We start from the raw sequence: 144,179 nt of genomic DNA, 5'->3' as shown, positions 1-144,179 counted from the left end.
AACCATTAGGAAGAGTCAGGGGTGTGGGGTGAAGGAAATGGGTGACGGTGGTAAAAAGGTACAAACACTCAGTTATAAAATAAGTAAGTCCTGGGGATATAATGTCCAGCACTGTGACTATAGTTAACAATACTGTATTGTATACTTGAAAGTTGATAAGAAAGTAAATCTTAAAAATTCTCATCATGGGGCACCTGGGTGGCTCAGTTGATTAAGCATCTGACTTCGGCTCTGGTCATGATCTAACCATTCGTGAGTTCAAGCCCTGGGTCAGGCTTTGTGCTGACAGAAAGAAGCCTGCTTCAGATTCTCTGTCTCCCTCTTTCTCTGCCCCTCCCCCCCTCAAAATAAATATTTTTTTAAAACTCTCATCACAAGAAAAATCATGTAACTATGCAAGGTGATGGATGGTAACTTATTGTGGTAATCATTTTACAATTATATTCACATATGAAATCATTCGGGTGTACACCTTAAACTAATACAATGTTATGTCAATCATATCTCAACAAAACTGGGAAAACTCATCAGGGAGAGAGGGAAATGGTGATAGAGCACACACAGTGAAATATTAATAGTTGGGGAAATTGGGCAGGGAGATTTGGGAGTTCTTTGCACTGTTCTTGCAATTTCTCTGGAATTTTTAAATTACTTCAAACTCTCTATATTATAAATAGAAGTCTTAATTATATTCGCTACTATGACCCAGCATAGCCTTAAGCATGAATAGCAGATTCTTCATACCAACAATTCTTAATGAAACAAGAAAACATGTGTCTTACTACCTAAAAACTATTTCTAAAACCCAGAAATAGGACGTCACCACTCTTCCTCTTGAAAGTAAGAAAGAAGGAAAGAAAGGTAGGAAGGACGGAAGGACGGAAGGATGGAAGGAAGGAAGGAAGGAAGAAAGGAAGGAAGGCCCAATTAGGCTTTATCTCAAGAAAAGAAATAAGATTGCTGTCTATGCTTATCAATTGTGAATTGATTTTTTCTGTTTATCCTTCAGAAGGCAAGACCTCCTTAAAGAGTCAGGAAGGTTATGGGGTGCCTGGGTGGCTCAGTCCGTTGAGCGTCCTGCTTTGGCCCAGGTCATGATTTCACAGCTCATGAGTTCGAGCCTGCGTCTGGCTCTGTGCTGACAGCTCAGAGCCTGGAGCCTGCTTCAGATTCTGTGTCTCCCTTTCTCTCTGCTCCTCTCCTGCTCACACTCTGTCTGTCTGTCTGTCTCTCTCTCTCTCAAAAATAAACATTGAAAAAAAAAAGAGGAAGGTTTGACTATCAACTGACTAAAGTTGAGGGGAAACTGCCTTATTGTTCTCAGTTATTCACTTCTCCCCATATTCATGACTTTAATCACCTCTTGTGGCTTTTTGGGTTTCTTTCTTTCTTTCTTTTCTTTCTTTCTTTCTTTCTTTCTTTCTTTCTTTCTTTCTTTCTTTCTTCTTTCTTTCTTTCTCTCTTTCTTTCTTTCTTTCCTCTTGTTTTTTTTTAAATATATAGTGTTAGTTGTTTTAAATTAGCAATAATAATAAAAGTGAAACTTTTATTAAATGCTTACTATATAAATGAAGTCTTCATGTGACTAACTTTTCTTACAGGAACGTAGGGAAAATTAAAGGCAGAGAATTTACATCACAAGAGCAGGATACTGTTTAAAGTATTCAATATCCTACACGTGGTTTATATAGTGAGGTCCGTCCAACTTTGTTGTTGTTTTTCCTTCTGTGATAACAGAGAAATGGCAGACAGCACGTCTTAAGAGTGACATGGGTAAACGCGAGCGCTTCCTGAGGAAGTGACGAGATGGTGAAGAGTCTGGGAAACAAGGCCTAAGAGCATGAGTTCAAGGAAGTGAAGGTGTTTATACTAGAAAGAAAAGTCTTCAAGGAAACACAAGAACTGCTTCCACATCCCAACAAGACTGGGCTTGGAAAAGGGATTACATTATTCTGAGTAGTTCAAAAGGACAAACTTTAACCAGTAAATGAAATTCATAGGATGGAAGATTTGGGACCAAAAAAAAAAAATGGAAAACACACCAATGATTTAAGCTATCTGACACAGGGTGGCTGCTGCCCTACAAGTATCAGAGCTTTAGAAAAGTGATTTTTTAATTAAGGAAAAAATTATACCAGATGATATCAAATGCCATTCCAAGTCTAAACTGCTATTATGACGCCTCCAAAATTATAATAGCTTTGATTCACTACACTACTGAATACTGAAAATTTTACTTTATTTTCTTAATTTGTTTTTGAGGGAGAGAGAGAGAGAGAAATAGATGGAGAGAGAGAAAGAGTGTGAATACCAGTGGGGAAGGGGCAGAGAGAGGGAGAGAGAGAATCCTGGGCTCCATCCCACGACCCTGTGATCATGACCTGAGCCAAATTCAAGAGTCGGACGCTTAACCGACAGAGCCACCCAGGTGTCCCTGAAAAATTTACTTTATGTATAAATCTCAGAAACATACCTGTGATGAGGTCAGTCCACATGTATGTGATAGTTATGAACTCCCAAATACACAATGGACTGAGTGAGGATGAGAGGCTCTTACTGAATTAATGATTCATCATTTGGCAAAGAATGGGCCTTTTTAAAGAAATAGAATGATATTTAAAGTCTATAAAATAAGCGTGTGTTCAGCCGCATAATATTGATTTCTTGTACATCTGTATTAAACATATGCATGTTTAAATGGATGTTTAAACATATATATGTTTAAAATCACTATCCATTCCTAAGCCTTAGCTCTATTCTCTACTGGGGACCTAAGAGCTCTCATAAAAGAGATACTTTAGGGGCGCCTGGGTGGCTCAGTTGGTTGAGCATCTGACTTTGGCCCAGGTCATGATCTCATGGCTCATGAGTTTGAGCCCCATGTCAGGCTCTGCGCTGACAGCTCAGAGCCTGGAGCCTGCTTCGGAGTCTGTGCCTCCCTCTCTCTCTCCCCCTCCCCCACTCACACTCTGTCTCTCTCTCAAAAATGAATAAATGTTAAAAAAAAAAAAAAAGAGGTACTTTATAAGACGGGTGCACGGCTCGGGCAAGAAGAGCCCCCATTCTCAGCCTCAGGAAAAGCTGAGCAGGACCGAATCCATCTATGGGGTAATAATTACGCTTCAGAGCCAAAGCCTAGGTTCCCCCCAACACACACCCATGTTCTCTAGGGAGGTAGACATGATCTACACAGAGTAAGGGAGAAAAATTCCAGAGACATAGATATGCCAAGAAAGGTCTTTTTTTTCCCCCTTTATGAGTCAGCAGCAGTTTGAACACATGCTTTACTTTAACTCATTAGAATGCACCTCGGGACAAGGCGGGTGGTTCTGCCGGGAAGGGGCAGTGTGGGGTCCCCCCAGTGGTGCTGGCATGGTTCTGTACCTTGATTTAGGGGGTGGTCATCTGAATATACATGGTGATAATGCTGAACAGAACTACACACACACACACACACACACACACACACACACAAGCATGTTAAAATGGGTGAAATCTGAATATAATCTACAGCCTGGTTCACAGTTCTGTACAAGGTCAGTTTCCTAGTTTTGATAATGTACTAAAGTTACACAAGTTGATACCTTTGGGGAAGCTGGGGAAAGGTCAAAGAGGGCTCGGTAGTATTTATACAGCCACTTATGAGTCCATAATTATTTAAAAATAAAAAGAACAAAACAAAGGAAGTAGGAAGAGGAAGAGGAGGAGAAGGAAGAAGAAGATAGTGGCGCTTTAGTCACTTGCCTCAAAGCTGAGGAAGAAGAGGGAAATATGAAAGGGAAAGGAAAGAAACCCCCATAAGAACTGGATTGTCTATTTCCTGGATCCCTTAGTTGCAAAGAGTCCTTAACTGGACCTGTTTCCCTAGTCTTGTCTCCTTTAACTCCATGTTCCTCTTGGCCACCAGGTATACTTTTTAAAAAATCTGGCCAAGTCTCTGTCAAGCTTGCCCATCGTTCATAGGGCAACTTGTCTGTACTGCTCTCCTCCACCCCGCGGACTTGGCCATCCAGGGATGCCTGAACACACTCTACCTTTTTTTTTTTTTTTAATGTTTATTTATTTTTGAGAGAGAGACAGAGACAGAGAGAGACACAGAGAGGCAGAGCGTCAGTGGGTTAAGGGCAGAGAGGGAGGGAGACACAGAATTCAAAGCAGGCTCCAGGTCCCGAGCTGTCAGCAACAGAGCCCAATGCCGGGCTCAGACTCATGAGCTGTGAGATCACGACCTGAGTCGAAGTCGGATGCTTAACTGACTGAGCCACCCAGGCACCCCACACTCTGCCTTTTAACATCTCCTCTCACTGGGAGCCACTGCCTGGTACACCCTTCCCTTCCTCCTTAACCCGACTCTTCCTCCTCTTTAAAGTCAGCAGCTCAGTACCTGGGATTCTGAGATGCCTAGTGGTTGGGCTAAGTCTCCCCTCCTTGGCACTCTGCTTGCTTCTGTCTCTGGATATTCACTGCTGTCTGGGCACCGTCCACTCAGAGCAGCAGCCCAAACAGTTGGAATGCAGGCGGGTCACAAGCATCAGGTTTGCCTGAACCAAACACTCGAAGGGAATTTCAGTACCCCTTCTTTGTAGCCCTAAATTCTCCATGTTGTTTTGCAATGAAATATCCGTGTCTGGTCTGCTCCCTGGGCCGAGAGCTTCTCTGGACCCGTAGTGCCTGGCAGAGTGCCCTCCACAAGGTTGGTACACAACAAATCTATGTTCAGCTTACCTCACCAAGAAGACAGACAACCAGGTCAACGTGTTGCTTAGAAGCAACTACTTCCTATCCAAAACTAGGACGCAGGGCAAGCAGCCTTTTCCCAAGATGTAAAAAGGCAGTCAGAGAAATCACTGCGCCCAGAGTCGGTGGAGACCAAAGGAAGTGTAGGATGGAGACTGGGGTTGAGTCAGAGGGAGGCTGTGGAGGCTGAAATGGCACAGCTGATGGTGTGGCTCCTGGCCAGGATGGGCAAGATGGTCAGCACAGGACAGCGACCAGCCACGCAGCCAGGGAGAGGGCTCCTCAATCTGGGAACCTAACCAGAGCACGGTTTTCCTGAACACGAAGAGGGAAGTGTGTCCCATAACAGAGAATTTCATCAGATTCAGGAATGTGCGGATGAAGAGTCACAGCCGCAGAAAAGCAGGAGCAATTAAGGTAGAAAGCTACGTGCATTTCAAAAGCCACGAACGAGCCCGGCAGCTGGCTTGAGTCAAATACGGGACAGCAGTGGAAGAAGACCCACATCAGCGAGGATGCGTGGAGAAGCCCAGGAGGGGGTTACATGAAGGAGAACCAGGCCAAGAGTTGGCCAGTCTCTCACATTCCGGGGTGATGTCAATGTCACAAGCAACTCTTCTATAGTTTCCTCAGAGTCCCCCAGTTTTATTTGGATGCTTCTCGATTTAGACTTCCAAGCTTCTGAGTGGCAGATTCTCATCTAAGTTCTATAAAAGGAGAAACGATATAAACCAGAGTGGAATCAGCCATCATCTCAGCCTGATTTCAATGCCTTTTTTATGGTTGCCCATGACTGAATCATCCGGGCCTCCAGGTTCATGGACACTGGCTTCCCAAGGGAGCTCTAACTTATGAGATTCTAAAGATGCAGGCCTCAGCTGACCTTGCAAAGACTCAATGACCTGGCTGCGGTTTGCACTTGGTGAAGTCCTCAAGTGAATGTGGTTCAGGAAGTTGTTGCCGAGGGAAAAGGGGACAATTCAGACCCTTGATGCTTTAAGAGGACCTGGAACTCATTTTTTCACAAGTATAAAGTCTTTGGGGCCTCCAGGGCAAATGAGGCAGATAAAACCTGCTCCCCTTCACAGCCCCTTCTCCTTGAAGGCTGCCCTAGGCATTCACCGAGAGCTGAATATTTCATTTGTACAATTATATTCTGGAAAGGAAGGGTCCCAACCGGCACATATGGGTCTCCTCCTCTCCTCTCCCTCTGTTTCCCCAGCTCTTTAGGATACTAACTCTGAGCAGGTGCATGCACACATTGTATGCAGTGAAAAGTGGGAATAGAGAAGAATGCTCACATTAATTGAGTACCTATTTTGTACTCTCTCTGCCCCTCCCCTGCTTGTGCTCTCTGTCTCTCAAAGAATGAATAAATGTTTTAAAAAAATTTTTAAAAATAACAAGGAATAATTTAATTTTTTTAATGTTTTTTTTTGAGAGAGAGAGAGAGGGAAAGAGGAGGGGCAGCAAGAGAGGGAGACACAGAATTTGAAGCAGGCTCCAGACTTCTAGCTGTCAGCAGAGAGCCTGATGCGGGGCTCAAACCCACTAATGGGAAGATCATGACCTTAACCGAAGCCGGATGCTTAACTGGCTGAGCCACCCAGGCACCCCTTTTTTATTTAAATAATTTTTTTTAAGTTTATTTACTTATTTTGAGAGAGAGAGAGAAAGCACAAGTGGGGGAGGAGCAGAGAGAGAGGGAGAGAGAGAATCCCAAGCAGGCTCCACACTGTCAGTGCAGAACCTGATGGGGGCTCGAACTCATGAAGCATGAGATCATGACCTGAGCTGAAGTCGAATGCTTAACCAACTGAACCACCCAGGTGCCCCTAGAACAAGGAATAATTTTTAAAAATAATAAAACAAGGAATAAAAGCAAAGAAGAAAGATAAATAACTCCCAAAAGATCTGTTTCAGTTCCATTTGGATACTTTCATGGTCCATTATTTTCTAAATTCAGGGAAGCTCTGTGTACAAGTACCTCTGCCAGGTAGCATTGCCTTTGGCTTGGAATCAGAGGCAGCTGGGGTTTCTGCATCTCTCAAGAAGTTTCTGAATGACAACCTCACACCAAGGCAAAGAGGTGTTACCCTGAGATCTCTAGCTGTGGGAGTTGGGGAGAGCGTTAGTACAGGTCTGCTTTTCAAATATATTTACATTCCAAGGTAATGGATGGGCAGTATCTGGAAATTAGTCATGGGAAATGTTATTTTTGGTAAATGCCAACCTCCTAACCAAAACAGCTCCTTTTCCCTATTATCCCTCAATAGCTAAAGAAGAAATGGGGTAGGGGCACCTGGGTGGCTCAGTCAGATAAGCACCCGACTTCAGCTCAGGTCAAGATCTCAAGGTTCTTGAGTTCGAGCCCCATGTCGGGCTCTATGCTGACAGCTCAGAGCTTGGAACTTCCTTCAGATTCTGCATCTCCCTCTCTCTCTGCCCCTTCCCCGCTCACACTCTGTCTCTCTCAAAGGTAAACAAACATTAAAAAAAAATTTTTTTTAAAAGAAGAAGAAAAGGGGTAGGTGGTGAGGTGAGGGCATGGAGAAGTAGCCCAGATTATTTTCCACCTGGCTTTGTGCAGTAAGCGGCATAATAATAAGGGCAAGAGTGCTTCAATAAGAGGCGCTGATGAAAAAGGAGTTCTTACAAGCAGGTCCATCTTTGGGCCTAGTTTGTGATTCTTAGGCTAAGATTAAAAATAATCCCTCATGGGGGCGCCTGGGTGGCGCAGTCGGTTAAGCGTCCGACTTCAGCCAGGTCACGATCTAGCGGTCCATGAGTTCGAGCCCCGCGTCGGGCTCTGGGCTGATGGCTCGGAGCCTGGAGCCTGTTTCCGATTCTGTGTCTCCCTCTCTCTCTGCCCCTCCCCCGTTCATGCTCTGTCTCTCTCTGTCCCAAAAATAAATAAACGTTGAAAAAAAAAATTAAAAAAAAAAATAATAATCCCTCATGGAGTGCCTGGGTGGCTCAGTCAGTTAAGAGTCCAACTCTTGCTTTCAGCTCAGCTCATGATCTGACGCTTTGTGATTTTGAGTCCCGTATTGGGGCTCCCTGCTTGAGAGGGAATCCCTGCTTGCGATTCTCTCTCTCTCCCTCTGCCTCTCCCTCTGCCCCTCCCCTACTCTCTCTCTCTCTCAAAATAAATAAATAAACTTAAAAAAAAAATCTATTAAAAAAAAGATCCCCCTGATAAAGACTCAGGAAGACCCTTGTGTGAAAGCCCCGCTCCCAGACCATGCCTTACACCTAGTCGGTGAGGTTTTGCTGAAGTTCAGAGATCAGCCTCACACAGGAGGAAAGGACAGAGGACATGGAGAAGTGCCTCCTGGACAAGGGGCTTGAGGCGTACTTGAGATTGGTTGCCTCCTGAGAGTCCAGAGGGCCTCTGTGTGGGTCTTGTCAGAGGCTCACTATCTCAGAGAACATTAGACCTTAATGATTCCAGCGCCTTTATTTTATGAATAAGGACACTGAGGCCTGGAAAAGTGATGTGCTATGTCCAAAGGTTTAGAACAAGCTGTCAGCTGGCACTTGGGGCGGGGGGGGCGGGGGGAGCCTTTTCCCAAATTTAGATCATTGATTTGGGCTAACCAATTTTTCTGATCCTGAACATAGGGGCTGCTGCCGGCTACTGTCTTATACCAGACGACTACCAGTGGCCTGTCCTGTCTTCTGTCAAAAGTATCCCAAACAACCAGAAAGAGAGTTTGGAGAGAAACACTCAACCTTGACTTTTTTTTTTTTTTTTTTTGTAGCAAAATGAAAAGAAAAAATAAATAAGTAGCCCAGCATCTCAGTGACCAACAATTTCTAACACGACTGTGTAGAGTATTTGTAGAGAACGATTAACAGAACCATTTGGAAAGTTTGGTATTGTTTTCCTAAAGGCCCACGCGCTGCCCTGCCCGGAGCCAACTGTGAGCTTGAAAGGCTTTGCCCTGACACTTTCCACTTCCTGCTCATCCTCCTGTTACCAGGATGTGAATGGGGTGCGGAGGATGACAGAAACTTCCTGCGGCCGCAGAGCGAAGACTGGGCTATTCCAAGCTGGAGGAGGCTCTGTCCAGTGGAGACGGGGAGGAGGAAATCTTGTTTCCTCTTAAATCACCCAAGAGGTGGTACAGAGGGATGTGTAGGAAATCAGTTAATTGTTGCTGAAGTCACAGTCTGTTTCTTAAACAGAGGATCACAACTCCAGTTACCTTAGAGCTGAGACGTGGAGGGAACTGAACAAAAGTTTTCCTCAGCCACTTGGAGAATAAGCTGCATTTTGGCCTAGGAAGGTCATGAGGCACCCCCAGCTGTGAAGTCCGGAACCGGGCCAGGTGAATGCCTTGCCTTCCCATAACCAAAACCTAAGGGCACCCCACTTAGCTTTTTGCACTGCCAAAACCAAGCAGGAATGAAAGTCTGGTTTTGAGAGCTGTTGTGCTATCATTCAAACAGGACCATTCACCATGCTAGGGAGGGGGCCTAGGGAAGGAAGGCATTTGGGAACCATTGTTAGCTGGAGAAAAAAAACACACACACTGTAAACATGCATAAATGGTCAGGGTAACTTAGTTGCCTGAGATCCTGTTGAGAACTTTTACTCATTACTCTTGTTATTGTTATTGTCGGAGACATTCCCTCCTACACATCCTTCCTTGCTCCTGGCAGGAGACATGTCTTGATCAAAAGCAAAGAATATTCACTCTCCCCTTCCAATTATGAAAGATGGGGTTGGTCGAAGGTGAGGGGGGAAAGTACACAATCAGGGCAGTTTTTCATCATTAGTAAGGAATGGGGATTTTTATAGGCATGAGCCAAGCCGAGTAACTTCATCCAAATAGTGATGTCTGAAAAGGAGATACAAGGCCCATGCTGTAGAAAGCTATGAAGAGCAATTTAGGATTATCCTTCAGCAAGGGAACATGGACAACATGCTTTCTATCAAACCCACAGAGACCGGATGCCATACACAACCAGGGACTGAATACTCTTGGGTAGGAATTTACATTAAAGTCAATATAAACCGGGCAACCAGAAACGGGACTGCATTTTTCCCCCTTTAAATCAGGGCTTCCTCCACCCTTAATCTGCCATCATTGAATCCGTGAGATCGTGAGATCGAATGTGGACGTTCATCCCTCAAGGCTTGGGTCCAAATGCTACAACATCCTCAAGACCCTCCCTGGATTCCCCAGTCAAAATAAACGTCTTCCCTGGATGATCCCATAACACCTTCTCCCTCCTCTACAGAGAGCTTTGCCTGGTACAAAATAAGCACTAAATAAATGTTCCCTCGATGGATTACTAATCCCGCAAATCACAGAATGAATGAAAGATGTCAGAATCGCGGACACGTCTTTCAAAGTGAAGGCACAGCTTTTGCACTATCAATGCGTTGGGAACATTTATCCACTTCTGGAAATATTTTCAAAAAATAAAGATTGTACTTTGAGATTTAAACTTAAAAATCACACTCAAAGCAAGGAAAGGAATACTTGTCACTTATTCTTTGAGTAGTGGTAGAAACTAAATATTTGCCACGGCCCTTCTGCCTCATCCCACCCTCTGTGGCGGGAGCCCGATGCCATTATCGGGACCATGCTGCACCAGTGTTCTCTCTTTTCATTGAAGAAGTGGCGAGGGTTTGGAGAACTGCCTTCCTTTCCTCTGACCCACCTCCTTTTCTGGTGCCAACTCCCATTCAGAGGAGACTTACAAAGAATTGTTTGTGCAGGGAGTGGCCCGGCCTTCCCTTTCGGTCCCTGCGCCACCCCCTCCTGTGAGCTTTACCACCTAATTCCCAGCAGCTGGCTTTGTTGCCGCAACAAATGGGAACTCTTTCTTAATGTGGCACAAAGGTGTCTGTAGGCAGCCAACCATGGCACACCGCTGGCCACAGCTGGCTAACTGTGGCTTCAGAGACTTGTTTGTGCTCCTGTGTGACTAATACTTACCTACCCGCTGGCTGGCATGAGACCTCTCTCCTACTCATCTGGCACTTGGAACACAATTGACTGGCTTCCCAGCCACTACCAAACTCATTTATAGCCAAGGCAGAGGGACCGGGTTTGGGTGGAACTGAAGCACAGGGCCTCCAGGGGTCTCGAGGACTCAGGGACATCAGGCGTGTTCTTCTCTTGAAGGCTGATGCCCGCTCAGCTGGCTAGGATAACTTCTGGGTGGTCTGAGCACAAGGCAGGGAATAGATAAGAAGGCCTTTAACCTCTATAGTTGCACAAGTCTCTCTATTTGCAAAAGAATACTATATCTTAAAAAAGGAAGCTAGGTTTAAATCAGTCAAGAACTTAGAGTGATAGGCAGCGCCTGACAGGCTTTGGGGTTGACATAATTAGTAAATAAACAAATGAGCGAGTGATTAGATTTATGAATGGACTGATAAGGAAACAGAAGCACAGGGGAGGCAAGCAGTTCTCTGCATTCTAGGAATTTACCCAGCAGACCCCCTCTATACATGTAAAATGACTAATGCACAGATTACATAAAATATCGTATGTCTGTGGTCTGGAATACAAGGTTAAGTGGCTGTTTAAAAAATGAAACATCTAGGGGTGCCTGGGTGGCTCAGTCGGTTGAGCTCCTGACTCTTGATTTCAGCTCAGGTTATGATCCCAGGGTCGTGGGATCAAGCCCCGCATCAGGCTCCACACTGACTGTGGAGCCTGCTTTTAAGATTCTCTCTCCCTCCCTCTGCCCCTCTCCCCTGCTCCCACACTTTGTCTCTAAAATAAAATCAAACAAACAAACAAAAGAAAGAGTCTCTGAAAGGATATATGTGGGATTGGCAGCAATGGTTCCCTTTGGGGAGGCAAAATGGGTGGCTAAGGAACAGATAAATGGGGAATACACCTTTGCATGGTGTGTTATTTGCGTATTTTGTAATTTTGTGCCATAGGTACATGCTACCCAGTATTCTGGCCTAGAAGGATTAAAGCCTAAAAGAACTTGGAAAATCAAGTGGTTTATTTCCTTCAACACCCATATACGTGATTCCCCTTCTGGAACATTCTGTCTTCTTGGGAGCCGGTGTTCTGAGGCACCCACAAAAGCACACTCTCCCCTGCCAAAAAGACCAAAGTGCAGCTCCTGTTGTCTCAGCAGTCAGCACCCAGTGACAGCCAGCCTGCAGGCCACACTCTGCACAAAATAAGGAGACAGCACTAAAGTCAAACTATCCCAATACTGGCTCTGAGCAAATTATTCTGATCATTATTTGTCAAGTACCTACTACGTGCAGGGGCGGGCAGTTCACACCCCCATTTGTCTCATAAACGTGTCAGGATCACTTTTAAGAAATCAGATTAATACAACCTGATGCAATGTCTATTTTTAATCCTACCTCCTTCAAACCATGGGTAGTGGGTAGAGTCTATCATCTACCAAAATTCCCCTCCTCTGGGGCCGCCTGGCTCATTCGGTAGAGCACCCGACTTGGGCTCAGGTCATGATCTCACAGTTCATGAGTTCGAGCCCTGCTGCTGTCAGCATAGAGCCTACTTTGCTTTGGGCCCTCTGTCCCCTTCTCTGTATGCCCCTCCCCTGCTCACTCTCTCTCTCTCAAAAATAAAAATTAAAACATTAAAAAAAAATTCCCCTCCTCTGGACAAAGTCACAATTTTATGTATAAGTCCATGACTGATCTAGCTATGTAGCTCCTAAAATAATTGCTCTAAAATATTCCTAAAATTGGCCAACATTTCAGGAGTCCCAGAGGAAGGACCCTTCTGTTCCTGCTGTGCCCACCCCAAACCAAGCTCTGAGGGGTGGGTTGCTGCTCAGCCTCTTCTCTGGACTCCTTGCCCCTCCCAGCAATTCTTTCTTCTTCCCTCTGTGCGCCAGTGACGAACAGAAAGATTCATGATTCACTCCAAACCTTTTACGTTTCTGCCTGTATCAGTCCCACTGGCAAGACGTCTGCCCCTCTCTACCAGGGTGAGGCCTGCTGTCAGGGCTGGCCTAAAAGCCCTGGGAGCTTTCTTTTCCTAGCCAGCCACCAGTCCTAGACAGCTCTCCTGTCCCACACTACCAGTCCTTCCATGATATCGACTACTCCTCCTTTGGCAATTCACTGTGCGCTATCCTGGGCCAGATGACTCTTCCCTTGTTGTGAATCCCAGGACTCGTGTTTGCTGGTAACAATTACGTAGGCCCTACCAAGGGGAAAATGAAGTGGGCTGGCACGACAGAAGTCATGTTTTGGTGGTATAGCCTGGCGGGGAGGTGGGAACCTGGTCGGAAGCCCCAGGGACTTTTCACTGCCTTCTGTGATGAGGAAGAACCGTGGAGAGGAGAGGAAGGGGTGAGAGGCAGGGCAGCTTTGACTCCACAGATCATCCCCCGCCTTGTCAGCCCTCCACAACCTGAGAAAGGAGTGGGTCTCGTGGTAGACGTGTTGTGCTCCACCCATGACCCACCCCTTCCCATCCCCACTTAAGTGGCTTTCAATCCCACAGCAGCGCCCCCAGGCTCTTCCTTGGACAACCACCCTCAGTCTACTGGAACCACATTACCCAAATAGCAGAGAGCCAGAGGGCCTGGAACTTCTTCCCCCAGGGCAGCCCTGCCTGGGGACTGACAGGTGCTGGGGTAATTCTGAGGCATAGATTACATTCAGGATTCTTCTGCCAACCTATCCCCTGAGGGACTTCTGAAACCACACCCTTGCCTGGGGGACCTCTGTCTCCCCATCCTGCTTCTCCTGCTCCCTTACCTGTCTCTCCAGGGTCCATGCCCTTGATAAATCATGTGCTGGAGGTTTTCTCTAAGGTCTGCTTCTGGGGAGCTTGACCTAAGACAGGCAAGGTGGGGGCTTGGGGGAACGCCCTTTGGCACACAGAGAAAGGAAGCAACGTGGTTTTGTGTTTTGTTTTTTGTTTTTTTTTTTAATTTCCTAAAATATCCAAGTTCTTTTGTGCTTTGGGAGCAGTGGCAACACTAGGAGACACAAGCTAACAGGATGGTGCTTTGACTTCTCTTGTCCTTCCGTCTCATTAACTAAACGATTGTGAACAACCAAGGTCAAGGGACAGGTATTAGACTTTCCTCATAATCATGACCTCCACTGGACTCTCCCTATGCCAAGCACTGCGCTAGGTGGAAGCCCATTCTCTCTCTTTTATAATTCCTCAGAACAACCCCACATAATAAGACCCCCATTTAATAGATTTGAAACCTGAGACAGAGAAATGAAGTCATTGTCCTGAGGTGCCACAGCAGAGATCAGGCCTGCCTTCTGTTACGTGCAAGGTTTTGTGGGGGGTTTGGGGTTTTGTTTATTTGTTTAATGTTTATTTTTGGGAGAGAGACAGAGCACGAGCAGGGGAAGGGCAGAGACAGAGGGGGAGACACAGAATCCGAAGCAGGCTGCAGTCTCTGAGCTGTCAGCACACAGCCCAACAGAGGGCTCAAACCCACAAACCAGGACATCATGACTTGAGCCAAAGTCGGACACTTAATCGACTGAGCCACCCAGGCGCCCCTTGTTTGCTTGTTTTTAATTAAGTAGGCTCCACGCCTAACGTGGGACTTGAACTCACGACCCTGAGATCAAGAATCGCATGCTCTCCTGACTGAGCCAGCCAGGTGCCCGTTATGTGCATGTTTAACCATGAGTCTAGACTCTGTCCATCATGTGCCATCCTGGGACCTTCACATCATCCTTGCACAAAACTCTACTGATTGCTCTGCATGGGAGAGCCCTCAAAATAATCAGAAACAGCCCTCAAAACAAGACTACAAAATGAAATAACTGATTTTACTAAAATCTAAAGTAATCTAGTTGAGGAATAAACGTTAAAAAAGTTTAAGTCATGGACTTCCATCATTGCTCCTGTGGCCTCTTAAAAAGACACAGGTAGGAAGTAGGTCTGAGGTCTCCAGGGCTGATCTGATTTAAACTTTGTAATTTTACAATTCCCATATTTCCCCTAGTTCTACATAAGGTTTTTGTTGTTGTTGTTGTTGTTATTGTTGTTTTGAGAGAGGGCTCAAGTGAGCGAGAGGCAGAGAGAGAGAATCCCACGAGGGACAGAGAGAGAGAGAGAGAGAGAGAGAAGCAGGGCTCGTGCTCACCCGACGTGGAGCTTGAGCTCACTGAATGTGGGACTCGAACTCATGAACTGTGAAATCATGACCACTAAGCATCTGCAGTCAGATGCTTAGTGACTGAGCCAGCCAGGCACCCCAGTTCTATGTGGTTTTACCTTCTTCCCCTCTGCCCTCTCAATAGGCCAGGTAAGAATTTTTATAGAAATGTTCTCTGTACACTTATAAAAAGTAAGAAAGAGGATGGAACGCTGAGCTTTTCTGGCTATCAGGAAATGGTATCTACTTTATAAAACCAAGCTCAACACATATGGTTGGTCATATTAGGAAATAGTACTGCACAGTACCACAACAGTACCCCATGTGAAATTCTTCTTAAAATAGATTAAACTTCATCCCTTTGTTTGCTTTGTTAACAAGAGAGTAGCTCCATGCACTAGCTTATTAGGTGGCTATAAATATAGTTTAAACACAGCACAGCATCATTATCAAAAATACTGAGCATTGTTCGTCTAAAAGAAAAAAGAAAAGAAGGCTCCATTTCATTTATCAAGCTTGCCTCCCCTCTTTTTTGATATTTTTTTTTTTTAATTTTTTTTTCAACGTTTATTTATTTTTGGGACAGAGAGAGACAGAGCATGAACGGGGGAGGGGCAGAGAGAGAGGGAGACACAGAATAGGAAACAGGCTCCAGGCTCTGAGCCATCAGCCCAGAGCCCGACGCGGGGCTCGAACTCACGGACCGCGAGATCGTGACCTGGCTGAAGTCGGACGCTTAACCGACTGCGCCACCCAGGCGCCCCAAGCTTGCCTCCCCTCTTATGTATCTTTGTTTGGGGGCTCAAATTGTAGGTATATCAAATAGGACTGAAGTCCTTCTCTTCCATGTGCAGAAGCAGCAGCACATGCAGGCGGTGGGGGGGGGGGGGAGGCAGGGCTGGGGGGTTAGGAGGCAGCAGTGTGCCCAGGGAACAGTAGCGACAAGGGACACTGCAGAGATGGAGGCGTGCCTGGTGGCCAAGCTGGAGGCAGGAAGGGAAAAATGGCAGACCACAGAGGCAGCTGCCCAAAGAGGCAGTGGAAACAATAAAGAGATTAATGATACCCAAGAGGGTTGAACAAGTAAGTATATGGGAGCCCATGGGAGCCTATTTCTCATCATCAGAGAAGGAATCTACAAACATTGAAAGGGAGAAAACCATAAAGAAAACTGAGGTGGGACTAGATTTAGATGTATCAGCGAGCACTCATTTTATAAAACATGTACAGAAATAGATACGGACATATGTGTGCATGTCTGCATATGGACCAGATCCTGGGTTTCTGAGCACCAACCTCCACCAAAAGGAACCAGAGAGCTTCCTGGAGAAATGGCTGTTTCCTAGACTGGGGCAGTGAACTGGGAATATGTTGCTCCAGAAAATAAGGAAAAGCTAAAAAAATGAATGATGGAGTCATGACAGGAGCCAGTTTGAAGATGTTCCTTCTGGTCAAATGTCACTTTGAGCATCAAAAGTAACTAATGATAATAACAATAGTCTCTTAAATGACGGGGATCCATGCATCTCTTCACATATGTATATATAGCAGATAAATGCTTACGGTAGAATGTCAGTAGTAGGCAGAAGGAATGATAAACCCAAAAAACCATTATTTGATAACTGTCATAGTGGTGGTTGATTCAGAAGGGAGCCATCAGTGGGGACAGGCTGGTGAGAACAGGCTATTGTCATCTCCTCACAAAATCCTTATCATTGATGAAGGGAAAATGGGAATTTTTGGTGGAGAAACCAGGTGATGGAGAATAACATCTCCAGTGGTTAAATGGCTAGCAACTTCTCAATGCATAGCATCATTTCTAAAAGATTCCTGCCAAGAATGTGTGACCTTAGTCCGGGCATTAAGAGATATCAGACAGACCCATTTTATAAAATGAAAGTCTCATACTTTTCCACTCAAGATCCTGAAAGACAGGGAAAAACTAAACCATTCCAAATCAGAAGAAACTGAAGAGACTTGGCCACTAACTGCCACATATGACCTTGAGTTGCACCCTGGACAAGAAAGAAAGAGGGGACATAGTGGGGACAAGTTGACAATGTGTAAATGGAGTCTGTGGAGGATGGAATGATATATGAAAGTGACCGGCATGCTTGTATGATGTTTATATAGGAGAGTGTCCTTGCTTTGGGGAAATACACACTGGAGTCATCAGGAATAATGGAGCAGCGTGTCAGCAACTTGTTCTCAAGTAGTTCAGAAAAAAGACCATATATTAATTATTTATATATGTATAATATGTACAACCAAACTATATGGACAGAGAGAGAAGGCAAGAGAAAGAGCCTGCAAATACAAAATATTAATAAATGGGTACTCTGGGTGAAAAGGATATGAGATTTCTTCGTAATGTTCTTGCAACTCCTACAATTTTAAAATTATTTTAAAACAAATTATTTAAAAAAAAAAAAAAAAAAAAAGATCCAGGGCACCTGGATCCAGGGCACCATCAGCCATGTGTCCAACTCTTGATTTCTTGGCTCAGGTCATGATCTCATGGTTCTTGGGTTCCAGCCCCACGTCGGGCTCTGTGCTGACAGCTCGGAGCCTGGAGCCTGCTTCGCATTCTGTGTCTCCCTCTCTCTCTGCCCCTCCCCCACTCGTGGGCTCCTGTGCATGTGTGCTTTCTCAAAAATAAATAAACAAAAATAAACATTTAAAAAATTAAAATAAATGCATTGCAAAGTATCTACAGTGTATTTCCAACTGGCTCCCTCACATGCCAAACCTGATTTTATATATTAATATTGTGCAGTAGGACAAGCAGGAGCTTTGCTATCAGACAGACCTGGATGCAGACACTAGTTAGAGCTCTGTGTTTGTGGGCACATTATTGAATTTCTGAGCCTCAGTTTTCTCAGGTGTAAGATGGGGATAATCACACATGTCTCACAGGTTGTCGAGAAGATCAGGGAGATCATTTGCAGAGAACACATCATGTGGGAGCGGACTACGCGGGGTCAGCGGTCGAAGCAAAGTTCTTATGAGGAGTTCACTATTATTTGGGGTTTACACTGCACATCAGTGACTTTGAATTTTCACCCCTGAGTTTGCCACTTAACACTTTGTGTTTAAATAAAACAAAGCAACCCAAAAACTGTTGCAAATAGGGATCAGGACCGTGGTATACAGAGATTCCAATGTCCAGTGAGACACCCACTGTTTAAACAAATTCATAACCTGCTGAATGTTGCTTATTTACCTTTGCTTGGCAGAAGGTGCACAGCAAAATTGCCTCCATCCACTTCTGAAAAAAGTATCCATCAGCCACAATCCCTCTATTATATCCTGAAATTTCTTATATTTCAAATAAAATGTCTTGCCTTGTGATAGGCTTTCAGTATTGACCAATATTGACTTGTGAGTTTTCTTGACTCGTGAGCGCCTCAGATCCCATCTTTGTAACCACAGAGATATAGCCAGTAGTGGGTCCAGGACATCTGGTCAGGAGAAGATGAAGTTAAAAGCGGAGATTTAGGGAACTTGTCTTGAGGGAGTGTTTTTATAGCAAACACACCTTTGAGACAAGTTTAAGAAAAACAGCAAAGTTCCTTTGGAATTTCATACAGAATTGAAAAAGAACAATTGTCCAGATCAAAAGACACTGCCAGCCTACCTCTATCTCACCAGCTGAATTTTAGACACTTCTAGACTCAGCTCTCAGTCAATGACCAGGCAGAGTCCAGTCACGATGCCTTCACTGTGCTATTATGTGTTACCCTATCTTGAGAATCTTACATGCAAAAGCAGGAGACAAGACCGAGAGGTGTGAGAAATAAAGGCAAATATAACCCAAAGAAGGAAGATAACTAATCACAGCTAAGCAGTCCAGGGAGGAGCAGGTCGCAGGCATGGCTTCGGGGACAGGGCCAGCTGTGGAAGATGTGTGGGGTGGGGGGCGGAGGGGGGGGGGGATGTCAGCAGACCCAGTGCTCTCTGTTGCTTGCAGCTATTTGAAAACAAAGGGAATGGGAAAGGTTATTTCAGATCCTCTCACCAAGACAGATGGTTAAAGTATCCATGAAGAGCCCTCTCAATTTTTTTTTTTCTAAATTGATGACCCCTCTCCAAGGAGTCTACATGGCTGAGCCGCCTGTACATTCCCAGGTTCAGCCTTCATTCTTTCCAGGGACTGCTGACAGCCTCAACGTGCATATCTATGAATTTTCTTCCTTCCAATAATGGAAGCAGGAAAAGCAGGCTTCTGGAGGTTTGGGCAAGTAGATTTGATGGCCAGGCCACCTCCAATGGCTCCTCTCCATGCATGTTTCTGGTCTGTGGCTGCAGGACCTGGCGCCCTGTGGGAGTCACGAGCCTTCAAGGTCCAGCCTCTCAGGAGCCACAGTAGGTCCTCGGAGGACCTCTGAGTCTGCAGACAGACTTCTTGAAAGAACAAAAAGGTCTGAGCTCAGAATATTCTCTCCTATCCACAGAGGCCATTGTCTAGATCTGAAACACTTAACTAACTGATCATTCATCATGAGGTTTTGTGGGCAGTACTCCCATACAAACCCTCAATGCCTTTAACTTGGATTGCAGATGTCAATGTGTGAGAACACTGGTTCTGAACACCAGGAATGTGTTTCTCTCAGATTGGAGGCCGGGGAGGTGAAAAGAGAGAATTATGCAATGCAAGCTATCTCCCTCTTCTCTTTCTTCCTTGGATTTTTCTCTATCTTGAGTAAAGTTCGGTTTTCAGAAGATCAAACCTGGTTGTAAACACAGCCTTTGAAACCTTTGCACTTTCCTGCAGAATTTATGATTTGTTTACATTTGAGGCGAGGAGCAGCAAGAAGGGTCATCCTGAAGCCTTTGGGAGACGACTCAAAAGAAAAAAGGGAATGCGGGACACATGAATAAAAATACTTCCTGGTTCCAGCCATGATTTGTGGGTGCAGAATTCTCCCAAAGAGGGAGGTCGTGCCCTAAGGAAGTTGACCCAACCGGCCCTTTGTAACCATTAAAATAAGCCCCTGAGATCTTAAGAGCATTGTCAGGAAATCCACAGATTTCAGGATTTGGAAAATATACGAGAGAGAATTTAAATTTAAGGCAGGTGCCTCAGTGGCAGTTTGGGGTGTTGCCAGCCCGAATGCCTTCTGGGAGCTAAAGAGCACTGGCCAGCAAGCATGGTGTGGGACCTTCCTTGAGAGGGAACTCAAGTGCTGTGGAGACCAAGCCCACAGTAGACCTTGGAACTGCCCCGGCCACACAGTGCACACCTGAGATGAGAATCTTCCAAATAGGAACCCAATCGTGAACTGTCCTTGTGGAGGGGACAAAAGTCAGAGGCCAAAGAGAATGGCTTAGTAGGAATCAAATCATCCAAGATTTTTTCAACATAAATCACCAAAGATTTAAATTTCTCCCTCACAATTACAGAACTATTGGTCATCTCAGTAACAGAAGTAGTAATTAATATAAATGAATGGATAAAAGAGAGGAATTAAAAGACCCCAGTTCTAGTAAAAGCTAGAACCCTCTACCTACTCATATCCACCGGGGTACAAGACCTCCATCAAATAACACGCCCAGCCCCAAGCTTCTCGCCAGTGATATGGGAACACTGGCACTTGCACTCAGAGTTGCAATGAGGATAAGATGGTGCATGAAAGGTCAGTACAGAATGTGCTGTGAAAAGTTAGTCCTATAAAATGTAAAAAGTTTATTACTAATAATGGTGATGACGGCTGTGAAATAAACTATCAGTTCCTACTTTAGAACCAATGGGTTTTAGAGAGGGAAACATTCCCCTCTTAGCAGGTCCACAGTGAAGGCACCCAGGAGGACAGCGGCCGCTTCTGCAGTTCAGCCTCTGCCCACATGGCTGTTCTTCATTCCAGGCAAAGTGTGAGGCTTCTTTCTTCAGGAGGAGTATTGAAGTTCCGGCCAGGATCAGGCATCGCCATGTTAGCGGAGAGCATCCCTGGGGTGGGGTCAGGAAAACTGGGCTCTGTCTCAGACTTTCTCTGCAACTGGGGGGAAGTGTTAGGTCTAGAATAAACTATAGGTTTCCTACATCTTCTCCAATACTGAACTCCTTTGATTCTCTATCGGGTGATAAGTAGATAAATTCAAAAGTAATAAATAGTTGACTTCAGGATCATTTTTTATTGTTAAGTAACAAAAGGGATGACACAGATCTATTGTGAATCAACACCAGGCAAGAATTAACTTGGGTTTTGTTGAAAAGACTTCTTTAGTTACTTTGTAACTCATATCTCCGCTAGGTTTGTCAAGCCATTCTTACAGGCTATACTTCCAGTGTGCCGTTTGAAAGACAAGATTAAAAATCTTTAATCATTGATTTAAGGAATTTGAGTAATACTGTTTGGCCTTTTACCAGGCATCTTAAATATTTGAGAGAGAATGTGTCAGTATTTGGATTAAATGAAAGAAAGATGAAAGATACATGTGCCCTGTTGGTTATTGAGCTGTTCCCCATTTCAGAAAGGAAGTAGATTTGGGGGCACCTGGGTGGCTTTGGCAGTTAAGCGTCCAACTTTTGGTTTCGGCTCAGGTTATGATCTCACGGTTCATAGGTTCGAGTCCTGCATCGGGCTCCACAGCTGGCAGCATGGAGTTTTCTTGGGTTTCTCTCTCTCCCCTTCTCTCTCTTCCTCTCCCCTGTTTGTGTCTTTCTCAAAATAAATAAAGAAACTTTAAAAAAAAAAAGAAAAGAAGTAGATTTTGTTGCCAGTATTAAGCCGCCCTGGTGCCCAGCAGGAAGAAACAGATGAGGAAACAACTTGAATTTGCTTATGTTTTACCCTCCTTAAGGCATCTGTGAATCCACTCATGTATGGTACATAAAGTTAATTGGATTAGGTCATATAAATATGGAGGGAACTGTTGCTTATGGGTTTAGATTGTATCGTATCATTCTAAAACACAAAGGAGTGGGGTGCCTCGGTGGCTCAGTTGGTTAAGCATTCAACTTCGGCTCAGGTCATGACTTCACAGTTTGTGGGTTTGAGCCCCCTCTTGGGCTCTGTGCTGTCAGCTCAGAGCCTGGAGCCTTCTTCAGATTCTGTGTATCCGTCCCTCTCTGCCCTCCCCCACTCGTGCTCTGTCTCTCTCAAAAATAAATAAACTTTAAAAAAAACCACAAAAGGGGCGCCTGGGTGGCGCAGTCGGTTAAGCGTCCGACTTCAGCCAGGTCACGATCTCGCGGTCCGGGAGTTCGAGCCCCGCGTCAGGCTCTGGGCGGATGGCTCAGAGCCTGGAGCCTGTTTCTGATTCTGTGTCTCCCTCTCTCTCTGCCCCTCCCCCGTTCATGCTCTGTCTCTCTCTGTCCCAAAAATAAATAAACGTTGAAAAAAAAAAAAATTAAAAAAAAAAAAAAAAAACCACAAAGGAGAACACGAGTGGGAAATTGTAAACAATAAAGCGATATAATAAAAGAACACTCATTTTGATCTTTGATCTACAGCCTGCCAAACTTCTAGACAACTGAAATGTCCAAGCAAACCTGAGAAAATTATAAATGACTTCCGAAATGTTTCAGTATATCAGGTTCAGGATTCATTTTGTCATTGCCTAGTTTCTGAAAAGCCACATCATTCATTCAGAAGTGCATTCATTCAGAAGTGCGTTCATTCATTCATTCATGCCTAATAAGCCATGTGCTGGGCTGTGCAAGGTCCCTGCTGGGTGAGAGGGGCTGGCCAGTCCATCCCACCGACTTGCTCTCGGTGCACCCATGAATGAGAATCTGATGGTATGCACTGTGTTTTAGGAAAGCAGTGTGGCAGAGAATTCTTCTGCTCTCCGCTCAGATTCTCTCACATGACGGGGTTATTGAAATAAGGAAGATGAGGACAAAGAAGCTGTTGACTCCCCCCAAGAATATGAAAAGTTAGTCAGTTAGGGCAGGCAGGGAAAGAATGCTAACAATGGAAAACTCTCACTTTCCGAGCCCAAAAGACAACCCTGTGTATGTCTTTTAGTAAAACATGTTCCCCAGAATAGACTGAGGGGTTTTGTCTGCCTTGGGCACTTCTAGAAAAATGCGTGGCACTTACGAGATGTTCAAATTTTGTTGAATATTGATAAAACATGGCTATTAAAGAAGTAAAATTACAGCTTGGTCTTGGAATTTAGTTGATTAACTCAAGGCCCCAAGCTCATCCAGATTCATCAGATGCTTACAGCTGTATCTTACAGATAAGGCACTGGAGGCCCAAGCGCACTATAGTGACTATAGCATGAGCACTGAACTGGGTGAAACGGAGTGTCTGCATTTAGCGAGGGGGTCCCCTGTAAACCCCTCCAGAAATGAAGGAGGCTATGCAGTGTGTTGGTCAGGACTGTGGGTTCTAAGTGAATTCAGGACTCACTGTGACTAATTATTGGCCCAAATGTCTCTGAGCTTTAGCTTCTCATCTGTAAAATGAGAATAATAATAGCACCCACCGCAGTGGATTGTTGTAAGAATAAACGAGGGAAGGCATGTAATCCTACTGGCCCTGCAAAATCAAGAAAAGAAAGACAATTCTCTGCATACAGATATGTTGTGCTGTACATGCAACCTAAGCTAGCCCAAGGAACCTTTGTAGCTCTTGCACACCGCGAAGAAATCATAACCATCATCAGAAGCCACCGGGTGCATCTGAGAGACGTCAGAGCCAACATCTGCTGATGGAAGGGACCCTCTACTGGGTATCCTCCTAGTCACTGCCTCTCCCTTTGACACAGAAGCCAGGAAATTGAGATCTGGGGAGGATGGACAATGTCTCAGTCTCCCCAGCAGTTCCTGCTGCAAAAACCCGGTTGGGGTGGGGCGGGGTGGGGGGAACGACCACAAAAAGTGACAAAAAGGCGAACTGGATGAAGAGCGTAATTGCAGGATATTCTTAAACTCCAACACTAAAGCAAAAGGATTATTGAATAGCATAAACTTTACGTAGCACTTTGGAGAAGGCTCATCAGTTTTCATTGCACCTGCCTGCAGCAACTTTAAAAATCTTTATTAGACATTTCTCTGCAATCTTCTCATCTGCCACTCCCCTCCACTACCCCAAGGATTTCTGTCTCTGCTTCTACCCAAGGAAATTCTGGTCCTGCCTGGCTCTTCTCTCTATTAGATTTTTCCTTTTTCAAACTCCCAACTTTCAATTCTTTATGCCTCCTCTGTGTAAAGCTGATCACCCTTCCCCCACTACTTCATAGTCCAAATCTGGCACATTTCCAAAGATGGCACCAGCAAGATGGTGTCCATCTAATGGCATCCAGCATTGCTGGAAGGCAGCTGTGGTTACAGATAGCCAAATTTCTCCCTATACACCCTAACATATTGCTTGGATCCCATAGTGAACATACATATCAGTCAACCCAGTATCCATCTGACCCCTTTTCAACTGAACCCGTACTCCCCTTCTAGTATCTACCCTCCTTCATGCAGTCCAATGCTTTAATGGAAGCTGACCTTTATCCCAGCTCCAGTGGTGAACCCTGAATGATCTGAGTCAATTAGAGTATTCCCATCACCTTTGCCAAATTTCTTGTTTCAGGGATGGCTGCGTGACTAATTAGGGCTAATGAGAAGTGACAGGGGACTTTCTGAGTTTCTGAGAATGGAATTTTCTTGCTCTTCTGAGCAAGCTATAGGATGCCAGCTCTCTCCCACTGGACACAAAGAAGGAGCCTTAACCCTGACTGCTACCAACTGTCATCCTACAGCCCAAGATGAAGCAGCCTTGGGGTCGGCAAAGGGAAATGACTCACAGAATCTGGGTCTTAAATAATGTCTAAAACAAGTCCACCTCTGCTGTCTGGTTACTTGACCAGTTACTTGTTTCAGCCAGCCACAGTTGAGGTTTTTGTTTCCTGCAGTCATAAACATTCTGAGGGGCGCCTGGGTGGCTCAGTGGGTTAAGCCTCTGACTTGATTCGGCTCAGGTCATGATCTCATGGTTCGTGAGTTCGCGCCCTGATCGGGCTGTCTGCTGTCAGCACAGAGCCCGCTTCTGCCTCTCCCCGCTCCTTGTGCTCTCTGGCTCTCTCGACATAAATAAATAAGCTTAACAAAAAAAAAAAAAAAAAAAAATTCTGAGATAAGCCCCATTGTTTCTTATGTACTGATCTTAATATCCAACTAAACCACAAATTCTTGAAGGACAGAGACTTAGATTTCTTTTGTATTTCCCACAGGCCTTGGGACAAAACTGCATAAGTGTAGGTGTTTAAGTATCCAACAATGGGCTCTTTTGTTATTACAAGATCCTTGAAGTAAGGGTCCTTGGTTTTCAGACATTCACTCTGAAGTATTGGAGTTCAGACTCCCATCAATAAACAATTATTAATGAAAATAATGGCTCTGGATATTCCGGAATTTTAACCATGTGGGAGTCAGAATTATAAATTACATCTCGGCCTGAGAGAATTTGAACATCTCTTTCCATCTCATCCTCTATATTCCTAAGAATCCACTTCCCACACAAGCAGAATCTGGTCAAACCCCCAAATCTGTAAAATCTTGGTGGTTTTTTTAGTAAATGTGTTGTTGAATTTGGAAGCATAGATTTTAGTGAACATATTAATGAACTTCGAAGAAATAACCCTTTTAATGAAAATTCAACTGAAAATTCTCCAAGGTCTAAGAGAGAAATAAAAATTAGTTTAATCAAGCAACCAACCAGCCAGTGAGTGGAAGCTCCTATCCTTCAAGTTGTAGACTGTATTGTTTCAGGAGCCATACAACAAACAAAACATTCAGAGGCCACCCAGGACTTTTGCCAAAATCACAGCACAGTCTGTATTCCAAGAAGCAACTCTGACCAAATTCAGTGGCAATACATTTTTACTTGCATGGAAAGCCTACTCAGAAGCCACACACCTCCACTTGAGGCCTTTAGTAAGACTCTACCGCATGAAAGGACCTGGCATTTATGCTGATTTTAGAAAAAGAAAGACATGTTTATTAGGATTTCTTACAACACATTAAAATTCTTTGCTGTTAATCCAGGACAATATCGTGGTAATTTATGTAAGATTTCCTGCAAATTTCAGTGATCAACCTACAAATTTCCAACCAAAGCTCCAAGTCCTCTCTTGAGCCTTACTCTATCCCCTCCCCTGCATCTAGAACTTTCAGCTGTCACTCTGAGGGCTCCTGAAGTCCTCTGTCTCCAAGAAGCAGTCACTGACCCCCTGAGAGTCAGGGACATTTTCAGGCACCCTATCTGAATTCCCCGTCACTCAACACCCCACAGGCTACATTTACCATAATGGAAATACTTTATCATAGGTATTTATTAATGTTGCCATATGTTTATCTATATCTCCATTGTATTATTGATCACCAGCTTCTAAATGGCAAGGATCTTGTCAGATTCATTCAAGCTGAAAGACAGGGAGAACCACAAGGCAAACGGAGCTTTCATTGTTATTTCTCCTTTGCTCTTTTCAACTTTTCAGACCTTTAGTGCTGCGGAATACCTGTGACCTCAGGTCATCCGCTTCGTCTCCTACCTTTCCTCTTTCAAAATGGATCTGTTCCTTCCTCCAGCACCTCAAAGCTCTGCTTTCTGCTAAATTCAAATAAGCTGCATTATAGTGAGCATGCCTTACGATGTTATCCCATCCAGTTGGCATAAAAGCAGGACAAATGATGGGAATTTGAGGTAACATGACAAGGAGCCAGGGCTGTTCCATCAGGCGGGTATCCATTTATGCTGCCTAAGTGTTAAAGCCAGACTTGGTGAAGGGCCTGCCATGATACCCCACAAAAAGCGAAGCTTTAATAAATGTTGTTGGAACAAGAATCACTTCCTGTACATACTTCTTTTCCTGTTTATAAGGCACTTTCACACATATTATTTTGTTAATGATGATGTGATGCACACACGTGTATGAAAACAGAATCCTAGCGTCCAAGTCCCTCGTTAAGCATGCCACTTGCATATTATACAGGGCAATGATGCCGTTGGCAGTTATTTTAAAGGCAATTTTTACAAATTTAAGGAAACTACTGTTTTGTTTGTGGGTTCATTCTTCTATCTCCCCTAGATTGGCAGAGAGGGACTTGAAGGTATTCTTGTCTTATTTTCTATTCTCTATCTCTAAACTATGGCCATCCCCATACTTGGAATGTTCGTGGGAGGGAAGGAGAAGCTGTTTCTTCCTGCTAAGAAACCTGATCGCAAGACAAGCAACATGTCAGGAAGCAGTGCTCTTCAGAGGAAATGCTTAGGACTCTCTGATCCTCAGAGACTACAAAAGGGGGATACCCTTCCTCATCCTCTCCCTCAGGACCCCACATCACCCCATCTAGGGTGGGATGAGAGAAGAGACCTCAGGGAGAGGTGGAAGGGGGGGACCCGGGAAATTGGGGGTTGATTTCCCCAGGCATCACCGGCCTGTTAGACCCAACAAGAGATGAGTTTCCAGCCAGGACCTCTACACCTTCACACAAACATAAACATCCCATGCAGGGGTGTGCCTGCCCAACCTCCAGGTGGGACTGCCATTCCTTCCTTCTCCCCAAACACGCACGGTCACAGCTCCCTGGATTCCAACTGGGAGTAGGAGGCAGAGAGTGGAAAGGCAGGTCAATCAGATACTTAAAGATGAAACATCCCAGGTGTGAGGCCAGAGGCCAGGTGGCTCTGCATGAAAGAAAGGTGGCAGTTTTTGTTTATCTAGAAAATGCAGGAGGGGAGGCCTGGCATGCTCAGAGAGCTGTTTCTCTATTCTTTTCATCCAAACTGAAAGTTCAACGCCTCAAATCACTGAAGAAGGATGGATTTCACAGCATTTTGTGGATTTAACAAATTCTAGCCACTGTCTACCGAAATCTTACTCTTTGCAAAATACCCCAGGAGATATGAAGGCAAGTCGGGTTAGGGTTACAGATGAGGCATTCAAGGGAATTCAAGAGTATTGTGCACTTCACTTTTTAGTGTTTCCAAACTGCTTCACTGGATACTTGAGGTTCCATGGTTAGACTACACAGGGAAATGCTACATATGATCCCCCCTCATGAAAACTCTCAACGTCTGTGAGCATATGCAGTGCTTTTTGGATAGATGGATGGATGGATGGCTAAATTAAAATCTTTATATCAAAAAGACAAGAGATAACAAGTGTTAACGAGGACGGGGAGTAAAGGGAACTCTTATGCACCAATGGTAGGAATATAAATTGGCAAAGCCACTATGGAAAACAGTATGAAGTTTCCTTGAAAAGTTAAAAATAGAATTATCATGTGATCCAGCCATTCCACTTCTGGGTATCTAGCTAAAGGAAACAAAATCACTATCTTGAAGAGATATCTGCACCCCCATGTTCACTGTGGCACTATTTGCAACAGCCAAGACATGGAAATAACCTAAATGTCCAGTGACTGAATAAAGGAAATAATAAAGCCATTTAAAAAAAAAACGACAACAAAGAAGGAAATTCTGCCATTTGTGACAACATAGATGAACTCTGAGGGCATCACGCTAAGTGAAGTAAGTCAGAGAAAGACACGCACTGTATGATCTCATTTTTACATGGAGTTTAACAACATTGAACTCACAAAAACATAGAACAGACCGGTGGTTGCCAGGGGCACAGGCTGAGGGGGCAGGGGCAAGAAATGCACGAAGGTGGTCAAGGGGAACACACTTCCAAAGATGAACAAGTCCTGGGGAAGTAACACACAACATGGTGACTGTACTTAACAGCTCTGTATCTTATACGTAACAGTTGCTAAGGGAGAGTCGATTTTAAAACTTCTTAACACATACACACACAAAAATTATAACCATGTGACGAGGCACCTGGGTGGCTCAGTCAGTTGAGCGTCTGACTTCGGCTCAGGTCATGATCTCACAGTTTGTGAGTTCAAGCCCCACATCAGGCTCTGTGCTGACCGCTCAGAGCCTGGAGCCTGCTTTGGATTCTGTGTCTCCCTCTCTCTCTCTGCCCCTCCCCCACTCATGCTCTGTCTCTCTCTCTCTCTCTCTCTCTCTGTCAAAAACAAATAAACATTGAAAAAAATTATAACCATGTGAGATGATGGATGTGTTAACTAACCTTACTGGGGTGATCATTTTGCAATATACACATATATCAAATCACTAGGTGTACATCTTAAACTTCTACAATGTTACATGTCAATTACATCTCGATGAAGATGGAAAGTAAAATAATCACCTCTAGGTGGTTGCCACAGGTGTGCCTGCCTGGAGCCTTCAGGTCGACAACAGGTCTCTGTATGAACTCTAAGTGACAACTAGGGCAGCCACCTCAGAGAAAACTGATGCTCTTTGATGTTTCCAGTCAGCCACAACCTAAGATCTCACGCATGTCTGTTTGACACCTTCAAGCTAAACAGGCCCAGAAGAGCTAAATAACAAACTCAGCGTCAGGGATAACAGGCACTTACCTGAAAAGTGACACATTAGAAACTTCTCACAATAGGGGCACCTGGGTGGCTCAAGTGGGTTGGGCATCCGACTTCGGCTCAGGTCTCATGGTTTGGAGTTCCAGCCCGAGTCAGGCTCTGTGCTGACAGCTCAGAGCCTGGAGCCTGCTTTGGATTCTGTGTCTCCCTCTCTCTCTGCCCCTCCCCCCACTCATGCCCAGTATCTCTCTCCTTCAAATGTAAATAAACATTAAAAGAAGGAGGAGGAGGAAGAGGAGGAGGAGGAGGAGGAGGAAGAGGAGGAGGAGGAGGAAGAGGAGGAGGAGGAGGAGAAGAAAGAAGCTGCTCACAATAAACCTGCTCTGGGAGAGGATGAGATCATTTTAAGTAGATTTCTAGTAAATTCTACAACCAACAATTAATTTATATTTACATTTATGTATATATATATATATATATATATATATAATTTTTTTTTTGAGAGAGAGAGAGAGTAAGTGAGGGAGGGGCAGAGACAGAGGAGAGAGAGAGAATCCCAAGCAGGCTCTGTGCTGTCAGCGGGCCCGACTTGGGCAGAACTCACCAACAGTGAAATCATGACCTGAGCCGAAATCAAGAGTCAGACGCTTAACCAACTGAGCCACCCAGGTGCCCCCTACAACCAACAACTTCAAGATACAATCTCAGAGAGATGGGGATACAGACTTCCCATTTTTATGAAAGTCTGCCTGTTCTCACATCCTTATGACTTTCAGAAATTGATCTTCTGAACTTCTGGGCTTATCCATGTCAAGGAATGCAGTCAGATGACTGAGTTCAGTTCCACACTTAATCTGGTCATCTAGATTAAGACCTGAGTCAGGAACCTCTGGATCGTGGCACACTGCACTTCTAAATGTTCTCTCAGCCACTAATTTGCTGACATTTCAAAGAAATGATACCCACAGAGTGGATCTGAACACAGACCTTTACTTCCCAGGGTCAAAGAATCAATTGAGCAAATGAAACCATGGAAGTGGATGAAAACAAAGTGGAGACATGACACGACATAAATATTTGAGTGTCAGCCTCTCAGTTGCTCACAGAACACTTGGACAACAATTGCCTGGCTCTCCTCCCTATGGCCCCGTCACCCTGCTCACTCCCTGCACTGGGCTGTGCCCAGAACAGAGCTCTGAACGCTGCACCCACAGCACCCACACCCATTGCCTTCCCTGGTCCACTCCCCACTTAAAATAAATATCTTGCACAACAGTGTGCATGTACATAAGTCACTGATCTATACACTCAAAACTAGTTAAGATGGCAAGATTTATGGTATGTATATTTTACCACAACTTTTAAAAATTAAAAAAGAGGGGAGCCTAGGTGGCTCAGTTGGTTAATAGTCTGACTTCAGCTCAGGTCATGATCTTACCGTTTGTGAGTTCGAGCCCCACTTCAGGCTCTGTGCCTACAGCCTGCTTCAGATTCTGTTTCCCTCTCTCTCTGCCCCTCCCCCACTCACTCTGTCTCTGTCTCTCTCTCTCTCTCAAAAATAAACAAACATTAAAAAATAATAATAAAAAAAGAACCAAGAAAAAAATAGTATCTCTATTTCATAAATGAAGCAGAGACATGAAGTCACTTTCCCAAAGTCACACAGTAATAATAGTGGATATACCAAGAGACTCTAAAGACATCTATAGGCATTTTATGTAATTTAATTAAAAGGTAATTTAAACACTTATGGTTTGTCTATTAGCACTTCACAAAATGCTCACTCCTGGTAAGGCCCCCAAATCTGCTGGCGATTCCAATCAGCATTATCAGGGCAGCATTATCTGCAGCATTTCTGGGGCAGTTATAGCATTCCAAAAATGACTCAGAAGTGCCAACTCTCTTTCAACTCTCACGTTGGAACATTTCTGTTTAAATGCGTCACGTGGGCTTTACACGGTGTCTAATGGATGCTTTTAGCTGACTGGGCTTCCCTTTCCTTCCCTCTTCCAGTCCTGTTGCCTGAAAATACCTGAGGCTGCCATTTCTGGGCTGCATGTGTTGACGATTTCACCAACACAAAGTCCAACGGGTTGTCTGGAATTTTAACAACACAAGAATGATACCCACGAGACAGATGATAAGAAGAGACGATGAAGTCAAATCACTGAATACTCATAAAGACAGGAAAAGGATGAGATTGCACCAGAAATTACTATCATTTCCATACCTGAGAGACAGCATTGCCCTAGACAAATTCGTAACGCCGAGCTTAAATTCTGATTCAACAACTTATTGCCTACACTCCCTTGCCCTCTTTAGCCTCCGTGTTCACTGTATCTACTATATCTATATCTACTTCGCAAGTTGTTACGAGACTAAAGCGAAAATATATTTTAAAGTGCTTGCCGAACTATCGAACAACATGTAAATAGTTATAGGTATCCCTTCTACACAATTTGTCTTTAAAAATTCATGAATTCATAAACGTCAACACATTTCAAATCCAAAAACAGACTCTACATTAAAAAGAACCCATTTGTTGGCATTTGGGTGGCTCAGTCAGTTAAGCGTTTGACCTTGACTCAGGTCATGATCCCATGGTTCATGAGTTTGAGCCCCGCATTAGACTCTGAGCTGTCAGCACAGCTGGAGCCTACTTCAGATTCTGTGTCTCCCTCTCTATCCACCCTTCCCCCACTCGTGCTCTGTCTCTCTCTCTCTCTCTCTCTCTCTCTCTTTCTCAAACATAAATAAACATTAACAAAACAAAACAAAACAAAAGAACCCATTTGTAGAAACATTTTACTCAAATGGTGTTTTAAAACCTGATCTGGAAGGCCCTTACCAGATAGGATTTTGATTTCTATCCTATTTGTAATCCCTATTTAACTAATGAAAGACCTTAGCTTAAAATTACCAAGGGAAGTTAGGTATATATTACTAATATCTTAGAATAAAGTAAAAAAGGATAGCAGTTTACCCTTGGTTGATGTTGCGGAGAATGGACAATCCCAACAAGAGATTTTTATACTTGAAATATCCGCTATAAAGTTTACCCTCCATTCCGAAACTTCAAATATTAAAATGTAGAAATTATCAAGGAGTTCCAGTCCCACTGCTCAATGTCACTGAAGGAGTACCCCAGCCATGTCTTTGTGTCACTCCTTTGTCTAAAGCCCTGAGTTCAACTTGGGACACAAAATGTATCATGAGGTGTTGTTCAAGTGTATAGCATCCCCATTCAAGCACCTACTTGAACGTCATTTCCCAGCAGCAGAAGCCCCAGACGCGTCTCTGAAAACATAGGTGAAAGCTCAAAATGACCCCTTTCCTGTGAAAACCTTTTCCTTAGTGGTCTTCCCATGAAGCCCCATTCATTTCTAGCATGGGTTCTACCTCCAAGAACATCTACTCACATCTTCCAATTACCAACACCTCACCACGACAACATTCTGAGTGCCAGCAGAGCTCTCTGTTCTCCATGGAGCATGCAGAGGCATGGCTCTTGCCTTGAGGGCTTGTGACATAAGCAGGACAAGAAACAATATTTAGATAAGACATCAGATCGAGAGGCTGATAAGATTCAAGTGTGAGTTGTTCCCTTCCCCCTCTTCCTCTGAAGGTAGCTCTTCAAAAAGGAGCCAGGACAGAAAAGAAGGATCATTCAGAAGAGACCCTTCTGGGGATGGGGTGATAGATGTTCTCAGGGAGTCCAAGGGGTGGATTGAAGCTGAGAAAAGATGGTTGGGAAAAGAAACAGGAAGAAAAGAGGGCAGAAGCATAAGTAGGAACCAAGGAGAGATATTTTATTTTATTTTTAATGTTTATTTATTTATTTTGAGAAGGAGAGAGACAGAGAGAATCCCAAACAGGCTTCCCGCTGTGAATGCAGAGCCCAAGGCTGGGCTCAATCTCATGAACTGTGAGACCAAGACCTGAGCTGAAATTAAGAGTCAGACACTTAACTTACTAAGCCATCCAGGCACACCTGAGGAGGGATATTTTAAAGGAACTGAGAAAGTATTTCAGACAGCAGCCCCCATGAGATAGCTTGAAAGCAATTGAGAATCTCCCTCCAGTGGGAACAGATGCAGAAGACTGGAACCATCTTTCCAGCAACTTCCTTTCAATTGTTACTGCTGGTATTTCCTTAAGAAAACAATTTCAAAGAAGATAAAGTACCCACACACTAAAATGTTCCTGACTGTTTCAATACCAGAAAATCTAGAAACAATCAAAATGTCCATCAAAGAGATTGGTCGATCCATTGAGGGTGTCAGTGTAGTAAGTATTGTGCAGACACATTGTGAAAATGATCATTATTAAGATAATATAGAAGCATGGAGAATATGCAGGGTTAATATTAGGAGAAGACAAGCACACTACTTGGGTGTTACAATATTCAATAAATGGGTATGCTACAATGAACTTGCAATAATGCCAAACAAATGTATACGGTATTTGTAGACAAAGACTAGGAAAAATGCAAATATAAAAAAAGTACTACAGTCACATTAGCATGGTAGTAGTATAGGTTTTTACATTTTTTTCAAACGTTTTAAGCATTTTTTTACATGCATCTTTTCAGTTTAAAGCTCCTCAATGTCTTGGTGGTTTTGTTAATGGAGACATCCTTCCAGTGTCAATGTGAGTATGGCAGAGGAAGTAGAGGGATGAGAAGTTGTTCTTTTTAAACATCCACCTATAGCCTACACTGCTTTAGCAGGCAGAGGGGGTGCTAATTAGTCCTTCTCACATTTGCTAGTGAATAAGCCACCTGGTGGGGTAGGGGGGAACCAGTTGAAGTATGGAACACAGGTCACTTGGGGGGCCCAAGTGAGTTGCTGGCTTGGAAGGGAAGCTGTGAAAGCCCAAGATGCTAAACAGCCACTGGGACCATTTGCCTCCAATTCTGATAACCCATCTTGTCAGCAACAGCCTAGCTCCCCTGAGGCCACCATGGTTTCACCCAGTTTCCTTGCTGCTCAGATGAGACCTAAGCTAGGCATCTCTCAGCCAAGCTGAGCCATTTCACTCAGCTTTGTTTTCCCGGGTATTTTGTTCCTTAAAAATTAGCAGTATGGGGGCACCTGGGTGGCTCAGTCAGTTAAGCATCCAACTCTTGGTTTCGGCTCAGGTCATGATCTCACGGTTTTGTGAGTTTGAGCCCCACGTCCGGCTTCGTGCTGACGGTGCAGAGCCTGCTTGGCATTCTCTCTCCCCTGCTCTTTCTGCCCCTCCCCCACTTGAGCTGTCTCTGTCTCTCTCAAAATAAATAAACTTAAAAAAAAAAAGCACTATGGATAAAAATAAGAAAGGCTTAGTTAAGTGCTTGGCCTCAACAGCACAGACAAATAAAAAAAAAGTCCTTTTAAAGAATCATTTTGGGGGCACCTGGGTAGCTTAGTCGGTTAAGCATCCAGCTCTTCAACTCAGCTCAGGTCTTAATCTCAGGGTTGTGAGTTCAAGGTCCACACTGGGCTCCATGCTGGGCATGGAGCCTACTTAAATAAAATTCAAAATAAAAAAATAATCATTTTGCTTTATTGTTTTCTGCCCAGATCCTAAATCTCTTGAGAAAGTGCTAACTTTGGGGGAAATCCCACAAATGCAAACACACAGGGTTAATTTTCTCCCTTGATGGCTACCAAGTTAGCCTATTTTGCTAAACTAGCTAGTGTTTAAGCAGCACAAGCCCCGTGAGACTTAGGGCTTGGACGGCCAGAAACCCTGGGATGGGGAAGAGTCCCAGGAACCGTGGCCCATGTCACTCATGTCGCCCAGTGGCACCCAGCTGAGGCAAGCCACTCCACTCACTGAATTTCTCTTTCTTCGATACAGAAGATAAGCATCCGGCCTCTCCAATACCATCATTCACCCATCCGTCTACCAGATGCTGTCATGAGCATCAAATGCGATACAGGAATGAAAAATTTTTAAAAGCTTTCCACGTGTGTTAGTAACATTATTAAATAAATGAAAACACAAGCAAAACACATAAAAGGGTGTGTTTCAGGCATGTGAACTGCCCCTTGAAGTTGCCAGGGAGGGCACAGCTTGGGAACTGGGCTGGAACGTCTGTACACCGAGATCCAGGACAGCCCTGTGCCAGCAAAGCCTTTGAAAGAGCCACCAGATCACAACCATCTATGGAAGAACAAAGGGGAAAACATGGCCCAAAACAACAACAAGAAGCAAAAGCCAGCGCCTGGCACTTCTGGGCAGGTTAAAGCCCATGGTGGGAGCCTCCAGGCTCTCATGACTGATCAGCACGTCCCGAAAGGGAACGGCACGTCCCCTGCCCCCTCCCACCGACTCCAAACCAGGGGCTGCTCACTGTCAGCGGTGTGGGCCCCTGAGTCACCCACACGTCAACGCCCTGGGTTTCCCTTGGATCCTCTCCCAGCGGTGTTGCCAGATGATGAGATCATGGCACTTGACAAAACCCTCTCTTTCAAAAGCACCTTTTATCCAAATGGATAAAAAAAGAATTTAACAGGCTTTATCTTTCTGGCTGTCCCATCTTTGGCAAGGCCTACAGCTCACATATTCAATTGTGTTGGGTTGTTGTTTTTTTTTTTAATATATATTTTTAGAGCGGTTTTCAGTTCACAGCAAAATTGAGTAGAAAGTACAGAGAGTTCCCATACACGCCGAGAGTTCCCATACACGCCGGCTCCCCACACGACCTCACTGTGGACATCCACACCAGAATGACACATTTGTTACAGTCAGCGAACCTCCTCAGCACCCAGAGTTCAGACTTTACAACTAGATTCACTTTCAGTGTTGTGCATTCTCTGACATACTCGGTTTTCAAGGAAGGAAGTAGGCAGGAGGAGAATGGAAATTCACAACCAGTCAGTAAGCAAGGACTCCGTGCTCCACAAACAAAACTTCCCTCTCTCATGACATCTGTGGAAGGCTTTTCTTCAACCATCAAGCAAGGGAACCCCTGAGGTGCATTAACATGCAGGACACGTTTAAAAAAAAACAAAAAAACAAAAAAATTAAAAAACGGGGTGCCTGGGTGGCTCAGGCGGCTAAGCATCCAGCTTCGGCTCAGATCATGACCTCACAGTTCATGAGTTCCAGCCCCGCGTTGGGCTCTGTGCTGACAGCGCTGAGCCTGAAGCCTGCTTCAGACTGTGTCTCCCTCTCTCTCTGCCCCTCCCCCCTCCTCAAAAATAAATAAACATTAAAAAAAAATCTTTTAAATCAAGTTGTATAAACCAGTGCTTCTCAAACTTTCACATGAATATGCAACCTGAAGAGTCTTGTTAAATCCAGATTTTGCTTGAATAGGTCTGGGGCGAGGGCGCCAAGATGCTCCAACAAGCCCCTAGGTGACATCCGTGCTGCTGGACATTGGACCCCACTTTGAAAAGTGAAATTGAATGTGAGGTGTGTTGGAAGGGGAGGGAGCTTTCAAGTTGAGTGGATTTGGGTTCAAATCATAGCTCTGCCACTTACTGGCTGCCCAGCCAATGACTGTATCTATAAAAATGAGATGATCAAACTGACCCTGCAGGGTTTCATGAGGTATTGACTGCAAAGTTCAGTTCAGAGCTGGAACTCAATGAACTGAGCAGTAATTATCATTATTTTTTCCCCACTGCTTTTATCACTGTTATATCTGATTTTGATAAATTTCTCCTTTACCTATCTTTGTATAAAAAGCATATTAACAACTTTTAGACAAAAGCTATACATTTTTTGTAAATATTTCACACTTAATCTCGATAAGAATACCTCATAAAACCAGATTAGCATGAGTTAATAGACTCGTGTAACCCAGAATTTCATATCTTTATAAGTGTATTTATTTATTTTGAGAGAAAGAATGCAAGCAGGAGAGGGGCAGAGAAGAGAGTGAGTCCCAAGCAGCCTCTGAACTGTTGGCATGGAGCCTGACGTGGGGCTTGATCTCACAAACTGTGAGATGGTGACCCGAGCTTAAAATCAGGTCAGATGCTTAACCAACTGAACTACCCAGGGGCCCCTAATCCAGAATTTCAAAAAGACGCCCCCAATTTTTTCTTCTACTCTAGTTTTTGTGAAAAGTCAAAAGAAAGAGTTTTCTCTCTACCCTTCATCTTTTCCCTCAAGGCCCTGTCTGCATTCCAGTCTTTCCCACCTGGCCTCACACGTATTCATGTGAATTACATAATGTTAGATTTAGACAAAGCTTTGAGAGTTCCCAGCCCAGCTCTCTGATTTTAATAAGAAAATCAACATCCAGGAAGATTGGGTTATTTGCCCAAAGTGACAGTTACATTTTCTTAGAACCAGAAGAAATTGGGTTTAAATAGGTTAAATTAATTAAACAAGGAGACCACTAGACTGAGGTAATTCTAACACCTTAACAGCCTATGTAAGAAAACCAAAACCAAAGCCTATAATGCCTCAAGGTTAAGAAATCCAAACCTGGACAACCAATCACAAATGCCCAACTAGGCTTTCCAAATAAAGCAACAACTTAAGCCTTAGCCAATCCAATGATTTCCTTGCTTTGCTTATGCATCTTCCCTATAAAATTCTTGTCCTAAGACTTAAGGAGCACTCCTAGCCACTTCCAATTTGGTGTGGCCCAGCTCCAATTGATTTTTGTTCAAATAAACTTGTAAAATTTGCAACATGCCTCAGTTTATCTTTTAACCTTTTCTTTTTTCCTTAATGTTTATTTATTTTTGAGAGAGAGAGACAGAGAGAGACAGAGAGAGACAGAGCGTGAGTAGGGGAAGTGTAAAGAGAGAAGGAGGCACAGACTCCGAAGCAGGCTCCAGGCTCCGAGCTGTCAGCACAGAGCACGATGCGGGGCTCAAACCCACAAACCGTGAGATCATCACCTGAGCCGAAGTCAGACGCCCAACTGACTGAGCCACCCAGGTGCCCCTTTTAACATTTTCTTTAAGACAGCTTTGCACATAATAAAAGGCAACTCTCATGTACAGGGGACAGTTGGGGGACAGTGCTTCGCAACAGCACCCTTGGAAACCATACACAAGTATAAAGGCAAGCCTCTAGATTAGCGGTTCCCAGGATGTGAGATTTCACAGGCCAGAAAAAACAAAAAGAGATTGTAATTGGGAACGTTACCAATTTTTGACTTTGTCAAGAAAGAACTTTTTTCTGTAGTTATTCTCATTCACCATCACCATTATCCCATAAAAGGAAATAAAATATTTTAATTCCAAAAAAAAATAGAATGGACATAATCCCACAATAGAGGACATTTCTCCCATTTTAGGTTTATGAAAAATTCAATTATAGCCACTATTTTTCTCATTTTATTGCAAATGAGTAATCGGAAGTGAACACTGATTCTTAATCTACTTTGTGTCATACGTGCCTTTGAGAACCCGAGGAAAACAATGGAGCTTTCCCCAGAAAAAATGTACATACCTAGGTACACGCAATGTTTTCAAGAAAGTCCAGATATGTGCAGGTCCCGGGTCAAGATCACCTGCTCTTAGCTGGTGATTTCGTCTCCACCTGACTCACTGGTGACTTCATCCTCTGGTCATCTTTAATGGATCTGCGATCCTCCGCAAACTGCAGGAGACTCAGGGCAAGGTCCTGTTTTCAAGCCCTAAGGCTATCAGAGCTAGCCTTCAGCACAGTTGGTCTGAACTTTCTGAGAGGAATAAGAAGGAGTTTCTTCTTTTGCCTGGCCCCTGCCCATTAATGATAATGCCAAATACAAGAAGATCCCCTCCCCAAAAAGCCTCAAAACCAAAAGTTCCTCTGGGTCCAGGACCAAAATGCCCCACTTGGTGGTGTAAGGTCATGGGATTCTGGGAAGTAGACTGAAAAAAAAAGGTAAAGGTCATTCTGAAACAGAACCAGATTTAGGTCCATCTACGTCTCATATCCAGATCATTCTCAGAGCCCTGTGGAAAAGGCAGCAGAAGTTAGGAAAGCTAAAATTGGTCCAGGTTCAGTCCAGTGGTCAATGGTATCGGAATGGGGCGGAGGGCACCTAAAAATCCCAGAACCAGTGTCTGGTAACACCCACGAAATGATGAACGGGCAGGTACACGCATACCATGACATATGTGGGTGACAAAAGCATCACAGCCTGCTTTTGAGTGATGAACAATGGGAGAAGCTTCTCGACCTTCAGAGGCAGGTAGACTATCAGTACTGCTCAGAACGGCTTCTCAGCCATGTCTGTCTTAATATGATCAAACCTACCTGCATCAATCCATCCACCCAGCTTGTAGTTCCTAAGGTCACCCATACAGAACATATAATATATCATTCTACAGTATCCCTGTGGAGAAGACCAGACAAGGAAAAGTGATCTTTGTTGCAAGCCTCAACGCCTGTGCATTAAAGAGAGGAAAATCACACTTGCAACCTCCCCTTCCACCCCTCTCCCCCTGAAAGAAAGGCATTTGCTTCTTTCTTAAGTATGTAGAATTCCTGGCTCTGACACCTGCAGAATTTAGGAAGATCAGGTAGCTAAATGGATGCTATTTACACATATAGGTCTCCCTAGATGGATTATCAACCTGCTTTTTTGAAAACAAAGATTGGGAAAAACCCTTAATGGTGGCTGGGGTGGGGGAGAGGCTAATGAGAAGGCTTTGGGGAAGTAGGGAATCCTTCAAATCATTAAAACCAACTTTTATCTGGAGCGCCTGGTTCGTTCAGTTGGTAGAGCATGTGACTCTTGATCTCGGGATTGTGAGTTCAAGCACACTTTAGGCATAGAGTTTACTTGAAAAAATAAATAAATAAAATAAAATAAAATAAAACCATTTCTTATCTGGAGAATGCCAAAAGAGGTGAATATTTGACATATTTAAATATAAATGTATGGTAGATTCAGACACATGAGTATTGATTATGTAGCCATAGGTAACTGAAAACTCCCCGGAGACCCATGAGGGATTAACCCCATTAATGCTTTATTTCTTAAGCTGGGTGGTGGGTACCTGGGCATCTCTTTATTGGTCAAGTTTTTTTTTTTTTTTTAAATGTCTATTTATTTTTTAGAGACAGAGAGACTTTGTCGGGGAGGGAGAGAGAGGGAGACAGAGGATCTGAAGCAGGCTCTGGGATATCAGTGCAGAGCCCAACACAAGGCTCAAACTCAAAGTCAGACGCTCAAACGACTGAGCCACCCAGGTGCCCCTCTCATTATTATTCTTTAAACTGAATAAATGCAGATATATATGCTCTTTTGATTATATATTTCATCAAAATAAAATATCTAATTAAAGTCTTCTCTATTTCCATTGCCTTCCCTACCTGAAGTTAACAGAAGGAGCCAATTAGTGGGTCAGATTTGAGAATGTATCTTTTCTTTGTCTCCCTGTAGGCCTCTCCTTCTGAACTTCTTTCCTCTGTGTGGCTTCCTGTTTCCTGACCCTGCTGGAATGTGAGCAGCAAACCTTTGAGAAGAGAATTTGTGAACACGACTCAGGCTAGTCTCAGTCTTTGTATGTTCAGGAGTGAGGCTGAGCCACAGACCAGCCTTCCTGCCCTCCACTGCCTGGAGGGAGACACAGATGAGGCCAGGGAACAGAGGTGCCCCAAGGTGAGAGACAAGAAGCTGGCTATTGGACAGGCCAACAAACTCCAGCCTCTTGGAGCCCAGCCCAGCACTGGAAGGGATGCCAAAAGGCACAGGCTCTACAGAAACAGTTCATTCAAAGCACCTTTACTGCCCTTTCTCTCTCCTTTCTCATTCACCATATAAATGGCAGCCATCAGTTCAGATAGAGCCGCTTGCGTTTGAGGCACAGGGAAGTGTCCACTGCAGGGAAAGATTCATGAGAAAAGGGAGCTTGCCTTTCTACTTTAGAAAAGAAGAGCAAGGAGCCCCAAATCCTTGGCCCCTGGGTAAAATCAACCCTGTCAGAAGTAGCTTTGTTTGCTTCACATGAAAGTGGAGTGGGAACAAGTGGCTGGCCATGTAGGCCAGCCCAAAGAAGCCATGAGCCTAAGGTCACACGTGACACTAATTCCCAACTGCAGCCATTTGGGGAATGTCAACTAAAATCACATTCGTAATGTAGTAAAATGACCCCCAGCCACAATTAGAGGAAAGAATAATTTAGAACCTATCTTCTTTGAAGAGCAGAACAATTGAAAGAAACTGGTTAATGGTAACTACCGGCAAGCTAGAGCTTGAATGAAACCAGGTGGAAATAGAGGGTGAGACATCTCAGTCCAGCACAAATGATGCTATAAAGAAAATGGTCAGACCCCTGTGCTCACAGGGTTGGCCTTGTGCTGACCAAGCCGGCCTTGGGCTCCAGATGCACTGTGCCTTCCCCATTTTTTGCAGATGGAAAAGAGGCTAATTTTTAGTTAGTTATCATTACTTACCATTATTCTTATAGCTGACGGTATTCTAAGTCTTTAGCTATAAAGTAGCATTAAAAAACCTTTTTGTGTTTCAAAAAATTTGAAGCCTTTTGTGGCCTTGGAGAGATCATGTCAGGGATGAAAACCATGACAGGATTAAATAATTTGAAGATGTCAACTTCAATCCTGGGATGCCCATCTCCATCCAGACTTCTCCCAAAATTGTTCTCAACTGAAGTTTCTAGTTTTAATTACTTTCATTGCTAAGGTACTTGAGAATAACAAAGCAAATCAAAACTATTTCCTGTAATGATTAATCACTTCTTCCTAGAATGGAAGAATTGCTAATTCCTACAGTACAGATTGTCTGCTTTACAAGTAAAGCAAAGCACTACTTGGCCTAACCTCCCCTTTCTCATCTGACACACCTAGATGGTAGCCACACCCTGATGTGGGGTTTTGGTTTCTTTGTGTGGGGTTTTTTTTGGGGAGGGGGCGGCGTTTAAAGCAGATAAATTCTTTCACACCTCTGAAAGTGAGCCTCTTGCCTCAGATGTACTAATGGCACATAGGGCCCCAGAACTTCAGAAACAATCAAAGGGAAGAGAAAGGAGCTCATCTCTACTTCAAGTTCAGTCTGTGTCAAGTATTATGCTTGGCAGTTCACCTACAGCATTTCATTTACTTTCACAACAACCCTAGAAGATACCCCATTACTCTCATTTTACAGATGAGTCAACTGAGGCTCAGGGAAGTTAAATAGCATGACCAACGTCGCACAGCTGGTAGGTGGAAAAGCCAGGGTTTAAGTCTCAATCTCAGTCCAAAGCCTTGCTTCTTCCCAATATACTGTTCCCTACATGTCAAGAAAGCTAATACAGAGCATGAATCTACCTAGAGCTTGGCTGTGAACATGTCTTTTTTCTTTTTTTTTTTTTAATGTTTATTTATTTTGGGGAGAGAAAGAGAGACAGAACATGAGTGGGGGGAGAGACAGAGAGAGGGGACACAGAATCCGAAGCAGGTTCCAGGCTCTGAACTGTCAGCACAGAGCCCAACGTGGGGCTCAAACCTACAAACTGCAAGATCATGACCTGAGCTGAGGTCGGATACTTAACCGACTGAGCCACCCAGGTGCCCCAACATGTCTTTTTTAATGAGACATATTTTTTAAAAATATTTTTTAACTTATGTTTTTTTCGTTTTTTTTTTTTTATTTAAAAAAATTTTTTTTCAACGTTTATTTATTTTTGGGACAGAGAGAGACAGAGCATGAACGGGGGAGGGGCAGAGAGAGAGGGAGACACAGAATCGGAAACAGGCTCCAGGCTCTGAGCCATCAGCCCAGAGCCTGACGCGGGGCTCGAACTCACGGACCACGAGATCGTGACCTGGCTGAAGTCGGACACTTAACCGACTGCGCCACCCAGGCTCCCCTAACTTATGTTTTTTTAAGTTTATTTATTCATTTTGAGAGAGAGTGTGTGTGGGAGAGGTAGAAGAGAGAGAGAGAATCCCAAGTAGGCTCTGCACCATCAGTGTGGAGCCTGATGCGGGGTCAAACTCACAAACTGTGAGATCATGACTTGAGCTGAAATCAAGAGTTGGCCACTTAACCAACTGAGCCACCCAGGTGCCCCTAAAAATATTTTTAAATCTAAAAACACCTCTCAGGGCACCTGGGTGGCTAAGTCGGTTAAGCGTCCAACTCTTAGTTTCAGTTCAGGTCACGATCTCATGGTTTGTGAGATTGAGCCTGAGACATGATCACGGCTGACAGCACGGAGGCTGCTTAGGATTCTCTCTCTCCCTCTTTTCCTCTGCCCCTTCTCTGCTTCCACTCTCTCTCTCTCTCAAAATAAATAAATAAACTTCAAAAAATAAAAATAATAAATAAATGTACCTCTCAAGTACTGATTAGATGAATGACATCATCACATCATAGTGATAGTGATAAAAAGACATCCCTTTTATGGTTAATAAACATGTGATGTCAATTTTTAATACTGACTGAAAACATGGAGCCATTTCCAAAAAAAGTGAAGCAATCGCAAGCTGTGAATTCCTAACAAGTCTCTGCAAATCTTCTACCAACACAAGAGGAGCAGAGAAACTCAGTGTTAAAAAGGGAGAAGAAAACTTCAAGTACACCAAGGCTACATGTCCCCCTTTACAGACAAGTTAGCTGAAGCCCAGAAGAGCCCAGTGACTTGCCCAGAGTCGCACAGTAGACCATGGCAAGCTGAGTTCAGAACTCAGCAGTTGAGTGTGGACAGCTCCTGCACTTCAGGATAGCACCCCTTCTACAAAACTTTCCCCACCCAGGAAGAAACCTAAGAGAGTTCCCAGGATCAATCTAGATGTTGCTCTGAAGGTATTTTTTAGATGTAGTTAACATATAAGCAGGAGATGCAGTAAAACAGATTACCTTCCCTAATGTGGGTGGGCCTGATCCAATCAAGGGAAGACCTTACAAGCAAATACTGAGGTTTTCCAAGGAAAAAACCTTCTTCAGGAATACAACATAGAAATGCCCAAGTTTCTAGATTACTGCCCTGCCAAATTGAGACTCAAGACTCCAACATCATCTCTTTTTCTTTTTATCATCATTCATTTCTCCCACCTCCCACTCCCTGACTCTGGCAACCACCAATCTATTCTCTGTATCTATTAGGTTTTAGGGGAGGGCTTTGTTTTTGTTTTAGATTCCATATATAAGAGAGATTATATAGTATTTGTCTTTCTCTGCCTAACTTATTCCACTTAGAATAAGGTCTTCAAGGTCCATCCATTCCATCCATGTTGTCACAAATGGCAAGACTTCCTTCTTTTTTATGGCTGAATATTCCATCATATATATGTGTGTGTGTGTATATATATATATATGGATGTATGTATATAGATGTATAGATATATCTTCTTAATCCATTCATCCCTCAATGGGACACATGTTGCCTCCATATCTTGGCTATTGTAAATAATGCTGCAATGAACATGGGATTGCATGTATCTTTTAATGTTTTTGTTTTCTCCAGATAAATACCCAGAAATGGAATTGCCAGATCACATAGTAGTTCTATTTTTTAATTTTTTGAGGAATCTCCATCCCGTTTTCCATATTGGCTGCACCAATTTACATTCCTACCAACACCATGCAAGGATTCCCTTTTCTTCACAGCCTTACCAACACTCGTTATTTCTTATCTTTTTGATAATAGCCATACTAACAGACGGGAGATGATATCTCATTGTGGTTTTGATTTGCATTTTACTCATGATTAGTGATGTTGAGCACCTTTTCATGTACATGTTGGCCATCTGTATATCTTATTTAGGAAAATGTCTCTTTAGATCTGCCCAATTTTTAATTGGATTTTTTGTTTTATTGCTGCTGAGTTGTATGAGTTCTTTATATATTTTGGATATCAGCCCATATCATAAATACAATTAGCAAATATTTTCTCCCACTCAGTAAATTGCTTTTTCATTTTGATAGTTTCAGTTGCTATACAGAAGCTTCTTAGTTTGATGGATCTTTGCTTTAGTTGTCTTTGCTTTTGGTGTTTGATTCAAAAAAATTATCACCAAGACCTATGTTAAGGAGTTTATCACCTATGTTTTAGGAGTTTTATGGTTTCAGGTCTTACATTCAAGTCTTTAAATTCATTTCAATTTTAATTTTGAGTTAATTTGTGTGTATGGTGTCAGATAGTGGTCCAGTTTTCCCAATACCATTTATTGAAGAGTCTGACCTTTTCCCATTATATGTTCTTGGATCTTCTGTTGTAAATTAATTGACAATTTATACATGGGTTTATTTCTGGGCTCTCTATTCTGTTCCATTGATCTATATGTTTTTATGCCAATACCATACTGTTTTAATTGCTATAGCTTTGTTGAAGTCAGAAAACATGATGCCTCCAACTTTGTCCTTCTTTCTCAAGATTGCTTTGACTCTCTGGGGTCTTTCCATGGTTCCATGCAATTTTTAGGATTATATGTTTTATTTCTGTGAAAATGCCATTGGAATTTTGATGGAGATTGCATTGAATCTGTATATTGCTTTGGGTAGTATAGACATTGTAACAACATTGATTCTTCCACTCCATGAGTACAGAGTATCTTTCATTTGTGTCTTCTTTAATTTCATTAATGTCTTGTAGTTTTCAATATACCTGTACAGGTCTTTCACCTCCTTGGGTAAATTTATCTCTAGGTATTTGATTCTTTTTGATGCAATTATAAATGAGATTGTTTTCCTAATTTCTATTCCTGATAGTTTCTTATTAGTGTATAAAAACACAACAGATTTTTATGTATTGATTTTTGTATCCTGCAACTTCATTGAATTCATTTATTAGTTTTTCGATGGAGCCATTAGGAGGGTTATATATATATATATATATATATATATATATATATATATATATATATATATCATGTCATCTGCAAATAGTGACAGTGTTACTTCTTCCTTTCCAATCTGGATGGTTTTTATTTCTTTTTCTTACATTATTGCTCTGGCTATGACTTCCAATACTATGGTGAATAAAAGTGGTAAGAGTGGGCATCTTTGTCTTGTTCCTGATCTTAGAGGAAAAGCTTTCAGCTTTCCACTATTGAGTATGATGTTAGCTGAGGGCTTGTCATACAAGGCCTTTAGCTTGTTGAGGTACATTCCTTCTATACCTCCTTTGTTGAGAGTTTTTATCATGAATGGGTGTTGATTCAACATCAACTCTTTTTTTAAGTTTATTTGAGAAAGAGATAAAGCATGTGTGCACATAAGTGGAGGAGGGGTAGAGAGAGAAGGAGAGAGAGAATCTCAAGCAGGCTCCACACCTTCAGCCAGAGCCTCACACAGGGCTCCATCTCACGAACCAAAGTGTGAGATCATGACCTGATCTGAAATCTGAAATCAAGAGTCGGATGCTTAACCAACTGAACCACCCAGGTGTCCCAATCCAACATCAACTCTTAAACTTAGTTATCAAATTGCTGGCCTGCTGTATGGATTTCAGACTTGTTATCCCCCACAATCACTGCATGCCAATTTCTTAAAGAGAGAGAGAAGATATATACACACATAAATATATATATACATATACATACACATACACATATACATACACATAACACGGTTCTGTTTCTTTGGAGAACCTTAATAGATGGAGAATGAATGAATGATGTTCTTCTAGGCTGCATATGGGAAATAAAAAGCAACTAAATTAGTTAGTGTCTATCTCATAACTACCACCATGCCCAGAGTTACAAAAGCTGCTCTTCCCTAAACAAAGCTGAAGCTGGTGAGGCTAAAGCTGATGAGAGGGCTATGAAGTGGTAATATTGCTGTCCTTTCTGAAAACTGAATACTGTAGCCTGGAGAGTTTAAGTAACTTGGTCAAGCCACAGAGTTGGTGTTTGTAGTCAGGATTCAAACCCATGATTGCATGACTCCAAAGTCCACAGTCTTTCTACTTCATTACACTCCTGATTTATTTATAACATCATGAAAAGTCAAAAGGGGAGGTCTCAGGAAAAATGGAGTAGGCCATGATGTCAAATGCTTCAAAGAGGTCAAGGAAGGAAGGTTGAACGGAGAAGCAGCTCCCTCCCCTGCCCCAGTCCAAGATACAGCCACCAACCAAGGCTTTCTATGGTCAGTTCTAAAATAAAAGAATCTCTCACCCATTTGTAAAGGAAAGGAAGCACCTTCTGGAACTTCTCCTGGAAGGACTCAACTAGAAATTTCACCAATGAATCTAGAGGTATCAAAAAAATCAGAAATGTTTGTGTAGACTCAGGTATGAGACAAAATGTAAATGGAAGAATAGAATAAACAAAGAAGTCTTGGTAAAGGCATATAAGGAATAATACATGTGTAAGAAAGAGCAAAGGGATGATGAGTTATAGAAATGTTAAATATTATGTAATCTATGCCAGTGTGTTCCCCACAGACCAATTGGTATTCAGTATGGCTTTATAAATGATAGATAATATATAACTGGTGTTCCCAAGATGATTTTCCATGACTAGGACGGCTTGTGTTTTAAAAATACAGGGTGCTCTGAATTAAATATAGTGGGTTTACAATGCTCATTTGACTGGAGTCATTACTCTCAGCCAGCCTAGCTACTGGTCATTGACCAGCTGATTGGAGTCAGAGATCTTCCCTTTGCCAGATTCAACAAGAAGGCAGCATAAAGAATGCAGTCTCTTATTTACAAGCTGTGAGGCCTACAAAAACTTTGCAGAGTGTATCTGTCCATTTGGTGATAAGTGATCTCCAGGGGCTAAGAAAGGGAAGCTGTTTGGGTTAGCAAGTGTAGGTGTTTGTCCTGATTTCCTGCTCTCACAATGCTTTCATTTATTCCAGCAAATGCAGCCTGATGATTCATTGGAGACCAGTGGTCATTTGTGCTATTCCCTGGAGGTAACTCAAAGTTGGTGTCTGGGGACATATGCAATCTTTGAAAAAACTTTACTGGCCTAAGTCTCAGTAGTTTGTTAATTCCTAAACTGATTAATGAAGCAATGCTCAGAGTAGTAGAAGTTACTAACCTCTGCCAAAAGTCAAACTTTTGCTCACAGTGTTTGGGTCTCGAGTTTCATTTAGTGACCTCTCAGCCTAGCCCAGCCAGAGCCAAGACCACTGAGTCAAGAGTCTGGAAACCCAGGGTCCACACTGGCTAGCAGGACTTAACCTCTTAAGATTCAATTTCCTCCACTGGACCTCAGCCAGGTCTCTTCCATCTCTAAAGTTAAATGAATCTATGGTTTAAGTGAAGAAGTACATTAGAAGGTATGTATTTCCTTATCCAAGTAATACCAAGAGCAGGGCTTCCCACCAACACCCAAGCCGCCAGCAATGCAAATAGAAACTGCATATCGCCCCAGAAAGCACAAGAGAATCAACCAAAAAAGATATGAAAATTCAGGATGATTCTTGGAAACAAGCTTAATGTACACTTAGCAGATGTAACAACCAATTCGAAAAATTAGACTAACAGCAGAAAGTGTGAAACACCTGGGGATAAACTTAACTGGAAATATGCACAGGATCTAAATGAAAAGTTTAAAATGTGGAGGGACACAAAGAATATCTAAACAAATGAAAAGATACTTCATCTTGGACAGGAAGACTTAACAAAATTAAGATATTAATTCTCCCTAAATTAATTCAAAATTTTAATATTATTCCAATAGAAATACCAAAAGGATTTTTAAAAACTTAACAATTCTAAAGTTTATATGGAAAATAAATAAGTGAAAATGTGATCAATTTCTCATTTCTTAAAAGATTAATGAGAAGGGGTTAGCCCTCTCTCTATATTGAATAGTCAAAGAAATTTGGTATCAAAGCATGAATAAACAGATCATTGGTACAAAATAGAAAAATCCAGAAATAGAGCCAAATATATATAAAAATTTATATTATATATATCCACATAAGAATTTATACAAGAATACATGTACATATGAGAATTTACATATTTTTTTAATTCCCATTTTCAATCAGTGGGAGGTAAATGGATTATTCGGGAAATGATGCTAGGACAATTTGGTTGCCATTTGGAAAAATATAAGGTTAAATATATACTCTACATGTTACAACCACCAAAAACAAAAATTCCAGATGGAAACAAAATGTAAACCTCAAAAGCAAAACCATGAAAGTACTAGAAGAAAACATAGGATTAAAAAAATAATCTTAACAGTGAGAAGGCTTTCCTAAATATTATACAAAATTCCAAAGCCATAAAAGAAAAGATTGATAAACTGAAATACCTTTACAAAAGAAAAGATCATCATAATTTTTTTAAAAGTATAAACAAAGTCAAATGAAAAACCAGGAATAAATATCTTTAAAGTATATTTCAGACAAAAGGCTAATGTCCTTCATATGCAAAGAGCTTCTCAAATCAATGAAACCAATAACCCAATAGAAAAAAAATAGGTAAAGAATATGAACAGAATCAGGCAAAGAGTTCACAAAAATGGAACTACACAAGGCTCTTAATCATAGGAAAAGATGTTCAACCTCATTCACAACAAGATAAATGCAAAACAAAACTCAGATGCGAAAATGACAAAGATCAGAAGGATAACAAAATCATTTGGCTAAGGGAAAACACGCATTCTTGCACACTGCCTATGAGAGTGCAAATTGGACCAACCTCTGTAAGACCAATTTGGCAATATCTATCAAAATTAAAAGTAGAGACACCCCTTGACTCAGTAATTCCACTTCTAGAAACTCATCTCATTGGTATATTTGCATATGAGTGAAATGACACAGATAAGGGATAATAATTGCAGCAGTACTTGAAAAGCAAAAGATTGGAAACAAATGTTCAATAGGGCATTGATTAAATAATGAACTACCCAGGTATACTAAGTGCAAAAAGCAAAATGCAATGTGTGTAGTATGCTACCACATGTGTAAAAAACAAACAAAAAAACGAGTATATATATTTGCATATGCTTGTGAATGCACCAACAGTCAATATGTATAATCAATACAAGAAATAAGAAGTTACATCTGGGAGAAGAACAGAGTGGCCTGTTAGAGCAGGGGTTAGAAGGGCATTTTATAACTTTCAAATTTTGTACTATTCAAGAAATTTTAATTAATGCAAAGCCAAAAAAAAAAAAAAAAGCATTTTTCAGCCTCACACAGTACCTGCAGAATCAGATTCTCTGGAAAGGAGTCAAGGTCTCTGCAATTTTAACAAACACTATGCATGATTCTCAAGCAAACAGAAGTTTGAGAACCCCTGACAGAGAGCATCATTAGTAATGCACACTTATCAAAATAATAACAGCAACAATGACGTAAGCACCACGAACACTTATTTAAAAAGATAAAGCCTAAGACATCACCGCCAACATCTTGCACAAGTTTTTTTCCGAAAAAAATTCTGGCACAACCAAGCATAGAAAGATTTGACACCGCAATGAAGTATTCCTTGTTCTCTCATGTGCAGTTTCAACTACAATTAATAATTTTGCCTTGTTATACTTTGCAAAATGGTTTACCTTAATCTTTCAAGCTAGGTAAGAGCATAAGAAGCCTTACCTGAAGTTCTGTGAAAAGAAGGCAAGCGAATTGCTCCTACACCGCACAACACCTCCATGACTTTACAGCTAACAACTACACACTACCTTCCACATTCTAAAGAAACCTGTAATAGGAACAAACAGACATTGACAAGGGGTCTTCCATCTAGGCTGGGCATACCTGTGCTGCGAATCACAACTATCTCTGAGATGCTAGGGGAGAGATGAAAAAACCTAGCCTTAGTTCTCAGGCAGTCCTGGCTTCCCTTCTGCATTCTTCAATTTCTTCTCCTTTAAATCAAGATGAAAAGACAATATGGCGGAGAGATTAAGAACATGTGCTATGGAGCCGGACTGCCAGACTGCCGGGACTCAAATTCCAGTTGTGCCACCTTGTAACCTTAACGTCTCTGTGCCTCTGGAGACACTATCTGTAAAATGGGGACAGCACCACTTCATTCACCTGGTATGAGGATTACATAAATCGACATACGTGCAGCACTTTGTATAGAAACTGGTGCATCGCGCTGGATAAATATTCGCTATTACTGTTTTAGACTAGTCTTGGAGTGTTAAAGGAACTGAATTCACAAAAATAAGAGTAAAAGCCGGGGAAAGGGTGGAGAGACAGGGAGGAAAACTCCTAATGGCTAAAGAGAAGACACAGAAGGCAAACAACAATGAAAAGTTGGTTGTTTCCAAGAAATAAAAAACCAACTACAAGATATTGAAGCAATGGGCCAAGCAAAGCAAAGCTGTTTTTTCCTTGTTCTGTGGACTGCTCAGCTGCCAGACGTTTCCATTTTCCGGTCTGGGTCCGTATCGCTGTATAAGTTTTATATCAGGGGCCCCAGACCAAGCAGGTTTGGCATCGGGGGTGGGGCAGCACCTCTCACAAAGCCCCTAAGTTCACGAATACGACCAGGATTCTCCCCCTCTGTGGTCTGAGGCAACAGGGGGACGTGGCCTCCACAGATCAAGACTTGAGGTGGTGAGGGAGCCAGAAGAGAGCTAGAAGGACATTCCAGGTCCACCAGCTTCCCACAAACCCACCATCACCCTTGCATGTAATCTACACAAGAGACTGTGGGCAGCGAATGCAGATGGAAGGAATCTGTGAGCAACCTTGCTGCCTGATTTCTCCATTTTATGGCTGATCCGGAGACTGAGGTCCAGAGAGAGGAAATGTCTTTGCCAAAGCGAACCGCTGATGACTGAAATATAAGCCCTTCCACTAATTAAACATTATTTCACCTTTAATTGCTATATTGTAGCCATTTTTTAAAAGTTGATTCTTTAAAAACAAGCAAAAACACAAAAAAGGGTTCCAAGCAAAATAAGTATCTCTTGAACTAAAACAGTGACATCAGCTGTGGAACGCTCACTTCCCTGTGCCGGCTGCTGGGCAGGAAAAGCTGTGCAGACCCCCTCACCCACCAGTTCTCCAGTGCAGACGTGGGAGATGCCAGCGTCCTTGGTGGGAGCGTGGTCGCTTGCTCTAACGTCTAACTCAGAGGTTCGATGTGTATCTGCAACATCCTAACTTTTTCCTTTAGAAGCTATTTGTAAGTATCAACCATAATTTATTTTATCCAAAGTCCCTATGAATTTACTTAGGCTTTCAGCCTACTAATAGCTTACATTTGAACCAACTGAAGACACCATGTGATTCTTTTCCTCTGCAGGTCCTACAGGTGGCTACCACCTTCTCCCTGACCCCCCACCACCCCCCACCACCTCCAGGGACCACAGCAGAAGAGTCTGCTTCAACTGCAGCTAAAGATTCAAGCAGCACAGGACCCATCTCGAAGCCTCAAGTGGCCAGAGCTGTAGGTACCAAATTTTTACCACAGACCCTGTTTTGAAAGATGTGGTCTGGCAAATTTATCAATATTTGTTTCTCATTTAAAATAATCAGATTCATACCTTACTGCCCATTAAAGCTTCCAAACAACAGAGGATAGATAAGGAGTCTTGCCAAGCTGACTTGACATTTCAGACCAGAAACAAAATGCATTTTAATCAGCAAGAGCTGCCTTACCCTGCGTGAATGTTTGATCCCTGCTCCCCCATCTTGCCTCGCTTATACACACACCTATTATCTCCTTCTCAGAGTCACAGGATCTGAAGACCCCATGGAAAATGCCAGTACATAGAACTTAAGGCAGCAAAGCTACCACACTGCCCCCAATTAAAAGCAGCCTGGAATCTGGCATGGCCACCAGAGACATGCTGTATTGCCCTCCTAACAGTCAATTTATCTATGATCTGAAATTACATCAAATTTCCCAAGGACAGGGGAAAACACTCCCCATGAGCAGCAAGTTAATTTATTTGCAGGGGGAAATGAATGGCTCCCTTTGCTTTCCTGACTCTCCCATAGGCACCAGGAAACAACACAAAGTGACCCCGAAGAGAGACCCCAGACAGAGCCTTCAGTTATGTAAGACGGGCTAAAATCAGCCATGGTGACAGAGGACAGGAATTCTGCAACCCACAGAAATGTGTCTGAAGATTTTAAGCTGAAGTGCACCATCTATTTAAATGCACTCCCTTTTGAGGGGCCCCTGGGTGGCTCAGTTGGTTGAACGTCTGACCTCAGCTCGGGTCACGATCTCGTGGTTGGTGAGTTCCAGCCCCTCACCAGGCTCTGTGCTGACAGCTCAGAGCCTGGAGCCTGCTTCGGATTCTGTGTCTCCCTCTCTCTCTCTGCCCCTCTCCCACTCATGCTCTGTCTCTCAAAAATAAATAAAAATATTAAAAATTAAAAACAAAATTATCAAGCTTCTTTATGCAATCACAGGTGAGAAAGTTACGATTGAAAAGGCCCCAGATTAAGGGATTTTGTTGTGTTAGGACAAGGAGCCCCATTTTCCCTTGTTCTGACCCTTGTAATTTATTTCATGAAAGCCAGAACACAGAGGGGAAAGAATTATATTTAAAACAAACAAACAAAAACAAAAAAACAAAAAAACAGAGCCTTAGGAACCCAATGTTGTCTTAGGTTTGGAAGGAGCAACATCTGAGACCACCCCCAGAAAAAAGATTATTTGGAAGCCCCAATAAGAAAAATTCATTTTCCAATCAGAGCATGTTAACTCTTAACAACTCCCAACCCACCAGAAAGCACTCAAAGTAATGAGAACCGAGAACCATAAAAGGGAGGAGGGAAAAAAGGAGTCAGTTGGGATAATGATTTTCTTCTGCTGTCGCACCAACCCTGTTCTGTAAAAGCCAAACTGAGACTGGTGTCTCCCAAGGGTGCTCCCTCCCTCCATCTCTGCCATCCCTTGAGCTGGGGATCCCTCATTTCACTTACCCCAGCTTTTTTCAAGCAGTACAAGTGAGCCAAGGGGCACCAGACCCTCACACACCATAAACGTTTAAATACCCCACAGGGAGTAAGACATTCAAAACCCTCATGTGGTAAGAGCTCCTGTCACTCCCCCTTCAAAGTCAACTCTTAGTGCTTACTACATGCCAGGCACTGCTCTAGGCACTTCACATGGACTATCCTAGGAGTTATATGTTAATTGGCCCTATTTTACAGGTGAGGAAAATGAGAATGGGACAACTTGCCCAAGGCCACAGACCTCCTGTGTGCAGAGCAGGGACCTCAAGCCTAGTGGTCTGACTCCACACCAAGACCGTTGCTCTAGCCCGCTGTACAGTGTGTGTGGGCTTCAGGGACCTCCCCAGACACACACACTCCCCAGCCTTGGGTCTCATTGGCAATACAACCCACAACAAAGCAAGACTTCCCCTCTCTTGAAAGACTCAGATGGGCTCCCACAGAATAACTATAATCATACACGAAAAGAAGAAGTGCCCCCACACTTAAGGAGCCAAAATGAAATGCCACCATTGAGTTATGAAACAGTCTCCTGGTTTTCTGAAACCCAAGACTGTTCAGATCCTTTTCCCTCTTCTGCTGAGTGTTAAGGACTTCAACCTCAGGTGAATGTGGAGGCTTGGTGGCACTTTGCAAAAGCAGGAACTAGAAAGGAAAACCATTCTGTTGCTGGGTCTTAGAGTATATTTCATTCAGAGGGAAAGAAACTCTGGACTTTTTAAATGTTTTTAGGGATTAGTCCTAAATAGAATGCTTACAATCTCAGACAGCCATATAATACTGGGTCCTTTTCACTTATAAAAGTTGTCCCCAGTGCAAATTGAAAATGATAACGGACTGCATGTGCCAACTTCAAATAAACCAAGGTATAAAGCAGCTCCAAAAGGACAATTCATTGAAAGGAAAGCCAACAGGCAATTTGCAAACATCACATGCGCTTGTTTTATAGGCGTATCTCTAGCCACATACAGTATCAAAATGAAACTAAAAGGGAAGGAACTCACTGTACAGAAGACAAAACAATACCCTTTTTATTTTTAAAACTCTGGTGAAATAGGTTTCCATAGGACATCCCATTCTTAAAAAATTTAATGTAAACCAACCTGCCTGTGGGTCAGTCACACGATAGACTTCATCGTAGTGTGTACAGATGCCTAGAGTATTTACAAACGTTATCTGTTAGGTAGTAAAGTTTTGTTGAATTTTTTCCAGCACAAATTCCACAGTAAAATAAAGAGGGGATACTGGTGTTTTTCTATAAAAATTCTTAACAGATGGATAAAGGCAATTTTCCTGAGAGAAGATTTGTTCTTGAAATATTTCTCTTTAACAACTGGAAATATAGAAATGGGATGTAGTTGTAAAAGAAGCATAAGAATGTCTAAGTTAACATTTTTCTTTTAAATTATTTAAGTACCATTAAGTTAAAATGTTTACATTCATTATAAAAAATGTTGTTAAATCTTATGCAAATGATTTAACACTGATTGCTGCAACGCAAATTGCACTTTTTAAAAAAATTATTGTTTACATGGAAGAAAAATATCTTGTTTGCTACCCTGTTTACAAATCCCGACTGACCTCAGGTCAGTCCCACAATGTGAACTTTGAGACATCAGTCACAGTGTACGTTAAGTCATAATGCAGTCTTGCACACGGAGTAATATTTTTGACGAGAAACCTCACGAACTGACTCAGCCTCCAGAGGTGTGTACCAAATGGCCTCAAGTGGTCTTCTCCATGAAAGCACGTGAAATTCAGGTGTGGAAAAGGTACGAAGAAATTCTGGAATAACCAAAACCGATCAGAAGAAGCACATGATTTGGGGCAATACACATAAAACCCTTTTTAAAAAAAAATCTCTCAATATTCCTTAGCAGGCAAGGCCCCGGTCCTAGTCCCAGTTTCTGGAAGTGGCACAGAGGACGTCAGATGCCCCGGCACACCCAGAGGCAGGCTGGCTGGAAGTGGCCGTGTCCAGGAGGAGGTGACGTGCTGTGGGCTGCACTGGCCCTTCCCTGGAAGCCCTCCATCTTCTCTCTGGCTCTTCAGAGTCAGGGGCAGGGTGGTAAGGCAGAGCAAGCCTCTTGGGAAATACATCTCTTTCGAAATAAAGGCACGGAAATCACGCGTCAGAGGAATGTTCTGTCAGCATACTCGCCCTGGTCTGGACGGCTTGACAAAATCCCCGCAGCGGGCTCAGGCCAGGGCGAGGGCGCACCAGGAATCCTGTCTCACCGAGGATGTGACTTCGGCCGGAGAGGCCAGGCTGACGCCTATGTACAACCCATCTTGACCTGAGTACTTGAGCTCGCTGTTCTCAGGATTAGTGCTCTCTCCTGTGCCAGACATCACTGAGGTGCCCGCCTGGCGGAAGAGAGGGATAGAGGGGGAAAGAGAAGGGGAGAGACAGTTATCGATCAATCTGTCAGGCGGCACCATCTTGCAAGCTAAGCACATGGAGACAAAGGAGATGGGCAGGGGGGCCCAGGCAAGAGCTGCCCACCATGTTGCATGGTGCCACTGACCTACCCCTGACCACGTAAACTCTTAGAAACATTCTCCTGTGAACTTGAGAACTCACAGCAGTAATTCCTGGCAAGATGCACAGCTGGACAAAGGTAGGAAAAAGGAACTGCGGGAGGCCTATTTGTAAAACGTACCAAACTCTCAGCTCTCTGGCAGTGAAACAAACCACACTGCCTAGGTAAGTAGGTCTTAATGACGCCCACACAATCTAATCATTTCAAAAGAGAAAATGCGGAGCCCCCACCACCACCACCCCCCACCCCGGCACACACACAGCACAGCTACAACCTTAGCAGTTATGCCAAAGTCTAATATGGAAAGCCACACAGCTCAGCGAGGCATGATAAATGAAATTTTTGAGCACTGACTTCATGGAAAATGAACCCACGTGTACACAGGTTTAGTATCTACCGCATTTACCTGAATTCTTTTCAAGGAGAACCGGCCATTTTGAAGGCAGACCACATTATAAAGAAAATGCTAACATCTTATATCTGTCATGGTGGTGGCAATCATTTGTTGAAACAAAAGATCACTCCTCTTGTTTCATTCATTCCTTCCATCCAAATGAGAAAGGCCAAATAGAAAACATGGTATAATTTAGTAGAATCAAACCAAAATAACTAAAATCATGTTTAGACTACAGTTTAAGAAAACAGTTGCATTTGACTTTTTTAAAAAATTCTAAGCATGGGGCACCTGGGTGGCTCAGTCCGTTGAGTGTCTGACTCTTGACTTTGGCTTAGGTCATTTTCTTGGTTTGTGGTATCGAGCACCACATCGGGTTCTGTGCTGAGCATGGAGCCTGCTGGGGATTTTCTCTCTTCCTTCCTCCCTCTCTCTGCCCCTCCCCTCCCAAATAAATAAACACTTAAAAAAAAATCTAGCCATGACTAGCATGGTCCCCAGGTGTGGCTCCTGGGTGTGGCCTGGTGTGGCTCCGAGGACAGGGGTCAGTGACATCAACAACACCCAGAAAGACAGTGCCCCGTCCACACACAGTGCCCCCAGAGGTTGAGAAGCCCCAACATGTCAACACAACATGTCTTCCTGCCTCATCCTTCACCACTCTGAGTTCTAGAACATGCCCCCTCTGGTGTCGGAACTCAGCCCACACACATGCATCAGCCACAACTTAGACCTGCAGAACATTCTGCTGTCCCCTCCTGCCAGGTACAGGAAACACAGCTGTGTTTCCCTTGGGATTTGTATGCATGCTACACTTAGATAAGGACTTACAAGATCTATAAGGACACAAGGGAACACGCAGGGTTCCAGGGGAAAGAACAGGGTACAGTGACAGCTGGCATAGCTTAGAAGTCTGCACGAACCAGCCTTCCTTCCAACTGAATGCTAACCACCCCATCCACAGGGCCCTCATTTCCTTCCAAAGAGAAAAAGACAAGAGGAAAGACCACTACTCTCTCAAGCAAGCCCACACCTTTTTGGAGAAAGAATGTAAGCCACTGTGGCTACAGAGGGGCCACGGGCCAGCATCCCAGTGACAAGATGTGGCACCACCCCACTGAGAAGGGCAGTCACCTCTGTGGTCTTAGGCCTGATAGCCTGGAACTTGGCCTTACTGTCACACAATTGCTGAATGAGGCTCACTGAGAAAGTATCAGAGCCCAGAGCAAGCTCAGAAGAACTGCCTAAGGTGTCAGGTCTGAGAAGGACACCTAGGGGACAGGGCCTTGTGTCAGTTAACGGACCAATGCTGCTTCCACGGTCTGGATGAAAGCATCATGGAAACCCAAGGCTGGCATCTGGGAAAACTGAGCCAAGGGGTAGAGTAGACCTCTGCATGACCTCTGTAACTTACTTAGAAGTGATTTTGTAAACCTAAAATCACTTCAAAGTAAAAAGTTTATTAAAAAATAAAGATAGAGGCTCCTGGGTGGCTCAGTCGGTTAAGCAGCCGACTTTGGCTCAGGTCATAATCTCACGGCTCATAGGTTCGAGCCCCGCATCGAGCTCCAGCTCAGAGCCTGGAGCCTGCTATAGATTCTGTGTCTCCCTCACTCTCTGCCCCTCCCCTGCTTGCACTCTGCCTCTCTCTGTCTCTCAAAAAGTGAATAAAAACGTTAAAAAAAATAAAAAATAAAGATAAAATAATAAAAAATTAAAATGTAGCCATGATCCCATACTTAAATCATGGCTTTTTCCTTCTAGAAAGCTCTGAAGTTCATTATTTCTTCCTAGCTTTCAGGGTTTAATCCCACAAATCACTGGATATTTGTTTTTTTGACACAGCTAGAATGTTTTGTGCTTTTCAAAACATCCATTTGTCTGGCTGAGCTGATGTTATATCTCCTTCAGAGAAACACGGGGCACCAGACACAGGCTGAACTGAATGAAAGGTATGCTGAGCCCCCTTGGCTCCACTTGGAGGCCTGGAAGTCAGAGTGGTTTTGCTCTTTCTGGAAAAAAAATCTTGTTTTTCTCTCCAATCTTCACAATAACCACATGAGGCTGGGAAGGAGGGTCGGGCCATGGGACTTCCTATCTGCCCATCTCCACTTCCTCCCAAATGGACAGACTAAAGCCAGCCCCTCACAGCTAACCAATCCATCCCTTTCCTGGCAAAAAGGTGGGTTTGTAAAAATGCAGCGACAACAGTACTGCCACACTCAAACTTCTTTTTAAATTAACACAAACTTAGGGGCACCTGGGTAGCTCAGTCGGTTAAGCAACTGACTTTGGCCCAGGTCATGATCTCACAGTTGGTGAGTTCGAGCCCTGCGTTGGGCTCATTGCTGTCAGTGCAAAGCCTGCTTTGGATCTTTTGTCCTCCTCTCTTTGTGCCACCCCCAACTCTTGCGTGCTCAAGCTCTCTCTCAAAAATAAATAAACATTTTTTAAAAATTGATTAATTAATTAACATTTTAACATAAGACTTAAACTAAGGGCTTTGGGTACGTAAGAAAGCAAACCTCACAAAGTCACTGAGATGTCAAAAACTTAGAATTTGAAATAGCTGAAATAATCCTGTCAAACACACCAACAAAACTATGGATTTGGTTACCCATATAAATAGAGTAAAGTAACTTTAGTCATTAATTCCAGAAACTCCACTATGAGCAAACCCATCACAGACCCAGATTTAATCCCCCCCAAAAATAAACAAAAGGGTGATACTCCATTACTCCGCATTTTAGAAAGGAGCTATCATACAACCAACAGAGTGGGCACACTTATAAGTGATGGGTCACACCCAATTCCATATTGATCTACCTATTCCCAGAAAAAAGCACATGTGCATTTCTCTGACTAAATCTGACTTCACCACAGCAAGCCTTTCTGAAAGAAAGAGGGTACCCACCCGGATCGGCCCAGGAAGCAGCCTGCCTCACATGGCCAGACAGGCTGAGATAGCAGAGGGGTCGTCACCACCACAGGTCAGCAACAAGAAACATTAGCAAGATGTTTATGAGAGCCAGGCACTGGATCTATGAGCCCAAGGAGACAGACGCTCCCTGGGTGAGCTCCCAGGCCACATACATACTTGAAAGTAAGAATGGTCAACTGCCCATCACAGATGATAAATGAGTGGCTGAGACATTGGAAGGGAGCAGTAGGTCAAAAAAGGAACCACAGAGGGGAAAGGATTCCGGGGGTGGGCCACACGCAGCCTGCAACGCTGGGGGCCAATATGGACGGACTTGCAAGCATTACCCTGCTTCAGCCGTCTACTGAGTGAGGTCACCTCTCCGAGCCTCCTCCTGGGGAAACTAGAAACTAGCCCTCACATCACCCATCAAGTAGGGCTGTGACAATTCAACGTTTGCAAAAGCATCAGCATGGCGCCTTGCCATGGTAAGCATCAAGGGAAGCCATTATTACTGGTGAGGAAAGGGTATTCGGAAGGGGAGGCATGCAGGGCACAATCTCAAGCAAAGCCAGCTGAAACGGAAGGATTAAGCAAAAGGGGCAAGGGCACAATGTGGGAGAGGTAACCGAGAAGGCCTCATCTAAAACTCTCTACGCCTCAGGTTCCTCACCTGGAAAATGGAAGCTAAAAAAGACGCATCTGTATCCTGAGGTTATTGCAAGAACTCAATTCATTAAGATACATAAAGCCTTTACAACAGTATCTGACAACAGGAAAATGACAGAAGCAAACAGCACTATTAGTATTATTTTATTATTATTGTTAAGGAGCACAGACCTAATTTAATCTCCCCACCTTTGCCAGGTTGGGGAGACTTACCACCATCACTTGGTGGGAGCAAAGGTGGAACTCATTCAGAGCTAACTGAAAACCACCTCAACAATGACCATCTTTTTTTTTTTCAAATGCTTATTTTATTTTTGAGGAAGAACATGAGCCCAGGGGGCAGGTAGGGGGAGACAGAGGATCTGAAGCTGGCTCTGCGCTGACAGCATCTAGCCTAATGCGGGGCTCAAACTCACGAACCATGAGGTCATGACCTGAGCCAAAGTTGGACACTCAACTGACTGAGCCACCCAGGTGCCCCAGCAATGACCTTCTTCTAATTGTTACTGACAACTCTTCAGAGAACAAAACAAAACAAGGTGCTTCTTTAGCCCTTCAAAAGGCTCATGGGCCTTCTTCAAATAAACCACATTAAAGAAATCCTAATACCTTGAACATTATTCTTAACACCTGAGCAATAATCCTAACAGCTACCAACTGAAATACCTATTGTCTTCTTTGATCAGTCAAAAATGACTCCTACGTCAAAGGACAGGCAAATCCCAAATTACATGAGTGATGAGTACCTGAAAAACATCAGCTCATTTGAAATCAAAAGTGACATCTGACTTTCTCAGAAAAAAAAATGTGCTTGTGCCCAACAACTGAGACCCTTATTTGTAGATGGGGATACACTATTTCAACATGAAATACTGCAGTGCACAGCTTTCTTTTGTATGTCAATCATACCTCAATAAAAAATTAAATGTTTATGGAGCACCTGGCTGGCTCAGTCAGTAATTTTTTTTTAATGTTCATTTATTTTTGAGAGAGAGAGAGCATGAGCAGTGGAGGGGCAGAGAGAGAGAGAGAGAGGAAGACACAGAATCAGAAGCTGGCTCCAGGCCCCGAGCTGTCAGCACAGAGCCCAACGCGGGGCTCGAACTCACAAACTTCGAGATCATGACCTGAGCTGAAGTCAGACGCTTAACCCGCTGAACCACCCAGGTGCTCCTAGAGCATGAGACTCTTGATCTCAGGGTAATTAATGGGTTCAAGCCCCACATTGGGAGTAGGGCTTACTTAAATAAAAAAATAAAATAAAAATAAAATAAAAATTTTATGTAATGATACATAATGAAATCACGTGATAAGATCTGATGAGACTCTGATAACCCCAGTCCCCTCATCCATGGCCGGTGCAGCTATATTCTGGTACATGCCTTAAGCAGAGCCATCAAGAACTTCATATCCTACTGAGCTCTGTAATTGCACTTCTGGAGATGTGTTTACAAGGAAAGAATTCAAAGGAAGGGAAAGGCTCCTCATGGGAAGACATTCATGGCACAGTTATTTACAATAGTGGGAATCACGTAAATAATCTAATACCGAATAATACGAGATGGTTTGGAAAAGCAAGGTCCATCCGCTCAGTGAACTATGATGCAATTATTAAAAATAAGATCATGTGGCAAAGTGGGAAAAATCCTATAATGCAATGTTAAATGAAAAACAGAAGGATATAACTATGTCATCAGTAAAATTTATGCACAAGCGAAAGTATTTCAGGGGAACCCAAGAGAGGTAGGGCCAGGGGACCATCTATCAGCCATCTATACCTTCCTTTGAATATTTTAACTGAATGGAGTAGTGCTGTCTAACTTTGGGGAAGGTTGAAGACATTAGCACCAGAAATGTGATGCAAAAGCACTTGAGGGATGAGCCAGCCTGGAAAGAGTCAAAAAGTAGCAGGGGAAAAAATAGAGAGGAACCAGAGAGGAGGAAGTAACAGAGAGAAAGGAGGGCCAGAAGGGACATGTACCCCTGAAGTCACCTACCTCCAAGCCACCTAGCATCGGTTGGAACCTAGCCAGCCACGTACACGTGAAACATGGTCGCATGTAAGTTAAAACACCAAACAGTCAAAACCAGTATTCTAACCATATGAGAAATCTAGAATTGGCACAACTCTCCTTTAGAAACCTGGCTTGTCACATCATTGTTCGTCTTAAGTGTCTTTTCCTCTTTAGTATATTCAACAGCTACCTATCAAGATCAGTACAATTTGGGGGGGAAATCAGAGAAAACTTAAGACCCTAGACCCAAGGACATGCACACAAAATTACAAGCATAAATTTCAATTGGCTAATGTTTTCCCACATCTAGTTGAAACCTTGAAAGGACTTTAGTTCAGCAAAAGCAGGTATTTGAGTCACCTACACCCATCTAACCCAGCCAGTGTTTCTGGACAGAGGCAGAGGGGAGCACCTCAGATTGCCCACAGCTGAACCATCCTTCCTCCTTCTGGTGGACAGTTCAGGCAGGCGGAGGTCCTGGCTCTTTCTCTGATCAAAGTACATTCTGAGGGTGGGGCCGAAATCTGTTCTGTGTTTCCATTCACAGCTTATCTGCCCTCCACCCTCCTACAGACAACTGAAAATGGAGGCACTTCCTGTTGAAAGAATGTGTTATCAGCACCAGACTCAGCCTGGGCTTAGCACTGAACCCAGGCCAGGCTAGGTAGGAGACCTGGCAGAGCAGCTGGGCTGGAAATCTCCCTCTTAAAGGAATAAATGACTTCAGGGACAACCAGGCTGCTGCAGCCAGGACACGGAAAATATCCACTAGCCTGTGAAGCAGACACAGCTCACCTGTAGGTCACATGGACTTTTTTCTTTTCCTGTGAGAATAATTTTCGGACATATATCTGAAAAGTCAAGGATTTCTGATCTGATAAACTCGTAGAGTCAGTGGCCAGCAGTGTCTGGCTCACAGTGGGCTCACCCACCCTGTCAGTTCTCTTTCTCGGCCTCTACTTCACACACACCCTTACAGGCATGCCCAGAGACCCCTCCTAAGGCAGCGTCGGCTGGGCAACCCATCAGAGCTAAGGAAACCCTTACAGAACACAGCCACCCCACAGAAGAATAACACAGGTCCTCTAGCTTATGAATTATAAACATAAATTTCATTTTTGAGGAAGGAAACCAAAAAGGAGTCAACTGGGGTGTGTTTAGTCCTCCGTGCCATAATCTCTCTCGATGGAGCCTTGATCTGAAGAAACAAAACACTGCACCCCAGGCAGGTTGAGGGTGAGTGTGTGATCATTCCCAGAGCATGAGACTTTGATGATGATCACACTGCCTCTTTAACTCGAATTCAGACTGTCGGCTTCCATGGCCTCTGATCTGTCCTTCCTACACATCTAAGTAAGCTTGTGGTTACGGCTTTTTCTTGTGTGAGGGGAAGCCAGCCATCCCTCACTGCCAACGCTCTCTTCTCTGCTTTTGTAACCTCTAGGTTAGGCTCTTGCAGTGCTTTATAGCGGCCTGCCTCAAGTTAAAAAAAAAAAAAACAAAAAAACTAATCCCAACAAAGGAGAAACACTTTCAGATAAATCTGAACTTCCACCCTAAAAACTACACTCATTGCAGTTTGGATGGAGGTCATAGGACCAGACACAAAAGTGACTCACTAATAGTTTAGGAAGTGGCACAAGATACAGAAACACAAGAGTTCTGTCTCCATCAGGACCCATGAAACCCGTCTCCAGTAACAACTCCAAGCAAGAGAACATAGCGCCTTCTCTCACAAGCAGGGAGAGTCATGATCACTGCAGCCAATGACCTAACTCAGTTTTTAGCAAAATATTTTACTTATTTCCTTGTAATTTAACAAGCAAGTTCTTTAATGGAGAACTCACTGGCTGTCCCCTTGGGCCCTCACGCCCCTTCTGGGCCTGAGTAGCCCAGGTTATATCCAGACCCGAGGACGCTGCCCTTTCCAAGTAGGTAAAGACAACTCTATACAATCTAACCTGGGCAAAGGATCCCATTGTTTCATGCATCTATGCACCCATACCAGGTTTGTCACGGTGATGAAAGGCACGCCCAGTGTTTATGAGTGCCCTGGGACTATCAGTAAAATGTTAACATACAAACATAAATGACAGGGGCTGGGGTGCCCCACAACTTGAAGTCACCAGCATTCTAAAGAAAAAGTCTATCTTCTAAAATGAATCAAAATGGATGACTCTATTCTAGTTGTCAAATTAGGTGGCAAAGGATCCTGCGGAAAGATTTAAAACCTGGTAAATTATGATCTTTTATTTAAAAAAAAAAAACAACTGGTTTTTCAGATTGGATGAGTATCCTCATCTCCCCATTTCAATCAGAAAAAGCAGACCATGGTCTGAGAACCAAGCAGCATTTACAAGAAAGCGTTATGAAAGTACTGTCACAAGGAATGAAAAATTGTGGCGATCAGAATAAAATTATTTAAAATGTAGTTACTTTGTTAACACAATAGCTCTAGATCTCTTAAAGGAAAGTAAGGATTTATTTCTAATGCCTTGGGATAAAAAAAAAAATGCCACGCAAATAAAGCACATCACTATTAACTTCCAAGATTATATATTTAAATAATACTGTTCTCCTTGAGCTTCAAAGAGGTCTGCAGGCATCTCCCACTTATGCTACACAATGCTCTTAAGGACCAGATGGTAGGAATTACTTTTCCCTTTTAGTAGGAGGAAAACAGAGGCTTTACAAAACCTTGGCAGCTTTACTACAGTCACACATAGGGCTGGAGCTAGTGCCTGGATGCCTGAATCGATTTCCTTCCAGCTGCTACTCCGTGAACCTCAGACTAAACTGCAGACCATACTAAGGCTACACCATGAATCAAGCAAATAAGCTTAATCAGAGCTTTAAATTAAAAGTGTCTGTACTTAATAAGATAAAAATATGATTCTGGCACGTGTGCTCTGGTGAAACCAGGCCATGCTAACAACACCTAAAACTGCAGCACAGCAAGTAAACAGGCATTTGAACATCCTCAGACACTGACTTGAAACTCTTTACTCACAGGACTGCAACAGTACACTGAGATCAATACCTGTCGTTTATTTGTTCAAATCTTTCTTAAAATCTGAAGTCAATAAAATACTCTGTGCTCAGTCCCACAGATCCCAAGTGCTGGGTCTGGTGCGATAGGTAGCTGAATTATGAATTATCACATATGCCAACGCCTGTCTTCGTAGATGCTTTTTAAAGTTATTAAAATTTCAGAAAAAATTAACAGGTAGATCTCAACATGAACAAAGCAAACAGACTGTATTCAGTTCATATCCATTAGATCTTCATATCGCTAGTAACCCTTTTGGCAGACGCCCATGAAACGCATAATAAATTACTTTTGTTCCAGTAAAGGAATTCATTTTCTTCGAAGATTCATTTAGCAATAACATTTCAGAGCATTCTAAGCCAGATTTCTTAAATTTGGGCATGTTTTCCCGTAACATTATTTCATGTTTTGTGACAATTTGTATATTCTTACAGAGGCCCGGGTTGGGGGGTGGGGGGGCAACTGCAAATAATTTGTAATCTACAGAGAAACTCTGTGTTCTGAAATGAAGCCTTCTAACCCGAGGCTATATGAGAAGGTGTGTGACATTCTCCCCACACTTATGCTCTACCTAGTATTCTGGCTTTCAGGTTGTGATGATGAGTCACTTATTAAATAAACCACAGTCCTGTGATAAATTGGGTGGACAAATATATCATAAACTATTTAAAGAACGATACAGTTGTGCTGTTTCCTAATATACAGATAAAGGCATTGGATATTAATGTAGCGCAATGCATTTTTAAGGACTCCTCACCATCCTCCCCATAACACACAGACCTGCGCGCATACACACACGTGCACACAACACAGAAAGAGGGAAGTCTGGAAGAGGCCTTGAGATCAAAATGAAAGTATGTAAACCCCACACGCTTACGTGTTCCTTGCCAGGTTGGTGTGTGACTTTCACAGTGAAGGCCGATGTGGTCAGACAGGAACGTGAGTTATTAGAAGGAACTGAAAGAAGAAAGGGAGCCTGGCACATAGGGAGCATGAAGATAAAATGCCAACAAAATATTTACGTTCATGGCTTGTAGCAAGAGGCAAGTGGGATGTTAATAACTGTGATGATTGGTCAGCTCCCTGGGAGTAGTAGCAGGCCGGAGACCTCGGTTCCAGTCCCAGCTTCCACACTGGCTGGTTTTGTGACCTTATGGAGTCACTGCGGATTCTGGTTTGTAAATGAGGCAATAATGACACCTAACTGCAAGACTCTCACAGACCCTTGTGGGAGATTAATCACTTTTCAACTCTGTTTTTATTCATTTAGAAAAGAGTATCGTAGACTATAAACTCTGAGGGAAATGGACACTTGCCTATTAAATGCTTTTCAATGATTTCATAAAAACTAACTAAAGGCAATTGGAACATTCTTAAAAGTTCCACCTAACTTGGCACTCACTGTGTATCAGATCGAAATCACACCCTTAAAAGGCTGTTACTATTGCAACTTTGTGTTTGATACTTTAAGAGAGCTTTTTATAATCACATTAGGGACATCAACCACAGTAAATTTCACTGCCTGTTATTCTTTTATTACCCAATTGACATAGTCTTAGTACCGTAATATATTGTATTTAGAAGTACGATATTGACAAGAAGATTTGTATAATGTGCCTTATGTATTTGGTCGCAAGCAAATCACTTCTCTGGCACCGTTTTCCCACCCGTTTCGGCAGGATGATTTCTGACGCTCAAACCACTAATGAAAATTGGTCAGATTTCTTTAAGAAAATATTATTTTTTCTCTCTGAAGATTTCAATATTGCATAATATCACATATTAATCTAGTATGCCATAATGATAACACTGATGGCCAGACCCGGGTCCAAATCCAAGCCCTGCCTCTTAACATATACACAACCTTGGGCTTGTTACTTTGTTCCGAGTCTCACGCCCCCCTTCACAAACCGAAAATGGAGATAAAACAACATACGTAGAGTGATAATTATGAAAGAGAAAAGGTACCTAAAACACCTGACATGTACAAGTACTTAGAAGCAGACTTCTGCTTTGCTATGTCCAGTATCTCATAAATGATGAAGAATGGAAAAAGGAGAGACTTCTCAGAAGCAAGAGTACAATGATAAAATGCAAGGCTAACACTAATACCCAACTCTCCTGCAACCTAAGGACACCTGTAAAATATTCAGCTTAAGAGATGAGCAGTAGGGGCACCTGGGTGGCTCAGTTGGTCGAGCGTCCAACTCGGGCTCAGGTCATGATCAGTTCAGGTGTTCGAGCCCTGCGTCCAGCTCTGTGCTGATAGCTCAGAGCCTGGAGCCTGCTTCAGATTCTGTGTCTCCCAATCTCTCTGCTCGTGCTCTCTCTCTCTCTCTCTCTCAAAAATAAACATTAAAGAAAAAAAAAAAAAAAAGGGTGAGCAGTAATTTTTTGTCCTGCTCCAGGAGCCTCCTGAACCAGAACTGCTCTGCAGAGTCCAATTCTTCTGAAGGAAAGCAACTCATACCGTTTTTGTAAGTCCTTCACGAATGTACCTTTCAGCTACTTAACTATTGTAGGAATAGTTAATAATGCAGGATCTATTATTTTATGACCAATCATAATGCCATAGTAAATCCAGTGTGAATAATTACTTGGACAAAAAGACAGTGGAGTATAAATTTGCTAATAAAGAAGCTGTGATTAAAGTGGTGTTTTCCGATTTGCAGCATAGGATGCGAATATCAATACACAAATCTACAAAAAGATTTTTAAACATTAACCACTAACCTACAAAGTACATAACCTTTCTCCAGAATGCCTTAAAGATGTTAACTGTTGTCTTAAATTGTTCTTCAGAAGAACATCCAGATATCCTAACAAGTGTCAGTCCCTAAATCACTGCTGTAGCCACAAGCACTATGAGGGCACATTAACTCTTCCAAACCACTTGTAGCCCAACATTTAGCACCATGCAGCTCAGAAGTACTTCTGACAAGGTTGTTGAATAGAGTTATTACCAAGGAGTGACTGCAGTCGGGAAACAGGTCTAGCTAGGCACCTAGCATCCCAGAAGAATAAATGAGGCAGGAATGAAGACACCTATCTCACATCGAGAAAATGACCAAACACAGAGTAAGGCCCACCCTCAAAAACACAGAACCAGCCAGCATCAAATCTGAGATGAGGTCCTTGCCTCAGTCTAAGGAGGTGTGCCTCTCATCGTGGAAGCTGTCTACTACCAGCAACAAACCACAGAGGTGAGGAAACATTTCCTATCCCCAAGACACCATGCCTAACATGTCTCCATTCAGAGGAAGATTCACCCGGCAACCACCACAAACCGTCTTGCCCTGAGAAGCCCTGGAGACAGAGAAACTAAACCCCAGGCCTACATCACATGCCATGAGACCAGAGCACGACACTAGCTCCAAGGGAGGGTTTTTCTAATTACGAAGGGAAACCCTGCTTGTAAAATGTACAAGCGGGAGCATGCTAGCATTTGTTTACATCAATTATCAAAATACGCCATTAAGAATGCTTTAATTGTTGGACTCCAGCAATCCAGAAAAAGAAACACATTTGTCACTAAAGTTGGGTGCTAGACCAAGTCCATCATTTAGAAATGAAGGTACTTGGTGCCCTACTATTGATTTGAGCCAGTTTTCAAAGTGTACTTGCACTCAATTCACCGGCCCCATCTCCTGCCTTTGGCTCCACACCCTACACTCTGTGACACTGGCCACTGAAACTATGTCCTTGAAGTACCTCAGATACCATGCTCTTCCTTCTGGAAAGCTCCATCCCAGGGTTTCCCCTGCAAAAATCCTACCCAACTAATTCAAAAGTACTCTGTGAAGCCATTTCCAACTCTGAGGTTGAATCAACAGCTCCCTCCTTTCGACTCCTACATACTCTACTGTGTCGTTCCTTTAACGCACTTCCACGTCTAACCAGCAGTGAGATCTGTCTACACCTGCTCCCCACCACTACCACCACATTCTAAACAATCTGAGGTCAGATACCTTATTTTACTCCATTGTGAACAGGGCCTCCCATAGCACAATACTATTTAAATGGAGTAATGACCATAAAGCAAGGATTAGTGAGATATAGCTCATCTCCATTTATTTCAACATTATAGAATTTATGAGGACTTCAACATTTGCAGTTTTAATATAAACTTAAGTAAAAAGTTTTTAAAGTTTTAATATAAACTTAAGTAGTTTTTAATTTTTTTCAGTAATTAGTTACAGAACTACCTCTAGGCAGGCAAATATGTTCGGTGATTTCTTATTCCCAGACATTAAGTCTTATTGCTGATTTCAACCCCAAATTAACCCTTCCTGTACCAAAGGAAAGTAAGAGAAATACTTTTGACCTATAAAATTTGAGGATAAAGAGATAAAGCTTATATATATGTACATAATAAATATATATTACATATATAATATATATACCTATTACATATACATATCATATAGGTTTTACATATAAGTAAAGTGTTCTCTAGTTTTGCTAATTTTCAGCTACAAGTCTTAGAGGAATAAGAATATTTTATACTTATTAAATTTTACTTGGGAATTGCTAAAATAGAACATGTTCCCCTATTTCCCTCCTAAATAATAAAAAACAAAACTATAAAATGTAATTTAGTCAATAAATGGAATTCAATGAAAGATTTAAATATTCTCACAATCCAGAGAACATATATATATATATATATATATATATATATATGCCAAAGAAAATCTGTTATCTATTTAAATTAACTAAATACATATTTTTCAGTAAACCTACAGGTGTAAGAAAATTTTAGCATGAAAGACTTTTCTTGGAAAATGTATCTTTAAGTTCAAAGGGTACAAAAATCAAGTTAACACATTTCTTAACACAAGAATTCCAAAGGAACAAACAAGACAGGGGCTATTTTATTATTTTATTTTTTAAATATTTACTTTTGAGAAAGAGTGAGAGAGAGAGAGAGACAGAGCATGAGCGGTGGAAGGGAGACACAGAATCCAAAGCTGGCTTCAGGCTCCGAGCTGTCAGCACGAAGCCCCACGCGGGACTTGAACTTACAAACTGGGAGATCATGACCTGAGCTGAAGTCAGACACTTAACCCACTGAGCCACCCAGGGGCCCTGTGGGCAAGGGCTAACATATACACCTCTAACATATAACCCACCTCTAACATATACACACCACACATACAAAACCTACAACAAAGAGAAACTGAGTCATAATAAAGTAGCTGGGTCAATGACCTGATGACCATCAGAAGGAATGTCTCCTTTCACAAGAGATCTAGTTAAAACACAAATTAGCAACAAGTATATAAAAAGCTAAGACATTGCAGCTTTACGACAAATAAGGAAAGAAATGAGGCTTCAGAGCACCGCAAAAATGATTTCTGTGGCACTTAGACACTTATCAAGGAAGAATGCCAAATGCTGCGTGCTAGGAATCCTGCCCACTCCTTCACTGCTGTTGGGGAGGGAACCCTGGAGCTTTTGCTCACAGCAGCAGCTTCCCTCTCTCCAGAATATTCAGCTCCTGCTGGGCTAGCTCAGAAACCAGCCACAGACACCTGGTGTCCCCACATGAACATGCCCACATGCAGGACAGGGTAGGAACATCAGGATTTAAGAGGAGCCTGTTAGGGGCGCCTGGGTGGCTCAGTTGGTTAAGTGTCCGGACTCTTGATTTCAGCTCAGGTCATGATCTCACACTTTGTGAGTTCAAGCCTTGCATTTGGCTCCTCTGCCCTGACAGTGAGAAGTCTGTATGGGATTCTCTCTCTCCCACCTCTCTCTGCCCCTCCCCTGCTTGTGCAAGCTCTCTCTCTCTCTCAAAATAAATAAGTAAACTTAAAAAAAAAAAAAAACACTTTAAAAAAATAAATAAAAGAAGCCTGCTGGGAATGCGTACTGATCATGTCCTACACTTTCCCAGGGGGGAATTAAAAGGAACAGCAGGTTTGACGTGGACCTTTGCAACAAACATTCTGACTTCCTTGCTGTTACAATCATTAAGATGGACAAGCAGTTATGTCGCCACTTACATCTCAGGTGGCCCCCAGTTCCTGCCTTCCACCGGGAGTATGCCTAAGATTGTCCTTTGTTTTGTAGCTCCGTTGTCCCAATTAAAGTGAAATAACCCTGAACTACTAACTTCCGCCACCTGTGGGCCACAGGGGCCACTGGAGATCAGTGGGATGGACCCATCATCAAAGGAGCCCACCAGGGTGCCGTGTGTACTAGTACCAGGCACAGCCCGGCTTTGCCCACATAACATTTCCCTCACCTGTGGCACTTCCCCAACTCCTAGAAGCATCCAGTCACGACACCGGCTCCCTCCAACATCACAAACTGTGACCAAAATGGGAAAAGGACACATCTTGTCAGCGCAGCCACCTTTCACAAATGCTTTGGCCAGCTGCTCACAGAGGCTCCCCCAGCGTGGTCCTCCTCACAGCTCTCCCAGCCCCTGGCCGGCCGCACACACCCAGGGAAGGCTCTGAAGGTTCTAAGGGGCCACTGAGTACACATAGTGGCACTCCTCGGCAGTAACCCGGCAAGACCATTCAGGTCTACAACAATTATTCCTGGAGAGGGACAGTTTCCAAAGGCAGCCAGCAGATTGCCTTCTGTGCGGTAGGCCTGGTTCCCCACAACAGTCACGTCAGGTAGGGGCTGCTGGAGACATCCGTGATGGACTAACCTTCGAGAGAACCCCGAAAGCCCGGGTGCCTGTGGAGCCCAGGTGGGGGAAGGGTGGGAGGTGAGTCCCTACAGAGGGAAGGGAGGAGGGCAAGCAAGCTGTAGCCCCGGCCGTGAGAAAAGGTGTCACAGAGGCTTGGAGGCTGCTTGGGCTCTGCAAGCTGCCCCCTGGTCAGGTCCACAGCTCGCACGGCCCGGCTCCCGCGGAGGCTGCACAGGCTAAGGGAATGCTGGGGGCTTGCTGCACGAGACTTTGCACGGAACTGCTCTCAAACTCCACCAACCTCCACAATCCTTACTGCTCTGCCTCCTGGCCTCTAGCAGGGAATAGAGCGTTCCTCCAAAGGGCACTGACCGGCAAGCCACCTCCAGCATGCTGAGTCCCAGGTGAGAGATGCCCCCTGAAGCACCCAGAGCTCAGCAGCAGAGCTCCCGAGGTCCCTCTTCCAGGCAGGCCAGAGCCGCAGCCTGTCACTGACTTCCCATGGCTCCTCCCCTGGAGGACAACTGATCAGACTTGCAAATGGTCCCTTCTGGTCAAAACCATGAGAGCAAAACGAACCCCACTCACTGTGGTTCCAAGCCCCCAAAGCCCGACGAGGGGCAAACACCTGTATTTCTGTGCCATTTACCACTCACATTTGGCTTTTTCCATGCTTAAGCTCACCTTAACAAACAAAAGTGACCCGAAGCTGGCAGCGAGCTTCATTTCAGCTGGGAGCGACTGACATCACACTGAAGCCGAAAACCTGGCTGCTACCCTAGTGCTTTCAAAAACCGGTTCATCGTTTTGCCGTATGTAGGTAGCTACTACTACATAGGTGTGGCCTAGGACTTAGGGTGTAATAAAGAACATTCTTAAATAATCTTTATCTTTCCATTTCCACACAGGTAAATGTTCTGTTTACCAGTTTGGACCCTTAAAATTACACCTAACCCTTCTGTTAAAGAAAAAAAAAAATCATACACCAGAGTCCACTTTCATAAAGGCTAGAAACGTTCTTTAACATCTATCTATAACAAACAAAAAACAATGGAAAGGCTTTTTGCCTTGTGAAACTCAACAGACTTCTTGTGTGATTAAAGCAAAAAGCAAAAGCCCAACAGAATTTGGGATGGAGGACGAGAAATATCAAATATAATTTTAAGCAGCCTAAAAAACTTCTTTCATGTCTCATTTTTGCTTATTAAACCATTTGAAATATGACGAAGAGAAAACAGCTCTATGGTTCCCAAACCCCGGTCAGAAGACACCTCGAGGGCAACAGTTTCAATTTCACCTGGGGCGCTCGCTCAAAAACACAACTTTCCAAGCCCCACCCCCAGAGACTCTGACTCAGAAAATCCAGGGTGGGGCCCAGGAATCTGTAGCATTTCAAAGGACCCCAAACAGGGCAAAGCTAAATGTGAAAAACAATTACTAAGTAAACAGGGATTTTAATGCTCGTGTTTTGACTTAAACTAGTCTCGGTGTAATCCTTAAAATCACCGAGGCCCACTCACTGCCACAGTCCTGCAGCCCAGACCTCTTCCGCTGTGGTCTAGGGTGAGGCCTGGTCATTTTTAAAGAGCATTCTGGGTAAATGTGGGAAACACTCGGTAAATGTGGGAAACACTAGGTGCTCGGCAGTTGAGAAAAACGGAGTTTCCGGTCACAGCTTTACAGAAACTGTGATCTTCGCGAAGACCCTTGCATCTCTACCCTCAAGAGCAGTAATTACTCACAACCAGAACTGCTCCCTGGCTTGCGGCAAGGCTGAAATGAGCCTGGGTGCCATGAAGGTGAGTTAGAAGAAGGCAAGGCAGGAGGGCAGTGGATAAAGGAAGATCGGTGAATATAGCAGCACAGCACAAACTGTGATGAACTTTTCTTGGGGTAAATGATTTTATTAAAAAAGAAAAGCGGGGGGAGGAAGAGAAGAGAAGAGAGAAGGGAAAAAAGATGGGAGTCTCTCTATGATAAGCAAAAGCAATTTAAGTGCCATGGGCACTGAGATCTATAAAACCTCTGACTCCTAGTTCTCCTGGTCTACGTTAGAAATACATATATATGGCAGCTCAGATAGAAACCTGCAACTAAAACTCTGGAAAGCACTTCAAAACTTCTTGCTTTTACTTGGGTTAATTTAACCATAAAAAATGATACAGATCTTAATTAAGAGGTTTGTAAAGTACTTACGTTTGTCATTCTGTTGACATTCAAATGTAATCTCCTCTAAAAACTATTCTTAGGTATCAGCTAACTAAACCGAACTGTTGGTTTAGATTATTGTACTACCAGATAAGATAAAATTTGAGATAATAGACTAGAGAGCAAGCGCAACCCCCTAGCTTAGAATGAGTCTACATACTGCTTTAACACTTACCCCTGAGGATGTCGGTTGTGTTGTAGGGGAAGTGTTTTTGCTGCAGTCATCTGAGTTAGAAGAGGTGGAAGTTGGAGTCATAGGAACAGAATTATTGCTACTACCTGCAAATCAAAATTAACCTCATAAACACACACATACTCTACTGTTCAAGTTAGCAGATGCTTTACAATCAAATAGCATTTTACTGTATTTACCAGAGCAAGCTTTTGACTTATTTATGTTCTTAGGTTTTCTTTTCCTGGTTTGAATTCCCTCTTTTTTCATAGCAAGCGGTCGAGGCACCTAAAAAAAATGTTCATATAGGCCTTAAGTTTAACATTATATGGAAGAAAACACAACTTTTAACTAAAGACTCAACATCGGTACTGAAAGCCCTCATTTATAAAAGAAGCTGGCATGAATTTCAGTCCAATTTTGATACATGCGCAACAGATTCCAACCTGGACAAAGGCTACACTTTCCCGATCAAATGCAGATTCCCTCAGAGAGAATGGGGTTATTTGCCAGGGAAAATTTATTCCCTCAACTCACTGTTTATTGTTTTAAACAGCTTCAATTACAGTAAAACCAAGAAGTACATATTTTTATTTCAAAGAGATCATGTGTTCTCTCTCTCCTACACATACAAGGTTAATTTCCTTTTTAAGATTAATGTGTTTATAATATTTCGTGCTATGCTTAAAATGAGTAACAGAATGTTGCTAACTATAACTACCAAATATATTATTGCTCCTTTGCATAAAAGTACTTGCTGCATTCCCCAAATGTCAAAGATATAGTTATTGTGCATTTCTAGTTGGTTCCATGCCTTTTTTTCCTTTGAATATACAGTTTTTTAAAAAGGTTACTACCATGTTGTTGACTCTAAAATGCACATTTTTCACATTTTAGTATTTCTAAAATTGGGATGTCTTACAATGGATGTGTGTGACAGTTCAATTGGCAGTATTTTTTGTTTCTTACTAGTATATGAGATAATAGTTTATATTATAATTAATAACATCCTAAATTCAAAAACATGTACATAGGAAATCAGATTTTTCACTTTCATCCCCTCTCCTTGGCTGATTTTTTTCTTGACTAAAACCATGTACAAATAAGACCCTAAACACGTATACACATGAGCAGAATATGCGGCATACCCCATGGAGCTTCATGTAGAGTCCACAAGCATTGCACACAGGTTCGCCTTCAGCATTTCTGCGCCACAAAGTGGTGGTTGTGGTGTGGCAGTTGGCACAGGACAATCCAAGCCGCCGGGAGGAAGGCTAAAAAGTAGCACAAGACAGTAAGTGCACAGGTATAAGTGATTTTATGTATATGCTATGTACATCCATGCAGCGTGTCCCTGTCATCAACAAGCATGTACTTTATTATAAATCAAAGGTCCCTTGGGAAAAGAATTTGAAGGGTAATTAGATTGACCTTTCTGGACCAAGAAACTGGAGTTTCAGGGGCAGTGCTCCATCCCACGTGTGTGTTTGGTTTGCTCCAGCATATTAGCGTAGATGATAGAATAACCAGAACGAAGTCACAATGTTGGCCAATAACTGTGCTCACTGTTGTCAGAGGTCTGAGATAGAAGTCATGAAATGCAATCACAAATCACAAATACCTGCCAGTGTTCTTAAGTGGCTTTGTGCAGTCTCCACTTCACCTGGAAACTAGAGATAACCACGTCTATTTCTCAGATAAATCCAGAGAAACAACCCAAAAACTTTAGAAGGGCCTATATATGTTATACTGATAGGAACGGATCTTGGAAAATGTACAATGTTTTTATAAAGAAATATATTTTAATACATGTCTTATAATTATCACGGTTGACTGCTGAGCTTTTGTATTATTCATTTTACAAAGGATAATTTTAATGCTGGCATTACCTTACATACAGTGATAGGGATATATTTTCTTCACCCTATCAGTACAATACCCAACTTTTGTTCATACAAAGGATTAAATGGTATTATCAGAAAGGGCACTGTCATTCTGATTTCCATGTTCCCTTTATGCCTATAATATCTTTAAAGGGAATTCATCTCATCTAAATTATTATGTGTAAGTTATAAAGAGATTATTTAAGCTAGTAAAAGTTACTCTCCAAAATGCCAAAATCTAAATTTGTTATTGAATTACCTAGAGAGGCAACTAAAAAACAGTGCCATGACTTCAGTAAACAAGCTGTGAGGAAAAATCCAAGGACCAAAATAAGTTGAAAGTTAACAGAATTTGGGAAGTTAGCTACATAGATTAATTTCACAAAGGAATAGTTTTAAAGAATGTATAACAAAAATATGAATTGAGGGTGTACTGAATATTCAGATGAAAGGACAGATTTTTCAAATCCTTTGCTGGCAAATTTAAAAGATAAAACTGAATTTTCCATTTACAATTCACATCCTATTGTATCACTTTCACATTATTCTTTATAGACAAGTCATAAAAACAAAGAGACACTGGTAGTAAGCCTCTTAGCGCTACAACATTTTTAAGAAGTCAGTGCTAAGAAAAAATAGATTTGACTTTTGGTTGAAGTGAATATGCTTAGCTGACAGGCAAACTATTTGGGGAACTGCTTTGCTAAAACAATAAAAACACAGAAAATCTTACGCATCGGGGTTTTTTTTCTTTTTTCTTTTATGGTTAAAATAAAATAATTTCCTAGGAGAGCACTGCTTTCTCTGTGTAAATGTGAAATCATTAAACAAAGGACAAGAAGGTTCATTTTATAAACAGGTCATTTATGACAGTTTCCAGTGGAATTTGAAGCCAACGTGAAGTAAACTTGTTATCAGAATTTGCCATTATAACAAAGAACTTTATGACTGTCAACTGCAAATCATAAGTGAAGCCAGTCTCCATAAACATGTGAAATGAAGGTGAATGGGTTATAAAAGTTCCTTGTAACAAATGATCTCAGTTATATTCATCACTGACAAGGAATTCAAGTTACACCATAAATCTCTTATTTTGCAATATATTACAAGTTCAAATTCACAGTGATTGGTTCTGTACTGCTGGCTAAACAAACTTGGGTTCAACATTCTGAGAACTAAGCTAGATCCATCAAAACCATAAATAAGAAACTCACAAGAACTAATTGATGAACACGCCCTTCCATTGGTATCATTTATAACCCATTTACAAAGCACAATGGCTGACCTTGGTCACTGCCAAAACACCTGCCACACAGAAGGAAAACTAACAGATTCAGAGATGTTAAAAACTCTTTTCTGCTAACAGTTATTTTTACCAGTAAGTGTGCAAAATGGCACAATCTAAATATGGATGTTACTATATCAAATTTAGAATGCAACTAGAACCCAAAAGGCTACTATTCTATCAGTATTTCCTTCAATCTCAAGAAAATGTCGTCTTGCTGAACTCAGCTAGTATTCAGCTCAGTGTGCCTTTCAAAAAAAAAAAAATCAGTTTCACTGTTCATACACGGAAACAGGGAACTTCCCTGGAATATTTTCTGACCACTACTTTTTCTTTTTTGAATATGATGCGTAAGAAATGAAAACCATAGGGAGTCAGACGCTGAAGTTGAGGATGCCCTTTGAAGACGATTGTTAAGCTGCAGGAGGCTATATAACAAGTTTAAGGCACATACGCACGTTAAATTAACCTCAGCCACTTTATTTTAAATGCATTAAAAACAAAACAACCATAAAACTAATTGCTTCTCTTTAAGGTGTCAGACTTCCATTGTGATGCAATTTCACCCTAATCTATTTAACACAAACAACATGTGTAGCATTTGTTCCTGCTAATTAGAGTATAACAATTAAATAAATTACTTGGATACTTAAGACGTCTGGCATCTCACTGTAAAATATTTTACTTTAAAAGGTATTAAGAGCCTGAGTGCTTGGTTAAACAAATGTTAGCCTTACAGTGGGGCCTGTGAACATTTTCATTTATTCTCTCTAATCACTACGGCAGTAAATGCCCTCTCCTAAAACCACACCTAACAATAAAGGATTTTTCCCTGAAGAAAATCAGAATTCCCATAATTTAAAACGTAGTTAAAAATGTGTTTGGATTGGTGAAAATCCCCAACTTGAGAAGAACATGACTGCATTTTTCTCTCAAGTTCTATGTAGTTTTCTGAACAGCCAGATTTCAAAATAACTAAGGTTAAATTTTCATCAAACTCAAAGACAATCCAAAAGAGGGATGGAAATGGGGGCTAAAATCTGTCTCACTCCCAGAAGAGGTAGAAGGGACCCAAAGGTATAAGGAACAAAATCAAAGGAACCCAGGACGAGGCTGTGGAGAGTAAGGGAATGTGGATTTGCAGTTGTCATGTTCTATGGAGGGTGAGGGGGTATAAACCAGCACAGTTTTCCATAATAAAATCCAAACCACACCAAAGAGTACACAGAGAAAAAGATCTTCATCTGACCTGGGTCGGTATACTCAGAGGTTACAGTCATGACCAATTTCTTGTGTCTCCCTCCAAAATATTCTAGGGCATTTACAAGTACATCTAGATTTATATAAATATTGACTTTTGTGTATTTTGAAAATGGTAGCTCCCTACACCTTCCCCCTCCCCCTTTTATAGACATCATTTCCTACGTGTAAATGTGGGGAAAGGCTGTCTTCGTTCCCCAGACGCTGGTTTCGGGACGACCTCCACTCGGGCGCGCGCGGGCGAGCGCTCAAGTGGCCGAGGAAGGAAGGGGACAGCTGGGTTCCCGCGCTCCGGCAGACCCTGGCGGCCCCGGGCCGCGCCGCACCTGTTCCCGCGGGGGGCGCCCGGGGCGAGCCGGAAGCGCCCGGGCGGCTGGAGGAGCGCCGCTCGGGGCCCGGCCGCAGGGGAGGGCGGCGCTCACACTCACCACGCGCTTCTGCGGCTTGATGAGGGGCCGACTGAGGCCGTTCATCTTGCTGTAGAGGCCGCAGGCGTTGCACAGGTAGTGGCCGGTACCGTCCCGCCGCCACAGCGGCGTCTGGATGGAGCCGCAGTTCACGCACTCACGGCTTTCAGGCAGGTCCTCCAGCAGGTCTGCGACGAGAGCGGGGACAAGAGGCTGGGTGAGGTCGCGCTGCTCCCTGCCCTCCCCGGGCCCCCCCGGAAGACCCCCGGTAGCCCTGGCCGCGTGCTGGCGACGCGCTGCCCGCCTCCCCGCCCGCGCCCTTCCCCACGGATCTTTCTGCTCCGCAGCCAAGCCAGGAGCCGGCTGTGGTCACTATTGCTCTGGTTCAGCATTTGTCCAATACTTCTGCAGCCCTGGGAGTGACCAGTAAAACCCCAGGAAAGGAGCAGGAGGATATGGTGCTGAAGGCTGAGTCCCAATCATCCTCCTTCTGTCTCCAAGGACCTCGGAATTGAGATGAGCTGTGGGGAAGTCACTTTGGGTCCCCTGACCCCTCCTTTGGGGCTGTTCCCAAGCGTTTCAAAACTGAAATCTATCTTAATTACAGTGTGCCACTTATCAAAACTGAGCAAGCCATACAATATCAACACGGATCACTGACCCCTGCAGCAACCCACAAATATCCTGGGACAGAGTAGGGCCCAAGTAATTTTTTTATTTCTATAAATCCCAAGTCACTTTTATTTAAAGTATTTACTATATCTGCCCCCTTCCTTTTCTTAAAAAAAAAAAAAAATAATAGACAAGTGAAATGAGAAATACTGTTCTTGAGCACTTTATCGATTAGAAAGTGACTCAGGTCTCCTAAGGGGAAAAAAAGACACCAACATTAACACACAGAGATAAATGTTAAGTTTTATGTTCATGCCACAAGGACCGAACACTAAAACATTCTGACTTCCACGTGGGTCTAACTGCTTCTATCTGCAAAATTTCTACAAATGATTGCTATTTTACTGATTCAAACATTATTAAAACCATTTCAGTGCTAAATAAAACTGTTTCCTATTTTCCTACACTAAAACTTCAATTCATGCAATCGATCTAAATTGTGTTTATGTCATTTTGCTATTTGGGTGGTTTCTGGTGTTTACAACTAACCTAAACCTGTTCATAACCAAAAAAAAAAAAAAAAAATCTTGAAAATAAATGGTTGTAACATTTATTACATCTGCTTAAATTGATTACCTATGAAAAAAATTGATTAACTATGAATGTACAAGTACTATCTAAAATGAGATAGGTACAAAAGACAAATAAAATAAGATAGGTACTTATTAATTAAATAAGTACTTTTAAAATAGACTTTGTTAAAAAATAAAAATATCCTTCTGTTTAGGGTTATTTATAGAGGATTTAAATGTCCGAATTTGGCTTTCTTTAAGAAGCATTTCTGAATCAATTTTTAAAATAAATAAACATTACATTTTAAAGTTTTATTTGAAGTTGTGTGCTAGCAAACCTTTCTATTCCTTCTCATTCCCAAGCAATTTACAGCTTGTTTCTACCACTCTACTTGTAAAGATATTTAAATGTGTCTTTGGCATGAATAGTTTTTAATTCCATTAATACTATTTGCCCTACAAAACAAGTCTCCTTCCTCCTCAAGAAATAAGTTTAAAAGAAACTAGCATCCTACATAACTGGAGTTCAAAGTTGTCATGGGGATACAGCAACTTACAACACATCACAAAGATTTATTCTTCTCCGCCCTAAAAGCCACTATTGACTACGGTAATCAGTAAAATGCTCAGGACTTCAAGGACACTGAAGTTAAACACGGTATTTGTCTTAGTTGTTGACTTTAAAATGTTACCTATCAGAGACCCTCTCGATAGAGGAGTGGGGCATTCCCTGGAGAACCCAGCCCTATGCCTGGCCTCCTTCCCCCAGGCTGGAAACAATAAAGACTCCCAGAAGACAGCGTGAACACTCCAGGTAAATCTCTTTAGTCATCTGAAAACCCAAAGACAAAACTTAAAGTCCACTCTGGATAAATAAAATTTCCAAAGTTTGTTTATTTTTAATTAAATCAAATCTACAGCTCCCATTTTCTCCCTACCGCTTACCCAGCAGCTACAATCCTTTGACTAAAATAAGAAAACTTTTTTTTTTTTAGCAATTACAAAATCTTGATTGTGCTAGACATTCATTCACCAGTTTCCCCATCTACCCTCACCCCCACAATTCATTATCGTCTCCCAATGCGATGACTTGGGATCCCCGGGGGAGAAAAAGGCTGTGGGGAGAGGGGCACAGCCAGTGAATGCCGTCGCAGGACCCTGAAAATAATGGAACACAATTCGGGAGCTCAGGAGGGCGCTGGGCTCCAGGACTGTAGCGCTGTGAGGACTCCCCCCAGGACTCCCTACCACCTACCCACCATCAAAATCAGGGAGAGGTGTATGGAGCACGTTCCCAGAGGCCTCCACACTGTGTAGGTAGAGAGAGCTCAGCGCTAAGGTTTAGCCCTGCTGTCTGCCTAAATCTATTAAAGAGTGCCTTCAAAAATAGTCTGTTTAAAAAAAGAAAAAAATCGAAGCGGAGAGGCAGGGAATCTAGCTAGGAAGCTGGGAGGAGAGGTTTTGGAGGTCAAGGTTTCTCTAGCAAGAGAACACCTGTGAAGACGACCGAAATGAGAGGTCTTTTGCCTCCCCCAACCCCAGACTGGCTGATTCTCAGTAGCTTCCTGACTTAAAAGACTCTATGCAGAAGCTGGGTGTTCCCAAGCCCTTCCTAGTTTTGGGTTGTTGTTAGTGAAAGTTAGTGAAAGGATAAGCTAGGTTTAAAATGAAATTTGTAACTTGCCTACTATTGCACCTTACTGCCTCTGAAAAGCTTTTCTATACAAAATAAGTTTCTTTAAAACATCCAGTGACTCCGATTATGACTTTTGGGCTACTTCTCTTTCTGTCCTGTGAAATGCTGGAAGACTAGGGGAAGAAGGGCATGGAGACTACACTAAGGTGTGTCAGGAGATAAGTAGAGCTGCAGGATCCAGCTCCCACTGCGTTGCCCCTACCCAACCCTACACACTCTTTTGGATTCCCCTCTGGATTCCCGACTGACAAAAGCCTCACCCTAATCACCACCCCCCTTCCCATGCTTTGAAGATTCCTCACCTCCCAGTCTCTCAGCTCCAGCCAGGGAGCCAGCCACGGGTTCCTGTGCCACAGAAAGGGTGACAGCGCTCTGTCTCAAGTCTATACTCAACAGGGCCCTCCCTACCCACTCTACACCACAGTGAAGACAGTCTCCAGGGCCAGCTTCCCAGAGGAAAGCAGAGGGAATTTTGAGACCAGAGCCTTAGAAGAGGTAGAGAAAGAGAGGGAGGGCTTGTTACCAAATAACCCATTGCCCCCTCCCAGTGTTACCAGGAGGGCTTTTCAAGTCAGATCCTTCACTTTCAGGCCACTGCCATTTCCAGTGTGTCTTTTGAGTACAAGGTTGGCAATTCCTCAGTTGATCCTAACTAAGTAGGGGCCCCAGAAGACTTGTCCCAAAACCGAGCACTGAGGCTCCCAGGAAAAGCCCAGACCTAGGGTGTGAGGACACCAGTTAGGATAATTTAAGCTGACATGCCTCCTGCCTCTTTGCCACCTCAGTGACTCCCACACCTCGCCTCAAACAAACAGCCCCCCCCACCCCAAAAAAAGTTCTGTCTTAGGAGTCTGTCAGTTTATCAAACGGGTTAAACACAAAGCGAGAGACCTGTAAAAGCACCACAAAGTACCCAGAACACTGCAGCAGCTGAGAACAGAAGCCAGAGTGGTCAGGCCAGGTTAACACAGTTCATAACCTCCTCTGCTTGAGCAGAAAAAATGGGGTGTTTCCAGGTATTTTTACAACTGTGTTTTCCCAGTTCACCCAAAATTGCCCCCAGACATTGGAATGAAAGTATGGGTGGCATGGAAAACTGGTGAAAAATCGGTAGGCTGAACTCTGGAGGAAAAACAGATGTGGGAGTGCCAGGATCCCTGGGTCCCAGCCTGGCAGGGGCAGACAGGGGCAGCAGCCCCAGACACCACGGCCCAGGTGATGTCCAACCAAAGGGCCTCTCCACCAGCTTTCCCTCGGGATAGTCAGAAGGCTGACCAGCCCAGGTATCCCCCTCTTTTCTCCCTCCCACTGCAGGGGAAGCCAACTTGGTCCTTAGGTCCTTTTCCACTGTGGGGCTCTTAAATACTCTCCTTGAGGAAAACACAATTCCTCCCCTCTGGAGAGCTGAACTGGGTGAGACTGTGTTTTAGGAGAGGGTGAATCAAGGGCCCAACACTCCCCTAAACTTACCCACCCCAGTAGAGTCTCCTTCTCCCATTTAGGCAAATTAGGGTCTGTGACAGATCTCAGGCCCTGTCAGTTCCTTCCCTGGCTTTTTTTTCTCCAATTGCCCACCCCATTCACTGTTAAAGTCCCTCGAGCTTCTCCAAGGCACTGAGATGAATACGCGCACCTTGTCTCCTTCGTGGAAAGGAACTGAAACAATCCGCAAAATAGAAGCACTTCATCAACACTGCCAGACTCTGGGTGGCCCTGCCAAAGTTCTGCAAATCCGGCCTGGGGCCAGGCGGACCTCTAGGCACCCAGACAGAAGAGCTCTAAAAACAAGGCCCAAGTCAACCAGCTGCTCCACACCCTCCCACAGGCCCCAGCGCTTCAGGCCCCCGGGCTGCGGCGCGCCCCTTACCTGCACTGGGGCCCCGCGGGACCGGGAGCGGGGCTCCGGCACGGCTCTGCAGGCTGTGCAGGACTGGGGTCTCGAAGGGTCCTGCGGGCCAGGCGGGAGTCAGCGGCGCACCCACGTAGGGCGAGTAGGGGTTCGGGTGGTGGTGATGGTGATGGTGGTAGGTCCCGTTCAGCGGCCGCGCGGCCGACAGCGAGCTGTACTGGTGCTCGCGGCCGCCCATGGCCGCCAGGCTGCCGCCGCCGCCGCCGCCGCCCACGCCGCCAGCGCCACCGCCACCCGCCGCCGCGTAGCCCCCGGGGTCCCGCGCCGCGCCGTTGGCCACGGGCGGGCTGGGCGAGTAGGGGAAGCGCGCAGAGACGTGCGCTGCTGCCGAGCCGGCGCTGCCGGGCCCTGCGGCCCCACCGCCGGCCGCGCCGCCCGCGCTGCCGTACGGGGGGCTGTCGGCCGAGGCCTGAGGCCAGCCGGGGTGCGCGCCGGCGCCGCCCGCGTGGTTGGCGGGCCCGCTGCCCGCCCCCTGCAGGTACGGCAGGCCCGGTAGCATGGAGCCTACGCGGGTGGTGGGCACGTAGACTGGGGAGCTGGCCGCGGCCGCGGCCGCTGCGGCGGCGGCTGCCGAGTGCACGAAGCCGCCGGGCGCGCCGTCGTAAGCGGCCGGCCCCTGGCTGGAGAGGGCGGCGAGGGTCTGGTACATCTCCTCGGGCTGCTCGGGGGCGAAGGGGCTCAGCTTGGCGCCGCGGCTGGACCACAGCAGCTTGCTGGCTGTCGCGGCCTGGTCGAGGTCAGTGAAGAGCAGTAGGTCCTCCCAGCTCGACAGGGCGCTCCCGGGGCCTGCGACCCCGGGCGCCGAAGGTCCGTGGGGAGCCCCGAAGGGATGCGAGGCGTATGGGCTGAGCAGCAGCGAGCGGGCCGGGGGTCCCGCCGCTGCCTCCGTATCGAGCTGAGGCGTCCTGCAGTTGCTGGCGCCGCCGGGGCCACGCTCCCCACCCCGGGAGCAGCAGGAGGAGGAAGAAGAGGAGATGGGGGAAGGCGGCGTGGAGGGCTCCCGCGCTGGAAAGGCTCCGGAGTCGCTGGCGTCGGCAGCCGCGGCCCCGAAGCGCTTCGGCAGGCACCAGCCGCCGTCAGTCAAGGCCATCCACGGTCCGGCGCCTCTCCAAGCTAACTTCTAGTTCCTGAGGCGGGGTGAGGGGAGGCAGGGACGGGAGGAGAAATCAAAAAGGGTTACAAACGCGCAGGCCACACATCTCACTCTACTGCCTTTTCTAGCTAATGAGATTTCTCAAACATCCCGTTTCTGCCCTGGGCGCGGGGTTTGGGGGAAGGAGAGGGCAACGGAGCCTGGGCAGTCTCCGCCGGGTCCTCCCAGGACCGGGATATCCGCCCTCCCGTGCCTGCACCACTTGGGTCCCCTCGTCCTCCCGCCCACCCTCTCCGCAGCATCCTTCATCTGCGGCGCGCTAGATCCCAGGGTGACGAGAAGCCTGGCGGAGGTTTCCCTTCCGCCCCAAAGTGGTTCCCTCTCGGCCGATGACACACAAAAGAACTTTTGAAGTAGTTGTGCTGGTCGGCGCTGCCTTGTCCCGCCTCGCTACACGTGCCCCTAGCCCGGAGTGCCTCCGTGTGAGGTCTACCCGCGTGAAAATCGTTAGCGTAAGCAAGGCAACCTGTCCCCGAAAACGAAACCGCCGCGTTCTCCCACACTGGCTTTCCCAGAGCTTCCCCGACTACGCTTGATGGGACGCAGTGCGAGCTCCAGAGAGAAGCGCAATTCAGCCCAGGGAAGGTGGGGCGCCGGGGCGGAGACGACAGTCTCTGACCTTCCGGGCCCAGGCACTGCTGGCTGCCCGCGGGGCCCGAGTCTCACGCCCAACACTAGTCCCCGTGGCGCCGCACACCTTAGACACGGCTCGAGTTTGCACCACCAGCGCGTGCGCTCACGCCGGCTGAGCCACCCCCTCCCACCCTGTGGTCATCCCCAACCGCGGAAAGGCCAGACCGTTCCGGAATCGGACGTAGCGGGGTGGAGCGGAGCACAGAGGAGGGGGAAATGCAGGGTTGGGGGGGGGGGGGTGCGTGTGAGACCGCCCCGGAGCCGAGGCCACCCCAAAGGGGAGAGCAGGAAGAAAGACGGGGAGACTCGGAGGGAGTGGGGAAGGGAGGCGAACTGCAGCCGGGAGGGCCTCCTCGGAGCTACTTTTCCAAATCGCTTCGTCTCATCGGAGATAACCATACTAAAATTAATGCCCACACACAAACCCGGGCCAGATAGCAAGAAAGAAGTCTCTCTGCTCGCCTGACTGCCGGCTCCCGCCCCTTTGCGCCAGATAACTCGGAGATAAGGCTGTGCGCAGATAAGCGCTTCAGGGAGAGGAAGAGACAGCAGAAGTTGGTCCGCGGTGTCCCAGGAACCTGGGAGCCGCTACAGTCGGCCGCGACAGGAGAAGGAAGACGCCCTCAGAGCCGACCGCGGCCCGCAGAGGGCCGGAGAGTCCGGGGCTGAAGGGCCCGTGACGGGTGGGGGGTAGGGAGAGGAAAGAGGGGAGCCCGAGCAAGAGAGGAAGCAGCCGAACCTCGGGTGCGCGCTGCGCATGGAGAACCGCCACCGCGGAGACCGCTCTTGAGCGCGGAGAGAGGCTGAGGGCGCCGGCAGGCAGGCGCGAGTCCGGGGTCTGCCCGGCGCTGCTGGTGAATAAAAAGGAGAGAGGAGGCGCCTCTTACTGCTCTGCCGGAAAACTGCAGCCTGCGCTCCTGATTGGACTCACCGAGCCTTAAACAAACAGCGCTCGCCGAAGGGTGCCAGGCTGTGGGTCGGAACTGCGCTGCGCGAGCAGCTGGGCGCTGGAGGTGAAGAGGAGGAGGAGGAGCAGGAGGGAGTGAGGGGAGGAGAGAAAAGAGGGTGGGGAGGGGACCGCGGGCGGCGGGGGGAGGGGAACGCGCCGCCAGGGCAGACAATGAGCGCCGCTCAGCCTCCGGTTGTGGGCCGAGCCCAGAGTACCTTCCCGGGAGTGGGGGCGAGCCCTTCGAGGGGGCGCAGAGCCCTGGGACGCCCGGGGAGGGGCGGAGGTGGAGGAACGCTTGACCTGGCTGGCGACCCACACCCATCCAGCGGCGCAGCACTTTCCTCCGCCCCCAGTTACACACGCACTCACGGGGGCGGGTGGGGGGAGCAGTGGCTGTGCAAAGCCCCGCGCTGCCCCCGCGGCGGGAGGGATGCGCCAGCTTTCGGGTCAACGTGCCCCCCAGAATGAGGGGGAAAGTGCTTTGCTCTTCGGGCCTGCCCCGTTCTTCTGTCCACGTTAGAAGAGTTTTTGTTGTTCTGCAGCTGTATGGGACTGACCTTAAACTTTCCCCGACCTCTTCTCGAGACCCTGGGGCTCGGGTCGTAGTGGCCACCGGGGATCGAGGATCCAAATATATGGAAAAGAAGGAACTCCAGTGCCCAGCTTCTTATCTCTACCCTGCTTTTAAGAAACAGACTATAAATTCCCAGGAGGTTTCGGGAGTTCACGTCTGCACTCACCAGCTAACCTTTGGGAAAAACCTTTTGATTCGGGGTCCTGGTGTACTTAAAGGCTAGTCCCTGAAGGTGCGCGTGATGGAAAAAAGGGCTTCCACCCCAGTCGCGCCCCAAGATGCTCTCCAAGTTTTGGTGTCCCGTTTGCTCTGAGCTTATCCTGGAGAATTTCAGGTAAGTCTTGGATAAGTCATTGGAAAGGGGGAGGGGGGTCAACTTCCCTGGACCCAGCGGGAAGTACCGCTTCCCCACCCCCACCCTCACATACACACCCCTTCTTCTCTCCCTCCAAATGGTTATCACAACTGTGTACAAACTGATATGGTCCTGAGCCGGCAAAGGGACTGGAAATGAACGTCGCAGGGTTATCAGCGCCGATCTGTCAGCAGCGAGGCGCGCGGCCGCAGGTTGGTCCGCAGGAGCTGTGATATATGTCTCGCTCCCTTTAGCGCACAAAAACATTTCTTCCGACAGACGTGACCCCAGAAGGCCGCGGAGAGAGAATTTTAACTAGGGCAGGAGGAGTTGCTTTGTGAGAATGGATTTTACAATTTTTTTCCAGGTAAATCGAAGTAAATGATTTTCTAAAGGTCAGTCTCCCTGAAAGCATTTGGGCGCGCTCTCTCTCTCTCTCTCTCTCTCCTTTTTTAATATTGTGTTTTTCCAGTTGGAAAAGGAAGACAAGACTAAGAGAGTTGAACCGGGGTAGGTAGGGACATTGTAAAATATGGTTTAGAGAGGTCGTGAGACTGAGTCGCTGAAAGTATGTTTCCTCACTATAATAGTGAGCTGTGAACCTGTGTATTGTAAGGAGAGAAGGGGACAGACCCTGGCAATGAGGGGGAGGAGGTCGCCGAATCGAGGAAGTCGAAGAGAGTTCTTTTTTTAATTTTTTTCCGTTCTTCGTTGTAAATTGCTGCTAAACACTTCTGACTTTTAAATTGCTACTAAGACGGTCCATAAACCGTTCTCATCCAATTTAGTCACTTTTATTACATTCCTCTTTGCTTCCCCCAATCACTGTGGCGGTTCCCAGTTTCGATGTGGCCACAATCGGAACCAGTGAAGGTAGAAAACTCTGGAACAGAGATCGGCAACCGGAGCAGGATTCAGGGGCTTTAAATTTTAACCTGAGTTCGATCGAATGGGACTGGCAGAAGAGCTGACCTGGCGTCCGCCTGCCACTTAACTCCGACCAGGGCTGAAAGCTACTTTCTTTTGGGTTTTTCGTGAGTTTCCGACCAAGTTTTTAACAGACTCAGTTTTTTCAGAAGCTCATTTGTAAGCAGTTACAGAAACGTTGTGGACATTTGATTTTCTTTGGGGCCAACTGTTGCCAAGTGTTTCTCAGTTTTACTCTTAAAAGCAAAGGTTTTTGTTGTTTTTTTTCTTAATTCATATCTCAGTGAGGTGATTTCTAATGCGGACGAGTTTTTAAAAATCCTCTGGCTAAGTTAGATTCCAGGATGTGAACGGCCTCCAAGCCTGAGCCCTGAGAAGACCCAGACCCGAACCTGATTCCTGTTGTGTGTGTTTCTTTATATTAGGAAGTATGAAGGTGTCTGAATTTCCTTGGACAATAGCTAAGCCCCCAGGGACGTGCTTTCCCCGCAGCTCCGCAGCAGCTGAACGAGGGTGCACCGGCCCTGACACCGCTGGGACAGACCGTGACCGACCCCACAACGTGCGGTCTCAAATGGCTGGAGAAGGCGCCCGGGATTTTACCTTCCAGATTCCCAATCTCTTTTTAACATTGCCTAAAACAAGGGTGGGCAGTTGCAATTTGCTCCTTTGCACGGTCACAATTTTTTTTTGACTGGTTTTCCAACTAAAGGAGACAAGGGGTAGTAAAATGGTTTTTCTTTTTTTTTCTTTTCAGTTCGCTTAAAAATAAAACAAAACCGTTTAACCCGTAGAGTTTATCCAGACAACAAGCTAAGGCTGCCTGACCCATCCAGTGTACCATTTCCCCAATGCATTGGATTTGGCCCTGGGGAAAACACCCCCGGAAGTAGTGGCACATTTTCAAAGCCACCCCTAAGGGACCCTGGGTCCCGCGCTTCCTTGGAGCACACCAGCTGGTCCAGAAAGGAGGGCAGAATAGGGATGCGGAGGGAAGAAGTGCACCCCAAACTAGGGAGGAACCCGAGAGCTGGAGAAGTTCCCCCATAATTCCCCAGTGAATAGGCTGCTAGAAGTTCTATTCTCTTCGCGGTTTTTTCTTTATCTTTTTCCTTTCCTTTTCCTTCCGTCTGTCTCCTTTTTGAGGAGATTTACTAAACTGAAACGAAATTATTTCTCCCCGGACTATTTAGACTCGAGGAGGGGCCCCTCTGGAGTGAGCCTTCCGTCCTCAAGCCGCCCTCCTCGCCCTCGGAGAGGTGCTGGCTCCGTAATGCGACCTGTCCCCAAGGCTGATTTATTTGGGCTGCGCCACACTACTATTTGCGATTCGAATCCAGCCGGAATCCGGCAGCCAATTGGGCAGGGGGCGGAGGCTTTGCTGCCAAATGCGAAGGGGTGTTTGGGAACCCAGTGGTGCTCTGTTTCCAGAGGAGGGCGAGACCCGGGTGAGGACCGAGAAACGACACGCCTTTACCCGCCCCCCGAAACCTTAAGCTCAATAAGTTGTCAGTTCACAAAGCTCCCGGCTGCTCCAGCGAGGTTTCGGAAAGAAAGAATACAAAGAATACAATTTCTGATTTAAAACGTAGTTTTAAATTGAGAGTTTTAAAAAAGATCCCTGGGGCCTTCTTGCCGTTACCGTATTTCTTGCTGTCCCTGGGACGCTTTTGACGAAGGACACGGGTCGCCCCGGTGCCCCCACCCCAGCCAGCATCCTGCCCCAATAGTCGGGTTGGGGCGGCCTGTCCCCCGGACTCAGCGGCTGCCAATCCAATGCAAGCGCGTCCAGAGAGTCCAGGCGGTGTTTGGGGTGGGGGAGGGCGGGTTGTCTCTCTCTCTCTCTCTCTCTCTCTCTTTTTCTTTAATTCGCGGTAGCCCAAAACACTCTTTAGGAAAGTCAGGTGGTGGCGGCGGGAGCTCGAGAACTGCGCAGCCTAGAAAGCCGGGTCGCCCCCACCCCCCACCCCCCGTCCGGCTCCCCGCCCCCTCGCCTCGCCCCGCTGGTCACCAGGAGTTGGGAACTTGCCGCGCCAACGCCGGGCCAGGGCGGTCGGCACCGAGTCCCGGCGCGCGCGCGGCTGCTGCAGGCCCGGCCCGGCGGCCCCTCGCCCCGCAGCCCCGGGCCGCCCCCCGCGCACCGCCCAGGGCCGCCAGCGCGGCGCGGAGAGGTCACCGCGGTGGCATTCCTCCCCGCGCGCTGTTTACGTGACTTAATGTACTTCATACGCCGCGGGTAAGTTAGGGCCGCGATAAGCGGGCGACCAGAGAAGGGTCGCTGTAAAAGCCCCACGCTGGGCGCCTCCTAGCCCTCGCCTCATCCATTAACCTTTTTACTTTCTTCTTCCCTCTCTCTTTTAAAGCTTGTTATCTAGGCCACCCATGACCGACGAAAGATCTTCCCTCCCGGCTTCTCCCAAGGCCGCTTTAACCCAAATAAATTTGGCTATTAAGGGCCAAGATGCCTGACAAAAGATCGAAAGGTGTCTATCCGTGATCGCTTAAAGAAGCGGAGGAAAAGCTTGTGGCTCTCTGATCCCGATAAAGACATTCCACCCGGCGCCGGCCTCCCTTCCCGCGGCCTGGCTGCGCCCTGACACCCTGAGATCGCGGCCTCACTGGCGCACACCTCCACGGGCCCGGCGGGACCTGTGTCCGCTGCACCGGGAATGTGGAGGTCCCCAGGCTGCCTGGGTCCCGGGGTCCGTGGAACTCCAGGCCGGACGGAGCTGGGCTCCCAAAACAGACACCCTGCACTTGCCAGAAAAACTAAACCGAGCTCAGTGGGGCCTGAATTACCGTCCCGTTTTCATTATTTTCTGATGTTGAATAATTCTACCTTCCCACCCCCCACTCCCTGGGGTTTTGCCGAGGGGCGATGTTATTCCATATCTCTGGTTGTCTGGAGCAGCCCTTCTTTGGAACCCCGGTCAGAACCGATGGGTGGAACTGGACAGCTGAATTAGACTGAGGCCAATGCGGCGGGTGTGGACTCGCAAATGAAGAGCGTGCAGGTGGGAGGCAGAGGTCCAATCCCTCGGTCATCCCCAGGTTGGCTTTGGTTATGAAATGCGGTGTTTATTATCATTATTAATTACTATTGGCATAACTACACAAAGCCTAGGGCTGCCAGCTGGGCCGAGGCCCTGCCCCTGGGGTGATCCTTTTCACTAAAGCCAGGCAGGACTATCCACTTTCCTGATCCAGGACTGAAGAGGGGGGCTTGGGGAGTCAGGTGCCACGTTTTGGAGGTCTCCGCACTGAGCCATTTCTTCTTCCCTTAAGTAGATGTAGCATTCCCCCGGACTCTAGTCTCACCTAAGCCTTTTCTGCCACTTTGCAACATGGGTAGTTAAGAACCTTCAGGGGTGGCAGGTTAGAGAGACAGCGCTGGCTTCCCTGCAACGGGGATTCATTCCTCTTAGATCTTGTGCTGTCCCCTTCTGTTCTATGGTGAAGCTGGAGACAGGACTCTGAATTCCAAAGGCAATCTAACATCTTCGGTTTCTGTCTGTCACCTCATGCTGGGTCCCGGAAGTTAAAGATGACTCCCCTTTCTCATTGCCTTCCTCCAAATAAGGTGAACTCCAAAGCCATCCACCTCATCTAATCCTTCCCCCTCATCCAGCCACCCCTCTGGGGTGGGGGGTGGGGGGTATAGGAAAAACCAGAGCATCAGAAGGAAAGGGATCATTTCTGCTCCCCCAAAGGTGAAAGAGACAGAAATTTCCAACACACTAGACATGAAAGACCTGAATTTTGCTGGTATCACTAGATGTGCAGATAATGCCAATTCTAGGGTCAGAGTCCAGATGCCACTGCCCCAGAGCTGTCTCAGCTCAGAGACCTTTCTGTTTCTCTTTTCTTGGTTGGGGGGGAGGGGGTAATGTTGCTAAGAGGGAGCAGAAAAGGAGATGATAAGCTTTTGGAGATTTGCTAAGTAACTAATACTCCTCCTTGAGTCAATTAAAGGGGAGAGAAATGCCCCCAAAATAAAAAATTACTGCATTTGCCACCCAGAACTATGACCTCTGCATTCAGTTATGTTGCAAATATGCAGAGAATCAGGACCGAGAGTTGTCTACCCATATGCAGCCCTCCAGTTTCCTGCGCTTGCCCAACAACACTACTGAGTATATATACTGCACAAAGAGAACTAGAAGAGTTAGCTCCTAGTTTTGAAGTGTTTACAGTCTAGAAGTTTGGGACTTCTGTGGAGCCGGTTAGGCAAAGTACCACAGACAGTTTCAAAGATGGAGGGAGGTGTTTGAGCCTTTCCCTAGAAGAGTTTACCCAGGCTCATATTGTCTTCTAGGCTTCACAGTGAGTTTGTAAAGAACCGAGTCACTCTGGCTCACAGACTAAGAGAATTGCCTGGGTTGGAATCTTGATTCTGCCACTTTCTAACTGTGTGACCAGGGCAAATTGCCTAACCTCTCTGTGCCTCAGATTTCTCATCTGTAACATGAGGATGATAAAAGTAACTCCCTGACAGGATTGTTTAAGGGGATTAAAAGATTTCTTAAATGGAAAGTGCTAAGAGTACCTGGCACATAGTAAGCACTATGTTAAGTGTGAACTATTATTACCAATATCTATATTGTAATAGACTCACATATACTATACCGAATTTCAATTTCTTGTGTGACCCAGCTGTTCCCTGGAGCGAATTAATTTCCAAGAAAGAACTTCTTTCAGCACCCATTCAACTTTGAGTCTTGCCATTCATTAGAGGCCTCAGGCTTTTTCTAGGTACCAGCACTGAGGATTTTATTTATTGCATTATGGTAGGAAAGTGTGGGCTGAGACAAACACAGTTCTTTACTTGCTTTTGGTTCCTTTGAAGAAGAAACGTTCCTTGTTGTTCTCCCTTGCAAATCCCAGCAGCAGACTCCAGCCTCTTCTCCAGGATGAAGATAGTAATCTTGAGGCTCATCCCTTGAGAAAAGTATCCTGGTCGGCAACAGCACACCCCCCTCTCCCCCCTTCTTTCTGGCAGCAGATAGGAGTGAGTTAACAGATGGGGCCATGAAGGAGGGGAACCTGTGGACTGGCATTAGATAAAAGGGTTGGGGGGACTAATTAAATTGACCTGGTCATCTGACTAGGTCACCTCACACTTTTCACCTTTAAGTTTGGTATCACTATTTATGCAGGACACTTATTTACAGTCGTATTTTGTTAAGGAATAGAATATCAAAGATCACTCATAAGCTATCGAACACATTATTGATAGAGGAAAATCTAGGCCATTTCAGACATTTTTCAACTAATTTTCTTTCTGTTGTTGTCGGGGTTTTTCCCCCATATAGCACCCCATCTTCTAAAACAAGATCTAAACTTCAATAATGAAAACTTAAAGAGAGAAATCCATGGGACAAAACAAAGAGCACCGTTCTCTAGATAAAGTGACAGAGAAAGAGATTTGTTTTTCAGAAGGCACAGTCTGGGGGGAGCATAAAAGTCTCCTCCTGCCTGCAGGTTTTCAGCGGCGTTTGTGCCCAGAGCCTGTTTTTCTCTTGTCTCTGACAGTCCTGATCTTCTCTATATTTGATTTACTGAGTGCTGTCATTTCTCTGCTCTTTACTTTCACAATCACACATTCAAACCTGATAAAGTTCAAGACCCTGAATACTTGCAGCTTTCCCAGATTTACAGTCCTCCTGCCCCCCACTCCGGCCAGCAGCCCTGAAGCTGATTGAATCCTCATGGACAGAAGCCTTGGGGGATCAGCAGAGAGCCAGCCAGTCCAAGAGGGCTGGGTCCATGGAGTCGATAGCCCCCATGCCAGCTCCGTTAGCCAAAGCAAACTTTGGTGGCTTCCTTCCTGGAGAAAATGATGGTCAACATTCTCTCATGTTAGTTTCAACTTCCGGTTTGTAACCTGCCCACCGGCAGGTACAGGAACTGTAACTTGCAAAGTTTTAAATTGGTGAGAATTGGATGCAAAATCATGGTGAGCTTGCATCAGTGCCTGATTTGCCTGGAACTACTAAACAGCTTTGTGATCAAGGGCAAGCCACTTAACCTCTCAGTGCCTCAGTTGCTCCATCCATAAAATGGTAGAAATATTACTTTCCACAAACATTAATCACAAACTAATGACTTGAGCCCTCCTCCCTGTGTGTAGCTCTGTCAGGGCCCCAGGAAAGACTGCTAGCATATGTCTGATCTGGCTCTTTGGATTCTGTCAGGTTAAATACAAACCTACAAGTTAATCTAAATACTATACCAATGGGCTAAACAAAAGGAATGATTCATCTCCAAAGACTGGACAGTTAACTCAGGCTCAAGTTTGCAAACCACTGAAATGCCTGGATGGAAGATGCTATCTAAATAACCTATTCTTTGTCTATAAGTGTATAATAAGTAACTTTAAATCACAGGATACTGATGAAAAGCAACTACTGATGATGAATATTCTTATTTCCCATATGGTTACTGTATGGGGACTTCACATTTACTAAATAATTATTTGGACATGATTTAATATTTTTAAATGTCTTGAGCTCTCAGAATTTTCTGAGTAAGGTAAACATTTTAGGCAGCAGTGGTTTAAGTAGGTCTTTAAAAAAAAATCACTGTTTCAAATCCATGAACTAAAAAAGGTGTGATTTTTTTTCCTTTTAAAATTCATATTCTAAAGAAAGCTAAACTGTCATACTATTTAAAGGGAAAACTGTGCTCACCTGTTAAGGAAGGAAGCAGAATTGTTCCTTACCTTCTTCAGAAGTTCCCCCCCCCCCAATCTGTCAGGATACATCCATTAGAATATATTACAGTGTTGCTTTTTCTGGACCATAATAATATTCACCTCTACAGAGGTGAATAAAAATAGCAACTTGACTTAATGGATATCAAATAACTTTCTGGATACTCCTAAACCAGATTACTGCTCTGTTTATAATACCACAAATTAAAGGCACGCAATTATCCAACAAAAACAGTGTGAATATTACACCATTTTTAAAGGCTGACTACCACAGAGCTGGTGCCCAGCCGACTCCAGCCAAAAACCACAGTGTGGATCCACAAATAAAGCTGTCAACCTTTGCATTTCAAAGGCATCTTTCTGTAAAGAGCTCGGCCTGCTCTGAGCAGCAGTGAAAAAGCCTTGGTGAATAGGAAAGAGCCTACCCAGTGGCTGAGCTGGTGGGCAGCACAGAATATATCCTCACTTTAGCACTGTGGCCAGACTAAGCACACGTGGAGGTTGAGAGTGTGGAGCTCTGGGTTCAGATCCCAGCTCTGCAGCTTGCTCTCTGGTTGTGTGACCTCAAGCAAGTTTTTAAATATCTCTACCTCGCATTTTTCTTATCTGTAAAAAGGGGGTGGTAGTAACAGTAGCCATCCCCAAAGAATTGTGAGTTGGCTAAGTAAGTTGATTTTTATAAAGAAGAGTGCCTGGCTCGACATGCAGATTTGAACTGTTTGATAAATAAGTAAAAACACAAATTTCTACTTAAGGCCAGCTCTTAAGGGGAAAGGAGATGAGGAGGAAGAGAGGAGGTATTAAGCGCTCAAAAAATTAGGTAGGAAGGCGATCAAAGGCATAAAGAAAACTAAAGATATGGGAATATCCAACGTTTCCTTCTGCAGATTATTTAAGATCATAAACTCACCCTTTCTGTATGTATAGCACCTTCCAATATGCTGTCTTCACAATGACAGATATGCCAACAATTTGATCTATGAATGGACTCATAGGCTTTTGCCCAGCATGGCATGTTTACATCAGAGGCAAAAGTGAAAGTTGCAGAGGCAATGAACCTCTTCCAGGGTACAAATGTTTGAATGTCTAACAAATGAAAAAGGTTCTTCTTTCTGGCAGAGTCAATAACCTTTCTCACTTGAGAAAGCACTGCATGATGGCTACAACTTGGCCTGGGGTTTCCGCACCTGTTCGGTCCTCATGAGCTCCCCAGGTTGTGCCCACAGTCACAACTGACGTGATTCTAGTGACTGTAAAATCCATCCCCAAACCAGCAAAGAATGCCACAATGTGTCTCAAACACAGTGGCCCTCTTCTTCGTCCACCCACCCCCTTGCACCCCCCAAGATTATGGCTGCCCCCTTTCTGCATAGGCACTTTGTGGTCATTGTGACATATAGTAAATCACCGGTGGCTTGTCTTTACTGCATCCCTGTATTCCTCTAATCTGTGAGACCTGAGGGGCACAGATCATGCCTCATTCATTTTTATCTCCCCATTAACACACACAGTGTCTAGCACAAGTCACTCACTAAAAGCTTGTTGAATAAACTGTTGAGTGTGATAATATTGAAAATTTCAGATACAATGCTCCAAACTCAAAGCATAAAGTCCAGCATTATCAACACCACATCATTTCACATTAAAAACAATGATATCTCACTCACTCACTCACTCGCTATTTATTTATTTATTTATTTATTTAGAGCGAGTGAGAGAGAGAGAGAGAGCATGAGCAGGGGAGGGACAGAGAGAGAGGAAGAGAGAGAATCCCAAGCAGGCTCTGCCCTGTCAGCACAGAGCCCCACATGGGTCTCGATCCCATGAGCTTTGGGATTGTGACCTGAGCCAAAATCCAGAGTCAGATGCTTAGCCGACGGAGTCACCCAGGCATCCCAAAACAATGATCTCTTTATATGACTTCCTAAAATTCAATTTTTTTTCTACTCCTAAATAGAGTCCTCAACCAGAATGTTTGAACAGCTACTTTCGCAGGGGATTTTATATTGGCTATAGCTGATTATCAAGTGATATGTACATGAGTCATTTTCTGATCCAATAATCCTAATACAAACAAATTGTGACTACAGCTTGTGAGTTTGTGGAAATTTTCTACTCCTTAAAGAAGCTATCTTGGGACTATCATTGCAGCTGAGGCTTTGTCTTAGTTTTTATGGACTATTTCACAGTATTCTACTACCTTCCAACTTTAGAGTACTTTCCACATTTTTCTTCCTAATTCAACCACTTAGAATATTATATTGCCTGTGTTCAGAATTCTATATTAGCCAATAATTTATTAAGCCAATTGGAAAGAGCACTTTTTTTATTTTTTATAATTTATTTATTTACATCCAAGTTAGTTAACATATAGTGCAATAATGATTCCAGTGATTCATCCCCTGTTTAACACCCAGTGCTCATCCAAACAAATGTCTTCCTTAATGCCCCTTGCGCATTTAGTCCATCCCCCCACCTACAACCCCTCCAGCAATCCTCAGTTTGTTCTCTGTATTTAAGAGTCTCTTATGTTTTGTCCCCCTCCTTGTTTTTATATTATTTTTGCTTCCCTTCCCTTATGTTCATCTGTTTTGTATCTTGAATTTCACATATGATTGAAGTCATATGATATTTGTCTTTCTCTGACTGACTAATTTCGCTTAGCATAATACCCTCTGGTTCCATCCACATAGTTGCAAATGGTAAGATTTCATTCTTTTTGATTGCCAAATAATACTCCATCATATGTATGTATGTGTGTGTGTGCATATGTGTGTGTGTGTGTGTGTGTGTATATATATACATATATATGTGTGTGTGTGTGTGTGTATATATATATATATATATATATATACACACACCACATCTTCTTTATCCATTCATCCATTGATGGACATTTGGGCTGGAAAGAGCACTTTAAAAGAATTAATGGCACAGGGCACGTGGGTGGCTCAGTCAGTTAAGCATGTAACTCTTGATCTCGACTCAGGTCAAGATCGCAGAGTCATGGGATCCAACCCCAAGTGGAGCTCTGCACTGACAGCATAGAGCCTGCTTGGGACTCTCTCTCCCTCTCTCTCTGCCTCTCCCCTGCTCATGCATGCTCTCTCTCTCTCTCTCCCTCAAAATAAATAAATAAACTTAAACAAAGAATTAATGGCTGGGGCATCTGGGTAGTTCAGTCAATTAAGTTTCTGACTTTGGCTCACAGTTTGTGAGTTGGAGCCCCATGTTGGGGAGCCTGGAGCCTGCTTCAGAGTCTGTGTCTCCTTCTCTCTCTGCCCCTCCTCCACTCTCTCTCTCTCTCTCTCTCAAAAATAAACATTAGAAATTTAAAAAAAAAAAGAATTAATGGCTAATTGTTCAAATCAGGAAGAATTCGTTAAACATTAATGTGGCATCTCCATTACCATGAATGTGAAGCAGAAATGCAACTTCCTTTTTCAAGTCTGGCCACATGCTCCTCTTTTGTTTCCATTGTGCCGATATTAAAGAACAGATTCCAGGGACATCTGGGTAGCTCAGTCAGTTAATCGTCCAACTTCAGCTCAGGTCATGATCTCATGGTTCATGAATTTAAGCCCCACGTCGGGCTCTGTGCTGACAGCTTAGAGCCTGGAGCCTGCTTCAGATTCTCTGTCTCCTTCTCTCTCTCTGCCCCTCCCCTGCTTGTGCTCTGTCTCTCTCTCTCTCTCTCTCTTTCAAAAATAAATAAACATTGAAAAATTTAAAAAAAAATAAAGAACAGATTTCAGTCTCAAGAGCAATGCCTTTTGCCATCAGTTATAACATAAAAGAACAGATTTATGACTGGCACACACTAAGCTTTTGCTTAGAAATGCGAGCCTGTTTGGATATCTCAGGTTTCCATAAAGCTGACAAATCAAAAAATGAGTTTGCTGTGGGAAATAAGGTATTCTGTGCATAAATATTTAAAGGCAAGATGTGAGTAATATCCTAGAATTTCAAAAATGGTTAAAATAATGATGGCAAATCTTCAACTGCTGTGAAAACAAACAAGATACAGCTTGCTGACCAGGAAATGCACAATCCTCAAGTGCCATACTATTCAAGAATGCTGCCCTATTACAGGGTTTCACTTTTACTCACCTAAAATGAACTGGTAACAAAGAATCATAGAATGATAAAGCTAGAAGATACCTTAAACTTCCTCTGATGTGACATCCTGGTGAGAAACCTGAGATCCAGAGGGTCCCCAAAAGTTCATTTGTAAGTTGCTTATTTGGAAGTTGGAGCAGATATTCCCATAGAAATAATATGATAAGTAATGGTTAGAACCCAAATCTGTCCTTCCCCCTCTTTTTATACAGTACTGTGTATACCTGAACAGTATTACCTTCTAGTGTTGTTCACTGCATGTGTTTTGAATCTACATTGTAGGTTAATATTAGCAGTATGGTTCAGTTAGTAGAGTGTGCAACTCTTGACCTCAGGGTTGTAAGTTCAAGATCCACATTGGATGTAGAGATTACTTAAAAATAAAATCTTAAAAAAAAAAAAAAAAGAAGAAGAAAAAGAAGGAAGACACAGCCCCTAGACATGAACCTTAACATGCTTAGGTAAATGATACCTCCACCCCTCTGTGAAGAGCTAGAATGTTTTTGGTTCTAAGACACAGACATCTTCTCTAAATGCATTGAACAGTGAGGATACTCATGTGTTCGTGTAACTGGAAGTTCAGAGTGGGGCAAGCTTCAGAGTCATTTTAACCCAGGAGCTCCTGCTCCATTTTTCCGCCACTTCCTTGTATGTGCTTGCCCCCTTTGTTGACTTCATCTTTAGGTCATTCTTGTCCGATGGCAAAAGGACTGCAATGGTTCCTGTACTTCCTGGAACAAGGAGAGAGAGAGAGAGAGAGAGAGAGAGAGAGAGAGAGAGAGAGCACCCCAGCCATAGGATCTCAAGCAGGAATCCTGAGATTCACCTTGATGGGACCTGTAGGTCAGATACCCTCACCTAAACCACTGCCCTTAGCTTGGAAGTGGAATGGGCTGATTGGAGTAAGCCAAGATCATCTTGCCTCAAAGTGCGTGGGTGATGGTGTCAACTAAAATGAAAATGTGGGTCTGTTGAGATAGGGATAGAGGAGAAATGGGCAGAATACCAACAATATCCACTAAACCATCTTTCCCTTTGCCCCCAGCCCCAGCCACCCAGGGAAGGTATTATGGAGCTAAGAAAGCTAGATGAACAAAGGCAGGCATACACGTGTGGGGATCAGAGGATGGAAATGGATGTTTTTGCTTCTGCTCACTTCACCCTAAAGTACAATCGACTTCCATCCTTTAGGATCCCCAAACCAAAGATCCCCACTCTCTTTTCCAAATCCTGGCTACTTAAACCTTCACTCCAGCTTAGAACCTTTGGATCAACCACTGCCACTAGAAAGGAAAATGTCAATAGAAAAACATATCTTTTCTTGCATCATTTAAAAGTGGTCACGCGTCTTTCACCTTCCATTCCCACTCCACTTCCTTGTTGAAGGGAAACATAAGGGCCCCAGAAATATGACTTATTCTTTGTCTCCTGAAAAAATAGCTTTGGCATCCATTGGCTTCCCAGCATGCTTTGGGACAAAACTATATTAGCTTTTAGTTCACTTTTGATGGTCTGTCTTTAGTCAATCATGCACTAAGATTACAAGGTTAACCATGAGAGACTGTCTAAAGAAATGTACAAAGAAAGGGGGGTCAACACTGCTTTCCCAACTACCCTCACATTAATAAAAGCACATTACCCCAACTCTCTACAGAGTATCCTCTTTTTGACTAATGGCAGTTACAGTGTTTATTCATGAGCCATCGAGCTGTAAAATGTAATAAATAGGCTTGTGATGGAAAAAGAAGCTGGAATGGGATTCAGGGCAATCAGTGAAAACACAAAATAAAATAAAGGGTCAATCACTCAGGCTTCTCAGTAAAATTGTCCCACATAAAGATTGATTTCAGTCTCACTCCCACTGTATTCTAAAAATCCCACTTTCTAAAATGGTGGTTTCCCACCACACAACTGGCTCAGAGCCCAGAGCTCAATCTCTAGAGCTTTCCACAGAGTTCCAAGTATTGCAGCCTTTGCTTGACTGGACACCTGGAAATAGAATTGTCCTACCAAGGGTTAAATTTTAAATAGTTAAGCTCTTCTTTTGCAATAATAATACTTTACATGTTTGTAATGGCTCACAGTTGTTTTGAATGCTGACTTAATAAAGAGATGTGTATGTCCGATATTTAGGAACTGAAGGATACCTTTAGGAACTGATCAAAGTTTCCAGTCTGACACCTGATCTACCAGTCTTGGAGGTGGAATCAGCAGATGCAGAAAAAAACAAGGGCCAGAATAGAATTTTTGTTTATGATAGTGGCAAATTGTTTTTGGAAATTTTTGTTATATATTATTTTTGAAAATGAAGTTTTTGTTTCAGAGTGAAGCAAATCTGTTCCTCAGAAACAAATGCTAATATTTTTTCATTTTTATTTATTTTTTAAATGTTTATTTATTTATTTAGAGAGAGAGAGAGAGCATGTGTGTGCGTGCAGGTGTGCAAGCAAGAAAGGGACAGAGAGAGAGAGAGAGAGAGAGAGAGAGAGAGAGAGAGAGAATCCCAAGGAGGCTCCATCCGCACTGTCCACGAAGAACCCGACTCGGGGCTTAAACCTGCAAATCGTGAGATTATGACCTGAGCTGAAATCAAGGTAGGACACTTAACAGACTGAGCCACCCAGGAACCCCTAATTTTTTTTATTTTAAATTTTTATTTATTTATTGAATGTTAATTGTTTTTTAAAGTACTCTCTCCTTTTGACTAGTTTCCAGCCCAGATATTTTTTTCCTTTTCACTAGCATGATTTTATCTTTTGTAAAATAATGTGGGGGCATGAATAAAGTGACCACAACCAACATAATAATATTAGTTGTTTTGTGTTATTAATCACTCTGGTTGGGGTACTATTGCTCTTTGCTGTATCCCAAAACCTTTTTTTTTTTTTTTTTTTAAGGGCTAATGCTCTCTCTTCACTTTACACTGAGGTTTCCAGGCGTGTTTTCCAAATTATCCACTCCCCTGTGATTTACCCTACCCTTCACAGGGGCCCAGAATTAAGTCTGCAGGAAAAGGCTAGCTCATTCTCATGACACGGAAGGCCGTTCAAAAGGAAAGGAGTAGTTTCGAAACCCTTGTTTCTCAACTGTCAGCATTGAAAATCTATGGAGCAAGTGGACTTCAACGGATATAATCTTTTCGGAAAGTAACTTGATAATCAGCTTTACTAGTTGGAGAACTTATTGTGTAACATCACAATGGTGGCAAATTGTACAGAATTTATATGACCCACAGCAAGGAAATTATTAAATATAGCATATCCACACAATGGATCATTCTATTGCCGTTAAAAAACATGTTTTTGAAGAATATTTAATAAATGGAAAAATGCTCATCTTTATGGTGTAATCATCTTTATGGCTGGCAAGATAAGGAAGGGCCTTTATTTCCTCTGTGTGTGTGTGTGAGTTTTTCTATTTTACAAGTTTCTATAATGAGCATGTATTATTTTTTTGAAATAAGAAAAAAAAAAATCCCAGGAATTCAGGAAGGCCCAGGCTGGGCCCTCACCCTGGATGTGAATGAAGTCTGGCTGTCAGTGGGTCAGTAGATCAGTCAGCAAATATTTATCCAGTGCTTACTTTGTGCCAGGGACAAGGACAAACACCGGGGACACAAATGACTTAAAAATAAAACAAAACAACACTTACCAGGAGGGGTACCTGCTCTGAGGCACTGAGTTCACAGTGAGTCTTGATTGTGTGAGCAAATGCAGATGCTTGCTGTCCCATCGGTAAATGCTAATTACTGGTGCCTTAAAGAAAAGAAACTAGTTCAACAGACATATTAGTAACTTTTTAAAATCCAAGATACCGATCATCAGAAAGTCCACCTAATCTAAAATTTCTTTCTCCTACATGCTATTTTTAGGAAAGAAGATAAATAACAAGGAAATAAGATAATGTAGATATAAATTTTTTAATTAGCTTATTTCCTACCTCATGTTTTAATTGCACCATGCAATGAGAGTTGCTGTTCATACTAACATACGATACTGTCCGATTTTAAAGAATACTCTCCCTTCGGGGCACCTGGCTGGCTCTTGATCTCAGGGTTGTACGTTCGAGTCCCACGTTGAATATAGAGATTACTTAAAAAATAAAAAAAAATTAAAAAAAAAAAAGAATACCTTCCCTTCATCTTTGTGCTTGGATTCTTTGAAGAATGGTGTTTAAAGGGTAATGTTCAGTTAACCAGAACCTCTTAACCATTCTGATTAAATGGAAGATGCCATATTTAGAATTTAATGAGGAATCATGAGGAATTCAGCTTGAGATGAAAACAGTCAATGAAATTTACATCTGTAAGAAGCTTATGTTTAAATATTATTATTATTATTATTTGCAAGTAATAGAGTAGATTATAATGGTGAACAGTACAAAAAAAGCCAAGAGTGATAGTCTGATTGATAATAATTTTGTTCAAAACTACATCTTCTCTTGAAGACATATCATGTTATCCATATACAAATAGAAGTAATATACTTTTTAGACCATCCCTGATAGGAAGTAAAAAACCTCTAGGAACTGGAAACTAGTTCCAGTTGTGCCACTATCTGATCCAGGCAATGTATCTACCTCCTTGGGGTTCATTTTTCTCATCTGTAGAATTGAAGTGGCAATTGCTACTTCTTTATTATTTTACAGTAATGATTTAAGAGTAACTAATATATGAAAGGGCACCTGGGTGGCTCAGTTGGTTAAGCATCCTACTTTTGCTTTTGGCTCAGGTCATGATCTCATGGCTCTTGGGATCGAGCCCCTCATCAGGCTCTGTGCTGACAGCATGGAGCCTGCTTGGGATTCTCTCTCTCTCTCTCTCTCTCTCTCTCTCTCTCTCTCATTCTCTCTCTCTCTCTCAAAATACATAAATAAACAAATAAAGGGTAATGTATGAAAAAGTGGGTGTGGTTCCTTGGCAGAATGAGCTATAACTAGCCGAGGAAGATTCAGAAAATCAGGAGCCAGTGCAGATACGTGAGGGTGCTCTGTCATCTCCAAGCCCTTGGCAGCCCCCTTGTGTCTTGATAACAGGCTGACACAGGCTGAGCACTAGATAAATATTCTCTTCTTTTGCTCTAATGGAAGGATGACCTAGGGCTATATGGGTTACAGAAATCTATGAAACCTGTCCAAGGAAATTACAACTAATAACAATAGAATGAATAACAAAAATAGTAAAATCATCACTTGGAAACAGTAATAATTGGTTCAGAGAAGTATCATCAACAAAAGCTAAAATTTGTCAGTGAAAGTGTAATGAGAAACAAGTCCCCACAACACTAAGAGAAAAATAGTAACTTTACAGTAACAGAATCTGACTGACACCACCTTCACCAGGTGATTAAAGTTAACATTACTTGTAATGGGACAGATGTACATCATGTGCTTCCCACAGAGATGTTCTGAGAAGGACCCAACATCGATATGGTGCTATGAAAAGTCCATGAGGAGATGAGATACAGGACAACTCAGCTGAGGGTCATTCTATAAAATGATTGGCCAGTACTTTTCAAAAGTATCAAGGTGTGAAAGGCAAAGAAATATTGAGGAAGTTTTCTAGATTAATAAAGACTAAGGAGACACAAGGGTTAATGCAGCCTGTGATCCCTCATTGGATGTGGAACCAGAAAAAGGACACAGTGGAACAATTGGTGCGATCTGAATCAGGTCTATAGATTTGATAAGAGTATTGTATCCATGGTACTTTTCCAGTTCTGATCATTGTACTGTAGTTAGATAAAATGTTATCTTTGAGGGAATCTGGATGAAAGGTATATAGAAATTCTTGGTACTAACTTTCTATTTTTTAATTTTGGGGGATACATTTAGAAAAAACACTGTCCAGGATAGGCAACTGGATAGAAATTTCTTAAAATTATTTTTGTGAAGTGATACTCAGGAAATAAACAGAAATCTGACTTACTTAATGTAACATGTCAGGGTATCTCAAAAGACCCCTTCTTAAAAGGAATTAAAGATGGAGAAGATCATTTGAGAAGTGGTTTTCATTTCCCTTTGCCAAACAAAGAATCATAGAATCTCATTGCTGGAAGGAACCGCAAAGGGAATATTGATAACGAAGAAACCAGCCACAACCTTAACATCCAACAACAGGGAATCATTTATTATGCTTCACGCACTCCATGGACTGAAGCAACAATCTAAAGTTATCTTTGTGAGAAATCATGTAGCAAAATAGAAACATGCTTATACCATAATTGTATTCCTTTAAAAATCAGGATGTGGGGTACCTAGGTAGCTCAGTCAGTTAAGCATCCGACTCTTGATTTCAGCTCAGGTCATGATATCAGGGAAAAATAAAAATAAAAATCAGGATGCAAAATATATGTACACTCTCTATAGCCAACTACCTAAAATATGCATACATGAAGAAAGACAAAGGAAATGCATGGTGAATTCAGTTAAGATGGTAGAATTGTGGGGGTGCCTAGCTGGCTTAGTCAGTAGAGCATGGGACTCTCGATCTTGGGTCATGAGTTCGAGTTCCACATTGGATGTAGAGATTACTTTTTTTTTTTTTAAGTGGAATTGTGGGAAGATGTTTTTCCTTTTTCTATTTTACAAATTGCCTATGAAATTTTAAATTGCAAATGTTTTTATAGAGAAAAAGTGAAAGTTCTCTTCATTTTGAGCGAAAATTTATCCTTCTATATAATAAATCCTAAATCAGGGGAGCCTGGGTGGCGCAGTCGGTTAAGCGTCCGGCTTCAGCCAGGTCACGATCTCGCGGTCCGTGAGTTCGAGCCCCGCGTCAGGCTCTGGGCTGATGGCTCAGAGCCTGTTTCCGATTCTGTGTCTCCCTCTCTCTCTGCCCCTCCCCCGTTCATGCTCTGTCTCTCTCTGTCCCAAAAATAAATTAAAAAAACGTTGAAAAAAAAAATAATAAATCCTAAATCTGCTTTCACACAACTGCCTTGCATACACCCGCTCCTCAGCCATAGATACTAGAGACCTCACACACAATGATGTGGCCCAGCCCCTGGGCCACTGTGCCCGACTGCAACCAGCCTTCCTGGGCTCTTACCACTTTGTATTTGATGTAAGATCTTTCATGTTTGGGAGATAAGTTTTGGGAAAGCCCATGTGAGCAGCCTTAACTTCATAGCATTTGCCCAAAACTCATTAGACATTGTCTCTATTCACCTTTTTCATTTTCATTCCTCCCCTGGGGCTGAAGCTTCACTCCTTTGCTGGTTGTCACGCTTACAAACTGTCTGGTTCTCACCAGTCCCACCCCCACTCCCAACTCTTGGGGGCTGAACTCTATTTCCAGGGGATGAGTTTGCCCAGGCTGCTGTAACAAAGCACAACAGACCAAGTGGCTTAAATAACAGAAATGTATTATCTCATAGTTGTGGAGGCCAGAAGTCCAAAATTAAGATGTCAGCAAGATTGGTTCCTCCTGAGGGCTGACAGTGAAGTCTCTGTTCCAGGCCTTTCCCCTTGGATCTTTTTTGCATGTCTCTTCACATTGTCTCTTCTTTATGTGTCTCTATGTCCAAGCTTCCTTCTTCTTAAAAGGAATAGTCACTGGATTAGGGCCCACCCTTATCTTAACTTGATTATATCTGCAAAGACATTATTTCCAAATAAGGTCACATTCTGAGGTACTGGGGTTAGGACTTCCACCCTGGAATTTGTGGCAGGGGAGACACGATTCAACCTATAACACTCACATCCCGAGCTACTGATAGAGTATGGCTTCACATGCGATTAGATCACCTGAAAGCATCAACATGCCTCTGGCCTGACACTTTCTAGAGACTTCCACTGTTAAATTTTTTATCAGATCCCTTTGAACAGACCCATGATCCTTTGGCTACAGGGGGTTATTAACCTGGCTAGAGGGCTATCCCCATGGGTGAGTCGAGTGTATCTGCCCATCATAAAGAATCTATTTGCCTTATCATACAAGTTTCATTATTACATTTGTCAATGGAAAAAAAAGGAAGTACTGTTTGATTCTCTATAGTCCTATTGTGCATATTTAAATAGTTATGGATAGTACTATTGTACATTTTTAAATAATTATAAAAACATTTTAATTTTTTTGTCACCCATTTATTTTTTTTTTTTTTTTTTTTTAAATTTTTTTTTTCAACGTTTATTTATTTTTGGGACAGAGAGAGACAGAGCATGAACGGGGGAGGGGCAGAGAGAGAGGGAGACACAGAATCGGAAACAGGCTCCAGGCTCCGAGCCATCAGCCCAGAGCCTGACGCGGGGCTCGAACCCACGGACCGCGAGATCGTGACCTGGCTGAAGTCGGACGCTTAACCGACTGCGCCACCCAGGCGCCCCTGTCACCCATTTATACGACAATTATTTTTTCTTGATAGAGATTATTGAGCATTTTAAGAGGTCATTTAAAAAAAAGTTTTTGTCAGGAACCACATGTGGCTGTTTCAAGCATAAAAATGGATATGAAAATCTTATGTTCATGAGATCAGGGTCAGATTTTTCATTAAAAATTGTGGAAGGGGCGCCTGGGTGGCGCAGTCGGTTAAGCGTCTGACTTCAGCCAGGTCACGATCTCGCGGTCCGTGAGTTCGAGCCCCGCGTCAGGCTCTGGGCTGATGGCTCAGAGCCTGGAGCCTGTTTCCGATTCTGTGTCTCCCTCTCTCTCTGCCCCTTCCCTGTTCATGCTCTGTCTCTCTCTGTCCCAAAAATAAATAAACGTTGAAAAAAAAAATTTAAAAAAAAAAATTGTGGAAGAATTTTGTTGAGATATTTTATACAAATGTGCAATTTAGGGGTGCCTGTGTGGCTCGGTTAACCATCCAACTCTTGATTTTGGCTCAGGTCGTGATCTCACAGTTCATGGGATTGAGTCCCACATTAGACTCTGCACTAATAGCATGAAGCCTGCTTGGGATTCTTTGTCTCTCCTGCTCTCTCTGCCCCTCCCCTGCCCTCTCTCTGTCTCTCTCTCAAAATAAATAAACATTAACAAAAATAAATCAAACATGTATAAAATTAAAAAAAAAAAAAAGACAAATGATGGGGCACCTGGATGGCTCAGTTGGTGAAGTGACTTTGGCTCAGGTCATGTTCTCACAGTTTGTGGGTTCGAACCCCGTGTCCGGCTCCGTGCTGACAGCTCGGGGCCTGAGGCCTGCTTCAGATTCTGTGTCTCCCTCTCTCTCTGCCCCTCCCCCACTGGCGCTCTGTCTCTCTCACAAAAATAAACATTTAAAAAAAAAAAGACAAATGTGAAATTTAATTTTTCCTCATTACCTTCTGGCCAAATGGTATATAGTAATGTTCTGATTCTCTCCTCCTAAATATTCATCTTTATGCTCTTCACTGGGCTTCTACTTAGTTCCCCTATAACACACATGAATCGCCTTCCCCACTTCATAGACATGCTTCCTTTGAAGAGGGCACAGGTTTGATTTCCTCACTATGTGTAAGTCTTAAGTCTCATCCACAAGGTTTCAATGAGAACTTTATGTTTACACCTGATGTTATAACAGTTACTTTGCTTGTTACCTATGCCTTGTGTGTTTGTACACAGACATCTAAGGCACCAACTATTGTTTCTGGCCTCCTTCCCAACTGTTTTCTCACGTGAATCACGAAACACCTCCCGCTCCCTTATTCTTTCCGTACTATGCCTATTACTCTTCAAAGTAACGGGATTCACAGGTTCACCTGGGTGCTTTCCTCCCTTCCCTTATTTATTCTCTTTTCAAGCTCCATCGGTAAATTATTATTTATCCAGTAAACACCTGAGCCCATTATTATTTCCCAATTTTGTGAGATGCCCTCCATCCCAAATCAGAAGTCCATAATTTTTATAACATAACTATCTAGAATTAAGATAAATCCAAATATAGTATAAATCCAAATATAGTAAAACAAAACCATCTTCATGACCTGCCACTCATGTCTCAGACCTTCTTGCTTTCAAACTCATAAATGGCAGTAAGATACAAAGGAAATGATGGACTGGGCTCCCAAGTCACTCACTTCCACAGGGGGCAGAGTGATCACTTTTCAAAATCCTGGGTATTATCTTCAAAAGCAGCCAATCTCCCTCACTCACTTCAGCCAATCCCAATATCCTGTCTGGATCTGCCCCATTTCTATGCCTACTGCATTGCCTTAATTGAAACTCTCATTATATTCTGTTTGAAACATCGCAGTGATCTCTTTTACAGGTTAGTCTCCACGCTGCCATCAGAATTATTGCTGGATGCCTCTCAAAAACTGTCCGTGGCTCTCATTACTACACAGTGAAATTTACTGCCTTTGACAATATGGCCCCAGGCCTCATCCTACTTTTTGTGCCAATAATCTTGTACAAAAAGAGAAACTTGCAGTTCTCTGAATGTATCATATATGTCCATGCTTTGGGGCCTTTTCCCATTCTCTAATTACCTAGCTATTACGCCATCTTTCAAAGCTGATTCAGAGACCCTTCTCTGGTCTGCCTGCTTCTCTGTACTTAGCCAAGGTTAATCATCCTTCCTCTAGCTCCTCTTTGAGCTCTCCCACTATATCTCTGTTGCCTGGCAGACAAAGATTGCATCAATATTTTTTTTCCATCTCCACCAGCACTTGACCCAGAGCCTGGCATACAAGAACTTGATTATTAAATTTCCAAGAATCTGTGAGCTAATTACTCTTACGTTGGTTGCTTGAAATTAGCCATTATGGAAGTATTTATACCATGGAAAACACTACAATAAGAACTTTTTTGAGAGAGAGAAAGGGAGAGAGAGAGAGAGAGCTGCTTCTTAAACATTTACCAGCACACCACTGATTATACAAATGATACATGGGTGCAATAAAAATCAACAGTCCCATTTAATAGCCGCCATACGCGACCCCAATCTCTTTCCCAGAATTCATCACTCTGGTGTGTATCTTCCAGACCCCCTTTCACATGTTTTATGTATTATAACAGGTGCTGAGTTTAAGCCTGTGAGTTCATTGCCCCTTGTCCATGAAGCTTTCTCTGGCTGTTTCTGACATCACCTTTGCAACTCCTCTGACTTCCTTCAGCACCTACTGCATCATTTCCAACTTCTTTGTGCCTTATGTTAGTAAGACTTTAAGTTGTTTGGAGAGAGTGATCATGCCTGAATTATCTATGGAAAAGACCCTCATTCAGATGAGTAAGTTCAGGGGATCGAATGTACCTCATGGAGACTGTAGTTAACAGTACTGTGTTCTATACTTGAAAGTTGCTAAGAGAGTATCTTAAATGTTGTCACCACACACACACACACACACACACACAAACGGTAGTTATTTGAGGTGATGGCCTTAGCTAACCTTATTGTGGTAATCACTTTGCAATATATACATATATCAAATCATCATGTTGTACACCTTAAATTTATATAATGTTATATGTCAGGTACGTCTCAATAAAGCTAGAAAAAAATGAAAAGAACAGATCCTAAAAATGTCAGTTGTGTAGTTCTTTGATTCAAAACCTACTAGTGCAGTCTGAATATACCATTAGATTTGAAGGTATGCAAACAATAATAAAAATGATTGGAGTTTTTTCCTTGTTTCTTATATAAAAGGCAACTCTGATTTTCTCAGGGTATTGCAGTGTTTGGGGTGAGGGTTAAAAGACAAGGGAACAATCCTGTGTTTCTCTCTGTTAGCATGTCTTTAGGTAGTTAAGACTTTATCCCTCCTTGCTCCCCTCTGCCAGCCTGGAACCATCCAGTATAGGAGAGAACTTCCATGCTCTCAGAAAACAGAGACTCTATGCCTTGCAGTCTTTCTCTGTGGGTATGGAGCTACCATGTGACGGTAAATCTGCAGCTGTGCCCAGCAAGACCCTGTGTACAGCCTGAGGGCCAAAGTGAGACACCCAGCTTGGGTAGCAGACCCAAATTTCAGAAGAGGTCATATCTAACGAGTCCAGTGCAGCTGAATTCTTTATGTCCTCCAAGAAGCAGAAAGAGGAGGGAGTCTTCCAGCAACCCCTGCCCCACTATCTACCACAGTCCCCCATAAAGTGAGATCACCACACCATCCTATCTGAAAGACACTAAGAAAAAGGCTGTAGTATAGAGTAAGGCCAAGCGAGGCCAGGCCTTTCCACAATAACATGATGCAATTTGGATATCCATGGTGAGGTGATAGAGGTCACAGCTCACAGTTCTGATGAGTTGTTTTCTTAAGTGTTGAATGAAAAAGTTCAAGCGAATGTGAGTATACATGGGAGGACTTAGTCCTCTTAATTGCTATATGACAGAGGCAATTAAATCTTCCCCAGAGATGAGAAATTGCAGATATGGCTACCCTGTACCTGCAATCTCTTCAGAGCCATATGGAAAAACTAGGAGGTGGTGTTCTCCATTGAAGGAGAAATGAGTCCTGTGTCTTTTTAAAAGTCTTCCTGACATTCCGAATGTCTTTTCTTCACTTCTTTTCAAGTAAGTAAAGAGGGTTCATTCCCTTTCATTCAAAACTTTGCTGTAACGATTTAGGGTAATTATACTATAAGGCTCACTTCTGGCAGATTCCAGGAAATGGGAAGCAAGTAATTGCTAGAGGGCAGAGGCCCCAAGAACTCACCAAGGCCAGGGGCCCCCAACATCTGCATTACCAATACCCGGGCTGACACAGCAGCAAAGCCAGTCTGGCAAATTCAGTGCCCTTGACTCACCAATAGACTCTTCAAGTGGGATCCCTGACAGCCAGCAGCCCTGCAGCCACTTTATTTTTCTTTCCCGAATGGGCATAGGCAATCGCCTCACTGATTTCAAAAAGCAATTTTAGCATACAGCTCTGGTGTGGTCAGCTTCAATATCTCCCAGAGCCAGCTGTACATTGTAGATGTGTCTGGTGCGGGCACGTGGGCTTCCCTCTGCTCGGAATCTGCGGAAGAGGTGGGAGATATCACGGTGTTCGTTGCACTATCCTTTCAACTTTTATGTAGCCTTGAACGTTTCCAGGAAAAAAGGTTGAAGGAAAAAGAAGAACTGAAAAAGGTCACTAAATTTCTGACTCACAGTACCTAGGATATTAAGTCTGATGAATTTGGTCCTTCCCAAAGCACAGCAGCAACCCTACCAGGATCTAAAAGCCCTTTGAATGTAAAGGTGGTTCTGTCTGCCTGACTGAGCACCAGACGGGGCGGGAGGGATGGGCTGGAGCCACCAGGTGGGGACAGGACTACCGGAGTAAAATATCCCAACTTCCGTCAGGGGAGGGGGTCCCCCTGGAGCCTCGGGTCTGCCCAAGGAAAGCTTGAATAAGGACATTGTAAGTGGAGCAAAAATCTGAGCTGCAGAGCTGCACCTGCCCCACCCCTAGGAGCAATGGTGCGCTACAATTGCTCACAGGTGCAGCCCCGCCCCTGGGAAGTGGCCTCCAAGGACATCAGCACCTCACCTGGTTCCACAGGGCACCACAGATCTCCACCACAGGGATCACTTTCCCAGGTTCAGACCCCTCTGCTACCAGACTGCACCTACTGATCTGAGTGAGTCCAGACCTTCACCCCACTGCAGCCACATCTTTGACCTGGCCATCCGGCCACCATACCCCCCCACTTTGGAGACTGGGAGCAGTTGAATCGTTCGCCACTCGAGAGAGTGAAAATTCACAGCCTATCTTGGCTCCCATTTCAGAAATCTTCAGGACTCAAATCCTTCTTCTCTTTCATTTAATGTCAAACGGTGACCTTGTCCCAGCAACCTGGCCCCCCAGCACCCACAAGCCCTTCCTCATGCAGTTCCTTCCTCCAGATAGTGAATCCTAACACAGATGTTTTCTGGTGAATGTTATCTCTATTCCACACATGAGAAAACTGACATGTCGAGAAGCTAATAAGTGGTAGACCCAGCATTTGGAACTGGTCTCTGTTTCCAAAAACTGCCCTTTATACCTTATGTGAAAGTGTTTTTTCCTAAGTAAGTTCATTTGAAGTGGAATGAGTAACTTGCGTTCTGAAATAGTGTTGAAAAGTAGGCAAAATTTATCCTCCTGAAAGGGTGGCATTTCTGTTCCCTTGAAAAGACCCACATTCTGTTCCTTTTCTCGACATGGTAATACTGTCCTAAAGGGGCGAGGCCAGTAATATCGCCCCCAGAACACCCAGTTCTGTCAATGCTGCCAGCAAGGGCTGGAGTGATCCCAATAGTTCTTCCCCAAAGTCTCTGGGAGGCGCCAGTAATGGAGTTGAGAACAAAGTCACCTGCACTCCCCCGGTGACTCTGACCTTTCCTCTGTGTCCTCAGTTGAACCATTAGACTGTTCTATTCCTTAGCTCCCAACTTACAAAATGGCCTTAATTATGTTTGTGTTAGATATTTTGCCAGTCATCTGGAGGGTAAAAAACTGGTAATAAATATAAAAATATGTTAAGGCTAAACATAACTGTATAGGTTTTTATTTTTTTTTTAATTTTTTTCAATATATGAAATTTATTGTCAAAATGGTTTCCATACAACACCCAGTGCTCATCCCAAAAGGTCCCCTCCTCAATACCCATCACCCACCCTCCCCTCCCTCCCACCCAATTGTATAGATTTTTAAATGTGCGTGTAAACATTATTATAGAAATCACAAGCTGTATTAAGGCAAAGTGTAAGCTTTATTTTCTCGTGCATAGCCAGTCACCCAGATGGACATGTGACATGCTAACAGTGAATATGCATGGTTCTGGAAATGTAGGGGTTTGCTTCCCTTACTGTACTTCCCCATATTATATAGCTCTTTTAAATTTATATTAATTCTAAAGTCAAAAATGAAAAAAGAAATGTGTTCCCTAAATACTAAGTGATAAGTGCTGTGCTAGGGATGCAAAGATAAATAAGGTAAGGTTTTGTTCTCAGAATACAGACTAGCAAGGGAGGCAGACATGTAAACCATCTATGACTAACTAGAAAAGAATGTAAATGGCTTTTATAAAAAAGACAAAAAACTTACAAATTGATGACAGTTGTATCATACAAGTAGACAACTTTTCCATCTCCTGAAGGAAGCTGCCATTGCTCAGAATATTTTGGGAGGATTCCAGTTTGAGAATTGTATTCAGATTCAAAGGCTCCCTTTCTGAGTGTTTTCAATGGCTGAAAATATTCATCCTTTAAGGATAAATTCAAGTTTTAAAGATTGTATTCTTAATGACCTCTACACGCAACATGGAACTTGAATTTACAACCCCAAGATCAAGGGTCTCATGCTCCACCAGTGATCTAGCCAGCAGCCCCTAAAACATTTTCTAAAGAGCCTGGAACATCCTGTCATATCAGAAAGAAAAAAAAAAAAAAAACTATGGAGGAATATTAGGGTCGTGTCAAAAAGACATGAGAGCCCATCTGGAGGGACTCCTACCGGACAAAGATGTGTCCATTTGTGCATCAAAAAGGGTAAATGCATTGGAATGAAACACAGCAAATGTGTTTAAGTCTTTGAAATCATGATACTAATAAAGAAACTCGTTGTTCGCCTGTGGAAAATAGCAGGGAACAAAGTCATTATTTTGAAAACTAGTAGACAAAGCATTTAATGTGCCTTTTTCCTATATAAACAGTATCTCGGGGGAACTAAATAGGTGAGGGAGAAGATTCCCTTTATTAAGAGATTCCCTTTATTAATAGAACTCATCACAATGTTTGCAAGTCCTAATGAATTCATTGTCCAGGCAATGACCATCAATGGCTACAAACAGCATAAAAAGAGACAACCAGACATTATGTACCTCCTAAGGGAAGTATACATACTACCTATGAAGTAATCTTGATTTTTAAAAAAAATATCTGCATCTTATCAAGTCTCAGGTACTGACTATCAATTTGTAGGAAAAATCGAGGGTATTGAACATGTTCTAAAAATACCACAGGAATATAATCAGTACATCCAGGCTATAGGAACCGTATAGGACTAACAACCACTGTCTTCAACATGATCCACAACAATAAATGTACAGTGGAAAAGAAATTAAACAAAAAACCATAAATTAAGAGACATTTGAGATGTATCAATTGATCACAATTATGGACTTATTTAGATCTGAATTTAAGGAAAAAACCACTGATATACATTTATGACAATGAGAAAATGTGAATGTTGACTGGATAATTAATGAAATTAAAGAATTATATTTTTAGGTATGATTATGTTATTGTGCCTATATTTTTTTAAGAGTTCTTATCTTTTAGAATGCATACTGAAATACTAATACTTTTTATTTCTAAGACACCACTGGCAACAAGGTTTGAAATGATTCTTCAAATGTCTGGTCAACATAAGCATTTTTAATGCTGGACAACATTATTTGCATTAACGACAGTCTTACGTGGCTGGTAAATCTATTATGCAGATAAATGCAAAAGAGAAATTTTCAGCACATGCAGCATTTTCAGGATAAGTTTTGATCTTTTCAATGAGATGCATTTTTTACAAATCAAATTATCAAAGATTAAAGAAACAAAAAAATAGCATCAGTGAAATTTAAATCAAGTAAGCACAATCATATCTCGCTGGAGCGTGTATTGGAGCAGCCCTTTAAAAAAGCAATTTGATAATATACATTAAGAGTTAAAAATCTCTGTGCTCTCCAACCCAGTAATTCCACATCTGCAAATGATTTGAACTCTAGAAAGAAATTATGCACCAAGATATTCATTGTAGCATTTTTAATAATATCCCTAAATTTAAAATTACCCAGTCCTACAGGAGGAAAAGGGTTAACAAATTTTGATCCAACAATATACATTAGAGATTATATTTATGATGAATCTCTAGGAACACTAAATATGCTTTTTTATGTTAAGTAAAAAAAAGTGAGATATGATATTTTTACAAGACTTAAAACTATGTAGTTTTAGTTATAATGTTTAATTTTAATTTTGTTTTATATGTTCAAAATCAGATACCATATAAAAGAAAATGGTAATTTTGAAATGTTGCTTTTTTCCCACTCAGCTTAGGGGGAAAAATTAACTCTTTATGAATACCTTGAAAACAGTGTCTTTTTCTTTGTTAAATGGCATTTTATGAAGTGACATTTACACACACAGAAGAGTATAAAACCATGGATTTATTGCTCAATAAGTTTTCTCTAAGTGAGCACCGACATGTACACACCAGAACAAGAAATCAAACATTTCCAGTACCCCAAAAGCTCCCTCAGGTCCTCTCAGTCACCACAACACAAAAAAATAAGCAAACTTCATCATCATAAATAAGTTTTGCCTAATTCTGAGGTATATAAGTGGGACCATGAATATGTACAGTCGACCCTTGAGCACCATGGGCTTGAACTGTGAGGGTCCACTTCTACATGGACTTTCTTCAATAAATACAGTACAGTACTGTAAGTGTATTTTCTTTTCCTTATGATTTTATTCATAACATTTTCTTTTCTATAGTTTATTGTAAGAATACAGTGTATAATGCATATAACATACAAAATATGTGCTAATTGACTGTCAACAGTAGGCTATTAGTAGTTAAGTTTTTGGGGAGTCCAAAGTCATAGGTGGATTTTCCACTGCATGGGGGGGTCAGGGCCCCTAACCCCTGTGTTGTTCAAGGGTCAGCTGTACTTCTTGATGTCTTCCTTTTTTGCTTAATTTACATTTGTAAATTCATCTACATTGCTACCTTTAGCAATAATTCTTTCTGATTGCTGTGTAGTGTTCCCTTATGTAAGTATAGCATTTAAATCTATTCTATTGATGGACATTTTGTCTCTCTAGTTTTAGGCTGTTACAAATGGTGCTTCAATAAGCATTAATTCTTATACATGACTTTTGTTGCACAAATGTACACATTTCTATTGGGTATATACCTAGGAGAGAAATTGTTGGTTGTAGGGTATATGTGTGTTCATTTTTAGTGAATTCTGACTTAAAGTTTTCCAAAGTGTTGTGCCAATTTATACTGTCATGAAAAGCGTATGAGAGTTCCAGTTACTCTACCTCCCCACTAACATTTGATACTATCAGTCATTTTAATCTTTGTTATCCCAGGAAGTATGTAGTGGTATGTTATTGTGGTTTTAATTTGCATTCCCCTTATGAATAATGAGTTTGAACTCTTTTCCATATGTTTATTAGCCGTTTGAATATCTTTCTTAAAAAGTAAACTCTAGGGGCGCCTGGGTGGCGCAGTCAGTTGGCGTCCGACTTCAGCCAGGTCACGATCTCGCGGTCCGTGAGTTCGAGCCCCGCGTCGGGCTCTGGGCTGATGGCTCAGAGCCTGGAGCCTGTTTCCGATTCTGTGTCTCCCTCTCTCTCTGCCCCTCCCCCGTTCATGCTCTGTCTCTCTCTGTCCCAAAAATAAATAAACGTTGAAAAAAAAAAAAAAAGTAAACTCTACACCCAATGTGGGGCTCAAACTCACAACCCGAAGATCAAGAGTCACATGCTCCACTCACTGAGCCAGCCAGGGGCCCCTTGAATATCTTTTTTAGCAATATGCCCATTCAAGTCTTTTGCCCATTTTTCTATTAGATTGTCTTTTTCTTTTTAATTTGTAGGAACTTTTTAATATTCTAGGTAAGAGGCTTGTGTCACTTTACTGCAAGTATCTTTTCCCAAGAATGTCTTGCCTTTTCACTCTCTATGCTATGTCTATATTGGGTTTCCCAAAAAATCATTATGTGGAAAAAAGACAGCATAAATAATCTCAAAATACAAACAAACAAATTTCATTTTTTTTTCCATTGGTGAAAAAATCTGTGACATTCCCCTTCTTATTTTTGCTTCTTTCCCCACATTTTTATTTATAATTGTAAAATAATAAAACTTTTTTTTAAAGAATAATTATAGTAGAGTCCAATGATGAAACCATTAAATACTAATGATGATGATAAAGCAGAAGGGAAAAAATCTGGGAAACAAATTTGATTTTATCATTGAAATGAAGAAGGAGTTTCTGTTCTTATTATTAGAAAATAGAATTAAAATAGAGGATTCCTAAAATTCCACTGGGAAGTGCTCAGGAGATAATACTGTGGATGGAAGAGAGAGCCTTGAAGGCAAATTGTCTACGGGGAGTTGTGTGCTCCTCATCTTTCCCCACTTGTCTAAAGAGCAGGCACCTACTGGATCATCACTTACCTGATGTGACATGACACAGGGCGCTTCAGCAAGCCTGTGAGTTACTGTGTCTTTCTTGGGATCAGAAGGACTTAAAGCAGGTGGCAGTCTGGTAGGTGAGAACTCTCCTGGTCAAACTTGAAACACTTGTCAGGACACTGGATCAAACTATTATCTTTATATATTTATATATTCATGTTGGGACCATGAATTTAAAAGAATATAGATGCAAGTCTACTTTCAGTATTCTTTTCTGAACGTGAATTAGAAGATCCGATTACTGAGGAGGAAACCAGTGGAAATGAAAACGATTTGGATGTGTGGTGAGCTGCACTGTTCCATTGGGAGTGATTTTTACTAACGTCAACCTCACCCATTTGTGCTTGGACACAAGGCACAACTTCCTTCCTTCGCCATTCCTAGAGGGTATTTTTATGTCTTCTTTTGAATGGATTTGTTTTATGGGGGCACAATTATTTTCCTACATTACTTCATAACTCTGGGAACATATTCTTGACCTGGAAAATTCTTTTTTTTTTTTTTTTAATGTGACATGAAGTGTTTTTGGAAACTGCAGGTACCTGTGAAGAAATATACTAATTCTGTTTAGTTCTGTTTTCCCTTCCCACCCCGCAAATACTCAAAAGACATTCAAAGATCTCATTTTTATCTTTCCCAACCATGTAAATCTATAGAGTTTCCAACTGTAAAACAGGCAACACGAGACACCTTTGGATGATGCATGGAGACTTAAGTTTACCTTCCCCATGCATCTATGATCATACTAATACATTTCTTAAAACTTCCATGTTTAAAGGGTCAGGTCAAAGTTCAGCGTTGTCCCCCAAATAGGTGAACTGCTCTTTGAAAGTGTTTGTTTATGACCCTGGAAAGTATTTGGGAAGGATTCAGGGTACAGGATAGCCCAAAAGGGCCTGGGTCCTGCCTAGCACAGTTAAAGGCATGAACACCCTCCCTGAAGGACTGTACTCATGTTTCAGGGATACACAATGTGCACAGTTACCTGGATCTTGCCCTGGCTCCCCAGCCCCAGCCTAGGAGGTTCTGGCCATGCCCCCTCTCACATTCCCAGCGCAACGAACAGCTCCCCCACCCCTTTCCTCTAGTCTCCCCTCCAGCCTGACCAAACCCTTCCTTCCTACCTAAATACTCACAAAGCACCAGCACAGACTTCGGAAGCTGGAAGTCACATGACCATGGTGACTTTGCCACCCTTTTATATTCCTTACTAACGTCCACTCTGAAGTGTGGTTTTGTTTTTAATTTGTTTTACCTTTTACAACATTTCTGTAACCGTGACGAGATCAAACCTTGTCGCTGATCTAGCGCAGCCAGCCCTCAATGACAGGGTGTGACAGTGTCCTCTGTGTGACTCTAAGATTCTCCTAAATGCCCTATACTCTAAGTGACGTCAATGCTGGCAGCAATTAAGCTAAGGCAGTTTGTGTCTCTGGTTTTCCTTTACAACATTGCCACCGAGACATCTGTCAAACTATATACAGTTACTTAGAGGGGCAACAACAGATATGTTTTGGAGGAAAAACACACTCTGGAGACCCAAACCCATCTGAGAGTTTCCCCATATATTCCATCTGGGCTCTTCCTTCCCAGGCTGCTCAGAAAAGCAGCAGAATAAGGGTTTAATTTCCTATTTTATTTTATGGACTAACCGTGAAAGAAACAACCTGCAACGTCAACAACAAAAAGTAATTGCTTGAGTCTCTGGTTCTCTCAAGACTTAACTTCCCCTCCCCTTCTTTTTTCTTGTGTCTTGCTCTACAGAAGCACAAGCTGAACCCACTGAAAGATGCACCATCGAGAAGAACAAATAAGTCCCTAGTTCCCACCTCTTCTGATTCTCCAGCCGTCCATCCCTGGAGATTCTTTCTCAGCCAGGATGCAATCTTCATCACCGGGAGAATTTGACCCTCTTCTTTGAAACACTTCAGGGTGTGGTGGGGTTTTTGGTCTTTGTTGCTAAGTACAGTTACTTAGATGCCTCTTGCAAGAGAAAGGGGCTGTTTTCCTCTTGACTTTCTTTTCTACTGAAGTGACTGGAAACAGGTGTACAGATTGGGACATGAGATGGTGTAGAAATCCTAGTACCGTGGACCATGCAGGAAGAATCTCTGGGTGAGGGAAGGGTCGCTCTTGATTCGCCAGAGTATCCTGCATCGGCTTGTGTGTCATCCAGCATGCATAGTGCCAAGTTCTGCTTCCTAAGCCTTTCTCTTCCTTAGTGAGTGACAGATAGGGGAGGTGGATGAGGTGAGATACCTTTCTATTTGGGTCAACACCAGTAAATTAATTAAGAGTAAGCAAGGTGTTGGAGGTTGGTTTCCAAAAGAAATAGTCTGTTAGAATCATCTTTTTCTGTTTTCAATTCATCAAAGAAACCATAAAATCCCTGAGATTTTGAGCTCTCCAGATGATTCTAACAGGCAGCCAGTGTTGAGAACCACTAGTCTCCCCCTCCCAAATAGACACCTGTCTATCAATAAGGCTTTTTTTTTTTTTTTTTTTTTTTTAGTAGGCTCCATGCCCAGCATAAAGCCCAATGTGGGGCTTGAACTCATTACCCTGAGATCAAGACCTGAGCCAAGACCAAGGTTGGACATTCAACCGACTGAGCCACCCAGGCGCCGTTCTATAAGGCTTTTGAAGAAAGTGCATTAAGTCAGTCCCTTTGCTTGGAATATATTCAAATAGGCACTACCCGAAACTCACTCCAGACCCTGGAGCCAGCATGTTAGGGAAGCAGCTGTCCCTGACAGGGTGTTAGGCACCCACCTCCCTGTTTCCCATGAATATGTTCATACAGATGAACTCTGTTGCAAGTTAACTTTAGACCAAAAGGGAGAAAAGCTGTCTCACAAATCCAGAGAGATGTGGACGAGCACGGGAACATTTGCCTCCTGTCCCTGATCCCCTAGACCGGGATGCTGAGTACTATGAGATAATTCTGTGTGTATAAGTTGTAGGTCTTTTACAAGGATCCTATTCATTTGAACCCCACAATTTTCCCTTTCGGGGATGCCTTATGGGTAGGTCTTCAAATGCAGAAAGAGTCACCATATAGGTCACTCCAAGTGACATATATGTACATATATCTCTCCCACACACTCAAACTTAATGACAAAAGTCCAGCTAAATCTGAATTCATTAGACCTCAAGGAGGCCATTTGTCTCTTAAGGAAATGAGCCTTACACAAAGCCGCATGCCCCTTCGGAGCTTCTTTGGTGGAAACAGATTCCCCACCCTCAGACTGGATGCCCAGAGTGCTGTAGCCTGATGACCCAGGGGGATGCCAGTTACCCGTAGGTACAGGGCACCTCTGGTGTGGCCATAGCAGGCAGGCAACTGCAGGAATCTGGTCTCCTCACTACAGGGTTCAGCTGTCACACCTGCTATCTTTATTGTTTAGATATATTAATGGTTTTCTTTCATTCACTCACATAAATCAAAGAGGCCCACATGTTCCAGATAACTCTAGATAAAGTGTGGCAGCCATCCATCCAAGGCAAGCCATAGCACAGTGTAGGAAATGCTCCCTGCACAGCAGCCTCACATCTCAGACTTTCGAGGAAATTCCCAATATATTTATAAAGCAGGTGCCTGCACACATATAATGCTAACTATCGGTTAACACCAGTGTGAGGGCCTTTCAATCCTCAGTGGAAATAGAGCCATTGAAAATATATACCTGAAAAGAAATCAGTTTGATTTATACGATCCCTGACATGTATTTAGAAGTGTAACAGAAGAGCCAACCATATTTGTTTACTAAAAAATATGCCAACGGGTACCTGGCTGGCTCAGTCAGTAGAGCATGAGACTCTTGATCTCAGGGTGGTGAGTTCAAGCCCCAAGTTGGGCACGGAACCTACTTAAAGACAAAAAAAGCCAAGAGGCGCCTGCGTGGCTCAGTTGATTAAGCACCTGACTTCTTGATTTTGGCTCAGTTCATGATCTCATGGTTCGTGAGTTTGAGCCCCAAGTTGGTCTCTGTGCCACCATTGCAGAGCCTACTTGGGATTCTCTCTCTCTCTCTCTCTCTCCCTCTCTCTGTACCCCTCCCCTGCTCATACGCTCTTTCTCTCTCAAAACAAACAAACTTTTTAAAAAATATATGAAAAAAAGGCCAAAACTCTACTTTTGTGAAAATGCACTTTTAATATAGCCAAAAGTATATTAAAATTTACAATGAATTGAAGACTCACAACAACCACACTTATCCATGGAGGGATAAAACACTGACACTGGAAGGTCTATCCCTATCCTGTAGGATCTGTTCCCCTTGTCTTAGAGCTTGGGTTCTGCACAGGAGGACAGCAGTTTCCAACTCAGAGGGGGATTTCTGCTGTCCAGATGCTAAGGCTGTCTTCATCCAGGTGGGAACTTTTCAAGTACTGATGGCAAGTGCTGGCCACGAAGGCACAGGAGGAGGGTAACTGTTCTCACTCCGTCACTGCTCCTGTCACTCCCCCACAACCAGAAGAAGCCCACCCATTCCACCTCCCTTGATGAAGGCCCCACTGATCCTTATGATGTGAGGGTTCTTAGGGTGACAGTAGAGGGAGTGCCTGGTTTCAATTTGGGGACACATATCTTTCACGAAGGCCATACTCTTGATGGCTGGGCCTGAGCCACTGCATTACCTCCTCCCATGGTGCAAGTGAGTATCCTGAGTCAGTGAAAGGTAGGATCCTAACAGAACAAGAGCAAGCAGGGAAAGGGCAGGCAAGCCAAGCTCACAGAAGTAGGGAACTGCCAATGGAAGATCAAGTGAGGACCCTGGAATTCACCCTGAGTTGGGGACAGGTGCATGTTCACCAGAAGAACCAGATGTCTGCTTGAAATTCCACAGAGCCACAAGTGAACTAGAAGTAATGCTGGAATAATCAACAGATAGAGTAGATGGCAAAAATGAGATACATCTATCTCTAATATTTACATAAAAATTTAATAATTTTTTTAAAGTTTATTTTTGAGAGAGAGAGACAGAGTTTGAGCAGGGGAGGGGCAGAGAGAGAGGGAGACACAGAATCCGAAGCAGGCTCCAGGCTCTAAGGGGTCAGCACAGAACTCGACGCAGGGCTTGAACTCATGAACCGTGAGATCATGACCTGAGCTAAGTTGGACGTTTAACCGACCAAGCCAACCAGGTACCCGTATTTAAATAAAATTTCAATAATAACTTCAGAAAATGTCCTTTCTCCAGGCTCATTGAAATGTTTAACGTAAATGTATCTCTCCAAAATCTAAAGTGGGCAAAAACATCTTCATTTTGCCGTCTTGAATCCACATCTTATCTTCAGTGTTTTTGTGCCATCTTTTGAATGTTTATTAAGTTGCCTTCTCTGTTACACAATCAGAGCGTTGCAATGGTTTTGTTGTTATTGTTGTTGTTAATTTAAAACATGATTTATAGTTGGGGTGCCTGGGTGGCTCAGTCAGTTAAAGGTCTAGACTTCCACCCAGGTCATGATCTTGTGGTTCATGAGTTCGAGCCCTGTGCCAGGCTCTGTGCTGACAGCTCAGAGCCTGGAGCCTGCTTCAGATTCTGTGTCTCCATCTCTCTCTGCCCCTTTCCCCACTCATGCTGTCTTGTTCTCTCTCTCTCTCTCTCTGTCTCTCAAAAATAAATAAACATTAATAAATTTTAATGATTTATAGCTCATTGGCTTACAATTTTAATGTCTTTTATGAAAAATATTAAAATTAAGCAATGACTAATGCTTTGCTCTTGAGCAAATATGGCTCCCAAGAAATCAAATGAGTTATCTAATGCAATTTTGGGTATTTTCCTTATTCAGTCAACTGGACTTCATTTTTCTAGCTAAAAATCATTTTAATTTACACACACATTTATGTCTATCATTTAAATAGATATATCGTGATATGTCTATCATTTAAATAGACATATCGTGATATGTCTATCATTTATGTCTATCATTATTTCTATCATTTATTTATTTTTAAAAATTGTTTTAATGTTTATTTTTGAGACAGAGAGAGACAGCATGAACGGGGAGGGTCAGAGAGAGAGGGAGACACAGAATCCGAAGCAGGCTCCGACTCTGAGCTGTCAGCACAGAGCCCGACGCGGGGCTCGAACTCATGGACTGCGAGATCATGACCTGAGCCGAAGTTGGACACTTAACCGACTGAGCCACCCAGCCACCCCTATTTCTATCATTTAAATGTCTATCATTACGTCTATCATTCTAGACATTTAAAAGCTTAAGAAATGTCATCCAAAATAAGGCACCGAGGTTGATAAGAAGGACTCTCAGATCTAGAAAAATGAAGTCTGAAGGAAGACTAGAATAATTATTCTGAAGTTTCATCTTACAGAGGAGGGTAAAAAGGCATCAGTGGAAATGGCACTGTCTGGGGCGCCTGGGTGGCGCAGTCGGTTAAGCGTCCGACTTCAGCCAGGTCACGATCTTGCAGTCCGTGAGTTCGAGCCCCGCGTCGGGCTCTGGGCTGATGGCTCAGAGCCTGGAGCCTGTTTCTGATTCTGTGTCTCCCTCTCTCTCTGCCCCTCGCCCGTTCATGCTCTGTCTCTCTCTGTCCCAAAAATAAATAAACGTTGAAAAAAAAAATTAAAAAAAAAAGAAAAAAAAAAGAAGAAAAAAAAAAAAAAGAAATGGCACTGTCACACAAGTGGCTCCCTCTCGCCCGGGCCAGCGTGGTCTGCTCCACTCTCCTACCCTGCCTTTGGGGTCCCCTTCGAACAGGCTCCTGGCTCCCCTTCACAGGTTACCTTGGGCACCTGCTGAATGCAGGGAGTTCACCAGATACTGTGAAGTCCCTTCAGCCTCCTAAAGCTCTGGTGTGTCCGCAGGTGGTTGGAGCTTTCCTGACAGTCTTGACCCAGCTCTGGAAGGTGCTGGCTGACTTGGAGCCAGGGCCGGTGACAGAAGAACCTGGTGCCTTATATTCACCATCACGTCTCATCTTTACTGCACATCTGTGAGGAAAACACTGTGCCTCTCCCTTTACAGATGAGGAAACTGAGCCTCAGAGAGCTCAAGTAACAGGCAAGGCCACAGGTTTCATTAGTAGGAAAGCCAGAATCCCAGTGTACATCTGCCTGACACCAACATCCATGCCTCTCCCACCCCACACCTCCTCCTTCCACCCAACCCATGAACTGGGTTCAGGCTCCCTGAACTTTGAACTTTGAACTATTGTTGTTTCCTTGAACTATCTCTAAACTTTCCTGAGCGGATCCAGCACCTGATGTGATGGCACACTTATGCTTTCCCCTGTTTCCTTCCTCTGTTCTCTAGGTGATTCCAGTGGTAATGGTGGTAGTTGGTGAAAGGCAATGTGAGTTGAGGAAGATGAAGTAACTAGGCAGAGCCAAAGCAGTTTATGCCCCAGCATCTGGGGCTTTCCTCTCTCTCCATTTCAGGAGGAAGTGAGATGCCTCCAGAGGCAGATGTATGAAGGAGCAGACCAGCAACCAGGGCTGTGACTCACCACTTCCACAGGAACCACACCTGGGCAACATCCAGCCCAGTCGCCACTCACCCTAAAGGCCTTCTTCACCATGTGAAGGGGTTAGCAGGCCTGTGTCAGATCTGCCTACCACCATAAGATGGGTAAGCTTCCGACGCCAGACTGCAGGGCAGAATTCCAAGGTGCAGGAAGCTCCACTGACCCAGAGCTAATGCGGGTGATCTTGGGAGAAGCCTGTAGAACTTCATGATGGCCTGTGCAGGTCATACATGGGGAAAGTGGGGTTTGCAGGTGGGGGCCACAGAGGAAGCATGACCCACCCAGGTGACAGTGGGAGACTCAAATTCCCAGCAAACACTTGCCCTAATGCACACAATGGCCTCCCTTATAGGCCACTGCAAGAGCTCCATTGCCTGAAAATGGAAGGAATGAGAAAAGCCTGGTATGGAAAGCCAGGAGGAGCCAGCCCTGCCAAGGGATGAAGATGTTGTTTGTACCAGGATGGGTCCCAGCAGCACCATCTGTTGGTGAGCTCACTTCATTGAGAACATCTCACATGAGATTAGTCAGGTGTTGTTAAGAAAGAAGGAGAGAAAGAAAGACAGACAGACAGACAGACAGAAAGAAAGAGAAGGAAAGAAAGAAAGAAAGAAAGAAAGAAAGAAAGAAAGAAAGAAGAAAGAAAGGAAGAAAAGAGAAAGAAAGGAAGAAAGAGAGAGAGAAAGAAACAAAGAGAGAAAGGAAGAGAGAAAGAAAGGAAGAAAGAAGGAGAAAGAAAGAAAGAGAGAGAGACAGAAAGAAAGAGAAAGAAAGAGAAAGAAAGAAAGAAAGAAAGAAAGAAAGAAAGAAAGAAAGAAAAGGAAGGAAAGGAAGAAAGAAAGAAAGAGAGAAAGAAAGAAAGAGAAAGAAAGGAGAAAGAAAGAAGAGAGAGAAAGAAAAGAGAAAGAGAGAAAGAAAAGAGAAAGAAAGAAAGAGAGAAAGAAAGAAGAAAGAAAGAAAGATAAGGAAGGAAAGGAAGAAAGAAAGAAAAGAGAAAGAAAGAAAGAAAGAAAGAGAGAGAGAGAAAGAAAGAAAAGAGAAAGAAACAAAAGAGAAAGAAAGGAAGAGAGAGAGAGAGAGAAACAGAGAGAAAGAAAGAAAGAGAAGGTGTTCAAGGACATTTCCGGTGCAGGATTGGTCACATGAGGCAGCTACAAGGGAGCAATAGGGGCAGGAGCCCCGGGGCCTCCCTGGGGCCAAGCCAAGAGCTGCATGGGCTGCAGACACAGAGCTCTGCAGCTCAGGACTTTGCTTGACAGAAATTGACCAGCCAGCACAGGGAAATCTTTGGAAACTTTGGGCTCTCTGAAAGTTTCTGGATTATCTTTCTCCATATCCTACATGTTCTTGCCCATCCCTGCTTAAAAATATATAAATACATATGCAATGTGTGTCTAGAGATTTTGTTCATTTTGGGTGAAGGGGACTGGGCCAAGAAGATCGGATGCTACAAAAATTGTGTCTGCCGTGGTGCTGGGGATGGCCCTCGCTGGAAAGAAAATGCCAGGGAAAGTGTCCTGAGAGACACCTTCAGACTAACTGTTTTCCCACTGATGAAAGAAATACAATCTAACAATTACCAGGGCTCCTGGGTGGCTCAGTCAGTTAAGCATCTGACTTTGGCTCAGACTCTTAGTGAGATGATCTCACGATGCATGAGTTCAAGCCCCACACCGGGCTCTGTGCTGACAGCTCAGAGCTCAGAGCTTGGAGCCTGCCTTGGATTCTGTGTCTCCCTCTCTCTCTGCCCCTCCCCCACTTGCACTCTGTCTCTCAAAAATAAATAAACATTTTTTAAAAAGATTAACAGTTACCATCCTGTGGGCCAGAACATTCCACAAAATGAAACTTCTTTTTTTTTTTTTAATATAATTTATTGTCAAGTTGGCTAACATACAGTGTATACAGTGTGCTCTTGGCTTTGGGGGTAAATTCCCATGATTCACTGCTTACTTACAGTACCCAGTGCTCATCCCAACAAGTGCCCTCCTCAAATGCCCATCACCCATTTTCCCCCCACAAAATGAAACTTCTTCGAGATCTTTTGTCCCTATAAAAGAGTGTTTTGGAATATAGCATATTTCCTCTCAATTTTATCCAAAGAAGAAATAAGCACTGAAATAGGAAAAGCTTAATTTTGCTAATACCCAGGCATAATAATGATAGTAACTCATACACATTTTCATTAGAATAACTTTCAACATTGATATAACTTCGTAGCTAACATGCTCAGGTTATCTTCACTGTCTCCTCCAACTCCAAGGCTACCTAAGCAATCGTCTGAAGACACCAGAGTCATTCCTCCTGTGTACAAGCCTCAATGGCTGCCCAGTGCCTACAGGAAAAAGGCCAAGCTCTTTGACCAGGCCCGTCCTCCTGCCCCAGGCTAACTTTCACATCCTCTTTCCACTGTAGCTGAAATAGATGCTGTTCTTTCTTCCTTGACTTTCACCATACTGTTCCCTATTCCTAGAATTGCCGTTTCCCCCTTATCTGCCCCCCCGAATGCTCATCCTTCGGGATCCGTTCAAATAGTGCCCGTTTTCCTGATAATTTCTCATTCCCAATGTCAACTATTCTCCCTTCTGGGTCCCCACTTTATAGCTTAGTGTGTGTACCTTCTAACACATTCAATGATTTGTTTGCCTGTCTCTGACAGTATGTTGTGATCTTAACAAACAGAAGCTTGATGTTCACCAATGGATACCTCTAGAACCTAGCACAGGATATCACAAGTACTGTCTAAGCATCGTTGTGCTGTAGAATGGGGGGGAAATACCACCTCTCAGGATTTCCATGAGATTAATATCATGTGCGTAAGAGGTCTAGATGCCTAGAATGTAGTACATACCCATTAAAAATATTGATATTACATATTTGTTAAATGAATGTTTGTATCTTACTTTATCAAATTTTACTCATATGGTCGAGAGGAAAGTTCAAGTGTTTAAATTTCTGCAAAGCTGTTGTGGTAAAAGAAGATAGTTTGGAGGCAGAGCCTATGAATGAGCTCTGGAAAGTTCAGGCCTCTTGTCTGACTCACTTTATCCCTCTTTGGCTCGGTTTTCCATGCTCTACAAATTAGCCATGAGTGTTAGTCACTGGCCCACACCACAATGCAAGCAGGTCCAGGGGAACCAGTTGATAACATTTCTGGAGTTCCATCAGTGGCACTGAGGACTCACTGTGAGGTAAGGACAGTGGTGAACAGAAAAATAAATCAGTATCTTCCTGGATCTCAAAGGACCTGCCCACAATTTCATGTGAGCAGCAGAGACGTCACTAGGGACAATAGCTCAAGGCAGGATTTGGTGCCTATTATAAAAGAAATACAAGCAAAGCACATTCACAGCCCAAGAGAGGGAAAGAGGAATTTTACTTGAGGGGTAGGAGGTAGGGGCTCAGGGGTATTCTGTGCCTGTCCCGTGCCCTGGGTGTTGCATGCGTTATCTCATTGAGTCTTAGTAATATTGTGAGGGAATATTATATCGGAAGGCGCTGGCTCCACGGGCCTTGTTTTATATTGTCTACAGACTCCTGCTGAAACGACTTTGGTGTGTAAGAAGGGTGTTAGCCCATCTTAGAGATGAGCACGGAGACTGGGGGAACCCACGTAAGTTGCCTAAACCACATTGATAATACACGAAGCTTCAAATGCGTGGCTCTCTGATTGTGGTACCAACTCTGTATTGCACCAGCCTGATCCCCAAGTGAGCTGGGAAGGCTTCACAGAAGCAGTCGTGAGGGTTCCAGGTAGAAGGGATCATGTGGGAAGAGACCCAGAGGACAAAGTTTGAAGAAAGGGTATAACGTATGGGTATGTGTGGGTGACTGGGGTACGACAGGAGGGAATTACGGCTGGAAAAAAGGCTGGTAGGCTACCAGGCTAGCTAGGGCCAGGTAATGGAGTAATTTGAGTTTCCATTGTAAAAAAAATGTTTTTTAATGATGATAATGATACTCCAATAATAATACTACTTTGTGATTATTGTAGTGACTTTCTGGGGAACGACTTAAAACCATTTCAAGAACAAGTGGGTGGCTCAGTCAGTTAAGCTTCCGACTCTTGATTTCAGCTCAGGTCATGATCTCATGGTTCCTGAGATGGAGCCCCGTGTCAGGCTCTGTGCTGACAGAGCAGAACTGGCTTGAGATTCTCTCTCTCCCTCTCTCTCTCTGCCCCTCCCCTGCTTGCACTCTCTCTCTCTCTCTCAAAATAAATAAACATTAAAAAAAAAAAAGAGGCATTTCAAATCTGTGATGTCAAATTCCTGCTGCCATTTACCCTATTTTATGGATTGGAAAACTGAGACAGCAAGCATTTTTGTAACTTGTGCAAAGTGGTAACACAAGAGGCACCTTGAACACCTAGTCCCTGCTAATCTACAATGGTCTATACAAAACTTAATAACATATGAACCCAGTCTCCTAATCTGTAAAATGGAGGCAATAACATCTAAAGGGTTGTCTTGAAAGCTTTTCAAACTTTATCAGATAGGGGCGCCTGGGTGTCTTAGTTGGTTAAGCGTCTGACATCAGCTCAGGTCATGAATCTTACAGTTCGCAGGTTCGAGCCCCACATTGGGCTCTGTGCTGACAGCTCAGAGCCCGGAGCCTGCTTCAGATTCTGTGTCTCCCTCTCTCTCTGCCCCTCCCCTGCTCATGATCTGTCTCTCTGTCTCTCAAAAGTAAAAAAAATGTTAAAAAAATTTTTTTTTGGTGGGGGGCCTGGGTGGCTCAGTCGGCTAAGTGTCCGACTTTGGCTCAGGTCATGATCTCATGGTTCATGGGTTTCAGCCCCGCATTGGGCTCTGGACTGATAGCTCAGAACCTGGAGCCTCCTTCGGATTCTGTGTGTCTCTCTCTGCCCTTCCCCTGCTTGCATTCTGTCTCTCTCAGAAATAAACATTAAAAAAAACTTTTTTTTAATTTTTTTTTTTCAAACTTCACCAGAAAGCGAGAGGTAGGATGTGCAGATAGGGAGATAAGCAAATATTTTCTCTAACCCTGGAAATGTCATTAGGGCCCTTTGGAATAGGGTTCAAATATTCAGAAAGATGTATCTGAAAGAAAGAAATCTGCAACCCAGTGAGGCTATGCCGGGGGGCACTCGGGAGAGGAAACCACCACCTTTGCACATCTCAGCCACTAACAATGACTTTTCTTGCTGAATGTGCTACTTTGCTCCTACTAGTAAAATCTTGTCAAACAGGAAACAGGTTTTTAAGGCAACGGGGTCCCTGTGAGTTCAAACTTCTGCTTTCAAATGTTCTTACAAGATGCACAATTGGCACAGGCTTACAGGAAATATTTAATTGGAATCGGAAGGCGCTGGCTCCACGGGCCTTGTTTTATATTGTCTACAGACTCCTGCTGAAACGACTTTGGTGTGTAAGCATCGGTCACTCATTTTTATATATGCCAGTGGGGAGTGAAACCAAAACAGACTCCAAGGGTGCTTCGGGGGCACAAGTGCAGTCTCCACAAGGTTAGGAAAAGAAAGGGGGTGAAAAAGTGTCATATGAGAATTACTCTTAGAAAAGAGAAGGGCAGAGACTGAACTCCAAGTGACATATTTATGAGCTCAGTATCGGTTGCTTGTGCTGATAAGCGTTGGTCATTCAAGGAAGGAAAAGTCACCTTTGTGTATATAAAATATACAAGATTCATAGTCTGAAATGACTGAACAGGAAAGCATTAGGTAAATAGAGGATATCCCTTAAAGTATAATGTGAAAATTAAATTACTTCAAGAAGGAAGAAAGGAGGTGTTTCTTTCGGAGTTAAATGTTGAGAACGCTAACGACTTCTTAATTTGAGATCAAGGTTAACTGGCTTTTAGCCTTTTGTGGCCCGGTTCTGAGACAGCACGGGAAAGAAATTCCTCTTCCCCCCAAATAGCCCTTCAGTCTGCCTTGTGTGTGCCCTGTGCCTGGCTTCAGTGTGACAGGAGAGGTTTTACAGTCAACTGGATGGTTTTAGGCTCTCATGTGCCTCTAACTGGCTCGATGAGATTGGACAGATTACTGGAGTCTCCAAGTCTCCATTTCTTTATTTGCAAAATACGGATAATAGTAGTGTGTGTCTGCTTAGATTGCATGAGGATTAGATGAGCAAATGCACTTCAGCTGCTTGCCACAGAGCCCGGCATTTAGCAAGTGTTCTGGAAAGGTAAGCTGTTGCCATTTTGTACCATAGACCACTGGTTTTCCCAGAGTTTTCCAATTTGGGCACAGCCCAGGGCTTGACAAGTATGCCAACTGAGAGTCAAGAAATTGTTTCAGTTCCCTCAAAGGAACAGGTTTAATTTTAAAATCAACGTCCCAGTCGAGAACACTGTGATAGACGAGGATGGGGGTGAGGATAGGAGAAGAGCATTTGCCGGAAATTCTAGCGTGGTTTGGTTTCCCAATCCCTAAAGTACCTTGATCCACGGAAATGATCCCCTTCCTCTCCCCACCCCATGCCTTGGTTTTTAGAATGCCCAATGGCTTCTGGATTAAGTCTCCCAAAGTAGATAAAGGTCCTTCTGCCCTACTCCAGATCCCCTTAAACCTTCCCCCATTCCTTATTCCTTACTTCCTCTAGGAACCTGCAAGATTCTGTTCTGATAAGCATATCTCCGTGAGCAGTCAGGCTTTGCATATCTCAGAACCCACCCTGACCCTCAGAATATCCACCCCCATAATCCACTAGCTGACCTGTCCCCATTCAGACACAATTGTAGGTTCCTGTGTGATGATGGTTTGTGACAAAATGTTCTTCCCTCAGGGTGAGTTAGACAAGATATTCTCAAAAGGAAAAAAAGACAGGAAAAAGGCCTTATCTTTGTAGAATTTTCTATCACACAGGATAACCTCCTGTCAATTTGCATCCACCATGTATACTCTTAGGAGCCCCCTTGCAGTGTCTCCTGCTTGTCAAGGAGCTGACTGCCCAGAGTAAAAGACATTCACAGAAGCCCAAGCCTCATATCTGTTGTAAATCCCCTTTTCCCTCCTCAAGCTCCTCTCTGTGATCTTCTAACGTGTCTGGAGGTGGGGGAACTGGCTGGCTCAGTTGGTGGAGCATGTGACTTCTGATCTCGGGGTCATGAGTTCAAGCCCCATTCTGAAGATAAAGATTACTTTAAAAATAAAATAAAATACATTTCTGGTATGACCTTAAGTCTCTGCTTCACAATCCCTCTCATGGAATTCGCCGGAGATGAGAACCTCAGAGGCATCCTAACCCTTCCCTTTATCTCATACTCCACAGTCCATCGGCAAACTCCAGTTTGCCTCCATTTATTTCCACCACTCATACGCTCATCCCCTCCTTCGTTGCCGCCCTGGTCGGAGCCACCACCACCTCTCACTTGGTTTCCTGTAAGTGTCTCCTAACGGGGCTCCTGGCTTCCACCCTGCCCTCTTGAGTCTGTCTTCACACAGCAGCCAGAAGGATCCTTTTGACACCAAGTCAGATCATGTCATTTCTCTGCTCAAAGCCCTCCAATGGCTCCCCCATCTCATTCTGCATAAATGGTGAAGCCCTATATGGCTCACAAGGTTCTCACCACCCAACCTCCAGGTACCTCTCTCATCTCATCAGTGGTTCCTCACCTTGCTCGTACTTCTGCAGCCATGCTAGTCTCCTTTTCGCTCTTGAAACATGCCAAGCATAGCCCTACCTCAGGGTCTTTGCACATTCCAACTGTCTAGATGGTTCTTTCCCCAGATAGCCGCAGGACTTACTCCCTCACCTCCTTCTGCTCTTTCTTGAAATATCATCTTAATGAAGCCTTCCCTGACTGCTCTATTTAAAATTGTAACTCCTGCTCTCATATCTTATGTATTCATTTTCTGATTTATTTTTCTCCATAGCACAAGTCACCATTTAACTAGTATATATTTGTTCATTTATTTGGTTGACTTTACATCTCACTTCACTGGACCCCACTGGAATGTAAGCTCCAAATGCTCAGGCGTTCTGTCTGCTTTGGTCTGGTATCTCCAGTACCTAGAACAAGGGCTGGTACCCAGTAGATGCTGTAATCATATTCGAGCACAATAAATGAATGAATAGGATGAACACCCTTCATTCAATGCCTTGGTCCTGTGCAGGATGGACATAGTCATTCCAGTGAGGATGGGAATCAGACAGAACTGGTCTTGAAGCCAGTCATCCCCCTTGAGCAAAACAAAGGGGACGATGTAGCTGTACCACCGTGAGCAAAACATCTGACCTCAAAACCTTAGCTTCTCATCATTAAACTAAGAATGATACCAGTATTCACCTCATAGGATTGTGTGGGCAAACAACTGATGAAAAGTGCTTTGTCCAGTACTTCGAAAGTGCTAGATATATTTGCTGTTATTATTATTCTCAGATGTCATAAACCCCCAAAGAAAAACTTCAGCCACAGAGTGAAAGCAAGAGAGCAGAGAATCTTTTCTGAACTAATTCCCAAATGGAAGAGTGGCTGCAACAAAGGAGCCCATTGGATTTCTCACTGGAAATTGCTGCATTCTCATTACTATAAAGTACACCATCAATAACTTCCTTAGAGAAGCAAAAAGGGGCCTGGCAGGAAGTAGAAAAATATTTTCCAACCACTGCAGATTACAAAATAGACTCCCAGCATTAATCAAGTGTTTTTTTTCTTCCAGTGGGGTAATCTCGAGTACATGACACAAGATAAACACCAAGCCATGCTCCATGAAATTGATGAAAGGATGTTGTTTATTTTTATCACATCTATTAGACTTGAAAGATATCCTTTACTTCTCAAATCACCATCAGTGTCCGTGTTTATTTCTGGCTTGCTGAGGGCTTTCACAAATAATAAAAGGCTGGTCTTTCACCTCTGGCAAGCTAGTCACATGCCAGAGGGCAGAGGGTTTCCAATGGTTGGGGCATGGTGGGACACTGCACTGATGTGTTGGGGTTTTAAAGCAGCTTTTTCGGGGGGTTTACCAAAAATTGAAATTCTGTACGATTCAGAAAATGGCAGTGGTCCTATCTGCCAGGGGAAGCCATCAAGTCTGCGTAGGCTGTTCGGAACCTGATGTAGGCATCTCACAAGTGGTAACGACATTGCCCATAATTCAGAGGAGTTTGGTGCTCTGCCTCCGTCTGTGCTACAAGCAGCTGATAAATAGCCCTAATAACCCCCCTCTGGCTGCCTCTTGCGCTCTGCCCTTCCCTCCCAGTACTGCTGTCTTCCATACTGGAGAAGTCTAACGAATGTAGAGGTCATAGCAAGAACAATGGAAGGGTGCTCATGCACTGTAATTCTGTCCAGCAGTGCCACTGCACATTCATGCATGCCGTTCCTTGTCCCGGGGTCCTTCTGCCCTATTTCTGAGCTGAACGGGGGATCAGGGAGTTGTTAGGCAGTGAAGATTTCTCCATCTGGTATCCTTTACTATCCTCTTACTATCAAAAGTATCAAAACTACTATTAATTCCAAATAAAAGTAAAACCAGGGTCTCAGACTTTTTTTGTTAAGAAGAGAAGTTGGCAGGATTTATGATGGAAAATGTTCAAGGACAGGTGCCCTAGGAGGGCTCAAAATATTCTCCAAATCCTAAGCAACAGGCATGGTGTGACTACAGTACTGAGGGCTAAGTAGGGTTAGCTCTTGGTACTTGGAGATTTTTCTGTGTCACCATCAAAGAACATCTGCTGTTACATAGGTATTTCCACAAGTTCCACCCCCCTCCCATTACCGTTTTCAGTAAATGTCCTTCCCCCAAAATTAAGTCCAGTTCCCCCAATCCCCAGCACACACTGTACCCTCGCTGGTGTCATCATATCTCTCCAACATACTGCTCATCCAAAAATCAATACTTCTAGGTTTTTACACACAGTGAGGATGGGAGCAGGTACCTGGGATCAAGCCCCCCAGGAAAGCCACTGTCCCCAACACACTATCAATTAGTGAATCCCCCTAAAGATACCCAGACTGTTCCCAGAAAGGGTCTCCCCCACCCCCGGGGTGGGACGACGACCAGCTTAGCGGTCTGAAACCTGATTGTCACCACTTCTTTGGAGTTAGGACCACACTAAGGGATAACCAGTCTGACAAAACTAGTCACTTGCTCTTCTAAGCAAAGGCCAGGTCTTTGCATTTAACCTGGAAGAGAAGGTCACCCTGAAGAAGCAAGACATTCTGAGAAATAGACATTCTTTGCTCATGCCTGGGAAGGCTCCCGTCCCTCAGTGAGAGACAGTTTATTTTATTTTTTTATGTTTATTTATTTATTTTGAGAAAGAGAGAGCATGAGCAGTGGAGGGGCAGAGAGAGAGAGAGGGAGAAAATTCCAAGCAGGCTCCATGCTGTCAGCGTGGAGGCCAATGAGGGGCTAGAACTCACGAACCAAAAGATGGTGACTTGAGCTGAAACCAAGAGTCAGATGCTTAACCAACTGAGCCACCCAGGTGCCCCGAGAGACACTTTATGATTAAAACAACTTTTACGACTGATAAAAGGATGATTGAAATTTCCTGATCATGCTAAGAATGCAGCGACTTGGAGAACTTATGCTAAGCAGAGCTTCTAACTTTCCCTTTCGTTTCCTAATGCTCCTGGAACCTATAACATTTTGGGATGAGCCCTGACTGCTGCAAAGCACATTAGACTCATTCAGCAGACCTGGGAATGTCTCTCGTCCGTCCCCAGCCTCTGTGTCCCCGGCTGTAAAATGGAGACTGGACTTGATGGGCTTTAGAATCCCCTCCTGCTTCAAAGTTTTGTGATTTTGCAAGAGTGGTTCCTTCCCCTGTTAGGCTTTTTGTCCTAGAGTGAGGTCATCAGAGTAGTAACCCGTGGCCTCTAGGTTCTTTTTTTTTTTTTTTTCTTTAAACGTTTATTTATTTTTGAGAGAGAGAGAGAGAGAGAGAGAGAGAGAGGCAGACAGAGTGTGAGCCGAGAAGGGGCAGAGAGAGAAGGAGACACAGAATCTGAAGCAGGCTCCAGGCTCTGAGCTGTCAGCACAGAGCCCAACATGGGGCTTGAACCCACGAACCGTGAGATCATGGCCTAAGCCGAAGTCCAGCTCTTAACCGACTGAGCCACCCAGGCACCACAGGCCCCCCCCTCCTCCCCGGGGTTCTAAAAAGTCTTCTCCAGGGGCGCCTGGGTGGCGCAGTCGGTTAAGCGTCCGGCTTCAGCCAGGTCACGATCTCGCGGTCCGTGAGTTCGAGCCCCGCGTCAGGCTCTGGGCTGATGGCTCGGAGCCTGGAGCCTGTTTCCGATTCTGTGTCTCCCTCTCTCTCTGCCCCTCCCCCGTTCATGCTCTGTCTCTCTCTGTCCCAAAAATAAATAAAAAAATGTTGAAAAAAAAAATAAAAAGTCTTCTCCAGAGTTGCATGTCTACCAGGCTCAGAATGCCTGCCCCACAGGAGTCAACTCTGCAGGGCCCAGTGGAGGCCCCTGATCCCCCGGGGAGGAGGGAGCTTCCTGAGTGTCAGTGCCCTGCCCCAGGGGACATTCTGCAATTACTTTGGCATCACCCCTGGTTTATTGATGAGAATCCTGAGATGGGTCCTCAACTTGTCTAACAGCTTGGTCATTTAATCATACCCTCTTTTTTTTTTCTTTTTTTTTTTTTTTAACTACCAAGATTTTCCCCCGAAACTAAGGGTGGAGAGTAGCTGTGAGTCAGAGGTGCAAGAACAAAGGACACCATCCCCCCCAGAGAGGAAATACAGAAAAGATTATCCTTTTTCAAAGGTGCAATAATGAAATACTTTCCTTCCCCTGGACAGGCAATTTTATCAGGGTTCACTGCAGGGGGAACAAGATGCTATTGTCTTGATTTAATTGGCATAATATCTCCCTTTCCTCCAAACGAGAGTTCATACATCTGCTAAGTGCTTTCTTCTTGAGGATGAAATCCTTTTCAACTTCGCACATTTCCTCTTGCTCAGGCCTCTCACCGGGCTCCAGAGGAGAAAGTCCTTTCTTCTGCCCAGTGACGGCCTCCCGCGTTGAGCTGGTGGGTGCAGGTTCTTAGGGCTCTGTGGGACTCTCTCTGGTCCTGTTATCTTCATCACTCACCTCAACACGGCACGGACACTAGACTAGTCCACAAGGGAGCAGGCTCTCCAGTTCCTACAAAAGTCATAGAGTTCCCAAACTGGATCTTTGCTGAGACTGTGAAGCTGTTGTGAAGGGAGTCCAGGAACGGAGAAGGAAAGGAGGAGAATTCTGCCAGGAAATCCTGATCTTTTTGTCCATTGGAGTGGAAGAAAAGGAAGAGTTGAGTAATTGACGGAGTCCTGTTGGCCAGAGCTCGCATGACCACAGAATTGGTCCTGTGCAGGATGGACATAGTCATTCCAGTGAAGATGGGAATCAGACAGAACTGGTCTTGAAGCCCATCGTCCCCCTTGAACAAAACGATCTACCTGTGGTCCCTCTTCCTTAGTGTTCTTTCCATACACAGGCCAGCTGTCCCCTTGACCATCAAAGTCAGGTTGGCTGCATCAGGGCAGGGCTGGCCAAGGGGCCACTATTGTTATCCCTACCACCTTCAGGCTCAGAGAACATGGAGGCGAGCATTCCAGACACCATAGCTGCCTGCCTGCCCCTCTGGCAGCCTTATTTTCAGAGGCATTTGAGAACAAAGAAACTCAAAAGGGGATCAGGTAGTGGGTTGGAAGGTGTAACCTCACAAGGAGAACAATGGGAAATCCAAATATCAGGCAGACGGTATCGGGAGACACTTGCATACAGAGCCACACTTTGTCCTAACTCTAAGCTTTCTTGATAACTGAATCCATGACTAATGCACCTCCCACCCACCCACCCCAAATCATGCATATTGTTGAATGGGACCCTTAGACGTCAGGGTAGAACTTCAACCCAATAACAAGTTAATAAATTCCTAAAGGTCAAATTAAACTTACTCATGGAAATGCTGTTCATTCCCCACCCTCCACATCCTCCCCATTCTGTGACTAGGAAAAGAGGATTAAAATCTCTAACGTTTCTTATCAAGAACTTCTCTAACCCAACTTGTTATGACAGTGCTTTGGCATGTGGGTTTCAACAGCCCATCCGTTCCTGCTGTGCCATGAAACTTACAGAAAAACCAGGTCTCGGGGTGCCAGGGTGTCTCAGTTGGTTAAACGTCCGACTCTTGATTTTGTCTCAGGTCATAACCTCACAGTTGTGAGATTTCAGCTCAGTGTGGAGCCTGCTTTGGGATTCTTTCTCTGTCCTTGCCCTGCTCATGTGCAAGATCAAGTGCAAGCTTGCGGGCACACACGCATGTGCTCTCTCTCTCAAAATAAATAAATAAACATTTTTTAAAAGGAAGGAAGGAAGGAAGGAAAAGAAAGAAAGAAAGAAAGAAAGAAAGAAAGAAAGAAAGAAAGAAGGAAGGAAGGAAGGGAGGGAAAGCCTGGTCTTGAATCAGGCTATGAAACCCTACATAAGTTACAGGTTTAACTGTCAAGAAACAAGAGATTCATAGTTGTTTTATTCTTGTGGTTTTAGGTTTTTTGAAAGTCCAGAAAGCTCAGAAAGACTTAGTCAAAAATATCTCTAGAAGTGGGGGAATTCCTAGCATTATTTTTCACCTTTTCCATTGGCGAGCACCTTTCCTCAAAACTGAATCCCACAAAAGATCCTTCATACCTCCAGACAAAAAAAGACACAAGAAAATAAAAACTAACTCAAGAAAAGAAGCCTTTTCCCCTCCCCCATTTTGTCAGAAGAGTATGATAAACACTCATTTTTAAATTTTAATTCTGGAATATAACGTTAGATGCATTATAAGCAGCCCAGGATAAAATCAGTGTGTTAGCCCACCATGACCCAGGTACTTTGGTCTGGAGGCACTTTTCCAAAGCTCTCATGAGTCAAAGAAAGTTCTGCCTACCAAAGCTCTCAGACTTCTGAGTGGAAAGGGATCTTTTCCTTCAAAGCCTTTTCCAGCCTGTGTGAGCAGCTCAAAAAGCAGAGTGATGGTCACCTTGTTTTATGAAGACCCCTGAGCCAAGAATGACTCAAGACTAGAGGCTTTCATCTTCCACAATGGTGATCTCTAGCCCCCATTCATATTCCAACACACAAACACACAGATGCACCAACAGCTGTCAGGACCCATGAAAAGGGATATTGGCTTAGAATGGAAATAAATCTGAGTTGTAAAATATGGGTTTGGACTTCCAGATATAAGACGAAGATGTCCTAGGGATATAACGTCCAGCAAGGTTGACTATAGTGAACAGTATTACATCGTATATTTGCAAGTTGCTAAGAGAGTCTATCTTAAAAGATCTCATCAGAAGAAAAAAAAATTGTAACTGTGTGTGGTGATGGATGTTAACTAAACAAATTGTGGTGATCATTTTGCTGTGTTAACCTATATCAAATCATTATGTTGTACACCTCAAAATAATCCAATTATATCTCAATTTTTTAAAAATGTGGGCTTGGAGCTGAGCTTCATTTCATGAGAAGGATGTTGCCCTCAGAGCCTTTCCCCTCCAGCAAACCAGAGGTGGAGGATGGGTGGGAGGATAGGGAGGTGCTAATTTCCCCCAACCAAACCTCACTAAGAAAAGTGTTGACATCCACCTGAGACATAGCTCCAAGATGAAAGGAGGGAAAGGGGAGTCCGTGTCCTTGCTCTGAGTCAGTATTTCACTAAACCACTCTGATTTTCTTCTCTAATGCCTTTTACAGTTAACATTTTTCCAATGGCTTTCAATCAGGCCTCTGGTCCTTAGACCACCACAAGTGAGCCAATGGGTAAATCTCTGTCTGTTTTGCCCATCTGACCGAGACTGAGAAATGAGAAGCAAAATGGCGGACAGAAGGACAGAAATGAAAGGTTGACCTCCCAAACCACATGACAAAATGTATCGACTTTTCTGCATTTTAACCGCTGATTGAAAATTCATTTTGCAGCTCTGCCCATAAAGAGACATTAAATATTTTGCAAAAAGAAAAAAAGCACAGTTATTAGATCTGAGAGCCAAGTCCTATTCCAGAATGAGAACTGTAAAGTTACCTGATAATACAAAGGTAAACAATGATGAAGAAAGATGAGGTCTCCACAGCCACGTAACTGCTGGGTGCCACTTAGAGCCATGCAGTCTGCCCACCCACAGGGTGGCCAAAAACAGTGTCCTCTGGTGCAGAGCGAATGAGCAATTCAACCTTTCTAGGCAGTTGGCTATCCATCCTCTACCAGAGAAAAGGCTGCCCTTTGATTCCTTTCCAAAATTCTGAGTTGTTCATGTGTATGTATTTTTCTATTGCCACTTACTTTTCTACCACCAAACAAAAGCCAGAATTTTTCTATCCTCTATCTGTCTGTCTATGTGAGTGCATAGGAGACAGAGAAAGTGGTATTACTTAAAAATGATATTTCATGGGATGCCTGGTGGCTCAGTTGATTAGGTGTCAGATTCTTGATTTAGGCTCAGATCATGATCTCACACTTTGGGAGATCGAGCCCTGCATTGGACTCTGTGTTGACAGTGTGGAGCCTGCTTGGGATACTCTCTCTCCCTCTCTCTCAGCCCCTCCCCTGCTCACTCATGTGCACACACTCTCTAAATAAATAAATAAATAAGCAACATTTTAAAAACATGATATTTCAGGGGCTCTACGTGGTTCAGTTGGCTAAGTGTCAGACTCCTGATCTCAGCTCAAGTCTTGATCTCAGGGTCATGAGTTCAAGCCTCCTGCTGGGCTCTGCACTGGGAATGGAGCCTACTTAAAAAAAAAAAACAAAAAACAAACAAACAAAAAAAAAAAAACACATTTTTTTTCGGGAAAAAAAATTTAAACATCAGATTTTCCTTCTTTTGTCTTTTTTTTCTCCCAGTACCTTTCTCCATGAAGACTGCTTTATTCTGCTAACTCTTCTTTTTCACAAGCTTTGGCCTTTCTGCTGTCCTTTAGGGCACAGTCACAGCTTGGTTCTCCTTTTGCTTTTCCTAATAACAAGGATGTATTAGTTCCCCTTTTGTAGACACCTAGAACTACCACTGACCTCTTTCGTCGTGAGGTTAAGACTTTTATTTCCTCAAACTATCTTCCAGAGTTTTGTTTTGTTTTTAAAATACCCCTGAAATCATAGAAAATTGGCTTATAATCCTAGACATACTGTTCCTAGTCTTTATGTCTTGTTTATTAAAAAAAGAAAAGTGGAGAGGGGACAGGTAAGAGGAGAAGTTTCGATACTTAAGAATAGATCGGGTTTCAGCTGGCATTTCTCTTTTCTATCCCATTGAGGGTTTTAACATCTTGTTTCCAAAAATGTGTTCTCAAGGGAGGTTCACAGTAAATTGTCAAATGCTTTTGATGCTCCTCTTAGCAAGTTCCATAGTTAACCGATGTATCAGGAGAGTTTATAGCCAACATTTGTTGCGCTCGCTGTTTGTCTCTACAACTGGAGGCAATGGTCCTGGTCTGTGTGCCAGAGTGATGGGGAAGCACCAGAAGGCTGGGTTGGTGGCCCCAGAAGCAGCTCCGTCTGCTCAGTCTATGAGTGATTCACTTAGCTTACTGGGTCTCTTTTCTTCATGAAAAATGGACTTTCTTTCTGCCTACCCACAACTGAAAGCCTTTGCAAGATTTAATAGGAGAGTGCTTCCAAAGCTATTAGCAAGAAAAAGCAAAAAAACAAAAAAGTGGGAATCATTAATGAACTCATTCAATGTGTTTCATGTGGACCTAATGTGTGTCAGGCACCTACCCAGGCACAGAGATGAGGAGACAGGTGGAGCCTGGCTTCTTAGAGGTCTTGCTGTGTCATCCAGTGGGCCTCCATCAGGTCAGAGAAGGGCACGGGGACAGCCACAGGGGGAAGACTGGTGAATATCTCCAGTGACCCCTGCTATGAAAGCAAGAGAAATTCTGCATGTGAGCAATGGTCCTGCCTTTAAACCCTCTGAGCTATTATCCCTGTGAGTGTGTTTATCATTATCAGATGATTATCAAATATGAAATCATCATTATCAATTTTAGGTTGGGAAAACTTGGGCACCACAGCCTGAGAGATGACCATTCTGATCTGTTGTGTGTCCAGGCACCCTGGTGAGCCAACTGAATTTATAACAATTGATGTGGGATCATCAGCCAGTTCCTCTTGATAACCCCAACCTATCGTATGATATGAGATGTCAAACTACTCACTTCAGAGAAGAGTCTGATTTTGAGAAAACAATGTAAAAGATCATTTAAAGAAATAATGGAAACTCAGACGATTCGTTCCACAATACAAAAATATTCATATAAAAGTGATTACAATACTGTAATATAATATAAAATAATAAAGAAAATACAAAATGTAAAGAAAAATAAACAAATTAACCTGCACTTACCTTTGAAAACCTTCATGGCTGGTGTGAGGGAGACAAGAGAGAGGAGGGTTATTGTATAGGACGGCTTTCGCTGTCACTAATGGAATCACTGGTATGTATTGGCTCAGTGGAATCTTATTACTTTTGTGCAAGTTTAACAAGGAACCTATCCAATGACACTTGCTTTTGCCTCCTTTTGAGGGTTTTGTGGAGATGTGACATTGCATTGTCGTGAAACAGATTCTTCACTCGCATTGCTCCAGCCGTATTCGGGTGGTGCTTTCTACAAAATTTTACACTGTTTCCCACATTTTACACATCTCCCTGATCTCATTTGAAGTAGGAGTTCCTCCCTCTTTTGGTCCTCCTCCTCTGCAGATGAGATGCAGACATAGACTTCTTATCAGGTCTTGCAATTTTGGCCACTCGCACACCTCATTCATATTTCTCATTGATTTCTTCTTAAATTCCACTGTAACCATCTCCTTCTTCTTACTGCCTTTCTTGTCAGCCTTTTTCTGCATGAGGACTATTGTATATGCTCACATGGATGTTGACTACAGTATGGTACTCCACTCTTGCCATATACTGTATTGAATGTAACTGGCAATAAGGCAACAGAGCAAAGGGTCTATATCTGCAGGCAGCCTGACCTAGAATGAAGCAAAGCATTCCCAAGTTTACTGTTGTATGGAAAG

General features: G+C 43.6%; 2 protein-coding genes and 2 long non-coding RNA genes across 7 annotated transcripts; 3 read left to right on the top strand and 1 right to left on the bottom strand.

Annotated features, from left to right (window-relative positions):
- Positions 1-54,933: 54,933 nt before the first annotated feature.
- GATA6 (GATA binding protein 6) lies at positions 54,934-86,951 on the bottom strand. Of its 4 annotated transcripts, XR_015242489.1 has the most exons (8): positions 86,696-86,951; positions 84,129-85,297; positions 79,403-79,569; positions 75,695-75,820; positions 74,747-74,834; positions 74,550-74,653; positions 56,877-57,012; positions 56,159-56,294 (listed from the first exon to the last, which is right to left on the bottom strand). XR_015242489.1 is itself a non-coding variant. In XM_086682600.1 (7 exons), exons 2-7 carry the CDS (start codon positions 85,258-85,260, stop codon positions 56,127-56,129), a joined length of 1,785 nt encoding a protein of 594 aa, XP_086538726.1. In that variant the 5' UTR covers positions 85,261-85,297; positions 86,696-86,950; the 3' UTR covers positions 54,934-56,126. The 4 variants fall into 4 exon arrangements, 3 of the variants coding, with proteins under 3 accessions (XP_086538726.1, XP_086538727.1, XP_086538728.1); XM_086682600.1 differs by lacking the exon at positions 56,877-57,012 and having other exon boundaries at positions 54,934-56,294; positions 86,696-86,950; XM_086682601.1 differs by lacking the exon at positions 56,877-57,012 and having other exon boundaries at positions 54,934-56,294; positions 86,888-86,950.
- Positions 86,952-87,060: 109 nt separating this feature from the next.
- Positions 87,061-122,791, top strand: LOC147575538 (uncharacterized). Its single transcript, XR_015242491.1, has 2 exons — positions 87,061-87,813; positions 120,445-122,791. It is a non-coding gene; the product is annotated as an uncharacterized LOC147575538 (long non-coding RNA).
- On the top strand, positions 89,192-90,748 carry LOC147575540 (uncharacterized; the record flags this gene model as incomplete). Its single annotated transcript, XM_086683333.1, is given in 6 exon segments — positions 89,192-89,407; positions 89,500-89,577; positions 89,579-89,650; positions 90,053-90,159; positions 90,222-90,371; positions 90,373-90,748. Coding segments are annotated over 6 exon segments (999 nt in total), but the record flags the coding sequence as incomplete, so codon positions are not given.
- On the top strand, positions 90,761-93,470 carry LOC147575539 (uncharacterized). Its single transcript, XR_015242490.1, has 2 exons — positions 90,761-90,997; positions 91,125-93,470. It is a non-coding gene; the product is annotated as an uncharacterized LOC147575539 (long non-coding RNA).
- Positions 122,792-144,179: the final 21,388 nt, after the last annotated feature.

This window comes from Puma concolor, chromosome D3, assembly GCF_028749965.1.
Source record: "Puma concolor isolate L17-30 chromosome D3, mPumCon1.1.hap2, whole genome shotgun sequence".
Lineage (NCBI taxonomy): Eukaryota > Metazoa > Chordata > Mammalia > Carnivora > Felidae > Puma > Puma concolor.
This window is presented reverse-complemented; position numbering and strand designations above follow the sequence as displayed.

What these genes read in the sequence shown, in the direction of transcription:
- GATA6 (XM_086682600.1), bottom strand. Translation starts at nt 85,260, where the DNA reads ATGGCCTTGACTGACGGCGGCTGGTGCCTGCCGAAGCGCTTCGGGGCC. An exon ending in CCCGCGGGGCCCCAGTGCAG is followed by an intron (nt 79,570 to 84,128) that starts GTAAGGGGCGCG and finishes CTCTCGTCGCAG; the next exon opens with ACCTGCTGGAGGACCTGCCT. An exon ending in TAAGTCAAAAGCTTGCTCTG is followed by an intron (nt 74,654 to 74,746) that starts GTAAATACAGTA and finishes TTTGATTTGCAG; the next exon opens with GTAGTAGCAATAATTCTGTT.